The sequence below is a fragment of the Mesoplodon densirostris genome, chromosome 18, assembly GCF_025265405.1.
Source record: "Mesoplodon densirostris isolate mMesDen1 chromosome 18, mMesDen1 primary haplotype, whole genome shotgun sequence".
Classification (NCBI taxonomy): Eukaryota; Metazoa; Chordata; class Mammalia; order Artiodactyla; family Ziphiidae; genus Mesoplodon; species Mesoplodon densirostris.
Window position 1 is genome coordinate 8,776,197 of NC_082678.1, and position 140,548 is coordinate 8,916,744.

The following is a 140,548-nucleotide window of genomic DNA, read 5'->3' on the forward strand; positions in this document are numbered from 1 at the left end:
TGGGAGCCGGAGGGGAGGGAAGTGGCTGGAGAGATTCCGGAGGGAGCGCCTCACCCCCCTTACTTCCTGTAGCTGCCCCCTCTCTCCTTCCTGGGTCTGACAAAGGAGCCCACGGCGCTCAGCCAATCCCTTCCCCCATCCCAGACCCCCGGTGGGTGCTGTCCTCTGGGGGCTCTGGGGCCTGCAAGGGGGTGACAGATGGCCCCTCAGCCCTGGGAGGTCTCGGCAGCCCCCCTGCTGCCCGGAGATGGCACCCACACGCAGCCCAGTGCCGTCCTCACTTCCCCGCTGTGGGCGGGTGGTGGGTGATCTTCCTGCTGCTTAATGTGTTCGATTTCATTCCACTGGTGCCAGGGTTTCCAAAGGAACTGCCTACCTTGATGACGCTCTGCTCTGAAAATTAAAAGCCGCTAAGAAGATGAGGTCCCTGCCCCCACCCCCGGGAGCTTCCAGTCTAAAGTCTGAGAGGAAGCAAACGGCTCGGAGGCTGAAAGCGCCTGCCCCGCTCCCTCTCCTGGTTCTCCCTCCTTCCTCTAAAAGGGCAGGAGCTCCCAAGTTCACAGGATCAAACTCTGCTTCCTCAACCAGCTGCATCCTCCAGGCCACCTCCCCTGCAGCCTAGGAAACCGCCCCCCTCAAGCCTTTCCCCCACCTCCAACTTCCCTGTTTCTGCAACGACGTCCTCCTTCCTCCCTCACCTCAGGCTCGCCTTCACCTTCCCTTCCCCCTTTGGCACTTGCCCACTCTTCTTCCTGTAATCTCTTATCTACAGGTACCCTTTCTTCTTTTTTCTCTTTTCTTTTTTGGCCGTGCCCCAGCAGGCTTGCGGGATCTTAGTTCCCCCGACCGGGGATCGAACCCGAGCCCCTGGCCGTGAAAGCGCAGAGTCCTGACCACTGGACGGCCCGGGAATTCCCCAGGTACCCTTATTTTTAATTGAGGTGAACTTCACGTACCATAAACTCAACCACTTTAAAGTGAACAATTCAGTGGCGTTTAGTACCTTCACAACGTGTTTAACTGCCACCTCCATCTAGTTCCAAACCCAAAAGGAGGCGCCATACCCAATCCTGCCCAGGCCACCATCCATCTGCCTTCTGTCTCTATGGTTTTACTTATTCTGGGGATTCTGGTGGTAGAGACAAGGGGGAAAGACTAGTCTTCTGGGGCCTGTATGCGAAAAGCACAGATTCCCTGAGGGCCTTCTGGGAAGGGAGCGCTGGACCAGGAGTCCCGAGACCTGTGATCCATCCCAGTTCTGCTTCTAACTCAGGAGCCTCCTCTCCCCTGTTCAAGGGGCTGGGGGTGTGGGGGGCTTCAGGCCAGGATCCTGGGCCCTCCAAGGGCTTACCCCTGGCGGGGAGCTTCTGTCTGGGATTGTGGTGCCGGGCCTGAAAAATCTTCCTCTTTCATACTCTTGGCTCCTTGCTGCCGGGTCCAGGCAGTGAAGTTGGCCCCAGGAAACCGTATGATTAATACCGTGGGGTTTGGGGTCAGAGGCATGAGATGAGGAAACTTCGGCTCAGAGAGGTTGAGAAACTTGCCCAAGGTCCCACAGCTCCTGCTTCACTGGAGTAGCAGCCGGTTCTGTCTGATTGTATTCGAGCTCTTGACCACTGTGTTCTCCTGTCTTCAAAGAGATAAAGTAAGTTAAGGGCTTAGCAAAGTGCCAGCTGTGTGGGAAGTGCTCTCAAATGGAAGCAGCCATAAAGTTTACTACTTTGTGGAGCCTTGCATAGTCCTGAAGTGAATAGCTCCATTCCAAGGTGGTTCTTGAGAGTTCCCCTCACCCCCCCACCTTACCTTATCTTTGTCCTCCACTGGCTTCCTTAGGAGGACAGCTTCTGCGGGGACTGAGGGGCTGCCTGGACCCTGAGCCTTTAAGGCAGGTGGGAGTGAGAATGCGTGGCTCCCCTCTCCCCTAGAGACGGAGATGTTATTGCTGCCTTCAGCAGAGCTCAGTTCACCCATTTCTCCATGGCTGAACGTCCACCCCTGCCCCGCAAACAAAAAAGACTTTGTGGACCCAGGGGAGGGAGGGGACTGCACAGGCCTGGCCTGGCAGCGGATAGACTGAACAGCTGGCTCCCCAGTTGGCCACTGTGTCCAGGCTGCCTGTGGGCATGGACATTCCAGAGACCACCTGCCCCAGAGATCCTCCCGGGACCCCATCCAAGATGGAAACGCCCAGATCAACCCGCTGGGCACCTGCTGTCTCCTGCCTCAGGACAACCAGGATGGGCCCCCTCCCCTGCCCCATCCCTACCCCAGTCCAGTGGCTCTGAGAGGAAGTTCCCAAGGAGACTAAGTTGTGAGGAGACATGATGAGCATGTCCAGAGCCTACCTCGGCCACAGCCCAAGGTTCCACGGAGAAGGAAGGGAAAGGGGTCTTTTGGGGCCTATAGTCTGTCCTGGCTCTTGATCCTTCCAGCACCCTCCTTGGGGTTCTCCTTAGGCCCCCACACACCCAGTCAGCCATTCAGACTCCTTTACCATATTGTGAGGACTTGGACACAGGGAAGCTGCAGGCTTTCTCACAGCCGTGCCCGGAACCAAGCCCTGTGGCTGCCCAACTGGCCAGCATCCTCTCTTACTGTTGGGCCCTCAGGCCCCACTGTCCTCTCTGGCTAGACCTCCCTCCCTTGGCTTCTCCGTCCCAGCCTCAGCCATTTCCCTCTTGGGCCTTTGATAAACAGGATCTTTTCCTCTGGGCCCCTCGTCCAACTGTCCTCACTTGTAATCCACATCAGCTGTGTTTGTAGCCACAGGCAACACCCCTCCTTCGATTCACCCCACTTCCAGGATCCCTCTCAGCTCCCCCTCCTCAGCTGCCTCTCCCCACTCCTCCCCTGGGCTTCAGATGCTAGACGCCTTTTTTTAACCTTCCACATGAATTCTCCAAATCTTAACACTATTGAAAAAGTCTTTTCATCATGATTTGAAATTCCATGCTTGTCAAAAACTACCTTCACAAATACATTTGTGAGTTTTCTATTCCACTAATTTAATTTAATTTATTTATTTATTTATTTATTTATTTGCGGTACGCGGGCCTCTCACTGTTGTGGCTTCTCCCGTTGCGGAGCACAGGCTCCGGACGCGCAGGCTCAGCGGCCATGGCTCACAGGCCCAGCCGCTCCGCGGCATGTGGGATCTTCCTGGACCGGGGCACGAACCGGTGTCCCCTGCATCGGCAGGCGGACTCTCAACCACTGCGCCACCAAGGAATCCCCTCCACTAATTTTAAATGTATCTCATTTATTGATAAACTTATCACATTAAAAAATTCTTATCGCTACTTAATACGCTTTAATATCTGATAGCTCTATTGTCTCTCCTTACCCTTCTTTTACTAAAGATTCCTGGATATTCTTAGATTTTAAATTTTTCTAGAGTACATTTAAAAACAGTATGTCCAGATCCCCTCCCCAAAGCATATCTTTATGTATCTATATATAAAGATATAGATAGATAGATATACAGATATAGACACAGATACAGGTATCATGGAAGGAAGCATGTGAGAGAGTTCTAGATGTTACCTAGTTCAATATCCTGTCTTTAGGCTGAATTAAATATCTTTCTAAATCTGTGACTCTCTCTTACATTCTTTTTATATATATAAATTCATTTATTTATTTATTTTTGGCTGCTTTGGGTCTTTGTTGCTGCACATGGGGGCTACTCTTCGTTGTGGTGCGCAGGCTTCTTATTGCGTTGGCTTCTCTTGTTGCAGAGCCTGGGCTCTAGGTGCATGGGCTTCAGTATTGTGGGTCGTGGGCTCTAGAGTGCAGGCTCAGTAGTTGTGGCGCATGGGCTTAGTTGCTCCACTGCACGTGGGATCTTCCCGGATCAGGGCTTGAATCTGTGTCCCCTGCATTGGCAGGTGGATTCTTAACCACTGTGCCACCAGGGAAGTCCCTCTCTTATGTTCTTTAACCTTTTTTTTTTTTTTTTTGGCCGCACCACGTGGTTTGCAGAATCTTAGATCCTGGGATCCCATCAAACTGCGCCCCCTGCAGTGGAAGCGCTGTGCCTTAACCACTGGACCCCCTGGGGAACTCCCAGTCATTGGAATTTTTAAGCCTGGGTGCTGGGGTGGGGGGTGGGCATGATGTGCAGGTTCAGACAAGGCTGAGAAGTAGAGTTCTAAGAGTTCCGAATGTTCTCTCTGCCCAGCTTGCCTTGGCCAGGTGCGTGGGTGCCTGGCGTCTGTCCACATCCCTAGGGGACTCCAAGATGGCATGACCTCCAGTGAGCAGACACCAGCAGGAGTCAGGGTGTCAGGGTGTTTGGGGAGCCTTGAAGGGCAGACCAGGGGATGGGCAGAGCTCAGGTTAAAGAGCAAGGAGGAATTTCCACCAATCAATGGAGGGTCCAAGCTGTCCCTGGAGACTCGCAGCCTCCATCACTGGATGTGCCAGGGCTCATGAGGAAAGGCAGGAAGTGAGACCAGAAAACATGCTGAGGGCCCCTCCAGCAATCAGATTCTGAAATTCTGCCTGGCAAAGAATCATTGCCTCATGGCCACAGCAGCACCACCACTTGTGGTTTGGGTGAGATGACGATTCTGCCCCATCTAGGCGGGGGTGGGGTGGGAGCTCTGGACTGGGGATTACCCGGCCTCCTGCTACTGGCATCCATCTGTGAGCAAGTGTTGTGTATGGGTCTGCCTGAAGTTTCAGGATCATATGCTATCCTTGCTTCCCTTTTTAGTGCCTTCTTGATTATCTCCTGTCCCATTTTTCCTTGCTTACCCAGAGCAGAGGTAGGGAGGGAGGAGGCCACTAGGAGGCTGGGCAAGGAGGGTTCTCTAGGGCTAGCCGGGCTTCTCCAGTGCAGAGGTGAAGAGCACAGACTCTGGCATTGAACTACTCGGGTTCAATTCTGCCTTATTCTGTCCACTGCTGCTCCCCACCCACTGCAGAATAGGAGAGGCACCTTCCCTCTGGACACATACGTCCTCCTCTGCTGGTGAAGAGATGCCATGTCTCACCAGAGCACCATTTTTTCGTCCAACAGATATTTACTGGCTGCATTAGTCTTCTAGGGCTTCCATAACAAAGTACCATGAACTGAGTGGCTTGAGACTGTATCATCTCACAGTTCTGGAGGTTAGCAGTCTGAAACCAAGGTGTGGGCAGGCCGTGCTCCCTCTGAGACCTGTAGGGTAGCAGTCCCCAACCTTTTTGGCACCAGGGACTGGTTTCGTGGAAGACAATTCTTGCATGGTCGGGGCACATGGTTCAGGTGGTGATGCAAGCAATGAGGAGCGGCAGATGAAACTTCGCTCACTTGCCCACCCCTCACTTCCTGCTGTGCAGCCTGGTTCCTAATAGGCCTCCGACCGGTATGGGGTGGGGGGCGGGGTGTAGTTGGGGACCACTGCTGCAGGGGAAGAAGCTTTCCTTGCGTCTTCTTAGGTTCTGGAGGTTTGCTGGCAATCTTTGGCATTCCTTGGCTTGTAGATGCATCCCTCCGATTCTTTGTCTTCCCTTTCTGTGTCCAAATTTCCTTTTTTTTTTGTGTGTGTGTGTGTGTGGTATGCGGGCATCTCACTGGTGTGGCCTCTCCAGTTGCAGAGTACAGGCTCCGGATGCGCAGGCTCAGCGGCCATGGCTCACGGGCCCAGCCACTCTGTGGCATGTGGGATCTTCCCGGACCGGGGCACGAACCTGTGTCCCCTGCATCGGCAGGCGGACTCCCAACCACTGCGCCACCAGGGAAGCCCCAGATTTCCCCTTTTTATAAGGACACTAGTCTTGTTGGATTAGAGCTCACCCTAATAACCTCATTTTAACTTGATTTACCTATGTAAAGGCCCTATTTCCAAATAAGGTTACATTTTGAGGTATTGGGGTTTGGACTTCAGCATAGTTTTTGTAGGTGGGGACACAAGTCAGTTCATAACAGTAGGTGTCTGTGCTGTGCCAGGCACTGTGCCAGGCACTGGGGGGTAGCACACTGATGGACACAGCTCCTGCCCTCATGGAGCTTACCTTCTCTTGTTGTCTTTTTTCCCCTATAGCGTCTTATTTATTACTAACTCTTGCTGATGAATCACACTGGAGTGTTCAAAGCGCTTTCATTCACATGAGTTTCTTTGGGCGATGTGACGAGGTCCCCACTTCACAGATGGGGAGACTGAGGTTTGGAGTGACTTGTTCAGGGTCACGTGACTAAGCAGTCGTAACGCAAATAATGACAATATTCAGCAATTGCTAGATTCCAACCAGTGCAAGTGTCACCCACTACATCACACACTTGATCCCCTCAAGCATTTTTCAAGATGAGGAAATTGAAGTCGGTTACCCAATGTCATGGGCTGATAAGAGGTTGCACTGGGACTTAAACCCAGATGGTCCAGTTCCAGCGTGCATGCTCTTAGCCACCACCACATGGCTCACTACAGCGAGATGCAGCCTTGTGCCTTTTTCACTGCCCTCTGCTCCACACCAGCAGGTCAAACCTGATTACTCAATGTGCCCTCCATGCCTAGCAGAGAACAAGTCACCTCTGCTCTTTCTTTCTTTTTTTTTTTTGCAGTACGCGGGCCTCTCACTGTGTGGCCTCTCCCGTTGTGGAGCACAGGCTCCGGACGCGCAGGCTCAGTGACCATGGCTCACGGGCCCAGCCGCTCTGCAGCATGTGGGATCCTCCCGGACTGGGGCACGAACCCGTGTCCCCTGCATCGGCAGGCGGACTCTCAACCACTGCGCCACCAGGGAAGCCCACCTCTGCTCTTCCTTATTGAACTTCTCTAAAGCTCTTTCTCCCTTCCTGCTTCCTTCTTGTCCATCTCACTCTGGACACAGTTGCTCTTTTAAATGTTTAAGTTATTACATAATATTTTAGACATAAAACAAACACTTCACCACCCAGTTAAGGAAATAGCAGTATTGCTATTATTGTTGAAGCCCCAGCAGCAATCACTCCTCAACTGCATTCCATACCCTAAAGGGAACCAGGATCCTAGATTGATGACAGTCATTTCCACACATCTTTAGAAACACAGCGTTGCTTTTGACTGACAGTAAGGGATTTTTGAGTTTGATTCTTGACAAGGAAACATAGCAGGAAGTGGGGATCAAGGTGGAGGTGTAGCTTGAACTGACTCTTTAAAAATAAATAAATAAATAAATAAATAAATGTGTTTGTTTGTTTACTTTTAACTGTGTTGGGTCTTCGTTGCTGCATGCGGGTTTTCTCTAGTTGTGGCAAATGGGGGCTACTCTTCGTCACGGTGCGCGGGCTTCTCATTGCGGTGGCTTCTCTTGTTGCGGAGCTTGGGCTCTAAGCATGCGGGCTTCAGTAGCTGTGGCTCGCGGGCTCCAGAGCGCAGACTCAGTAGTTGTGGCGCACGGGCTTAGTTGCTCCGCGGTATGTGGGATCTTCCCGGACCAGGGCTCGAACCCGTGTCCCCTTCACTGGCTAGAGAATTCTTTTATTTATTTATTTATCTATTTATTTATTTATTAACATCTTTATTGGAGTATAATTGCTTTACAGTGGTGTGTTAGTTTCTGCTGTATAACAAAATGAGTCAGCTATACATAAACATATATCCCCATATCTCCTCCCTCTTGCATCTCCCACCCTCCCTATCACACCCCTCTAGGTGGTTACAAAGCACTGAGCTGGTCTCCCTAGGCTATGTGGCTGCTTCCCACCAGCTATCTATTTTACCTTTGGTAGTATTTATAAGTCCATGCCACTCTCTCACTTCGTCCCAGTTTACCCTTCCCCCTCCCCGTGTCCTCAAGTCCACTCTCTACCTCTGCGTCTTTATTCCCGTCTGCCTCTTTATTCCTGCTAGGTGGATTCTTAACCACTGTGCCACCAGGGAAGTTCCTGAACTGACTCTCTTTTGAAAATACATTCCGGGGCTTCCCTGGTGGTGCAGTGGTTGAGAATCCGCCTGCCAGTGCAGGGGACACAGGTTGGAGCCCTGGTCCGGGAAGATCCCACATGCCGCGGAGCAACTAAGCCCGTGAGCCACAACTACTGAGCTCGCGTGCTGCAACTACTGAAGCCCATGAGCCTAAAGCCCGTGCTCCGCAGCAAGAGAAGCCACCGCGATGAGAAGCCTGCGCACCACAACGAAGAGTAGCCCCCACTCGCCACAACTAGAGAAAGCCGCGCGCAGCAACGAAGACCCAACACAACCAAAAGTAAATACATAAAGTAAATGTGTTAAAAAAAAGAAAATACATTGCGATGAAATATTTTAGACACAGAAAGGCACATAGGATGGTAGACTTAACCTCCTCCTTAGGAAATAAAACATTAAAAAGAATCCCCAGGGTTTTCCTGCCTGATCGCATCCTCCCAGATGAACCACCCGCCTGAATTTAGGGCTTATTTTGAGCTGAATCCTGGGGGAGGAGCAGGGGCTTGCAGTCAGGTGGGGGTGGGAAAGGGCATCACTATCAGAGAGAACGGCAGGGCAAAGGCTCGGAGGAAGGAGTTTGGGAAGCGGGTGTTGGGCGCGATGGCAAGCTGGGTACGGGTGGGGGAGGAGGGAGTTTGGGAGGTAGCAGGCAGCCCCGCCCTCCTCAGGGACCTCACTTCCGTAATTCCCTCTGTCATTGCCCTAATTACATGGACTCACAGTGAGCTGTTAGCTTCACTCTGAGATCCTAAGGGTAGTGACCCTCTTAGTCATCTTTGTCACCCCTGCATCTAACACGGTGGCTGGCACAAATGGGGATTTTATTAAATGTATTAATTTATTTATTTGGTGGTGCCGCACATCTCGCGAGATCTCGTTTCCCCGACCAGGGATTGAACCCAGGCCACAGAAGTGAAAGCCCAAAATTCTAACCACTAGGCCACCAGGGAATTCCTTATTAATTTGTTTTCTTTCTCTCTCTCTTTTTGTTTTTTTAGCCCACCGCCTGGCACGTGGGATCTTAATTCCCAAACCAGGGATGGAACCCGTGCTCCCTGCAGTGGAAGCACGGAGTCTGAACCACTGGACCGCCAGGGAAGTCCCCCTATTACATTTAAATTGGTAACTGAGTGAATGAATACCTGTTTAACTGATCGCAACCTGCCTCAGTCGGGGGTGCAGGTGGCAAGAAGACAGTCTGAATGAGAGTTTTTGAAGAGAATCGTCATCTTCTTCCCCATCAAGTACAGCGTGGCACTGCCTGCATCTATGTTACCAAGCAGAGACCTTGCTGGAAGGCACATCAGTGAGGGGGAGACATCTGCTGTGCAGACAGGTGTGTGATGATGTGATGGATGACCAGACGGGCTTCTCCCAGCTCTGGCCATCACCAGTGTCACTCACAACCCTTCAAAAACTGTTAGCTCTGGAGGTAAGTGAATAATCAGTCTCCCACAGGAGTAGGTAGGACCTATTTCTCTTCCTTAAAAATAACCCCCTCCCCTGTGTTCATCAGGCAGTTAAACTCTGCTGATTGCTGTAGAGACAGCCGCTTGTTTGCATTCCTAGAAGCCCCTCTCAGGGCTGGGCATGCTTCGGTGGGTTTTGAGTGGTGAGAAGTGCTTTTCTCTAGAGTCTGCATTCCACAAGGGGCCTAACAAACAGATAAAAAGCATCTGCAATTAGTGGCATCTCTTCACACACAAAGAATTAATGTGCTGAAGGCTGTTTGTTTATTCTCTTGCATGCGTCAAATATGCCCCACAATCCTGTTTTGGTCAAACCTTGGCTTAGAAAGCCCCCTTTTTCTGTTCCATGGAGGGATGAAATGCACTAATACAAAAAAAAAAAAAAAAAAGAATTGAGCAACCATATAGATAAATCTTAAAAGGTTTCGGATAAACAGCAAGTTATTAAAAGATTTTGGCAGTATGATTCGCAGAAATTTAGGCCATCAGATTCTGAATTTGCAGAGTTCCGATTAATGAAGCCATTTTGTTCCTTATCTGTACCCTGTAATTCAGTAATTCTGTAATTCATCTCAGATACAGAGAGTGCTGAGTGAGGCTGGGGCCTGCATTATGGCTGTTCCCTCCCAGCCTCCCCAGACTTGAGGGCTGGGGAACAGTGTGTGGGGTGTGCCCTGGACTTGGATTTGGCTTGGGGAGACCTGACATTGAACTTTGGCTCTGATGATTTTACTGGCCAGGTGATCTTTCATTCACCAACATTTGTTGAGGCCAGGCACTAGATTGTCAGCAGAAAGACAAAGATAAATAAGACACAATTCCGCCCCCCCAACTTTTGTTTTCGTTTTTGTTTTTTTTCTTTTGCTGTACGCGGGCCTCTCACTGTTGTGGCCTCTCCCGTTGCGGAGCACAGGCTCCAGGCACGCAGGCTCAGCGGCCATGGCTCACGGGCCCAGCCACTCCGTGGCATGTGGGATCTTCCCGGACCGGGGCATGAACCCCTGTCCCCTACATCGGCAGGCAGACTCTCAACCACTGCGCCACCAGGGAAGCCCTGTTTTCATTTTTTAACGCTGAGGAGTACTTTTAAATATGTCAGGCAATCCGAAAAGTATAAAGGATACAGAATAATAAAATGAACACCCATGATAAGAACAACCTAGCTTCTGGAAGAAAGCTAGAAAAGCATTTGAAGTTCCTTGTGCATAACTGAGTCCCCTCTCTCCCCCTAAAATGGAGCCTCTGTTCTGCATTTGGGGTTTATCATCCCACTGCATGTCTGTTATTTGTACAACCTGGGTATGTATGCTTAAACAAAATGTAGTGTTAGGTACTTTAAAAATTTCTATGAATCATATGACCCAAATCTTTTCATAATGTGATCTTTGCACAAAAATGTTTTCAGATTTATTGATGTGATACAAGTAGCTCAATTCATTTGTCTTTCCTATCTTAGTGTATACTTTTTTTTTTTTTTTTTTTTTTTGCGGTACGCGGGCCTCTCACTGTTGTGGCCTCTCCCATTGCGGAGCACAGGCTCCGGACGTGCAGGCTCAGCGGCCATGGCTCACGGGCCCAGCCACTCCGCGGCATGTGGGATCTTCCCGGACTGGGGCACGAACCCGTGTCCCCTGCATCAGTAGGCAGACTCTCAACCACTGCGCCACCAGGGAAGCCCCTTAGTGTATACTTTTTATTGAAGTATAACATTTATACAAACAGGTGCATAAATCATTTGTACAGCTTAATGAATTTTCATAAGGTCAACACACCTGTGTAACCACACCCAATAAAGAAACAGAACACTACCAGCACCCCAGATCTCCCCAAGCCTCGCTTTTAATCACCAAGGGCAACCTCTATCCTGACCTCTAACATAGACAAGTTAGCTGTTTTGGGACCTTCTGTGAAAATAAACATGCTATATGTACCTCTTCTGTGCTCAGTTTCTTTCCACCAACATTATGTCCGTGAGATTTATCTATGTTGCTATGAGGAGCAGGTGATCATTTTTCATTGCTGTATAGTATTCCATTGCATGAATATCCTAAAATGCATGAATTCATTCTGCTGCTGCTGTACATTTGGGTTGTTTCCAGTTTTGCATGGATTATGATGAGTGCTGCTATGGAAATTATTTTACATATCTTTTAGTGCCCATGTGCACACATTCCTCTGGGGCATATATCTAGGAGTGAAAGTGCTGGGTCGTACTGTATGCATATAATTAGCTTTGACAGGAACTGCTAAATGGTTTTCCACTTCTACCAACTGAGTATGAGAGTTCCTTTGCTCCACATCCTTGGCCAACACTTGGTGTCTGCTCTTTTCATTTTAGCCATTCTGGTGGTGAAGGGCTTCCTTTTTTAAGTTAAATTTACTGTGCTAAGTACTTTCTATGCATCTTCTTATTTTACTGTCACATCAACCTCATGCGGAGGGTACTGCCATTAGCCCTGTTTTAAAGATGAGAAAACTGAACTTGAAGAAATTAAGGAACTTCCTTAAGGCCACACAGTGAGGACTAGAGCAGGGCTCCCAGGTTTCACTGTCTCCCATCAAGTGGTCTGGAACCCAGTCTGGCACGTGTGGGGGGACCCAGGAAGACAACTGCAGTAACTGAGACATCATGTGAGGTGCAGGGGTCACCCCAAAGCTGAATGAGATCAACCCCACTGGGAGAGTCAGGAAGAGTCACAGCGGAGCACTGGATTGACGTGGATCCCTGGACAAGCCAACTTAGAGTAATAGTGCCCGTCTCCAGTGGTCCTAGTGAGGACTTTTTTTGGTTGTGAGGGCGGATTTAAAGTGCTGGCATTAGCTAAGACTCCTTGTACCTCGCACAGAGCTGGTGCTCAGTGAAGGGCTCTTGTAGGCCTTAGTGATCACACAGGATTCAGAGAACTTCACACAGTTAAATGGTCCTCCCTGCAGCCAGAGGGATGGACCAAATGACCTCTCTAGACCCCTTTCACCCCGAGTCTGGGAGTGCCGGGGAAGAGTGGGAGTAAAGGGCCAGCTCCACCTCCCAGGCAGAGGAGACCTCCGCACGCCCACCCCAGCCCCCTCTACTGCAGAAGGGCTGTGAGAGCAACTCCCTTCCACACAGGAAAAAATAACCTCACTGGGCATCAGGGCATCTCTCCACCCCCCCTCAGCATCCTGTCACCCCCTCTCCATCTCCATCCTGAGCCCTGGACCCAGCAGAAGGAGCTGGAGTCTAGGAAAAACAACTCCTGGAGAAAGGCCCGGGGAGGCTGGGGGTGGGCTGACGGGGCGCGCAAGTTTTGAAAGCCCTGGGGCCGCTCTAATGGGAAAAGGAGGAGGAGGAGGGGAGTGAAGGTGGGGGTGGGGAAGAGGAGGAGGAGAGGGAGATGGGGCAGAGAAAAGGGGAGGATTAATTTGCTGCTCGGATTCTAGGGCCAAGGACTGAAGCCTGTTCCTGCTTATCCCCTCCCCTCCTCCACCGGGCGTCATCCAAGAGAGTTGCCTTAAGACATCCAAGGTGGGGGAGGGGGTGCGGGGAAGCTGAGGCCCCGGGAGTGGGAAGTGCAAGGATGTAGGGAGAGCAAGGGTGTGCGAGGCTGCTTACAGACCCCAGTGGGCTGGGTTCTGGAAAACACCCCAAGGCTGACCCTCTCCAGGTGCCGCCTGAGCCCCTGCCAGGTTCTGCCAGCACTGGCTCAACAGCGACACCTGCTGGCCGGGCACCTCCCTGCGGGGCGGGGCTTCCCCTCCGCCCAGGGAGCCCAGCGGGTGAGTCACTCCTGGCTGGATTGGCGACCGAGCGTACCAGCTGTCGGGTCAGAAAATGTCGCGGCCGAGGCGTGTCCCCCGGCACCGGCCTCGTCCCTTTGGGTCGCCGTCCCCGGCCCTAATGCTGCCCTGTACACCCAGGACACCGACCGAGGGTCCGCCCTGGGCCAGCCCAAGGTCAGCGTTGGAGCAAAAGAGCAGGATAAAGGGCCCTAACTTCAGGAGGCTCCTGGTTTGGGTAGAGTTTTTTTGTTTTCTAAAAGTTTTTATTTGGAAAAATTTTAAGCTTACAGGAGAGCTGCAATAAGATACAAAGATCCTTCATATACGCCTTACCCAGATTCACCAGTTGTTAAAATTTTGTCCCAATTGCTCCCTCCCTTATTCTCTGTGAAATATGTATTTAATATTTATTTATTTATTTATTTATTTACTTACTTACTTACTTACTTACTTACTTACTTATTCCCTGAACCGAGAGTAGTAAGTGGCAACCGTCATGCCCATTTACCTGTACATACTTTAGCGGGTATTTCCTAAGAACAAGGACATTCTCTTGCATAAGCACTCTTTTCAACTTTGGGAAATTTCAGGTTGATATAATACTTTCATCTAATTTATTGTTCATATTCCAATTTTACCAATTGATTCAATAGGGTCCTTTAGACTATTTGTTTCCCTCTAGTGTACAATCCAAATCAGGATTACAGATTGCATACAATTGTCATATTTCTTAAGCTTCTTTAATCTGGAACAATTCCTTATCTTTTTTCATCTTTTGTGACATGTTTTCAGAGTAGACCGCCCTGCCTTTTCTTCTTTTAATTGAGTGTTCCTCATTTGGGGTTTGTCTGCTGTTTCCTTAGGGGTAGATTCAGTCTACACACCCTGAGAGGGAATACTAGGTAAGCAATATTTTATGTTCTTGAGGTGGGATTCTCCACCTTAAGGAGTTCGTGGAACTCCTGAACCTCTAAGGATTAACCCATGAGTTATCTGTGAAAACTTGAACCAGATTTTCAACACAAGTTAAGAATGGCACCATTAATTATGTGTGTGTGTTTTCTGTCTGCTGGTGGCTGGCTTAGATTTTGACCCTCTCTTCTCCCCTCATCTCCCTCCTGCTGCCAAACTTGCCCTTGAAATTCAGAGCTCCCATGGGAAGCATTATTCTTTTTGAAGGCTACTAGGGACCCCTGATTGCCCAACTCAATCGTCTTCATAGTCCTTACCCTCTTGACCTCCTCCCAGGGCTGGAATCTAACCCTCCTCCCTGAAACCTCCCAGGCCCTGCTTCCCCAGTCTCTGCCCATCCTCCCTCCTCAACAAATGATGGAGTGCTGGCTGGGCCTGCTGGCTTCTCTGGGAGTCAGCCTTGCAAGTGTGGTTTATCTGGGGAAATCTGCAGGTTCTGGTCTTTGTTGTAGCCTCCCCACACCCCAGTGGGGACATCCTCCCAGTTCTTGTCCTCAGATGGGTCTCTGGACTCATTCACCTCCCTGCGAGAGCTCAGCCTTCTCACAGCGTCCACATCCCCTCTCTTCTTCACTAACATAGGAGGGCAGGACTGGTCCAGTGTCCACCCCCTCAGTCTGGACTGGCCCAGTGGATGCCCCTCAGATTCTAGGAATCCCAAATGGAACTGTTTATTTCTCTCCCAATATGTGACTCCTCCTTCGTCCTTGTCCCTGTTGTGACCCACCATCTCCCCATCATCTCCTCCCCAAACATGAGCTGTTTTTCACCCTTACATCAAAGCCATGTCTTCCCTCTGAAAGATCTCTCCCTCCCCACCCCTCTGCTTCTCTCTCCTGGTCTGTTGTTCTGTTTTGTTTTGAAATCCCTAACTGGTCTTCAGTTCTTCCTTCTCTTTCTGATGTGCCCAGCTGGCCATGTCTCTCTTGCCCCTCCTGCCCCCATCAGCCACCAGCTCAAGTCTCATATCCTTAGCATGTCCTCCAGGACCTTGAGGATTGGGCCTGTGGATCCTTCCAGACTCCCACCCTCCCCCCTCTAATCCCATGCCCCTCATTCCAGTGGCCACTGGACCTTTGCATATGCACATGCTGTTCTCTCTGTTTGAATGGCCATTCACATTCCTTTTCCACCCCCTCCCACTAATTTGGTCAAGTGCTCAAATGACACCATCTTTGTGAAGACTTCCTGACATCCTCAGGCTGTGCAGCCTTTACATCTGGGCAAGAGGGGTGCAGCTCTGACTTCTTCCAGGTGAGGAGCTCACTGGGAGGCCTGCCTCACCGTCTAGACCAGCGCTGTTCAGTAGAACTTTCTGTGGTAATAGAAATATTCTCTACCTGTGCTGTCCAGTGTGGTGGCCACCAGCCACATGTGGTTATTGAGCACTTGATATGTGGTTCAGTGGGACCACATAATTTTAATAGTGGGACCTATTTAATTTTAAATAGTTTAAATCAAAATGTAAGTAGCTACATGTGGCTAGTGGCTACCATATTGGATCACCCAGGGCTAGCACATGCCTTAGGAACCTTTGGTTCCCTACCCAGAGGGTCCCAAGCCTGCTTCCAGGGCCTACACAGGCCACCCTCCAGGTTTATTGTCCTAAGGGTAGACTGTACAGCTGGTGTGCACAGCTCTAGTTGTACAGGTGGGTCAAGGTGCTTGGAAGGGTGTGGGTGTGGGAGGGGCTTGGCTATGCAGCTTGAGGGGTGTGTGTGTGTGTGCGTGTGTGTGTGTGTGTGTGTGTGTGTGTGTGTTTGATTGTGGCTCCTCTTAGTGCAGGACAGAGCCGGGGGTGTTCCAGTGCAGAGCTCTAGTCTGAGAAATTATTTTTATAACTGGCTTTCCAGGTCCTCTTGAAGGTATATTTACGAGGGTAAGAGGATAGAATGTATTTATCTGGGTTGGCTTGCTGTATTTATTTATTTAATATTTATTTATTTGGCTGGTTTGGGTCTCTCTTTTCTTTTTAAAGAATCATCTCTTTTTAAAAAAAATTTATTTATTTTTGGCTGCGTTGGGTCTTTGTTGCTGCACGCGGAGTTTCTCTAGTTGCGGGGAGCGGGGGCTACTCTTCGTTGCAGTGCATGGGCTTCTCATTGCAGTGGCTTCTCCTGCCGTGGAGCACGGGCTCTAGGCGTGCGGGCTTCAGTAGTTGTGGCACACAGGCTTAGTTGCTCCGCAGCATGTGGGATCCTCCCGGACCAGGGCTCGAACCTGTGTCCCCCACATTGGCAGGCGGATTCTTAACCACTGCGCCACCAGGGAAGTCCCTGGATGGGTCTTAGTTGAGGCATGCAGGATCTTTGTTGCCGTGTACAGGATCTTTGTTGTGGCATGTGGGGTCTTTAGTTGCGGCATGTGGGATCTTTAGTTGTGGCATGTGAACTCTTAGTTGCGGCATGTGGGATCTAGTTCCCTGACCAGGGATTGAACCTGGGCCCCTGCATTGGAAGCATGGAGTCTTAGCCACTGGACCACCAGGGAAGTCCCTGGGTTGGCTTGCTTTATAACTGTTAAACATTTAGATGAATTGTAAGTGGGCTCCAGTTGACTTCTTGTCCTGGACCCACAAGCGTCAGGAGTGGGGCTGGGGTTAATTTCCTCCTCTGTGGCCCCTGGGGCACACAGAACCCCCCTCACACCCCCCACTCTCAGCTGTGAGCTCTTCTGAGTCAGGCCCAGTGTTAATTCTTCTCTCTTCCCCGGTGCCTGGCAGGCTGTGGGCTCACCAGACAGGCTGTTGGCTCACCAGAGATTGTTATCGAGTAAAGCGGTTCAGCTGCTTGCCCAAGGCCTTGCCCTGATCTTGGCTTTCATCACAGTGACCTCTGGGTCAGTGGACTGGCTGAGAGGGAGACCTTTGAAAACCAGCTGTCCCTGGACTGGGAGACATGGTAGGGAAAGCAGGGCCCCCAAACCTGGATTCTTGTCTCTGCTCTTGACCTTGAACAAGTCACATAATCTCTCTGAGCCCTAGTCCCCTCATCTGTAAAAAAATGGGGGTAATAACACCAACCTTAGCATGTTACCATGAGAATCAAACTAAACTAAATAAGACCTTTTCACAGACACTGTGCCTGTATGCAGCAGGTCTTCCATAAATGTCCCTCAGTCAGCATTCATTAAACAATTATTGTGTGCCAGGCAAAAGGCTTTGTTCCCCATCATAGGTGAGGTGACCTCTAGCCTGGAGGGTGGGTCTGGGTGCTCCCTGCGGCTCCCTCAGGCCACCCTCGCCTCTCAGCTCGGCAGCTCTGGGCACCTGTGTGACCCACTTCATTTGGCCACTGGTCGAATGGGGCCCCATCTGCCCTGGTTTGTGTGGACTTCAGGGCCCTGCATGAAAGACCACGTTTTTCACTTCTGGCTGGGCTAGCAGAGATGGTTGAGACAGACCAACTGACAGACAGACCTATGACGGCTGTGGTTTGTGGCCTCTCGGCTCAGCCAGACAGCTTGGAGCTTGAGAGGTGAGCAAATGCCTCCTTGGCAGACTATTTCGAAGGTTAAGACGTTGATCTGAGATTAAGATTTATTGTTAACTGACAAGCCCATCCCCGCCTCCCTCAGCTGTCCTTTCAGGGGCACTGTGAAAGTGAGAGGGCCAACCTGAGTCTGCATCCCGGCTGTGCCATTTTCTACTAGGTGACTTGGGCTCCCTCACCATTAGCAGCCTCAGTGGCCTCATTAGGAAAATGGGACCAGAATAATCCCCAACTCACAGGGTTGTTGTTTGTAACTCATCCTTTGGGTCTTCCCTTCCCAGACTCAGTGGTTACCTTCAAACTCAAGTCTTTCACACTTTCTCCTCTCCTCTGACCTCAAGACTGACTAATGAGGACTTCCCTGGTGGCACAGTGGTTAAGAATCTGCCTGCCAGTACAGGGGACACAGGTTTGAGCCCTGGTCCGGGAAGATCCCACATGCCGCGGAGCAACTAGGCCCGTGAGCCACAACTACTGAGCCTGCGCTCTAGAGCCCATGAGCCACAACTACTGAGCCCATGTGCCACAATTACTGAAGCCCGTGCGCTCTAGCTCTCATGCTCCACAACAAAGACAAGCCACCACAATGAGAAGCCCGTGCACCGCAATGAAGAGTAGCCCCTGCTCACGCAGCTAGAGAAAGTCCGCGCGCAGCAATGAACACCCAACGCAGCCAAAAAAAAAAAAAGACTGACTACTGCCAAGTTTGTTTTACAGAACCTCCCCAAATATTCTAGATAATTTCTAATTTCTTGTATGAGTTCTTCAACGCATAATTATTTAGAAGTGCATTGACATTTTCAAATTCATGGGGCTGCCTTTGATTTTTTTTTTTTTTTTTTTTTTTTGCAGTACGCGGGCCTCTCACTGTTGTGGCCTATCCCGTTGCAGAGCACAGGCTCTGAACGCGCCCATGGCTCACGGGCGCAGCTGCTCTGCGGCACGTGGGATCTTCCCGGACTGGGGCACGAACCCGTGTCCCCTGCATCAGCAGGCGGACTCCCAACCACTGCGCCACCAGGGAAGCCCTGCCTTTGATTATTGATTTCCTTTCTTTTGGCCGCCATGGCTTATGGCATCTTAGTTCCCCCACCAGGAATTGAACCTGGGCCCCCTGCAGTGGAAGCAGGGAGTCCTAACAACTGGACCACCAGGGAATTCCCAATTGATTTCTAATTTAATTATATTGCTGTCAGATAATGAGGTCTGAATGATTTTTTTGAATTAGTGGAGACTTGCCTTATGATCTGATCTGTGGTCACTTTTGTAAATGTGTGACTGAAATCAACAGTGTGTTCTCCAGTAGTCAACTAGAGTATTCAAAATATTCAATTAGGGACTTCCCTGGTGGCTCAGTGGTTGGGAGTCTGCCTGCTGATGCAGGGGACACGGGTTCGAGCCTTGATCTGGGAAGATCCCACATGCCGCGGAGCAACTAAGCCCACGTGCCACAGCTACTGAGCCTGCGCTCTAGAGCCGGTGAGCCACAACTACTGAAGCCTGCACACCTAGAGCCCGTGCTCTGCAACAAGGGAAGATACCACAATGAGAAGGCCATGCACTGCAATAAAGAGTAGCCCCTGCTCGCTGCAACTAGAGAAAGCCCGCGTGCAGAAATGAAGACCCAACGCAGCCAAAATAAAGAAAGAAAAAAAAAAAGAAATGCATTGAGAAGTCTTGCTCCCACCTCTGCCTTGTCCACCCTGTTTCCCCAGAACCTTATAGGTTACCACTTTTATTACCTTCCCTACGTAAATTCAAGCAAATGCAAACATTTATTCTTATTTCCACCTCTCTTTCTTATACAAAAGTTAACAAGCTATATATACTGTTCTGCACCATATTTTTGCTTCAAAATATATCCTGAGGATCTTTCCATATCAGTCATTCTCTTTTTTTTTTTTTTTTTTTTTTTTTTTTTTTTACAGCGGCATAGTTTTCCACTGGGGGGATATACCATTTTACCACAGTTTATTAAACCCTTCACCATCCAGTATAGTAGCCACATGTGGCTATTTACACTGAAAATTGCAATTAAGTAAAATTTGAAATTCATTTCCTCAGTTGCACTTAGTAGCTACATGTAGCTAGTAGCTACCATATTGTACAGCACAGAGAACATTTCCATCATCGCAGAAAGTTCTCTTGAGTTGCTGGTTGAACTGATCCCCTATAGCTGAACATCTGGCTTACTTCCAGTCTTTAAGAGCTGAGGGATGATGAGTCCCATCCCTGGGATGCAAGAGAGCTAAGTGAGAACTGCCTAGGGAATGCTGGACCTTCAACCTCAGATCTCAAAATCTTGGAGACTCCTGCAAGAGAAGCACTTTTATTTGGCTTTTTTTGGTCACACAGTGTGGCTTGAGGGATCTTAGTTCCCTGACCAGGGATCGAACCTGTGACCCCTGCAATGGAAGCACAGAGTCCTAACCACTGGACCGCCAGGGAATTCTCAAGATGAGGGCTTTTGGGTTTGAAGCACAGGCTTGACCAGGGCCTGGAAACAAGAGTGACCCTTAAGGACAGGCTTCATGCTTAACCCTAACCCTCTACTTCCCTCTCCAGTCCTACCAAAATGCAGTCCTATTTTCTTTCATTTAATATTTAAGTCCTGTGCTGGGGAGACAGGTTCAGAAAAGACAGTCTCTGTCTTGAAGAAAGAGAAAGATCATCACCTGCCTTGTGACAAAGACTTTCAAAGAGGCCTCATCAAAAACCAAAAGGCTTAGGGGGCTTCCCTGGTGGCGCAGTAGTTGAGAGTCCGCCTGCCGATGCAGGGGACATGAGTTCGAGCCCTGGTCTGGGAAGATCCCACATGCCGCGGAGCGGTTAGGCCCGTGAGCCATGGCCGCTGAGTCTGCGCGTCCGGAGCCTGTGCTCCGCAACGGGAGAGGCCACAACAGTGAGAGGCCCACGTACCGCAAAAAAAAAAAAAAAAAAAAAAAAAAAAAAAACCAAAAGGCCTGAAAATATCCTTTGTTAGTTAGGATGGTTGAAACAGGTGATCTCATCCATTGCTGGAGGTTGCAAATTGGTGCAACTTTTTGGAAGTCAATTCCAAATCTATCCAAATTCCAGTGAAAATCTATCTGAAATTTAAAAGCACATAACCTTTGACCCAGCAATGTCATATTTATAAATTTGTCTTACAGATAGACACATAAGTGCAAAACAATTATATGTACCAAGATATTTCCTGAAGGAACCATTGTTTATAGTAACAAAAGGCTGACATGCCCTAAATATCCACTAGGTAGAGAATAGCAAAATAAATTGGGACACAAGCAACCTAAGTGTCCATCGACAGATGAATGCATAAAGAAGATGTGGCACATATATACAATGGAATATTACTCAGCCATAAAAAGAAACAAAATTGAGTTATTTGTAGTGAGGTGGATGGACCTAGAGTCTGTCATACGGAGTGAAGTAAGTCAGAAAGAGAAAAACAAATACCGTATGCTAACACATATATATGGAATCTAAAAGAAAAAGGTTCTGATGAATCTAGGGGCAGGATAGGAATAAAGACGCAGACGTAGAGAATGGACTTGAGGACACGGGGAGGGGGAAGGGTAAGCTGGGATGAAGTGAGAGAGTGGCATGGACATATATACACTACCAAATGTAAAATAGATAGCTAGTGGGAAGCAGCCACATAACACAGGGAGATCATCTCGGTGCTTTGTGACCCCCTAGAGGGGTGGGAGGGAGTTGCAAGAGGGAAGAGATATGGGGATGTATGCAAATGTATAGCTGATTCACTTTGTTATACAGCAGAAGCTAACACAACATTGTAAAGCAACTATACTCCAATAAATATGTTAAAAAATTATTGAAAAATAATAAATTGTGACACATTCCATATGCTGGAAGACTATATAGATTTTGTGGAGGCAGATATATTATTAAGTGAAAATAGCAAGGTGTCAAGCAGTGTGGAATGTGTGCTATCATTTGTGTCAAACACACACACACACATACACAAACATACTGTTTGTATATATCCAAAATATCTCTGGAAAGATACATTAAAATTGTCTTTCTTTTAAACTGTACACATGTATTACCTTAAAAAAAAATGAGGCACCAACTGAGTAACGGTGAGCAGGGATGGGGAGGGAGGAGATTCCTGGGGAAACCTGCTCAGTCACCTGAGCTCCGAGTGTGCCCAGTGACTGCACAATCATTCCATCGGAGGTGACAAGGCGACAACAATTCAGAAATGTCACCCATGCTGTGACTCCATCTCTATCACCTCTGGAGGCCTCGCCCTGTCTTGGCTGTCATACCGCCTATGCCCAGCAGGGGGAAGCACAGACCCACCAAAGTATTGGTCCCAAACTTCAAGCATCCTTTCTAGGATTTCCTCCTCTGTGGACCACGATTGGAAAGACACTTCCTGCCAAGCCAACCAAATCTATTAGGTAATAATTGATTAAAATTCCCCCCCACCACCTTTTTTTGTACCTTACAGTTCTGATCAGCATGAGAGAGAGATAATGTAGGCTTGTTGGGCTGATCATTTTCCACACAACAGGTCCTACTTAGCCCAGGCTTATTTCCATCAGGCCTTGGGTGGGCAGTGGTTGGCAATGGCCTGAGCAACCCCAGGGACCGAGGGTGCAGGCTGGCAACTATTAAGTCATTAGAGGCTCCCCACCCCACTGGGATTATCAGCTGTGGGGCACAACTCCCACTCTTGTCCTACCCATTCAAAGAAGTAGTTCTGAGCAAGAGTAAGCATGAACACCTGGCACCACAGGCTGACTCTCCCAGTCACTCTCCCAGATGTGTTTAGAGTGTGTCCCAAGGACAGAGACTCTTCTCATCTGCCACAGAATCTTCAGGAGTGAGCACAGTCCCGGGCACAGAGCTAGTGCTAAGTAAAGCCTTGTTAAATGGAAAGAGACAGTCACTGAGGAGAACAGGGACTAAATTCTTTAAATAAAAAAGAAGGAAAGAAAGAAAGGGAGAGAGAGAGAGGTCTTAGCTAATCTCAAGGGCAAGAATCCAAAGGCAAGACTGTGGTCTGCTCTAGGCTGGAAGTGAGGGCAGTGGGCACAGAATGGATCACCTTCTTAGCACACCCAAGGAATATCCTGCTTTGTCTTAATTTGTGGGTCCCTGCCTGGGACATGAAATAAGTGATGACATCTCTCACCCACCAGAGGTGCTGGTGACCTTGGCAGAAGAAAGGCTTAAATCAGGTCAGCCTGGGGGAAGGGACTGGCTCATTCCAGGGCCTTCCTTAAGATTAGATAAATTCCCAGCTCCTGCTTAAACTTCGGTGGTTCTGAATTTGAGAGGGAGGGCAGAAGGAAGAGGAAGCTATGGTGGAGGGGATATTTATGGCCCCTGCCTGGCCTAGAGAAAATCCAGGGCTCATTAATGGGCCCCCGGTCCTCAATGCCTTGGTGGTGCAAGGAAGGACCAGCTGGGGATCCCCACAAATTATAATAGATGGGGGCTTCCCTGGTGGTGCAGTGGTTGCGAGTCCGCCTGCCGATGCAGGGGACACGGTTCGTGCCCCGGTCCGGGAAGATCCCACATGCCGCGGAGCGGCTGGGCCCGTGAGCCATGGCCGCTGAGCCTGTGCGTCCGGAGCCTGTGCACCTCAACCGGAGAGGCCACAAGAGTGAGAGGCCCGCGTACTGCAAAAACAAAAACAAACAAACAAAAATCTATATCTATATGTAGCTATCTATCTATCTCTATCTCTATCTCTATCTCTATAGATATGTAATAGATGGGAGTGGGAAGAGCAACTGAAAGAGAAAAGTCTCAAATTCAGGCTGGAGATTGTGCCCAGACCTGGGGTTCTAACCCCCCCACCCCCGACCCCACCGCAATACTCTCTCATCCTCTGGTCCATCCTGAATGAGAGGGCCAATGGGAGGAAGGGGCAGCAGCTCCAAGGCATCGTAGATTTTGGAGGTGGAGAGAACGGAGGCCTGTTTCTGCCCTTTATTAGCTGTGTGCCCTTCGGCAAGTCACTTAACCACTCTGAGCCTCATTTTCCCCCTCTAAAATGAGGATATCAATACCTACCTTCCCTGGTCATTGTCAGGATGAATGAAAGAAGACCTCTGGAAGTATTTCTGTAATTGCCAGACATCAGAGATTGTTATTCGTCAAGGCAAGCGAGAGGCCACCGTAGGTCTCTGGAGGTGACAGCGTCAAGATTTTTTCCCCCTCTGCGGTTCCTGCTCCTTTCCCAGCGCGGATGCTGGCTTTAATCCTCCCGTTCCCCAGTACCCGCGCTTCTCCTTGACACCGCCTTGGTGGTCCCCAGATTTTCGCAGCCTGCCTTCTTCCTTGGGCGCCCCCATTCTAAAAGCATTGGGGATGCCGGCACAGGCGCAGAGTTGGTCCAGAGTGGACAGGTCGCGGGGGTCTCCGCTGGCCTGGATCTGCGCCCCCCGCCCTGCTTTGGGATTCTTATTTGCAGATGGTTTCCTCTGGTCTTCAGCTCGATCCTGGGCTAAACAGAGGAGGGGAGAAGCAAGGGGTGGGGGGCCTGGAAGGGGGTTCCCACCTTCTCCGGCGGGAACCCGAGAGGGGGACGCAGCCCTTGCGCCCCAACGCCGCACCGTCATGGGTCTCCAAGCCGCTCTCGTAAGTGGTGGCAGTCCTCGACTCCGATGATTGCCCCCTCCGTCCCCCAGGCCGTGACCCCCTTCACCCAGACCCCGCCAGTTCCCCGGCTCCGAGCGAGCGGGAGCCTGCGGTTCTAGGACCCCGAGGCGCGGCCGAGCGCGCCGCCGCCTCTGCCTCGCCTCGGTTGCTCCCGCTGCGGCAGGTGAAGCGGCGCCGGCCGCCCCCTCTGCGGCAGGTGAAGCGGGTCGGTAGCCCCCTCTCCGCCACGCCATGGCTGCGGCCGACCCCCGGCCGGCGCCCGGCGCCCTTCCCCTCCCTCCAGCCCGCCCCCCTGGGGCTGGGTGCGTAGCGGCGGCGGAGGCGAAATGCGGTTTGCGAGCACAGGGAGCGACAGCAGAAGTTAGAAGATCGCCGAGGGGGGAGCCCGTGCCGCAGCTTCCTGCCCCCGGCCCAGCCCTCTGGCCCCGGCGGCCTGCAGCCTGACTTCCTCCCCCCACCCCGCAGCTCGCCGCCCGGCTCCTCGGACGGGGCCGCCCCGATGGGACGCCGCGCCCTGGCCCTTGCGCGCCGCTGAGCCGAGCGCCCGCGTCGCCGAGCCCCGCCGCCGCCGAGAGCCGCTGTCCTCCTCGCCCCCCAGGCCGGGAGCCTCATCCGCCCTCCCCGGGAAAGCTGGATTTCCGAGGCTGGAGGCGCCTGGCCGACTGGGTGGGGACCACCATGGGCAACGCGGCCGGCAGCGCGGAGCAGCCCGCGAGCCCCGCAGCGCTGTCCCCCAAGCATCCCGCGGCGCCCAAGCAGCCGATGCCCGCGGCTGGAGAGCTGGAGGAGAGGTTTAACCGGGTCCTGGTGAGTGTGGCCCGCTGTGCGCGGGGCGCGGGCGGGGGGCGGCAGGGGCTCGCCATGCGTCCCCGCCCCCGGGGGCTCAGGTACCGCTTGGAGATCTCCGGCGGCTCGGTGGCGGCCCTTCCAGGGGGTGGGAGTGACAGTGGTTTCTTAAAGAGTGACTTAGCACTCTCCCCCCAAAACTTTCTTCTGCCACCGTCCAGTCTCCCTCCCCAAGATACCCCCTCCCCGAGCGCTTCTGGGTCTAAAGGTCTAAACAAAAATGTCCTGTGAGGAAGTTGGGAGCGCAGCACGCGGGGAGGGGGTCCCGGAGCACCCCCTTCCCCACTGCACGCAGGCCCAGCCACAGGGTGCAAGAGCGTCTACTTGTGTCTCAGGGTCAAAGACAGAAGGGGTTATATTTTAGCCTCCTGGGAGCTGGAAACTGAGTAGAGGTGTTTGGTCCTGATCTGCTGGTGCCCGAGCTTCTGGGAGCTGGGTTGTCAGATCATGCAGTTGGGGGTGTCTGTGTTTCTCCCTCACTGCATGTCCAGGAGAGCTTGTCTGTAGGTCCTTATCCTGTGCATCCCCTCACACCCGCTGGAGGGATGAAGGTTAGGAAGGGCGGGGTCAGGATGGGTTGGTCACTCTGTCTTGGGGTGGAGCAGAAGTCTGGAAGCCCCTCTCCCTCACTGTCACCTGCTCCAGGGGATTGGGGGCCTTGGGGACTAGGCCACCGGGGAGGAAGCCATCAACTGAGCCTGGAGGCAGTTGGGATGGATTTGGTGGGTAGGGGCTCCAGAGCAAAGTCAGGGTTCTCTAAGACCTGGTAGGAGAAGGGAGGGGAAATGGCCACTCATTCTCACTTCCCTCTCCCTATCTCAAGCCTGTCCCAGGCTCCTTCTCTAACTAATTGCCTGGTGGCCTGTCTGCTGTCAGCTCCCTTGCCAGATCCTGGGTGACAGGCAAATAAGGCCGTGCTTTTCCCCAGAGGCACTTCCAAGTCCGAGCAGGCTAGCACTGCAGGTCTGAGGGTGGGGGCCCGAGGGAGACGCAGGCAGCCGAGCCACGCAGCCTGGTGGCCCTGTTGATTCTTCGTCTTCTCCACCTCCCTGACATCATTTCCCCTCCCCTGGCCTGCCGTGAGGCCCTACTTGCCAGATCCCCTGTGTGGCCCCTCCTCCCAGTTCCAGGAAGTCTTGTCTGCTGCCCCCTCCCAGGAGAAAGGCTGGGAGGGATTTGAAGGAGCTGTAGGGTGGGGCGGGGTCTGAGCTGTCCACGTGAAGGCACCTTGCTCGATTCGGGGAGAGGGAGGGACGCTGAGGGACACCGCACAGCAGGCTAGTCCCCAAATACCCCACCTCTCCACCTGCTTCCCTTGTCCCAAACCCATGGCTTCACAAAGCTGAGCTGAGCGGAGCAAAGGGCGAGGGGGAAGAATGAGCTAGGCGGGGGGCCACCTGGGGAGCCTGAGTTGGTGGTGGATCCCTGGACCTTGGCCAGCCTGACTTTCCCCTTAAGTGTGTGTCTATGGATGGGGGGGATGGGCTCTCAGGGTGAGGTCCAGGTCCTGGTCATTTCTCTGTTACACACACCTAATGGGGAGGAGATGGGTGAATAATTCAGACCCCTGGAAATTCCAAAAGTCAAGTGGTGAGGTTCTGATGCCTGTGTAGGACTTGACTGCCATGCTTGCGTGTTTTTTGGCCTTAGCTCCGATTGGCTGAGTCTGACACTAAGTGCCACTGGGAGTCCCTGAGAACCAGGGCGTGGAGGGTGAAGGCCCAGAGAGGGGTCCGAAGGTGTCCTGGTGGAGAAAGCAGTGGTGGCTAGGTAGAAATCTAGGGCAGCAGCACCCACTGGGGTTCACCGCCCCCCTCCCCAAGGAACCCCAGTGTGTTTACACTTCCCCCTTCTTCCTGGGGACGGATCAGCCTGTCCCATGTCTTGTATGCACAGAAGGCACCCAACCCAAGGTCACTTGGCTAAGAACCTCGTTGCGCACTCCTCACTGTGCCCTGGGACTATACCCTTGGCCCCTGCCTGAGGCTGGTGGGGGGTGGGGAAGGTGGGGGGGGATGCAGATTTGGCTAAAACTATAGTCCCAGTGATGGGGATTACAGGGAGTGCCTCCATCTGAGCACTGCCTCCTTGGCCAGAGCTGAGCCCTGTCCTCAATGAATGTCTAAAGAAGAGGGCTTCCCTGGTGGTGCAGTGGTTAAGAATCCGCCTGCCAGTGCTGGGGATATGGGTTTGAGCCCTGGTCCAGGAAGATCCCACATGCCGCTCAGCTAAGCCCGTGCGCCACAACTACTGAGCCTGCGCTCTAGAGCCCGTGAACCACAACTACTGAAGCCTGCGCGCCTAGAGCCCGTGCTCCGCAGCAAGAGAAGCCACCGCAGTGAGAAGCCCGAGCACCCCAATGAAATGGTAGCCCCCACTCGCCGCAACTAGAGAAAGCCCATGTGCATCAACGAAGACCCAACAGCCAAATAAATAAATATAAAATCCTTAAAAAAATTAATAAAAGGAGAAGAACCTCAGACGGTTGAGTGGTGGGCCTCCCACCCCCAGGGATCCCCCATTCTGGAAGGGGGAAGCACAGCCCTCCCCTTGGGATCTAGTCACATGGCCCCAGGGAACCTCTTCCTTTCACTGAAGCTCAGCACTTTCATCCCTGGTGGGGAGTAGGATCCTGAAATCTAAGACCACTCCTTGGCTTCTGGCTGTGGAACTCCTCTTGTGGGTTAGGGGTATCCCGACCGAGGCCCACTGCCAGACAGGAGATGAGGGTGCTGTTCTCCCTTTCTCCCTGGGCAGCCTTTTTCCCATGCAAGGATGGGTGGTGCGAGCTACTTTTCTGAGGAAGCTCTGAGAGAGAGGGGTGCCCTTGCTTAAATGGTGGTGCGGAGGAAGAGCACGTTGATCCAGGGTTTCCACCTTCTGCCTTAGCAACAGTGGAGGAGTGATGGCTGCCTGCCGCAACGGTGGGAAAACCTGCCCACCGAGCTCCATGCTCTCGCCTCTCCTACACCACGCTGAACGCTGGGTGTCTTCCAGCTTCTTCAGGCCTTCCCCTTCCGGGGTCAGGGTTTGGGGTGGCAGGCACTCTTTCCAGGCCTGCCAGAAGTGCCAGGCTTACGGCCTGGCCTAGGACACCCCTGATGTGTCTGGGCAGGGAGGAGCCTGTAACGTAGGGGCAAAGGGGTCAAGGGAAGGCGCCGTGATGTGCTTGAGGCCAAGTGATGCTGCCATTCAAGAGGAGAGGAATTGGGCTTCCCTGGTGGCGCAGTGGTTGAGAGTCCGCCTGCCGATGCAGGGGACACGGGTTCGTGCCCCGGTCCGGGAAGATCCCACATGCCGCGGAGCGGCTGGGCCCGTGAGCCATGGCCGCTGAGCCTGCGCGTCCGGAGCCTGTGCTCCGCAGCGGGAGAGGCCACAGCAGTGAGAGGCCCGCGTACCGCAAAAAAAAAAAAAAAAAAAAAAAAAAAAATAAGAGGAGAGGAATTTACCTGATGGGGCCTGGCACCCTGGGGTGCCCTTAGCATGTGCCCAGGCTGGTGGGCACTTGTCCAGGCTGTGTGGGGAGGTCAGGGCAGTCCCCGACAGGGAGGGTGTGGATGCTGGGAGTCCTGCTTTTCGCTGGACTCCTTCCCTGCTGGGGCTGGGACTGGGGGTTAAAGGCAGAGGTGGGTGTCTCCATTCTGTAGGCTGTGACCCAGACGCTGCCTCCTCAGGCAGCTCCCTCCTCTGGGGTGGGGCACATGAAGTTTGGCGCACGGAGCTGTGGGTCGCTTAGGCCCTGTGCCTCCCATCTCTGGGGTCTCACGTGGAGGATCCCAATGGGGTTGTGGCCCTGTGTCAGAGGCTGGGCTGGGCAGAGGCCGTGGGGTGCCATTCCCAGCAGGCAGCGCCGGCACATGCTGCCCCTGGAAACGCAGGGATGCGGTAGGCATGATTCACAGTGACATGTGGGACCAGTTGGCAAAGAGCCGGGGGAGATGGGCAGGAACAGGTGGGGCTGCTCTTGGGGCCACCTCTAAATGTTTCCTGGGAACATGGAGCCCTGGAAGGTGGCTCAGCCCTCCCTGCCTCTGAGAAGGGCAGGGGTCACTCACCGGAAACGCTGAGTAGCTTCCTGGGTTTTGGGGTCATGAAGTTTGGGAGTTGAGTTTTGTCTTTGCCACTTACTACCTGTGTGACCTTGAACAAATTACCCATCTTCTCCGAGCTTCAGTTTTCCTCCTGTGTAAAAAGATAATAAAAATAGTATATGCCAGGGACTTCCCTGGCAGTCCAGTGGTTAACACTCCACACTTCCAATGCAGGGGGCGTGGGTTCCTCCCTGGTTGGGGAGCTAAGATCCCGCAGGCCGTGCAGTGCAGCCCCCCAAAAAGAAAAGGGTATATGCCAGCCTGCTAGGATTGTTGAGGACATTAAACAGAGTGCTTAGCACAATGCCTGACACAGAACAAGTGCTCAGTAAACACTGTCCACTGTGAGGATGGGATGATGTTGAGGCTGATCTGGTCCTCTGCATCTTGGGGCCCTTCGAGGTGAAGGAGCCCAGACCCTGCCTCTTCCCTCCCCCCACCTCCGTTTCCAAGACCAACCAAGGGTGCCGTCTTTAGTCTTCAGCCGTCACAGGCCAGGCTGCCCGCCCTGCCATCACGCATGTCAGCCACAGAGGGGCCTAGATGAAAACTGCCTGGTGGCCGGAAACCACGAGAGGGAGGGCCCACCTCTCCTGGAGGGTGGGTCAGCGGTGGCACCAAACGGTAGCTGTGTGCACATGGGGAGGGGTGGGGAGGCCTCCACTTCCCTCGGAGAGAGGGTGTGCTGGTGGGGGGGGGGTTCCCCAGTGAGTAAGAGCTCAGTGTGGGCAACAACAGGAAACGTAGGGTGCTGGGTGGCAGGAAATGGGGCCGGCTGTTCCTGGTTCCTCAGACAGGCGCGGGGGCCAGGCTGTCTGCAGAAGACCCCTGGGAGGCCAGGACCCATGTTTCTCATTGCTCTGAGCTCTCCTTCTTCCGAGGAAACTGAGTCGTCTTACCAGCTTGCCAGCTAGGTCACCTTGGGCAAGCAGCTTAATGGCTCTGTGCCTCAGTTTCCCATTTGTGAAAAGGGGATTATAATAGTATCTACTTTGTAGGCTTGTCGTAGAGATTTAAATGAGTTAATAGATGGAAAGCCCTTAGCATGGCACCTAGCACGGATTGAATGTTTGGGGGAATATTAATTATTGTTGTTGTCGGTATTCTCCTACCAGCCTGGATTATAAGGGCAGTGCCTGCTGCCCCGGCTCCTACCCTGCTTGCCCTTGTTTCTGCCATGGGGACCCTTCAACCCTGATGGGAGAAGCTGTTAGCTTTTTGGGGTTCTTAGCACCCTAGGGCCGTGTTACCCCACACCCTCCTCTAAGCCTGGGATTGCTTCTAAGAGCCCTAGAAAATCTATATACCAGAATTTTTAAAAGAGGATAACGATTGTTTTTGGAGATGCCCTGAGAGCTCTAAAACCAAGCTTGAAGCCATGTAGAGGTGGGCAGGGGAGATGGATGGGGAAGTGGGGCCGGGGGACAGGACTGTCTTCTGGATCCATCAGGCTGTGGAATGCCTGTGGGGCTGGTCTGAGATGGGCTGGTGCCTAAGTTCAAGGGCATCCTGGCGGTTGAAGGGCTGGGCTTCCTAGGGAGAGGGTGAGCGGGTGGGTTGGGACATAGTCTCAGCTCAAACTAAAAGTGAAACTGGAGGGTGTGCCTGTGGCCACGTGTAGCCGGAGCCCCTTCAGTCTCCAGGGACATCTGCCCACATGTCAGTGTTGGGATGGGGGGCGGCCTGCAAGGGACTGGCCTTGGGTGTGCACAGCTGGAGGCCCTTCTGACACACAGAGTGGGGGCAGGGAAGGAGGGGAATGAGCTCCACCCATTCTAATAGGAGGAGCGGGGAAATAGCTCCTTCTCTTGGCCACACCCTGAGAGGTGAACCCCGTCTCCCTCTTCGGAAAGTGTGAGGGGCCGCAGCGTGTGGGAGCTGGAGGCTCAGTTCATTTCTGGCCAAGCCTTGGAGACAGGTCCGCTTCTCCGAATGTTTGCACCAACTTCTGTCCTCCACACAGCCCTCACCTTGGGGTCTTCAGTGGATTCCCCTGACCACCCCCCAACCTGTGACATGCCTCTTCATAGTGGTATGTCCCTGAAGAGTATTATTACGTCAAAACACAGCTTCTAACCTAGGGGCAGGACAGGAATAAAGATGCAGACGTAGAGAATGGACTTGAGGACACGGGGAGGGGGAAGGGTAAGCTGGGACGAAGTGAGAGAGTGGCATGGACATATATACACTACCAGATGTAAAATAGATAGCTCATGGGAAGCAGCTGCACAGCACAGGGAGATCAGCTTGGTGCTTTGTGTCCACCTAGAGGTGTGAAATAGGGAGGGTGGGAGGGAGATGCAAGAGGGAGGAGATATGGGGATGTATGCATACGTATAGCTGATTCACTTTGCTATATAGCAGAAGCTAACACACCATTGTAAAGCAATTATACTCCAATAAAGATGTTAAAAAAACAAAAACAAACAAACAAAAAAACCCCACACAGCTTCTCACTGAAGTGTTCCCGGGAGCCCTGTGAGTCTGAGGCAGGAGGGAAGTGTGCCCATTTTATGGAGGAGGAAGTTGAGGCTCAAGGAGACAAAGAAGCAGTCAGGCTAGGTGGGCCCAGAGCCTGGGTCCCCTGAATCCTGCTCGGGTTCCTCCACATCACAGCCGCCCCAACCCCTCCCCTCACAGGAGGTGGGTGTTCCCCCCCTCAACCCTCCACCCACACCTGGACTTCCCGGTCCTTCCCTGTCCCATCTGAGGGCCATCAGCCAACCTTCTGCTTGTCTCCCAGTCCCCAGCCCCACGGCGCTGCCTCCTTGCTCAGGGCCCCGAGTCCGGGGGTCTGTCACTGTTTCCAGGATGGCCTCACCCCACTCTGAGTGAGTGGCATTGCTGGTCCCTCTCCTGCTTCCTAGGGTACCCATCTCCTCTGTGGGCACAGCCGAGGAACAGCTGCTAATTAGCGCTCAGCGCTGTCAGAGCTATTTCTGATTTCCGAGCCTAAATTTAGCCCGTCTGGCAGGCTGGCCTGTAGACCCGGGTGCCTGACGAGGCCCAGGTGGGGAAGGGGCAAAGGGGTGCCCTGCCCTCCACCACTGCTGGGACAGGGGCGCTGGCCCAGCAGAGACCTCCCCCTCCCCAGTAATAACCACGGGCTGAACTGGGGGAGTGGACCTGGGCGCTGGTTCTGGGTTGGCTCAGGGCTCAAAGTCAGCCCGGCTCCCCTCTTACTGGGTTCGTGACCTTGGGCAGGTGACTAAACTAATCTGTGCTGCACCTGTAGGATGGGACTAATAGCAGTGCCAATAGCGGTGGTGAGGGTGGAAGGCTGCCATCTGTGAGCAGGGCTGGTAAGGCTTCGGGCAAAGCTGGCACCACCGTTATCAGAGTCATGATGATGGTTAGTTGCTGTCTCTAGAAGTGCTACTGGGGCCATTCCTGGAGCCAGCAAGTCCCCAGGGCGGGTGAGGGCCCAGAAGGACCCATGTCAGGGAGCGGGCGATCTCCTCTAAGGCTCGGCTGCTGAGCCAACACCCTCACGCCTCTGCGCCCTCCTTCCCCCGCCACCACCTCCTCCCCCCTGCTGGCTGCGGGTCCAGTTTCCCTGGCATCGCCTGCCTTCTCTCTCTGCTTCCTCCTCCCCCCTCAACCTTGGCCCTCACCCCCACCTCGGCCCTCCCCCACCCTGGGTCTCTGTGGGGTGGGGATGGATCTGGAGGGACCAGGGAGAAAGAGAGAGAGACAGAGACAGAGAATGGCCCCAGGGAGGCCTCCTCCCTGGCCAGGTACATCCTTCTCTGGGCTCCAGGGCCCCTTCCTGGGCAGTCCCTCCCAGCTCCTGGGGCAGGAGCTGTCCTGGCTGTTGGCAGGTTGGGGGAGGGCAGCAGATGAGACGGCAGGCGGTTTCCTCAATTCTGGGCTCACTTTCGCAACGGGGTAGAGGAATGACGCATCTCCATGCCCAGCCGGCCCAGGGGAGAGGGCCTGGTGGATGGGCAGTTTCACCTCTCAAGTGGGGCCCCGGCTGAAAAGCTTGGGCAACCGGGGCAGAGGGTACCAAGCTTCCTGTTGTCTGGGGCCGACCTAAGGCAGTGATTTTCGGGGTGAGGTCTGGCCAGAGCCCCCGAATTAGGCCTAGCGCCCGGGAGAGGAAGCTGGCCGAGAAGTCTTGGGTGGGTGTGGCCCCTTCTCTGCTCCAGCTGTGGCCACCTCTCAGGGCCATGTGACTGTGGATGTGTAGTCTGAGCCATCAGAACTAGTGACAGGGGCCTCTTCTACCCTGGGCTGGGGCTCCCTGGGGCTCCCACATCCCCAGTACGGACTAAGCTCCTTGAGGGCCAGAACTGTCTTTTGGAGCCTGACATATAGTAGACCCTCAATAAACCTGGGGTTTACTGAATGGGGGTGAACTGGCATCATCTGCTGGTTCTTTTAGGGTAGACACGCCAAGTCCTGGGGGTCCAGGGAGCTCCTAGTGCTGGCGGCACCTGGTGATTCCATAGCACCGGGTGGGACACTAAGCCTGTCCTGTGGGGAGAAGTTTGGCAGGCACATTGTACCCTTGTCATCTGTGGCTGGCGGAGGAGGGCCCAGGCAGAGCAGTGCTGACCTTTCTTAGCTCTTGAGGGGAGTCCCAGCCTGGACCACGAGCACCACAGACCCCGCGTGCTGGCTGCTGTCCCCGGTTCCTGTAACTGGGTGACCCTCCCCTGGAATCCACCTGGACCCTGCAGCCACCGTGCACCGGCTTGGAACTCCCTGCCCGTCTGACCTCATCTCCCTCGGTCTGTCCCGAAGTGACCAAGTGGGAGGGGGCCGGAGAGGGACGGGGGCTGCTGGCTGCTGTCCTTGCAGAGGCTTTGTGGTGTTTGTGAGACACTGGTGCCCTGGGCTGGGACCACGTACACGTGTTGTTTGGTGGCATGTGGGAATGGGGCACGGTCCACGCCTGGCCACACTTGGGCCTGGCCAGAGATGGGTCCCTGTTAGCTTCCCATGCAAATGGGAGAAGAGATGGTACCCCCTTATCACATGTGGGGAAACGAGCCCAGAGGTGCCTGAGGTCCCAGGAAGTTAGGCTGCGAACCCACGCTCCTGCCTCCTGCCAGTTGTGCCGGGGGGGGGGGCGATTTAGAGGTGACAGAGCCCAGGCCCTGGAGTCAGGCAGACTTGGATTCAAATCCCAGTGTCACTTTCCAGCTGTTGGGCCTTCGGAAAGGTGCTCCATCTCTGGGCCTCGGTGTTCTCGTTGGCTCATTGTACTTATTTCCAGGGGTGAGGTGGTGACGGGACTCATATGAATCACAGGCCTCCTAGGGAGTTGGCCTCTAGTGGGTTCCCTGCAAATGCCCGTGCTCCTCTGCCCATCGTGTTAGGGCCCCAGACTCCGCATCTTCATCTTGTCGTCTTCCTCCCCAGAACTGCATGAACTTGCCCCCGGACAAGGCCCAGCTGCTGAGCCAGTATGACAGCGAGAAGAAGTGGGAGCTCATCTGTGACCAGGTGGGCGCAGGCCCATTCCGTCATCGGGGTGCCCTGCCCTGGCCAGGCCGGGGCTGGCAGGAGAGGGGACACTGCCATGCTGCCGCAGGGCCAAGACCCTGCCCAGAGGCCAGCGTAGCATGTGGGGAGGGTGCTGAGGGCATATGCAGGACTCTGGAATCCCCCTCTCTTGGGCCCGGGCCTCCCCAGGGACCTTATGAGTCACGAGCAGGGCTGGGTCTGCCCTCTGAGGAGCCGGCAGGGGCTGGTCCAGGGTACTGGCCAGTGCAGCTGGGGCCGTGTCCCCATCCTGCTTGCTGAGCTTCCCGGGGCAGCCCCTGTCCACCCTCCAGCTCTGGGCTGGGGAAGAGAGGGGGAGCCCTAGGGCTGGGTATCTTCATTCCACCCCATGGGACGCGGGGAGGAGGGTCAGGCATTCCTGTCCTCCTTTGACCTTGGATCCAGAGGAGCTGCAGTCAACCAAGCAGTTCCCCAAGTCAGCCAGCTCCCAAGCGGCAGAGCAGGGACTGGAGGCCCCGTCTCCCGGTTCTCAGCCGCCGCCTGGACTTGCCACCTTCGTGGCTCTCTCGGCTGCCCCAGCCCCTCAGCTGTGGGGCTGCTGTCCTTGGTAGCAGGCAGGACCCCTGCTGTGGCAGGGCGGGGCCTGGCTGCCACAGTGATTCAGAGGGGGAGGGAGGCGGGCCTGTGGCCCTGGAGGCTGGGGGTGGGGATTTGGGGAGCAGGGAGCCTCTCCTGGGAGCCGGGGCTGGGCCTTCGGCCTCTGCTAATGGACCAGGATGGGATGAGCTGGCAGGGCAGGAGTCTGGGGGGTGAGGGCAGGGCTATGGGGAGAGGGTGGGGAGCTGCCTCCGGAGGCTTTGGGGCTGGGGTAGGGGTCCCTGCCCCTTGGCCTGGCATCTCAGGTTGGGCTCACAGAGGCCTGGGAGAAGTGGGAGGTTGAGGGGGGTGGCTGGGCATATCTGAGGGGTCTGGACTGGGAAGGGTGGGAGCTCCTTTGGGTGGAGGGCCTCTAGTGGGGCCCCTGCCTCTTGTGTGAGTGGCTCCTGGATCCCTGGATGGGGTGGGGGAGTTAAGGATTGTTTTGTTGAGCACAGGTCACGTGCTCGCGTGTGCGCACGCGCACACACACAGGTGAATGGGACGACTTGGGTGGAGCCCTGTGGGAGGGGCCCCCATCCTGCTAGGAGCTGGGCACTTCATAAGGCCTTCCAGAGTGTTCTTCCTCCTGGTACTCCCACTTCTGGGCTGGGATGTGGCCCAGGGAGGGCACAGGGCTGGGAGGGTGCCACTCACTGGCCTGCCTGAGTCTCCCCCTCCAGGGTGGGGTGTATAGTAGGACTGACCCCTCCACACTCCATCCAGGCTGTTCTAGGCTTGTGGCCATAGACCAAGGGACGGCCTGGCCGGGGACTGGGGTCTTTTCAAGTGGCAGGCGGAATGTTTGGGTTTATGCCTTTGGTATTCAGGGGGGTCTTAAGGCAGCCTGGGACCTTGGGTCAGAGCTGAGAAAGGGACTCTGGGACAAGGGCTGGCCATTTGCCCCGGGGTGGCCCTGGCTGGTCCCTTGTACATCCTATTCCATCTCCGCAGGAGCGGTTTCAAGTCAAGAACCCCCCTGAAGCCTATATCCAGAAGCTGAAGAGCTACCTGGAAATTGGTGGGGTCAGCCGAAAGGTAGCAGCAGATTGGATGTCCAACTTAGGGGTATTTGTCTCCCCCTTTTCTCTGTCCCTTTCCCCCTGCACTTTCCAAGCTCTGGGCAGCTGGAGTAACTGTGTGTATAGACTTTTCTGCAGGCTTGTGTGGGTACATGGACGAGTGTGTGTGGGTATTCACAGGGGACTGAGAGTGCCCTGGGTGTGCACTTTCACGGGTTCCTCTGCAGCTCCTATTTGTACTCAGATGTGTACATTTGTGTGTACTTGTGTAGTGTGTGTGCATGTGTGCACACTGTGTGCCCAGGCATGGATGTGCGTGTGTGTATTATGTACTTCCTTTTGTGTCCACATATGGATGTATGTGTATCCTTGAGTCTTTGTATAGGGGTGTGTGTGTGTACCCCGTATGTCTGTGTGTGGATATGTGAGTGTCTTATGTCTGTGTACCCACTGTACTTGTGTATGGATATGCACGTGTGTGTGTACCCAGGGTGTTCATGTTTGAATGTGTGTGTACCCTTTGTCCTCATATACGGGTGTGTGTGTGTGCACGTGCGCATTTTATGTCTGTGTCTAGAGACGTGTGTGCCTCTTTCGTGTCTGTGCGTGGCCACAGTGCGCACCCTGTGTGTCTGTATAGGGGGGTGTACGTGTGGCCTGAGTATGCTTATTCCGCTGGGCTGGTGTGTGGAGGTGGTGGAGACAGCTGAGTGTGAAAGGCCAGCTGTCGGGGTGGGCAGGCACTGTGGGATGAGGCCTGGGCTCCACCCACCAGACTCCCCTGTTCTTGGCTCCCAGTTTAAGAGGAGAGTCCAGGAGTCCACCCAGGTGCTCCGGGAGTTGGAGACCTCCCTGAGGACCAATCACATTGGGTGAGCAAGGGCTCAGATTTCCCTGGGGAGGTCAGGGGAGGGGGAGAGCTCTGCCAGCAGGCAGCCCCTGGGTTCCCCTTGTTATCCCCCCATCCCCCCCACAGGCTGTGCCTATGGGCCCCCTCCAGGCTGGGTGTCCTCTCTTGCCCACCCTCTGCCTGCCCCTTGAGGCATGGATGGGCCGTGGGTCCTGCCCGAGGCCTATGGCATCATCCCCTGGTGTCACTGGGTCTTCCGAGGCCAGGGCTGGTTGCTGTCTTCCTGGGAAAGGGCAGCCCAGGGGCCCTTGCTATGCCCGTTCTGTGCCAACGCTGGGCAGGACCTCCTTCCTGGGCGGCACTCAGGGAGCCCTGTGCCCTGCAGGTGGGTGCAGGAGTTCCTCAACGAGGAGAACCGTGGCCTGGACGTGCTGCTCGAGTACCTGGCCTTCGTGCAGTGCTCGGTCACGTAAGCCTGGCCCTGCCCTGGTGCCCACCCCCAGAGTCCGTGCCTTCCTGCGCCTCGCCCACTCCTCAGGCCGCTTCCAGGCAACTTAGCCTGGGTCCACCCTGGAGCCCTGCAGTTGGCTTGAGCAAGGCCCCTTCCTGATGGCCTGCCATGGACGGGGAGGGAGGTGGCCTGCGGTGGCCAGCTGGGACCTGCTAGGCCCAGCACAGCGCCAAGAACACAGACTTCTCCTCCCGCCCCCAGTCTCTCCTGCAGATCTGTCTCTCCCTGGGTTCCCCCCACCCCCTCTGAAGTGCCCTGCAGTGTTGGCCTCCATCCCCAGTCTAACCCCCGCAGATACTACATGGAGAGCACAGACAATGGGGCCCCGGGCTCCGAGAAGAGCAAGCCGCTGGAGCAGTCAGTGGAAGACCTTAGCAAGGGCCCGCCCTCATCCCTGCAGCCACAGCCCAGGAGCCGCCACCTGACCATCAAGTATGTGGGCCCCCTGGCAGGGTGGCAGGTGGCAGGGTGAATGGAGAATTCACCCCTGGACGGCTGTACCCAGCCTGCTCCACCAGGGCCCTGGGGGTGGGGGGAGGGGTAGCCTGGCATCGGGGATCAGAGTAAGGGCCTCACCCAGGGCTCGGGAGATGTGTGTGTTAAGAAGCCTCTGGGGTGCACCTGGAGGCTGGAACCTCAGTGGGGTCTGAGGTAAGGGGGGGTTTCGGGGTCGGTGGGACCCCTTTTGTATCATCTAACCCCCTGTTTTCTCCCATGCGGACTCCAGATGCCCCCCTTCTCCCCGGTACGTAGCCGCCTAGGGGCAGGTGCATGCCTGGTCAGCTTCCAGGGTGGTGGTGGGGTTGGGTGAGGTGTTCAACCCAGGTGACACCCCTGGATTCAGCTGCTTCGGATACGTCAGCCCACTCTAGCTTATGACATCCTGCTGGGAGGTGGGGAGAGGGAAGGAGATGGCCCTGGAGCCTCATGTGGACCCCAGGTACCTTCCTTCCCACTCTGGGTCTAGGAAACCAACTTCATCTTAAGCTCCGAACTCTCACAATATATTTCTTTGTTCATTCATTCATTCATTCATTCATTCAACAAACATTTTTTTTTAGCTTTTACTATGTACCAGGCAAGGTGGTAGATTCTCAGGTGACAGATTACCCTGCCCTTGGGAGCCTTCCATCTAGTAGGAGACAGTGTGTGACAGGTTGTCATGGAAGTATGACTGGGAACTCTGAGTAGGGAGGTGGCCACTGCCTGGGGCATCAGGAAGGCTTTCCCAGAAGAGATGACACTGGAACTGTGTCTTGCAGATGGATACAGGCTTTAGAAGCAGTGGTGGGAACAGGGAAGGGCATTCCAGGGAGAAGGAACAGCACAAGCAAAGACTCAGAGGCACGTTTGAGCAATGCCGGGAAAAGGGAGATGTGGCGGGAAGAGCGAGGAGTGGGACCTCCCAGTACTGACTGGCGGTTCTGCGACAATGGAGAAAATCATGTTTCTTTTAGCAAAGAATCAGCAAAACCATTCATAGAGCACTTACTCTGTGCCAGGCACTGTTCTAAGCTCATTTCATAGTCCCAACAACCCTATCAGGAAGGTACTGTTATCACCATTCCTATTTTACAAAAGAGGAAACTGAGGCCCGGGGAGATTAAGTAACATGCATGCCTAGTAATCAGTGAGCTGGGATTTGACCCACGGCAGTCTGAATTGTCCAGATGCAAGGTAAACTCACGTGGCTGTGAGCGCCACCTTGTGGAGAGCATTTTCATGGCCGTTCACAAGCTTTGGCGGTCTTTTCCCTCTATAAGCTCTCCATCCCCACAATACAGCATCTTTTTTTTTTTTTTTTTTTTTTTTGCGGTACGCGGGCCTCTCACTGTTGTGGCCTCTCCCGTTGCGGAGCACAGGCTCCGGACGCACAGACTCAGCGGCCATGGCTCACGGGCCTAGCCACTCGGCGGCATGTGGGATCCTCCCAGACCGGGGCACGAACCCGTGTCCCTTGCATCGGCAGGCAGACTCTCAACCACTGTGCCACCAGGGAAGCCCCAGCAACTCTTCTTAATACCAAGTCGCTGTTAGGGGGTCTTTGCTTCCCTGACCCCCGCCTCTTTACCTCCCCCCCGGAAATGCCAGGCCCCAGACCTAAGAACTGAGAAAGACTTCCGGCCCTCAGCTGGCCTCTTTGGTTGGGTGGACGGGAAGCAGAAGATTCCAGATGTGCCCCCTCTTACTCCAGTGGCCATCTGAGTGGTGGGGGGAATAGGAAGCTGGGTTTGGGACTCTGACCCCTGCTTCCTCCTCCCCACCTGCCCAGGCTGACCCCGGCCCATAGCAGGAAGGCCCTGAGGAATTCCCGCATCATCAGCCAGAAGGATGACGTCCACATCTGCATCATGTGTCTGCGTGCCATCATGAACTACCAGGTTGGTCAGTGGGCCCGGGGCATTGACACTGACTGTCCTCCCTGGGAGCTGCATAAGGTGCTGAGGTTCTGGGACCAACTGTCCCCCACCCTGTCCGCACTGGAGAACCCTGGGGATCTGGGCTGTTAGTTCAGGGTCTTGAGGCTGATGAGTCTTGAGGGGAAGCCCAGATTTCTGCACCTTCCTGGTCAGGTCCCCTAGAATACCCTGGACATGGCTGGGGGCATGGATATGCCTCACGTGGGGACTTAGGCACTTAGGCACCCCACTAAGAAAGGCTGCACACCAGGAAGAGCAGCCTCTGGGTTATTTCATTTGGAGGAGTAATTGGTGAAGCTGGTCCCCCCTCACTCAGCTGGCCTTAAAGGACTCACTTTGTCCAAGGTACTGAGTCTTGACACTGGCTTTTGAGCAAATGTATTTATTTATTTATTTTTTTTAAAAAAAATTAATTAATTAATTAATTATTGGCTGCGTTGGGTCTTTGTTGCTGCATGCGGGCTTTCTCTAGTTGTGGCGAGCGGGGCTACTCTTCGTTGCAGTGCGTGGGCTTCTCACTGCGGTGGTTTCTCTTGTTGCGGAGCACGGGTTCTAGGTGCGCGGGCTTCAGTAGTTGTGGCGCGCAGGCTCAGTGGGCTCTAGAGCTCAGGCTCAGTAGCTGTGGCACACGGGCTTAGTTGCTCTGCGGCGTGTGGGATCTTCCCGGACCGCGGATCACACCCGTGTCCCCTGCATTGGCAGGCGGATTCTTAACCACTGCGCCACCAGGGAAGTCCCAGACAAAGGTATTTAAAAAGAGGGACCAGGCTTTGGCTGCCACCCAAGAGGTCGTGGTTGGATATAAAGAACTTCCTGGGAATTCCCTGGTGGTCCAGTGGTTAGGACTCCACGCTCTCACTGCCGGGGCCCTGGGTTCGCGCAGCCAAAAATAAATAAATAAGTAAAGAACCCTGGGGGGTCTGCCTGGAGGAGCTGACCTCTCCTTTCTCCCCAGTCTGGCTTCAGCCTCGTCATGAACCACCCAGCCTGTGTCAATGAGATTGCTCTGAGCCTCAACAACAAGAACCCTAGGTGATTTCCAGGCCCCTAACCTTTCTCCATGTCTAGATTCTCCTCCTACTTCACCCCTTGCCTACTCTGTCCCCTCAGTTCTCAGGACCACTACCCAGGCTCATTCCCACCCCATCAGCTCCCCTGTCCTCCCCCCTAGCCAGGCCCACATCTACCTTTGCTGCGGGGCCTGCCTGTTTGCAAGGGACAGCCTGCCTCTTCTCTCCCCAGAACCAAGGCTCTGGTGCTGGAGCTGCTGGCGGCAGTGTGCCTGGTTCGGGGAGGACACGATATCATCCTTTCCGCCTTTGACAACTTCAAGGAGGTACTGGAGCCCCCACCCAAACATGTACTTGCCCTCTAGTGTTGCTTGGAGCCCTGTTGCTGGCAACTGTGGCTTCTGCTGGGGGCAGCTAGGGATGCTGGGTGGGTATTTGGGGAGTTTCCTCATCTGAAGGGAAGGTACAGGGTCACGCAGGGGCACTGCCTGGGGCGACAGGGACAACTATGGGGATCTGTTGAACCTCTGCCCAAACTGGCCTTGATCCATACATCTCGGAGTTGCTGACTCTGGTTAACAGGCTCGCAAGAAGTAACTGCATGAGAATATGATGCATAAGGCAGCATAGGATCAATGCATCCCTTTAATGAATATTTATCAAGGGCCTACTATGTGTCAGGCACAGAGTGGGCACTTGGGATACATTAGTGAACAAAAGAAACAAAGAAGGCAGTGGAGGACAGATAATCAGCGATATAATAAATAAGCAAATTACACAGTCTATGAAGAAGTCATAAATGCTCTGGGGAAAAAAGTCAGGGAAGCTGTCAGGGGTGGGGGAACTGGCTGCCACGTGGTTAGGAAGCCTCACTGAGAAGGTAAGGTTTGAGCAATGTTGTGAGGGAAGTGAGGGATTGATGTGGTGGCTGTCTTGAGTAAGAGCACATCAGGCAGGTGGAACAGCAGGTGCAAAGGCCCTGAGGTAGGAATGTGCCAGGACACCAGTGTGGCCAGAATGGGTCAGTGCTGGGGAGGGCTGTGAGAGATCAAGAGGGAATTGAGGTTTTGAGCAGAAGAGTGACATGGCCTGACTTAGATTTGACTTGAGAGGCGCTCACAGAGGCATAAAGGGGGCAGCTGGAAGATAGCTTAGGAGGTGTGTCCCTCAGTGACAGCCATTCCTCCTACCCAGGTATGTGGGGAGCAGCACCGCTTTGAAAAGCTGATGGAATATTTCCGGAATGAGGACAGCAACATTGACTTCATGGTGAGCTCAGGAGCCCAGCCTGGGCCAGGTCACCCTCGGGTGCCAGGAGCAGTTAGGAGCCTGGGTATCTGGGATCTGGGCTCAGCTCCTGCAGATAATGTGGACTGAGTGGTTGGTGGGGGAGGGGCGGATGTCAGTGAGGGGGAAGCTGGGAGGAGGGGACGTGGGAGAAATATGGGTGGGACAAAGCTGGATTAGTGGGGTGAGAAATGTGGCAAGGGTGGGGGACTTGGGGTTAAACGGGGGTGGTGGAAGTCACTGAGAACCCCCCACCAAGAGGATCATAGACCTGCTCACTGCCCCGCCTCCCAGGTGGCCTGCATGCAATTCATCAATATTGTGGTACATTCCGTGGAGAACATGAACTTCCGCGTCTTCCTGCAATATGAGTTCACCCACCTGGGCCTGGACCTGTACTTGGAGGTGAGCCCTGCACTCCCCCCCAGACTTAATCGCTTGCTTGCTGCAGAGTATGGCTCAGTGGTTAGCACAGGTGCCGGGGTCAGGCAGACCTGGGTTCAAAGTTCGAATCCTGACTCTGCCACCACTTCCTAGCTCTTGTGACCTTAGATAGGTCTCTTCTCTCTCAGCCTCACTTTTCCCATCTGTAAGATAGGAGAATCATAGAAATAATAAAGACTGTAAATGTATAGAGTGGTGCCTGCCGCAAAATAGGCACTCAGACCATGGAGCTGTTGTTGCAGGTGCTAGAACAGGCTCTAGGTGGCCCTCGGTCTGGCTCTGGGAGCACCAGACTCAGAGAGGCACAAAATGGGGAGCACGGAGATATTGGGCCAAAGCAGGAGCTGGCTCATGCTGTATGGGTCTGGGTCATGGGGGAGTTCCTTGCTCTGGGGAAGATGGGCACAGGGCTTGGTACTTCGTGGCTCAGCCTGAGCAGAGAAGTTGTAGCTTTCTTCTGATTTCTTTGTGAGGCGTCCCAGAGGAGCAGGGCCTTTGGGATTGGATTTTTGAAAGCCAGGATCAACAAAAGGTGAAAAGCAGGCTAGGGTGTTATGTCCATTCAATGGAATATTATTCAGCCACGAAAAGGAGCAAAGTAGTGAAACATGGTAGAACGTGGATGGGCCTTGAAAAGCTACACATTATGCTATTATGCTCAGTGAAAGAAGCCAGACACAAAGGCCACATACTGTATGATTCCTTTATACGAAATGTCCGGAATAGGTAAGTCCATAGAGACAGAAAGATTGGTGGTTGCCAGGGGCTGGGAGAGGAGAGGATGGGGAGTGACTGCTAACAGGTACAGGTTTTCTTTTTGGGGTGATGAAAATGTTCTGAAATTAGATAGTGGTGATGGTTTGCACAACCTTGTGAATATACTAAAAACTACTGAATTGTATGCTTTAAAATAGTGAATTTTATGGTATATGAATTGTATCTCAATAAAAAATAAAGAAACAAAAGTGGGCTAGGGCTCAGGCCCCTTTGTCTGGGCTCTGGTGGTGATGGGGGGTACTGGAAAGATCCCTCACACCAGGCCTCAACCTGAACCTTCCATCTGGGGACAGAGGCTTCGGCTCACGGAGAGTGACAAGCTGCAGGTGCAGATTCAGGCCTACTTGGACAACGTTTTTGATGTGGGCGCGCTGCTGGAGGACACTGAGACCAAGAATGCTGTGCTGGAGCACGTAGAAGAGCTGCAGGAGCAGGTGGCCCTGGTGAGAGCTGCTCCTGAACTTGGCCCAGCACAGAGTAGGCCCACAGAGCCCCACACAGATATCAGGCACGGGTTCTAGGTGTGAGCTGGGGGCCCCTGAGTTTCACCTGAATCCTTTGGGTGCCTTTCTGAATGAATGAATTGTTCATTGAGCTCCTCCACTGGGCTGGACCTCTGAGGAAGGCAGGTCTCCTCCTCTCCAGGTGCTTGGACCCCAGGCCCTGGTTTGGGTGGAATTGGGTGCCTGGGGCCCCTGCCAGCTCAGTCTCCACTCCAGCTCCCTCCCTCATCAGTGGTGCCTTGGTTTCCCCTCCTGAGAGCACTGAAGTGCTCTCAGGACCTCACCTACTTGGGTTCAAGTGCCAGGCTCGGCTGACCCGCGGCACCCCAGGGCTAAGCACGCCCGGAAGCCTCCCCTAGCCCTCCAGGCAGGCATGCCTGGTGCCGCCCCCTCGGTGCCCATGCCAATGCCCGGCTGCGGGTGGGAGCTCACCATGTGGTGGTGCCACAGCTGACAGAGCGGCTTCGGGATGCGGAGAACGAATCCATGACCAATATCGCAGAACTGGAAAAGCAGCTAAGCCAGGCCCGAAAGGAGTTGGAGACACTGCGGGTGAGGTTGGGGGGACGGGGGGTTGGGGGGTGGGTGGGCCGGGCCAGGGGTGGGACGGACTCCCAAGAACAGACCATTTGGGGCTTCTAGGCTTGACACCTCCCTCCACCCCGGCAAGAAAATGGGGGCTCTGTGCCAGGCTTGCCGGTGGTTACTAACCCCCTACCGGGGGCTCGCAGGAGCGCTTCAGCGAATCGACCCCCGTGGGCACCTCCAGACGTCCCTCTGAGCCTGAGAAAGTGCCTGCCCCTGCCCCGGCGCGGCCCTCAGCGCTAGAGCTGAAGGTGGAGGAGCTGGAGGAAAAGGGGTTGATCCGTATCCTGAGGGGGCCCGGGGATGCCGTCTCCATCGAGATCCTCCCGGTCGCTGTGGCAACTCCTAGCGGCAGCGATGCCCCGACTCCGAGGGTGCCCACCGGCTCCCCCAGCCCAGGTATGCAGGGGCTTCAAGCCGGGTGGGGTAGGAATGGCGGAACCGGGACCTGCATGAGGAGCCTGCGGACATCTCAGGTGGGGAGAGGTGGGAGGCGTAGGTTTGGATTGTGGGCGTGGCTCAGGCAGGTGAGGGTGGGTCGCAATGAGCCCAGTGCGCATGTGTAGGGCGGAGGGGCGGAGACACGACCCCTCAACCTAAGAAATTGACACGCCCTTCTCCCCGCCCCCTCCCCGCTTCTCGCTGGGCTCAGAACTCCCACCTGCAGCAGAGCCGGTTCCCGGAGCAGCAACCCCACCGCCGCCGCCGCCGCCGCCGCCGCCGCCGCCGCCCCCACTACCTGGTCTCCCCTCCCAGCAGGAAGCCACGCCCCTGGCGCCCCCACTGGCCCCGCCCCTCCCAGGCAGTCCGGAGCCCCCGCCCCCGCCGCCGCTGCCGGGAGACCAGCAGCCCCCACCCCCGCCGCCACCGCTGCCCCCCGGCGCTGAAGGGCCGGTGCCTCCACCGCCCCCACCGCCTCCGGGAGGTCCCTCTGCTGCTCTTGGAGGGCCTGGCTCAGAGATGGGCCCGGGTGAGTAGACTGCCCAGGGCATGGGGACGAGGCGAGGGTGCGGTGGGGGGTACTCTGGCTTCAGTCTCCTCCAGGACCCTCTGTCTGTGGACCTCCTACTGCCTCCAGTCTGCTCTGTCTGTCCTTACTGGGCCAGGGCCCAGGTTCCTTCCAGCCATGGCACCTACTACTGCCCCAGTGACCACTCCCTCTCTGTCCCAGGAATGAAGGCCAAGAAACCCATCCAGACCAAGTTCAGAATGCCACTCTTAAACTGGGTGGCCCTGAAACCCGATCAGATCACAGGCACTGTCTTCACTGAGCTCAATGACGAGAAGGTGCTGCAGGTGAGTGGTCCTGCCTTGCTGCCAGTGTGGGCACCAGAGGAGGGGGGGACCTGCCTGGATCATGCTGGGCACTGGGGGTGGTCACCTCCTCTACCCCATTTTATGGAGGACATGGAGGCCCAAGACTGGGGGTTAAGCCAAAGTGGACTAGTGCATCTCGTAGGCAGTGTGTCCTGACTCCCTTGGAGGCTTTCCCTCCATCCCTGCAGAGGGGCTCATCCCTCCCCTAAGTCTGGCCTCTCTCCTCCTTTCAGGCCCCTCTCCCACCACCTTCCCACAGACAGCCAGGGCCTCAGCCCTTCTAATTACACTTTCAGTTTTCCAAAAGGGTTGTGTTCTGTTGCCTCCAGGCCATTGCTCATGCTGTTCCTCTGCCTGGAATGCCCTTCCCTTTCCTCTTTTTAACTCTGGCCAATTTGGCTCTTCCTTCAGCTGAAGCGGCTTGGAGTCTGGGTCCCCTGGATGGGGTGCTGTTCCTGCCCCTCCTTAGTGCTCCATGTGCTTTCCCTGTATCCCCCATCAAGGTGCATGGTCAGGCTGGGTACTGGTTTGTTTCTCTGCTGGTGGCCTGGTCAGGGCTGGATAGGTGGCTCTAGCACCAAGCACGGCGCACAGCCAGGAACGCACCAGCCCCCGGCCCCGCCCAGCCCCACCTCCTCTTTCTACACCCTCAGGAGCTGGACATGAGTGACTTTGAGCAGCAGTTCAAAACTAAGTCCCAAGGCCCCAGTGTAGACCTTAGTGCCCTCAAGAGTAAGGCAGCCCAGAAGGCCCCCAGCAAAGCCACGCTCATCGAGGCCAACCGGGCCAAGAACCTGGCCATCACCCTGCGCAAGGGCAACCTGGGGGCGGACCGCATCTGCCAGGCCATCGAGACGTGAGTACCTCTGCCCCACGCTTATAGGCAGCGCAGCCCCTCTGCTAGGCCGGGGTTGTTAGGCAGATAGTAAAAGAGCCCCAACTATGGAACAGAGTCCATCAAGTTTCATACCAATGCTGGTCGGAGAGTAGGGCAGGGAACTGTGTTCCCATTTTCAGGTGAAGAAAACTGAGGTCATACTGTGAGTCCATGCCCGGATGGAGATGTTCCTTTTGCCTTCTTGCCTCCTTACACTCAGGCCCAGGCATTTACAGCTTGGACGCCGCCACTGATGTATGATTGGGACTCTGGGCTTCCTAGCTCCCAGCTTCCCTTGACTGTTATCTCTTATTCTCTGAAGCTGTTGGCAATAGCAAATAGTTAAGTTCATTTATTCAATCAAGTAATGGGGTAGGAGTGGTCCTGCTCTCAAGAACTGGTGAGTGTGGAGTGATACCAGCCCCTCCCCTCACAGGTACGACCTACAGACCCTTGGCCTGGACTTCCTGGAGTTGCTGACCCGCTTCCTGCCCACAGAGTATGAACATAGCCTCATCGCCCGTTTCGAGCGGGAGCAGCGACCCATAGAGGAGCTGTCAGAGGAGGACCGTTTCATGCTGCGCTTCAGCCGCATCCCCCGCCTGCCCGAGCGCATGAACACACTCACGTTCCTGGGAAACTTCCCAGACACTGCCCAGCTGCTCATGCCGGTGTGCGCGGGCTGGCAGGGCGATGCGGCCTGGGCTGGGACTGGGGAGGAGGCAGCTTGCAGCCTGGTCTCCAAGAGGGCATCTGGGAGTACTTGAGCCTCCTATGGGCTTCCCCGAACTCCCGCCCCAACTTACCATGCCTCCCCCATCCCACCCCCAGCAACTGAATGCCATCATTGCGGCCTCAATGTCCATCAAGTCCTCGGACAAACTCCGCCAGATCCTGGAGGTGAGAGCCTAGGGCAAGGGTCTAGGAGGCGGGGCCCACCCATGATACCTTGCCTGTTCTGGGCTGTGTGAGAGGGAGACCCAGGCCCTGCCCTGAGTCCCTGGGATGCAACAACTATAAGGTTCCCACTTCTAACATCCAGGCTCAGAAGGGCAAAGCTAAGGTGGGGATGGGGGCCATGTTACAACAGCGCACCTCATACCCTTCCTGAGGGTTCATTAGCAGAGCATCGTGTTGTCGGGGAACCAATAGATATGGCTGTGAGGGAGGCGGTGACCCCACAGCCTTGGAGGAGGTGTTGGCAGCACAGTTTTGGGTAAGGATAGCAGGTGACAAAATTGGGTGTGCCATGGTGTTGGCTGTGCACATGTGTCAGACACGCATATACATGCGTCGTGGACCTGAGGCATCCACGCAGGAGTTCGGTAGGCCCTGAGTGCAGGGCTTGCTCTTTACCACCTTTTCTTCTTGTGCAATTTATACTTTAGGGGGTTTCCTCAGCCCCAGCACCTGGCTGAGCTCCCCTCGCCACCCCCACCCCGCCTCTTGCAGATCGTCCTGGCTTTCGGCAACTACATGAACAGCAGCAAGCGTGGAGCAGCCTATGGCTTCCGGCTCCAGAGTCTGGATGCGGTGAGGGGGGGCATGGGGTCCCCTGGCCCGGGGGCTGGGGGATGGCTGGTGGCCTGGGGCTTACAGCAGGTCTTCACTGCAGCTGCTGGAGATGAAGTCGACTGACCGCAAGCAGACACTGCTGCACTACCTGGTGAAGGTCATTGCTGAGAAGTACCCACAGCTCACAGGTTTCCACAGCGACCTGCACTTTCTGGACAAGGCAGGCTCAGGTATGGGTGGGGGGAGGGGCTCAGCCCTGGGGACGGATACAGGTTGGGAGAAAGCAACAGGACCACGGGAGGTAACTGGACGGGAATGCTGCCTCTCTGATTCCCTGCTTCTCTACTGGCCCACCTCCCACTCAGTGTCCCTGGACAGTGTGCTGGCCGACGTGCGCTCCCTGCAGCGAGGCCTGGAGTTGACCCAGCGGGAGTTTGTACGGCAGGATGACTGCGCGTTGCTCAAGGAGTTCCTGAGGGCCAACTCGCCCATCATGGATAAGCTGCTGGCAGACAGCAAGACGGCTCAGGTGGGCTGGGGCTGACCCGGCCCGGGAGGTGGGGAAGCTGGGGTGGGGGGTGAAGGACTACCTAGGTGGGGTTGTGTAGCCAAGGCCTGGAGCGCTGTGACCACAGCAGGGACGCCTTGGGGGATGGGGCAGGAGGGAGCAGCCATCTGCCTGGAGGAGGAGAGATGAAGTGGCCAGTGTCTTAAGGGGGTACAGAGCAGTGGTCAGGCTCCGAGGGGTCTGTGCTGGTGGGGCTGACAGCCTGTGCCCGCAGGAAGCCTACGAGTCTGTGGTGGAGTACTTCGGAGAGAACCCCAAGACCACGTCCCCCTCCATCTTCTTTTCCTTCTTCAGTCGCTTCACCAAAGCCTATAAGGTGTGTGTGTTTGGTGGGCAGGCTGGGACCCCTGCAGGGCATTGCAGCCTCTCCACATGGGCAGTGGGAGTGGTAGGGGTTACTTCTGCTGGGGGGTGGAATAAGGGAAGGGAGGACTCCCCTTACGCAGACCCGCCTTGGCCCCTCAGAAAGCCGAGCAGGAGGTGGAACAGTGGAAGAAAGCAGCAGCTGCCCAGGAGGCAGACACCGACACCCCGGTGAAAGGGGAGGCCCCAGCACCCAAGGTAGGCGGCTGCCCCTGAGCTTGGTACTAGGATCCAATGATGCTTGGTATCCTCACCCCAAAGATCTGGCCCTCCTGCACACCCTTATTTTTATGGACTGACCCTGCCCAAGGCCAGGATGCCCCAGTAGCCTGGGGTGGAAATGGGTTCCTTTTCCTCAAGCCAGCTCCTCTTACCGTGGGGGACCAGGCAGATGGTCTAGGGTTTAGTGGCACAGGGGGGAAGGGGACCCTGGAGTTGGAGCTATATACCCTCGCCCTCCCCCCCAGTCCCCACCCAAGATCCGGCGGCAACAGATGGACCTCATCTCTGAGCTGAAACGGAAGCAGCAGAAGGAGCCACTCATCTATGAGAGTGACCGTGATGGGGCCATTGAAGATATCATCACAGGTGAGGACTTGGTGGGGCCTGTCCCGTCCTTGGTCTGGCCTATGCTGTCCTCCATCCGCCGCCCAACCCTGGGGGTCTGGCTGCCTCACTGCCTCTTTGCTACTTTTCTGTCTTTTTTTCCTTTTCCCTTTCTCTCCCCTCCTCCCTTTCCAACCCTCAGTGCTCAAGACGGTGCCCTTCACTGCTCGCACCGGCAAGAGGACGTCCAGGCTCCTCTGTGAGGCCAGCCTGGGAGAGGAGATCCCCCTCTAGCCCCCAGGTACCCAGCGGCCTGGCCTCTGATCCCAGTGGCTGCCCACAGCCCTGGGGGCCCTTGGGAGGACTGAGTCATGCTGCCTTCCCTTGGACCATGCATGGCTGGGCTGTGTTGGAGGGAGGTCTGACAAACAAACAGGCTCCTTCCCACGTGCAGACAACCTGTGTCCCTAGAGGGGTGAGGCCTGTGCCCTGGAGTGGTGTCCCAACCCTGGGCAGACTCCGAAAAGGTAAATGTCTCTCCTCTCCGCCTCCAGGTCTGCGGAACCAGCCATACATCCGCGCAGACACAGGTCGTCGCAGCGCTCGTCGGCGCCCCCCCGGACCCCCCCTTCAGGTCACCTCCGACCTCTCGCTGTAGCCACTATTTCTGCAGATGGACTGGGAGGCTGCGGGGGGGCAGGGAGGGTGGCAAGCCAGGACTCAAGGAAGGTGGTCCTCAGCTCTGCTGGGCGGGGCAGTCTCCTCCGCCGAGGTCCCCGACCATTCGCCCACCTCACATAGGCGGTTGCACCCTCATCTGGCCACTGGGGGCAGCATCTCTGGCCCCTCCCCACAAATGCTACTTGCAGCACCCCTCTTCCCCCAGTAGCCATACTTAGCCTCAGCCGGAGCCTGGCCTGTAACTTATAAAGTGCAACCTCGCGCCCCCTCCACCCCCCACCCCGCCCCAACTCCGGGGACTCCCCGTGGACCTTATTTTTATACAAGATTAATAAAGACGTTTGCAAAAGATCTGCGTCCGCTCCGTGTCCGCCCCCACCAAGCGCAACCTGTTTCCGCTCAGCAAATGCTTTACTTGTACAAGTTCTTCATAGCAGGTCTCTGCAAACAGGCTGGAGAGGGGGAGAAGGGCTGCTTCTGCACTAGAGTTGGAGGGAAGGGAGCCAGCTTCGAATGGCGCGTATACCCTAGCGTCTGGCCCACAAACCCTGCGGAAGCGCGGAGGGGGCGTGCAGAGGGTCAAGCCTGCTGCTCGGGTTAGAGACGCAGGGTTAGCTCCACCTCAGTCCACCTTTCTGCCGGCCCCGCCCCATTTCCGTCAGTCCCGCCTCCTACCTGGGTCCCCGGCCTCGTTTTCTTATGCCCCGCCGTATCCTTAGTCGCGCCCTTGAGTGACTTATTGCATCTCCGCCAGTCAGGTCCCAATTTCTTGGAGTTCTTCTTCCACTCTTCGCCTGCCCCTCCCCTCCCCGTCTGTCTGCCCCGCCCCTATGCTCTCGGTCCCGCCCCACCCCACACATGGCCCGCCCCTTATCTGCATGACCCGGCCCCGCCCGCTGGCCCTGCCTCTTTCGACTTTCACCTTGGCTGAGCCGCCCACGGTTGGGCCGGCGCTTGGGTTGGCTGGGCTGGTAGGACTTGGGAAGTCGGACGTCTGGGCGCGGGGTGCGGTTCCGCGTGTGGAATTCTGACTGCGCCCGCCCGTTCAGGTTAGGTATCTGGGAGTAGGCGCTGCGCGCACCTTGGGGCGAGGAAGCCGGTAGGAGGAAAAGGAGCGGCCAGTTCTGAGAGCGAGTCCCGAGAGAGAGTCCCCAGTCCCGCAGGTCCCCGCCCAGCCCGGGGCGCACCCGCTTTGTGCAGTCCGTGCAGCGAGCACGCCAGCTCGGCACTGGAAACGCCGCTAAGGTGCGCGGCCTGGCAGAAGATCACGAGGCCCGCCTGAGAGCGCGAGGTGCGGCCGTGGCCGCCGGACGCGCCCTTCCAGTTCGAGTTCAGCCGCAGAGACCGCTGCTTCTTGGAGCAGTGGCTTGAAGGAGGAAAGTGGGTAGCCGCCTCACACAGCGCCTCCCCCACTCCTCTCCATCTCACTGGTGGGGGAACCAAAGCAGGACAGAAAGCCACTTTGGCCTGGGGCAAGTTGGGGCCCAGAAAACTGACCCAGAATTCAGGGCTCCCGTCTCTGGGGCAGGGACATCTGGGGACTCCTGCAGGGGCACAGTCTGCTCCCCCCATCTTGGGCCCTGAAGCTGGGTCCAGTTGTGCCCACCTCATCACCTCCTGTACCGACTTGAAGGGCACAAAGCCCAGACTCATCAGCTTGAACAACATCTCTAAGAACAGGGTTTGCAAGCCCTGGGGATCACAGACCCGGCTGTTCCTCACCTTGCCTAGGGGCAGAGGACATGGGGGCAGGTAAGGAAGAGCCTCCCCCTGGCCAGGTCCACTCCTGCCCCACCAGCCTTGCCCCTCACCCAAGCACTGAGTGAGTTGGTGGCTGTCAGTGAGGACACCCAGGTAGTCTTTGAAGCTTACGGTTCCATCACCTGGGAAGAGAGAGAGGAGGGGGTGCTGTAGGTGCCTACCCCCTGCCAAAGCCCTACTCTGCATACGCATTAGGGGCTTGCCAGCAGTTCGAGGCATAGAGCATCCGGTCCTGCCTCTGGCCAAGTGTTGTCCTCGGTTGAGTGGGGGAGAAATAGCCCTTGCCCTTGGGAGCCCCAAGTCAGGATGATTATCACAACAGGAATGTTTAGGGACTCCGGGATAGGCGTGTTGATCAGGGCAGGCTTCCTGGAAGAGGGAACTTTAGAATAGGACCAGGCCCAGGATTTTGTGGGCAAGGGAGGCGTTCTTCAGGGCTCGAGGTGGGAGAGGACAGGAGGGCAGGGACAGGGTCACCCACCACCCAAGTCTGCCTGCCGTAGAACCTCACACATCTCCTGAGGGCTCAGCTGGACACCCACATGGCACTGGGCAGCTTTCTGCTGCGCATGTCCATGGTGCCTGTTGGGCTGGAGCTGAACAGTTTGAAGACATCCTGGAACGCTGAGGGTGGGGAGGGGGGCAGGTGGGCAAGGTGAACCACAGGCACATGAACCCTGAGATTCACCCACTCTAGCTCAGATGGGACTGAGGACTTGGGCTCACCAACCCCCTGTGCATTATAACTTAATGGAGAATAGTGGCTGCTGTGTGTTGGCACTTGTTAAGTGTCCATTCAATTCTCATGTCCAAAAATTGAACTCAGGGCCCAGGTTCGATCCCTGGTCAGGGAAATAGATCCTGCATGCTGCAACTAAAGATCCCGCATGCTGCAATGAAGATTCCCGCACGTGGCAACAAAGATCCCACGTGCCGCGACTAAGACCCGGTGCAGCCAAATAAATAAATAAATAAATAAATATATTTTTTGCGGTACGTGGGCCTCTCACTGTTGTGGCCTCTGCCGTTGCGGAGCACAGGCTCCAGACGCGCAGCCTCAGCGGCCATGGCTCACGGGCCCAGCCGCTCTGCGGCATGTGGGATCCTCCCGGACTGGGGCACGAACCCGTGTCCCCTGCATCGGCAGGCAGACTCTCAACCACTGCGCCATATGGGAAGCCCTATAAATAAATATTTTAAAAACAACGACAACATGCTCACTTCGGCAGCACATATACTAAAATTGGAATCATACAGAGATTAGCATGGCCCCTGTGCAAGGATGACACGCAAATTCATGAAGCATCCCATGTTTTTTATATGTACATATAGCTGATTCACTTTGTTGTACAGCAGAAACTAACACAACATTGTAAAGCAATTATACTCCAATAAAGATGTTAAAAAAATAAATAGATAAAATATATGTAACATAAAAAAAAATGTAATGAACATTCTCAGTTCACAGGCAGTACAAAAAGAGCCCAAATGCTGGACCTGGTCCAAGACTTGTAGCTTGCTAACCCCTATGTTACTGTATATCTGTTGCAATTCTAAGGATCTATAAATATTAAATCATTCTAGCGATCCTATTTAAAAAACCCCAAACAACAACAACAAAACAAACAACAAAATAACTCATGTCCAAGGCCACACCACCAGTAGGGGCAACGCTGGGCTTTGGACTCGGGTAGTCTGGCTCTGGAGCTACGATGCCGAGAGGCTCTAGGAGCCCTGCTGGCACCTGGCCTGTAGTAGGCACTGAAAATTATTGATGATGAATAGAATGATTCTGCTTTGAGGGGTCCCTGCCAGTATCAGGGCATGATCTTTGCAGGGACATTGGGCTCCCCAAATGTAGAAATGATTCCTTCCAGCCCTACTCCCACAGCTCCAAACCCCAGCGGGGGAGGGACCTCAGATTCTTGTTTTCCATCCTTTCTCCCAGTTTCCCTTCTTCTTTTCATCCTGTTCGTCCATCCACCATCCATCGATCCACCATCCAAATACCTTGCTATCCACCAATCCCATCCCTCATTTCCTCCTTCACACTCACACACACACACACACACACACACACACACACACACACACACACACAGCAACAAGCTCTGGGATTGCAGAGATGAGCAAATGAGGCTGGCATGGAGAGGTTACAATACAATCACTGGCTTCTCGCTGTGTCCCCAGCCTCTGGGCAGGCAACTCCATTGTATTCTGCTCCGAGCACCCCCTAGTTTTCCTCCCTGCTCCCAGCCCTGAGGCCCTCACCTGCCAGCTGCCTGGGTGTCAGGGGTAGCGGGTTCTTGTCTGCAAAGCCGCCTCGCGGGAAGGAGGCTGGAAAGGCTTTTGTACCTGCTGCAGAGAGATGCCAGGGCCAGGCAGGCCTTTCCCCAAACCCAGCACCCCAGGCCTGGCCTCAGTCCCTGCCCTCACTTCTCAGACCCAGCGCTTGGGCCTGTCTGTACTGTACGGGTGGCCGCAAGGCCCTTGAACTCCCTCGCCCCCTGGGAGGGCTGCTCAGCCCGTGGCTGTGGCCGCTGCTGCTTCTGTCTGGGTCAGCAGGGTACGCGCTGCTGGAGCCCCCTCCCCCGTCCTCCCAGCCTGCTCCTCTCCTGGGTCTCCCGCGAGCAGTCTTTGAGGCTTCTGTGGAGGCCTTGGAGGCGGGGAGAAGACAGGGCCGAAGGGCCCAGCCCACCTGAGTGCTCAGACTCCAGGGGACCTGAGACCAGACCTGTGGGTGCACAGCTTCCCCTCCCAGGACCCGCGCCGCCCCCGCCAGCCTGCACCCACAGTCCTCCCTCTGGGGGATTCCGGGGGCAGTAGCTTGGAGGAGTGGCGGACCTTCCCCCTGCCCTCGTCCCCTGGACGTTGTCTTTGCTGATGGTGATACCTTGGCCTTCCATCCTCTGCTGCCCAAAGGGCAGTCACAGGCCCGGAGGCCGGTCCAGTGTCCCAGGTCCACTGTCCCCAGGCTGGCTTCCGGGTGGATCTTAGCAACGTTTGGCAGCTGTGCCCTTCTCACCACTGGCCTGCTCCTCTCTGCTGGGGAACCTGCAGTTTTGTCTTTTGTGTTTCTGCCTCCCTTAAGGCATGTGAATTTGTGACTCCACTTGGAAGCTAACAGGATGGTTGAGGCCCAGGGGAGAAGCAGGCCCCAGAGGCCCCAAGTCAAGGCGTGGGAGGGTAGGATCTAGCCAAGTTGGGACTGTGGCCCACCTTACCCCAGGACCCCCAGGAGGGCAGGATCCCTTCCTCCAAACGAGGCAAACCCACAAACCACATTAACAAAATACTGATGCATCCCAACAGCCAGATGACCGTTCTGGCCCAGCCCCTCCCCAGACACTCACCTCTGGGTCTCTTCATCCTTCCTTCCAGCCGCCTGCCCCCTTCTCTGGCCCTGTGGCCCATTCTTAACTGCTCACCCCTTCCTAATCCCATTTTCCCAGGCCCTGGGCACCTCCCTTCTCAGCCCCGTCTCAAGGTGGGGCAGGATTCTGAGGATCTGCAAGGTGGAGATTTCACTGCATGGGGAGCCTTGGCCCAGAGTAGGTCTCAGGGCTCACCAGGTCCCAAGCCTCAGCGCTGCCTCTCCTTCTCTTCCTCCCCAACTTCCCTCTTCCTGCCCATGTCCATCCCCGCACTCCAAGCTCTCTTCCCTCCTTTGCTGCCATCTCCTCTTCCAGAAGCTTCTCCACATTGCCTGTCCTCCCCCACCGTGGGGAGGCTTGTGCGTTTGTGTGCCTGTGTCTGGGTCACAGGTACTGTGTTTGTGTGTGCCTGTGTGCACGGCATGTGTGGAACATGCTTCCTCGGTCTGCATGTGGCTATGTCATGTGAATATCTGTATGTGTAACATGCTGGTCAGCTGCTGGGGTGTGTGTGTCTGTGTGTGTGTGTCTGGGTTGCATGCAGAAGTGCATCATTACACATGGGCTCTCCCCTACGCTGGAGGTACCTCGGACTCAAGGCAGTGGCCCCTGGAGGACCAATCCTTTAGCTTCATTCTTGCTCTCCTTCAAGCCCTGGACACCACCTCTTTCCCATGCCAGGCCTTCCCCATGGAGAGAAGCAGGAAGAACTCCTTCCAGAAGCCTTCTCACCTGCCCAGCCCCACCCCCAGCAGGCTCTCGCCTCAGGCGATCCCAACATGCCCCCTTTTACATCTGAGAAACAGAAGCCTCAGAAAGGGCACCACTGAGGCCTCCCCTAGTCACGAGTGTGCTGCTGGCTGGGAGGTCCGGCTGGGTGCGGGGGAAGTGGGACCACCCATGGGGAGTGAGCAGGCACAAAACAGGGCTGGCAGAGCCCTCAGGGGGCAGGGGCTGCCGGGGTAGCTACAGTGGGGGTGGCATCCCTAAAAAAATTGAGACCAGGATGCCGCAGCCAGAGGAGTTCACTGGTCCAGGAGAATTTGCACAAAAAGTCTGAGGCGGGGGCCGGCACTGTAGGCTTTATTGGTTTTGTCTAGTCTTCTCTGGGGAAGTGGGGGACGACAGCTTAAAATGGATTTTCAGCAATAATGGACTTCCTCCCGAACTGCAACGCAAAAGAGAGAGTGTCACTTGGGCCTTGGTGGGAAGGTCAAAAGAGAGGGGTGAGCCAGAGGCCTCTCTGAGGAAGGCCCTGGGGCTAAGAAGGCCTCTTCCTGCCATGCTGATGGGCGGCTGGTGTTCTGTTGTGTTCATTCAGCACCAGGAAGCACGGGGTGCTGGGGAACCCCGTTTCCTCATTCCTGGCTTGATGGAGGTGTCCTGGGCCCAGAGCTGGGCCATCGGGTTCTCAGTAAGGAAGATACTAGCCTGAGCATTTCCAGTGAGGGTGAGGCTGTCTGTGCTCTGGGTGAGAAGCCTCCTAACCTAGTTCCTGCTTTGAAGCCAGGTCCTTGTCCCTGCCCTGGAGCACTTACCCTCCAGGCCTCCAGCCCTGGCCTTGGCACTGAGCCTCAGCCCACCAGAACCTTGTTTCCAGCAGCCTTTATAAGGTCACTGAGGTTGAGACACCACAGCCCACCCATCCCCCAGCCAGTCCCTCATTCCACTGTCCCCACCCCCACCTGGCTGTGTGAGGAATGGGGCCACCTGCACATCATAACACAGCCCCCTCCTGGGGGAGCTTTGGGCCAGCCTCACTTACTCTTTCCCAGCTCCTTGCGGCTGGGGGGACATGTCTGGGGGCTGGAGAAACTTCACTTCCCCCTCAATGGTGAGCCTCTTGAACCCTGGCTTGCTGAAGTCAAGGTAAGGGTGAGGGAAGTGCTTGTCTTCCTGCTTTGAAGTACCCTGCGGCTCCCTGGCTTCTAGTGGTTCCTCTGGTGGCTTCTCTAGCGCATCTTTAGTGAGGTTTTCCTGCTCTGGCTTGTCCACGGTGGGCTGGGCAGTGTGATCCACAGTGGGCTCCGTGGAAGGCGTCATGGCCATTTGGAGTGGGGCTTTGATCACATGCCCCAAATTGGACAAGTTCCTCCTGCTGGAGGAGGCCATGGCCAGGGAAGATGCGAAGTCGATCAGCTCTGCCAGGCCGATGGTTTGTGGGGAGGGGGACGGCTGGGGGCTTGGAGGCTGCTGGGAGACTTTGTCTGGAAGAGCTGGCTGGGCACTGGGGGCCTGGCTCTGCTTCTTGGAGCACACAGTGTCCTTGGGGGCCGACGGCTGGTCTGGGTGGCAGGCGGTCTCTTTTGTGCTCTCCTTGATGGGCTGCACGTTGATCTCCTGTTGCAGGCTGTGTTCTGAGGCCTGGACGAGCTTGTCTGCCCAGAAGAGGTGTTTGGAGGTCTGCACACAGATGGAGCAGTGGTCGGTGGACACCGGGTCCTCCTCTGTGGTACTCAGGTAGCTGGAGTTTGACCTCACACTCCATCGGCTGATGTCCTGCTGCATTAGCCCTTCCATGTAGGGGTGGAGTGACTCTGTTTTATACCCCTGTGGCTCAGGGTCTTCACTGAAGGGTTCCAAGTTAACCACCTTCAGCTTGGTCTCTGTGTCCAGCTTGGCCTCGGGCTTGAGCATGACAACCGGGCGCATCTCTGGCTGCGGGAAAGGCTTGGGCTTCCATTCTGGCTCCAGTTCTGGGTCTAGGCGCAGGACCTCTTTGTCTGGGTGCTCCAGCTCTAGCAATTCTTTCTCAAGCTGAAAAGTTTCAACAGAAAGCTGAGGAAGCGCCTGCCCCGCAAAGTCCTCCCCGTCACCCATTCCCTGCCCTGCCCGCCTCGTGCTTCTTCTCACTTCCTTTCCCACACCTGCCTCTTCCAGGTGACCTGCCTAAGGCAGGGAGGCGGTGTGGGCAGCTGGTGAGGGCGGGTGTGCGTGCTCGTGCCGACACTGGCCTGGTGCTAGGGTACCAGAGTTGTGCAGGCTAGGGGCTGGTCGGGCTTTAGAGAAGACAGGCCCCAAAGAGCCCTGCCCCTGGACTCCCACCTCCCCATAAGATGTGACGCTGCCCATTATTACCTCCATGTCATCTTCCTCTTGTATTGGTTGGAACTGGTTTTGGTTTATGCCACCCCTAAGACAGAAGGAGACAGAATGGGTGACAGGGCTCCATGGGGTGGCTTCAGGGGACGGTGTCTGGAGCCCTTAAGGCCCCCTGCCTTGTACACGAGCTGGCAAGATGCCCTCAGCTCACTCCCCTGTCTGTGCCCACTCCCACCAAGAATTCCAGACTCATTCTCAAACTTCAGTGAGTTCTGGAAGCGCCTAGAGAGCTGGCCAAGTTGCCCCCCGCCACCCGCAAAAGAGGGATACAGTTGGTTGAAGGTGAGGCCCAGGAATCTTCATTTTAATCCAGCATTCCAGTGAGCCAGTGCCCTTGAAAGCGGCTCCCCGCAGAGGGAAAAGCCCAGAGCAACGCCCTCTCCGGGACCTGCCTGCTCTCAGCTCGGCAGATCTGAAATGCAGGGGTGTATATGGAGGGTGCCCTTGGTTCTTGTTGGTATTTTGCTGTCATCTTGGCTGTTGCCCTCAGGGCTCAGCCACTGTGACCCCTCTCCTTCTTTAGGCAACTGCCCACCTTCCCTTGGACAACTCTGTCCTCAGAGAAAGGCAGCTCTAAGGCGTCAGGTCCCATCCATGTCTTGGGTGTGCCCCACCCCCCCCAGTCCTCCTCCAACTTCAGGGGCTGGGGGCAGAAGCAGAGGATAGTACCCCCACCCCCTGCTGCCTTTTGGCCTGGATACTGCCCTTGGGGGGATTTTGGAAACGGGCAAGATAGAGGGAGATCCTGGGTGGGTACACATGAAAACCTCACAGCCATGGCAGCTGGTGAGGGCTGGTGATCTTGGAGGGTTGGGGAGAGGTCCTACGATGATGGGGGGGACTAGTTCTCACTGTGTATCCACAATGTCCACCGACTCCTTGTCACAGCAGGGAAATCCATTGGCACCTGGCAGGGAGAAGGAGGTGAGGGCAGGGGAGCTGCAGGCGGGGGACAGTCCCTGAGGGGTTCTGGAGTCTGGGCTGGTGGTGCTGCTCCAGCCACCCCCTCCCTCCCTGTCCCTCACCTAAGCCCATGTGCCATCCCCTCGCCCATCCTGCCCCTCGTCTCCTCGCCCTCCCTTGCCAGGGTCACCAGCCCTATCCTCCACGTCTGTCCCTCCACCTTCCGTGATCCATTACTGTCCTCCATTAGGGCGCATACTAACAGTGGTCACTTCCGTTCATTGAGGGCTTCTAGCCCAGGTGTTGTGTGGAGCACTTTATATGCTTTAGCTCATTGATTCAACACAAAAAATGAGAAGAGGTTCATTTGCCCAAAGTCCCTCAGCTGATCATTCAGGAAGTCAGGACCTGAATGCAGATTTCACTCAAGAAACTCTTTACTCCACTGTCCCGCATGCCGTCCTACCCTGGAGCCTACAACTGTGTGGGGTTCCCCATCGCACCCCAGATGAACTTCACCTTTCTCCATTCCTGCCCCCCTGCCCCCTTTCTCCACTCTCTCTGGCCAGGCTTCAGATTTGCCACTCACTCTAACCCTGGCCTCTCCCGCCCTGAAATCTGTCCTCTCTTCCCCTGGCTTCTCACACCATCACACCCTGGGGTCATCTATCTCCAACTCTGGGCCAGAGTTCTCACCCCAGGCGCTTGATTTGAGGTGAGGCTGACACCCATCTGGTTATTTATGAGCTCCAATCGTCCTCTGCAGGAGAGACTGACTCCTTGGGGGAGGCCCCCCCCACCCCAGTCCCCTTCCTGGAAGCTTGTATCTTTTATTGCAGAAGCTTCTTTTTCATCTTCTGGGGATAGGGGCCACCAGGCTGTCCCATTCTCTGCTTCCTAGCGTACTGGATAGAAGTTGTTGGTGGGGCCATCATGGCAATGGGCAAGCTGGGTCCCTACGAGCCTGGAGTGTGGCAGGAAGTGACAGCCTTGTCTCTGGCTGAGAAGAATTGCTCCCAGGATTAGACCAGAAGGATTAGAATGTGCTGTGGCCTCTCCTTAGAGATGTAGAGGTTGGAGAGTGTCCTTGAATGGCTGGCGCTGTTCCTGGGATTTGGCTTCCTCCATGTTCAGTCTGGGCCTGGGATCCAGAGTGCTGGGCTAAGAGTACACCAGGGACAGGCTCACAGTGGTGGGCTCAGTGGCCTCTTCAGAACCCATCACCTCCTTGACCACCATGCTTCCTTCGACCATCCCTTGGCTTTCTCTCCATGTCTCTCTTCCTTTGCAATTCTACCTGCCCCAAGTGCTGCTATTCCTCAGGCTTCTGACATCAGAGACTTCTTTTGCTTGCTTTACAAAGTTTCCCTGGGAAATTTAATCAACACCTGCAGCCTTAAACCTTCCACAAACAGCAACTGGATATGGATAGAAGGGTAGAAATTATTATAGTGTAAACCTCATTGCAGCACTGGGGGATGGAAGCAAAATCTGAGGTTGATTCAACTTGGGGCCTCTGTATCCAACTTGGAGCCTCTGTGCCTAACTTGGGGATGTTTTATTAGGGATTCAAGTGACATTCTGTAGTGCGTGAAATCATTTCAATTTCCAATTTTGGGTTGCTATTATATAGAAATGTATTGATCTTGTATCCTGTAACCATCCTAAAATCTTATTAGTTCTAGTAATTTTTTTTAGATTCCATAGGGTTTTCTATGTAAACAATAATGTTCGTGACTCAACACAGTCTTACTTCTTCGTTCCCAACCTGGATGTCTCTAATTTCCTTTTCTTGCCTTATTGCACTGAGAATAATCTCCAGTAAAATGTTGAAGAGAATTGAGAGTGGATATCCTTGCTTTGCTCCTGAGCTTAGGGGGAAAGCATTTAGTATTTCACCATGAAGTATAATGTTATAATTTTTCTCATAGATGCCCTTTATCAGGTTGAGAAAGTTCCCTTCTATTCCTAGTTTACTTAATTTTTAAATAGGAAGGGATGTTGGATTTTATCTGATGCTTTTTCTGAATTTATTGAGACTATCTTATGGTTTTTCTTTTATATTCTGTTAATATATTATGTAAGTTATATATAGCATATATTATGTTAACCTATGTTACATATTATTCTGTTAATAATTCTTTTATAATTTGTTTATGGTGAAATAAATTGATTTTTAAAAGAAATTTATTTATGGCTGCGTTGGGTCTTAATTACCGCACGCGAACTTTCTCTAGTTGCAGTGAGTGGGGGCTACTCTTCGTTGTGGTGTGTGGGCTTCTTATTGTGGTGGCTTCTCTTGTTGCAGAGCACAGGCTCTAGGCGTGTGGGCTTCAGTAGTTGTGGCACGTGGGCTCAGTAGTTGTGGCGCATGGGCTTAGTTGCTCCGTGGCATGTGGGGTCTTCCCGGACCAGGGCTCAAACCCAAGTCCCCTGCATTGGCAGGCGGATTCTTAACCACTGCGCCACCAGGGAAGCCCTAAATTGATTTTTTTAGACGTTAACTCAATCTTGCATTCCTGGGACAAATCTCATTTGATCATGATGTACTATCTTTTTATATATCATTGAATTTGATTTGCTAACTTTCAAAAAGGATTTTCACATCATGTTCACGAGGTATATTGGTGTGTAATTTTCTTTTCTTATTATGTCTTTGTTAGGTTTTGATATTCTGGCTTCATAGAATGAGTTGAGAAGTATCCCCTCTTCAATTTTCTGAAATAGTTTGTGTAAAATTGATATTATTTCTTCTTATGTTTGGTAGAAATCACAAATGAAGCTTGTGGACCTGGGCTTGGAGTTTCCTTGTGTGAAGATTTTAAATTACAAATTCAACTTTCAAAAATAGATACAGGGCTATTTAGCCTATCTATTTCTTCTTTTTTATTGTGGTAAAATATACATAACATAAATTGCCCTTTTAAAACTATTTTTAAGTATACAGTTCAGTGGCATTAAGTACATTCACATTGTTATGCAACCAACACTATCCATCCCCAGAATATCTATTCTTCTTGAGTCAGCTTCTGGAGTTTGTAATTTTTTGTTAAAGGAATTTATCCATTTCACCTAAGTTGTCAAATTTGTTGGCACAATTTGTTCCTAATATTCCCTTGTTATCTTTTTCATATCTAAAGAATCTGTAGTGATGTCACCTCTTACATTCCTCATGCTAGTAATTTTTGTCTTTCTTTTTTTCTTGTTCAGTTTGGCTGGAGATTTATCAATTTTGTTGATCTTCTTGAACCAGCCAGAGATATGTCTGATTCCTGTCTGGTCACCCTAAAGTGACATCTGCCAGGCAATAGGCTCCTGAAGTCATAGGTTCCCAATCAGCTTTTTATGATTTCACTATTAGACATGAACAACCAAGCATCACCAGGTATTTGAGAAAACTGCTAACATAGGAGTGACAGACCAAGAGAAAAAAGCACTCCAGAGTACCAGAGGTAATTTGAGAAACTGAAGGAAACTTAAAAACTCTAATCATCTTCAGAGATTCAGAAATGAAGATATTCAACAATATATATTGCATCCAGAAAATAAGAACAGGATACTATTTTAAAAAAAATTAAGAAAAGAAAGAGCTTTTTGGCAAATAGAATTGGAAAATAAAATACAGAGAATATTCCTAGAAAGTAGAACCAAAATATCAAGACAATGTGAGAGAAAAGGATCAAAAGGAAATCTAGGGCTTCCCTGGTGGCGCAGTGGTTAGGAATCTGCCTGCCAATGCAGGGGACACGGGCTTGATCCCTGGTCTGGGAAGATCCCACATGCCACGGAGCAACTAAGCCCATGCGCCACAACTACTGAGCCTGTGCTCTAGAGCCTGCGAGCCACAACTACTGAAGCCCACGCACCTAGAGCCTGTGCTCCACAACAAGAGAAGCCACTGCAGTGAGAAGCCTGCACACCGGAACGAAGAGCAGCTCCCCACTCATCACACCTAGAGAAAGCCCACGCGCAGCAATGAAGACCCAATGCAGCCAAAAATAAATAAATAAAATAAAGTTAAAAGGAAATCTAATTCTGGGTTATAGAAAGGGGATTCAGAAAGAATGGAGAACATGGAGAAGAAAAGAGAAATCAATATTTCCCTGAGCTGAAGGATGTCATTGGCTTAAAAAGGGTTCACTGAATGCCCAGCACTACAGATGTCAAAAGATCTTTGCTGTAAAAGTTCATTGCACCAAGAACAAAGGATTCCTAAATGTTTCTAAGTGGAAAAACAAGTCACCTACAAGGGGAGGAGAATCATACTGGCAGCAGAGTTAGCAACAAAGGTTGTCTTTAAAATTTCTGAGGAAAATGGTTTTTAACCTAGAATTTTATATCAAGCCCAACTATCATTTCAGCCATGGAAAACTCAGAAAATGTACCTCTTTTTTTTGGGGGGAAGTTATTTGAGGATGTGCTAAAGCAAAATAAAGGTGTAAAACAAGAGAGTCAGGAATGAAATAGTGTGTCCACCCCTGGAAAGAAGCTAAGTCCCAGATGTTAACTGTATAGAGGCCTACAACCAGTACACATTGGTGCAGGAGAATAGAGGATCCTGAGCAGTAGGTCTCTGAAATAAAGAAGATCTGACAAGGTAGTTGGCTAGATATAGAGGTTGAAGAAAACAAAGACTATAATAAAAGCGAAGAGTACAAGGAAAAGGCCACTAAAAGCTCCAGGAAAAACAAAAAGCTGTATGAGAAAGAAAAGGTAGTTGTGGTACCTTTTCTGGCCCTGCAGTGAACAGTTGTTATGTAGTCACAATAAGGTAAATCCTGTTTATTAACTTTCAACTTTTAGAATCAATATATAAACAAAATTTGGAAAACATAATTATGGTTATGGGACACTATGAATGTTACCGACCTTGATATTAAAAAAACAAAAATACAGGTTAGAGGCTTTGGGAGGTGTAAGGCAGGGAGGAAAGCTGAAGGGAAAGGTAGGGTCACTAAAAACTTCATCTTACTATGTGTGGTGTCAAAAGATATTCTCTAAAGTTGATGAAAAAAATAAAGATATAAGTATATTAAATTTACAAAGGTTATCAGCATATCTAAAAACAATTGAAGTTGGGAGGATGGGGGAGCGTGGTGTCATTAGAGCAAGAAAGTGGTAATGTCTAGAGCTGATAAACCAAGAAAAAGCCTGTGAGCTTGTAGAGAGATAAGAAGGTAACTAGGCAGAAAAACTGTTCACATGAAACAGGAGTGGTTGCTCTGAGGAGTGAGGCTGGGGGTGTGTGGTACAGGGGATTCTGGTTTCTCAGCACTGAATAAGCTCTTCAGTACTATTTAACCACATGCATATATTTCTCTGATAAAGTTAAAAGAAAATGTTGAGCCCCAGCTACTGGCCAGGCACTGTGCTAGGGGCAGAGGAGATAGTGATGGACATACACAGTCTCTGCCCCCTTGGAGCTTTCAAGCCTGTGGCTGTGACCGCAGGAGACCCTCCAATCTCTATTTCTTACTCTCACTTCTCCTGCGTTCTAGACTCAAACTGCAATCACTGATTACACATTTCTCCCTCAGGGGGCCTCAACTTCACCTTGTCCAAAACACTACGGATTCCTTGTCAAAGCCTGGAATTCCCCTGTTTCCTATTGTGACGTTGCTCAGGATTCGCCTCTTCCTGAAGACCTTCCAGATTCTACCTTGAGGTGCTGAGCTAGGGACTCCTCGTCCAGTTGCCCCCACCCCACCCCTGCAGACTTCCATCTAAGCACACAGCTTCTTGCTGACCCTCAGTTAGAGGTGGGTCGGGTGCGTGGGTTGCTCACTTTGAATCTCTGATCCTCTACACGGAGAGTCAGACATAACATGGATGCCCAGCAGAAGTCTGTGCAAAAAAATGGTTTCCTTATCCCTCTCACCCTGCCAAACCCTGAGGTTTATCCCCCATTTCTGACCTCAACTTCACACCCTGGTGTCCAGACTCTAGCCTGGCCAACACGGTTCTGCATGTCTGACCTGTCTTCCTTTCCAATCTCTCATCTCTGGATAACTTCTGCCTGATTCATCCTTCATCCTATCACCCCAATTAGAGATCTGGGTCATTTGTGATCCTCTCACTTCCCCAGCTTCTGACCTTTCCACCACTGCTGTTGCTGACCTTCTCTTCTGACACCAAAGTCAACACAAACCCAGGACTCACTACCCCTCAAAACTCAGTTCTGAGTGCTTTGCACACATTCGATCCTCAGAGCCACTCTATGCACAGGTGGCCACGACTCTCCTCTTACAGATGAGGAAGCTTGCACAAGTCACACAGCTCTTAAGAGCAGTACCATGACCTGAACACAAGTCGGACTGGCTCCAAGCCCTGTGGTGCTAACCATTGTGCTGTCTGAATTTTCTTTAGGCCTCTAGATGGACCACTGAACCATGTCCCCCCACCCCCATTCCCACTGGGCATCTCAATGACTGCAGAGTGAGCCTTCTGCATCACCCCTGCCTCTGCTCACATCCAGACTCTAGGGTGGCCTCAAAGATCCTGCATGGTCTGATCTCTGCCTTCTTTTTTCATCTCCTGGTATCCAGTTCCTTGCCTTGCCCCAAGCCTAAGACACCCTGGAGCATGGCAGGGTCTTTTGTGCCCCAGTGCCTTTGCACATGCTATTTCTGATACTCAGAAAGTCTCTCTACTGACAAAATCCTACTCATGCCTGACAGCCCAAATCTCCATTGTCGTCATCTCAGTGATAAACCTAGCTATCCAACCTACATTTTAATTTTTAGTTAACTCATCAGACTCAGGGCCTAGCACAATACTAAGCACTTACAAATAATAAATGCTAGCGAGGGTGTGGAGAAAAAGAAACCCTCCTATACTGTTGGTGGGAATGTTCTCACTATGGAGAACAGTATGGAGGTTCCTTAAAAAACTAAAAATAGAGTTACCATATGATCCTGCAATCCCACTCCTGGGCATATATCTGGAGAAAACTCTAATTCAAAAAGATACATGCACCCCAATGTTCATTGCAGCACTATTTACAATAGCCAACGCATGGAAGCAACCTAAATATCCATGGACAGATGAATGGATAAAGAAGATGTGGTATATATATATATATATATATATATATATATATATATATATATATATATATATACAATGGAATATTACTCAGCCATTAAAAAGGCTGAAATAATGCCACTTGCAGCAACATGGATGGACCTAGAGATTATCATACTAAATGAAGTAAGAGAGACAAAGAAAGACAAATATCATATGATATTGCTTATATGTAGAATCTAAAAAAAATACAAACAAACTTATTTACAAAATAGAGACCCACAGACACGGAAAACAAACTTATGGTTACAAAAGGGAAAGCGGGGGTGGGGGGGCGGGTAGGGATAACATATACACACTACTAGATATTAAAATAGATAACCAACAAGGACTCACTGTATAGCACAGGGAAGTATACTCAACATTTGTAATAGCCTATAAGGGAAAAGGATCTGAAAAAAAAGAAATATATATATATATATAATATATATATATATAACAATTACTGTGCTGTACACCTGAAACTAATATGACATTGTAAATCAACTATACAATTAAAAACTAAAATAGGAGTTCTCTGGTGGTGCAGTGGTTAAGAATCTGCCTGCCAGTGCAGGGGACACGGGTTTGAGCCCTGGTCTGGGAAGATCCCACATGCCGAGGAGCAACTGAGACCGTGAGCCACAACTACTGAGCTCGCGTGCCACAACTACTGAAGCCCACGCATCTAGAGCCCGTGCTCCACAACAAAGAGAAGCCACCGCAATGAGAAGCCTGCACGCCCCAACGAAGAGTATCTCCTGCTCGCTGAAAGCCCGCGCACAGCAATGAAGATCCAACGTAGCCACAAATAAATAAATTTATAAGTAAATTTATAAATCAATTTATAAAATAAAATGCTGTTCTCTGCTGAGACTAACAAACAAAAAAAAAGAAAAAGAAAAAGAAAAAAAGAGTAAGTCCTGGAGGGGTTACAATAACTGTTGCAGGAGGGATTTAAGTCGTCTGCATCAATTTGTTTGCCGTAGGCATTTGGGACGGGGGAAAGCTGCTCTCTGGTAGTTGGTTCTTGGCACGTTTTGAAGGCTGGCCCATGTCCTCCTGGGAGCGAAGGTCCTGAGAAGAAAGCCTCCATTTCGGGGGAGGGGGGATCTGAGCCCCCATTATTAGAAACCTGGGAGATCCAGGGCCCTGAGGGGCAAACATCTTTGCTCGTTGGTACAGAGAAGAGTGCAAAGCAAAACGGATGCGCTCAGTAAACGTCTGTTGAAGCAGATTGCTTTTCCCTGCAAAAGCTCCAAGCATCAACCAGGAACAACTTGATTTGACTTGGGGGTGGTTCTCGGCAGTTTGGGATGATTCATGTTTCGTTTCTGGGCACAGGGCCACTGCTCTTTCTGGGTACCCTGAAGTCCTCCAAGAACCCGCCGGGTCTGCGGCCTCCACCCCTCGGTGTGCACGTGTGTACACACACGCTTGTGCACGGCGCAGGGCCAACGCTGGGTGGGTGTGGTGGTCAGGGTAGCACCGCGCCTCATCCTCGCTGGGATCGGTAGGGTTTTGGCTGGGGTCGACCTTCCTTTCAGGCGCCAGGCAGGGGCCCCGGCCGATCCCCGCCCCCGGCGCCCCGCCCCTCACTTTAACTTCTCCCGCCCGGCCCCGCCCCGGCCGTCCCTCCGCGCCCGGCCCCGCCTCGCCGCGCGCCCGCCCGCTCCCACCTGTCACCCCCATGCTGACCGAGGCTCTGTCTGGGAGACGGGGAGCGGGCTGGTGGCTGCTGGCCCTCCGCCTCCAGTGCGCTCTTTGGTGGCGGGCTGTGGAGGGCGGTGGAGATGCCAGGGGCCGCCGGCGTCTGTGATGTCGCCGCCTCTGTGACATCCCTGCCGCGACCCCTGCGGGCAGGGAACAGCGCTCACGATCCCGGCGCGTGGGTGGGCTTGGCGTTGGGGGGCATCTTCCGGGCTGCCCCACCTCGCCCCGCAGCCGGATGCCCCTCTCCCGGAGACATGGGGCGGCTCTGCTCTCTGCAGCAGGCCCAGATTGGTGGGGGGCGGCGACCTGTAAGCCTGGGGCGTGCTAGGCTGAACTTTGCACCTGCCCTGGGCACACTGGCACAAGGCCGCTGCCCCTTCCGTGCGCCCAGGACCCTCCAAGAACCTGCTGAACCTGCCACCTTTACCCCAAGTTGTGCACGTGTGTCCAGTGCACACACAGTGGGGCACAGCTTTGGGGTGCAGGGCCAGATTAGATAAGGCACCCTGTGTGCTGGTGGCGTCCATCCTCAGACAGGGCCTCTCCCACCACCAGGGAACCGACCTTGGGAAAGTCATCTCTGATCACCTGCAGACACTTGGGTGGCTGGAAAGGCTGGGGCTGCAGGCTCACTCCCAGTTCAGTTCCCGGGAAGCCGGGCCTCAGGGACAGAGGAGGGGCGGGGAGTGGGGGGGGGACGTCTTTGTTCTGGGCATGTGGTCTGTCCCCACCTATCCCTGCTGGGTCAGTGCCCAGGCCTCGACACCCTCCTGCTCCTCCCCTCAGCCTGGCAGTGTTCTGCCAGGGACTTCCCTGCTGTCGCTGGGTGGGGGATCTTGCCTGACTGGTCTGAATGGATAGCTCAGAGGCAGAACTGGAAGCACCAACCGGGAGGAGTGGTGGGAAAAGCAGCCCCATTCAAGGGCTGAAAACAGTCCTTGCCTACGGGGCAAGACTTGACAAGCTCCCACCCAGAAGGCACGAGGAGGCTGCTGTTAGGACGTGAGGTGCAGCACACAGGCAGGCGCGAGTGGAGACAACCGTGGCCCAAACACACTTATCATTACCTCAAACTTTATTGCCCACGAGGAGTTCTCTACCGTCTCAACTCTGCAGGACCAAAGCTGCAGTTCTTCACGTACGGGGGGCCGGGGGTCTCTCCCTGGGGAGCAGCATGGCCCAATGTGGAGAGCTGGGCAGAGGCCACCTTGGCAAACCGTGGGGATGAGCTTCTCCCCAGACGGACTCTCAGGGGACATCCCCTCACCCCACAACAATTCACAGTTGATTAATGCTACATGAGTGCTGATCAGCTCGCCGGGGAGGAAGAGGCTGGGGTGATGGTAGGGGTGCTCACCTTAAAGAAACCTGAAGGAGGTTTGAGGGGTCACATGCATGGAGAAGGGTCAAGAGCTGAGTCCCTTCACCCCATCTCCTGGCCTGCTTGTGCTCATGCAGAACCGCTGGCCTGCCCTCCTGGAGGGCAGCCATGAAAGTGCTTGAGGTCATCAGAGTGCAAAGTGCAGCTGGCAGTGCCCCAGAGACCAGGGGCGGCAGGACCAGTGAGTGTCTCGGGAAGCTCATGTGCGGATGTTGAGAGCCGTGGCCTGGGTAACAGGAGTGCCTGCGTCTGCTGCCTTCTCTCGAGTCTATCGTGCCCTGTCCTCAGGCCGTTCCCGTCAGGTAGGTCTCACGTCACCCTTCACTACTGCAGATGAGGGGGCTGAGTGCCAGCTGGGTAGGGGCGGTGCTGGGCCTGCGGTTGGGGCTCGGGGCCTGACGCTCTGGGGAAGACTGGTGGCCAGCAGCAAAGGGGTATGTGCTTAGGGACTGAGAACCATGTCACTTGAACGCCTTCTCTGGTCCTTGGCTGAAGCTGAGCTCAGCTCAGGGCCTGGGTTGCGGCTCCCTGAGAAGTGTGGTGTTTTCTCCCAGGGAGACCCCCAGTGTCAGGTATTCCTCCCTCCCTGACCTGGTCTGAAAAGCACCTAGAGATAGAAGGGGGGTTGATGGCCAGGCAAGGCTGGCCAAGGGGGTCAGAGGGCCCCCTCCATTAACCCAAGGGTAGGTACACCTGCTGCCCCAGTCCTGTACTGGGCCTGGGGGTAGGTCATTAGATGCTCATACCTGCCTGGAACCCGAGGGAGGGGCCCGCCCACCTCTCTGGGACCTGGGCCAGAAGCCACTCTCCCCTGACTGCCAGCAAGTGGTCACTGATCCTCATGGGTCAGGCCAGCTTGTCAGGACCAAGGCAGAGAAGACCCTCTTTGTTCCCCACGGGAAGAGGCCTCCTGTCTTCCTCCTCCTCCTCCTCATGTGGGCTCAGGAAGGACACAGGTGGGAGATCCTGGGAGGTGTTCTGCTAGCCCCACCTTACTGTTGCCAGCCCCTGGTCCCACTGCTGAGCCACAGGCTGGCAGACCCCTGGGAGCAGGCAGGCTGAGCCTGTGTCTCAGGGGCAGCGTTGAGCACCGAGAAGGAAGGTCGCTTCTGGCCGAGTGGAGCCAGTGGTGGAAGGCTGGTTAGGGCCTGTTCTCCAGCTGGCCGTGCTTGACCCTCCAGCTCCAGGCGAAGCTGCCATCAGGGGCCAGGGTGCACTGCAAGTCGATGCCCGAGTCTGGCACCTCCATGTCGTAGCGCACGGGCTGCCCGTCCTTGGTCACCAAGCTGAAAGCTGAGGCTGGGATCTGGGGGCAGAGCAAACGAATGGGCCTGAGAGTGGCAAGGGGCACTGAAGGTTCCTAGAAGCGCGGTGTTGATGGTCTCCTGCCGTGCTGGCAGACACCTCCCTCCAGCCGAGTAGGCGGCCCTGAGGTATCATCTGCCTTTCATTCTGGAACACTTGCAGAATCTCACCTGGCCCAAGTGTGGATCCTGAGGACCCTCCAATCACCACGGCCAGTCTTGCCCTGGGACCCCGGGGGACATCTGGGGCCAACTATTCCCTCTGGTGCCATTGCTACTTATTCAAAAGCCTCCTTCCTGGAGGACTGGGCTAGGTGCACTGGGTTCTGGGGCTCTGCCCCTAAGCGTGTACCTGCCCCCTTACCTGGCTGCTGATGCCGGTTGCGATGTCTCCCACCTTGACCCGGTGGAATTCCCGGATGTGCAGGTGTTCGCCATTGAGAGACTGTATTTGGACTTTCACGCCTAGAAGGCAGGTAAGGTGACCATCAGGAGAGTGGTTGCTAGCTCCCTAAGGTGCCCTGTGTAGGGGGAAGCAGGGTGGCTGTGGGGAAGCTGCAGAGGTGACATGGAGGGTGGAGTGGCTGTCATGTTGTACCCCTGCTAGCTCTTACCGGCCATTCCCGGTCAACACCAGGAATTTGGCCTGCACAGTGCAAAGATCTAAGGTTGGCTGCTGTGGGGAAGTAGTATTTCAACTTACAAAGCAGAAAGGAACTGGAAACAAAGATTCTTAAATTAGATTGTGGGCAACTTAGATCGTAAGTCCCTGAGGTGATGCGGCCTGTGGCCAGGCATGCGGGCTTATGCCATGATCTCACTGTCTCCAGGGAACCGAGAGCTGATGAAACCCTCATTGTGTCAAAATCACAACATGACCTCTGCAACCACGCTTGAAAACAGAGTTCTACATATGTTGTCCTTCTCATCTTCTGACTTCAAATGTCAGAGGAGGATCTCAGCAAACCTACTACTGAGGTTTTTTTTAAAAATATTTATTTATTTTTGGCTGTGTTGGGTCTTTGTAGCTGTGCGCGGGCCCTCTCTAGTTGCGGAGAGCAGAGGCCACTCTTCGTTGTGGTGCACGGGCTTCTCATTGCGGTGGCTTCTCTTGTTGCGGAGCACGGGCTCTAGGCGTGCGGGCTTCAGTAGTTGTGGCTCATGGGCTCTAGAGCTCAGGCTCAGTAGTTGTGGCGCACGGGCTTTGTTGCTCTGTGGCATGTGGGATCTTCCCGGACCAGGGCTCGAACCCGTGTCCCCTGCACTGGCAGGTGGACTCTTAACCACTGCGCCACCAGGGAAGCCCCTATTGCTGACTTCTTGATTAAAACGCTCATGGGGTCCTGTTCTTCCTTCTCCCTTTAGACGACATTAATTGCTCAGTTTTTGGACTCCAGGCCAGGAAAGACTGCTCTCTGCCCCAAGCTAGAGGCCTTCTGGGACTCTATCAACTGCTCACAAGGGTCAATGGTCCTTGACTGCCCCATGAGGAAAGGCTCTGGGTGATCAGGGCCTTTACTCTAAACCAACTTAATGGCCAGGTAGCTCAAATTCTGGGTGCCAGGTGCCTTCCTCTCCCTTCCCCACTGTGCCCCACTCTCAGACTCCCCAGTCCCAGGCGGATCAGGGGACTGTACCGTTGAAATAGCTCGGCGTGTCGGTGGGCCGCCCCCGGGCCAGCACCATGTTCCAGCTGGAGCTGCGGGCCTCCGCCTGGCTGCTCCACGAGTGCACGCCAGAACTCAGGGTGTCCCGCGAGCTCTGAGAGGCCTTGGACGGGTTCTGAAACAGGAGTGGGCACAGACTCAGGCCCCCGGGCTCAGGGAACCATCTCTGGCCTTGGTCTGATTTGGCGAGGAAGTGCCCATGTCCTAGGCTGGAGTGTGGCTCTCCTGAGCATTAGGGCTCAGCACAGGGCTGAGCTCCTGAGGGGCCCTTGGGCTGGAGGAGGGTAAACAGTCATTCTGTGGGGACCAAAGCCAAGCCTTTCCCCTCATTATCCTAGTAGCCAAACCAGTCCCTAATTCCCAGGTGTGTTGGAGATGGATTGTCTCATTCTGAGAAACCAGGACCCCTGCCCCAGTGAGGACCCCTCCCAGAAGGAATGGGCACCCCCGTCACCTGCCCTTTACCCACGACTTGCACACGGCCCCTTCACTGGCCGGACACAAAGCCACCTGCCCTGTGCCCCGGCTCCTGGTCCACGGCCGACTCACCTTCTCACTGTCATCTGACAGGGAGAGGCTGTCGATGCTGAGGCATGAGAGGATTTGCTCCTGTTCCTCCAGAGAAAATGGCTGCGACAGGCTGTTCAGAAATAATTCTGCAGAGAAAAGCAGAAGACGGCTGTGAAAGACTGGGAGGGTCCGGCTGTGCCGTCGGCATTCTGCACAGACTGCTGACCCTGGGGAAGAGGACGAAGCCCAGGCCTTGGTGCAGGGCCCAGGCCCGTGCTCGGGGACCTGGAGGCCGTGGCTGCCCGTACCTATTTCCAGCTGTTGCAGCTCTTGCTCGGGGAAGGTTGCCTTCCGCTCTGGTGAGCTGGAGTTCTTGGCTGGGGCCGGATCCAGGGAGGACAGAGCCAGTGGTTCCCACATCCCGGACTCTCCTTTGCCCCAGTGCAGGCTGGGAGACTTGTTCTGCTCTGGGGGCTCTGGGGGTGGAGGAGGCTGGAGCTGAGGGGCCCCGCCTGCTGCGTCCTCGGCTGGCTGGGGCCCCGGGGCCTCTGGTGAGAGCTCCCCTGGCGAGAGCTCCACTGGTGGGGCACGTAGGGTCTGGTGAGGGTGCCCTTGGCTTGGCGGTGGGTGGGCTTGGAGTGGCGGCGGATGTCTTGGTTCTTTGTACTCTCCCCTCCAAGGGCTCCTCAGACCTCCCACTACAAAACAGAGAGCACACGTGGTGAGGTGGAAATGGGCCAGGCCAGGTGGCCTTTCCTGAGCCGAAGAGGGCCAGAAGCAGGCAGTGAGGGTGGCCTTTTGCCCGGCCAGGACATGACTTTGGAGGGCAGTGTGTGGCCTCCAGAGGAGGCCTCTTCCATAAGATGGCCCCGATGACGGGACTAAGACAGTATTTCTTTTATTCCATTTTCCTCCTAGGTAACAACTGCAAATTTAAAAATGACAGAGTTGGCTCCAGAGAAGGACTTTGTTAATATTAATAGTAAAGAGAAGATTTAAAAATAGCTCCGGGGTCATGCCAACTCACAGTTCCCAGGCGAATGGGCCTCGCTGACCCTCCGTCTCTTACCCCTCCCTTCCCGATAGTCAGTGCTTCCTGAAGACACCATTCCTCTGGAGTGGGGGGCAGTTCAGCCCTGGGGCCATTACAACTACCATCTATGTTTGGCGTCAGGGGCTATGCAAGGTCTCTCTTCTGTTTTACTTATTCCCTTTCGTTCCCATAACCACTGTCTCTCCCTTGCCACCCCCTACCCCGCCCCCGGCTGACGTTCTCTTATGTTCAACGTGTCATTTTGGGTTTGATCGAATTCTTGCAAAGCATGTGTTGTTTTTATTTATCAATTTTTAAAAATACATTTATTTTATTTTTGGCTGCGTTAGGTCTTTGTTGCTGTGCGTGGGCTTTCTCTAGTTGTGGCGAGCAGGGGCTACGCTCCGCTGCGGTGTGCGGGCTTCTCATTGCAGTGGCTCCTCTTGTTGCGGAGCACGGGTTCTAGGTGTGTGGGCTTCAGTAGTTGTGGCACGTGGGCTCAGCCGTTGTGGCGCGCAGGCTCTAGAGCGCAGGCTCAGTAGTTGTGGCACGCGGGCTCAGTAGTTGTGGCACGTGGGCTTAGATGCTCCGCGGCATGTGGGATCTTCCCGGACCAGGGCTCAAACCCACGTCCCCCTCATTGGCAGGCAGATTCTTAACCACTGCGCCACCAGGGAAGCCCTATTTATCAATTTTTAATTTACAGAAAAGGCACTGTGTTCCAGGCCTTGCTCTGTTGGCCCTCTTTGCAGCCAGCACTATGGCTTGAAGATCCAGCCAGGTTGCCCCGTGAGCACTGAGTTGCTTTAATTGCTGTGAGCGCTGCGTGGAGCATCCTCCACCCCCCACCCCCACCTTTGGCCTCTCCAAGCTCCCAGGGAGGGACACCCGACTCCCTTCCCACAAACGACACTGCAGCGTGCATCCGCAGGCGTGTCCCCTTATGGACCTGGGCAGAGTTTCTTTGGCGGTGCGCCCTGGAGCAGGGTGCTGGGTCCTGGGTCTGCAGACGTCTGCTGGAGTGCTGCCAGGTGCTCTCCAGCAGAGCGTAAAGGCCACTGTCCCTCATCCCCACCAACACTTGGCGTGGAACCAACTTCCTGATTTTCCCCACACAAATGGCTAGAAAGTGATACCTGGCTTTATTTTACATTCTCTGATACTGAGTTCAAGCCTCCCTTTATATGTTGTAACCCCTTGCCCCATCTCTGAGCACAGCCTCTGCATCAAGACACAGTACTAAGCACAGTACAAGGCACAGTACTAAGCACTTTGACTCACGGGACCTCAGTCTTCCTAACAAGCCTGAGGTTGGTGTCATGCTCATGCTCTAGACGGGGAAACCAAGGCTCTGAGAGGCTGAGTATCTCGTTCTTGGCCACTACATGACCCCGCCGCCTCTCTCGCCCCCTGCAGCCAGCATGGGGCTCTTACCATGCTGCAGTGCCAGGCTGACCTTCCCCCCCAGCTCTGCTGCAGACGCTCGGTGGACAGGCTCTTTCCTGAGCCCCTCCTGGATGGCCTGGGCTGTGAGGGGGGCACAGGAGGGCGGGATCTCCCTCACAGGCGGAGGCTCGCTGGCAATCTGGGGGTCAAAAGGCAACATATGAGGCCTGCCTCCCCGTCACTTCCTGGCCCCCAGCTTTCTGTTCTTGCTCCCGCTCCACTCTCCCCTGCCCTGCTGTGCTGGGGTCGGTCACAAGGACTAGAGTGGCCTGGTCTAGAGTGAGGGCTGGGACTTTTCCAAGAGAAGGTAGGACAGCACAGAGCTAGGGGGTGAGGCCCCCGTGACTCCCAGGCCCAGCCTGTGAGGAGGCAGGCAGAGGTGGACCGGGGTGTGGACGCAAGAGAGCCCTGAACCACAAACCCAAGAAGACCCCTCACCTAGGATCTGCCCTTGGACCCTCAGATTCGAGTAGCCAAGTATTTTAGTCAGGATCCCACATTTATGATGAGGCCTCTGCTTGCTCCCATCTGCCACTGAAGAGCGGCCAAAATGGGAGGCCACATCAAGCCTGCAGCCTGGGCCCCGTGGCCCTGCTGGCTGTCCCAGGTGCTGTCACGGACCTTGAGGCACAGCGGCCCTCGGAAGTACTGGGTCCAAGGGTGGCAGCCATTGAGCATGTGCAGCATCATGCAACAGCTGCTCCAGATGTCCACCTTGGCATCACAGGGCTTGCCCATCACCACCTCTGGCGCCATGTGGGTCTCTGTACCGGGGATGTAGTCCCCTGAGAAGGTGAGGAGAGACAGAAAAGGCAACTGTGAACTCTGATGGGCACAAGCCTTGGCAATGACCACCCGAGTCAATTCATGAAACACCCGGACTATCTCAAAGTACCTTAAATAGAGATAAAGCCTCCAGATCAAACTTGCTGGGGCTGAGCCAAGTCGGGGATTGTCCTGGGGACCAGGACGAAGAATATATCATCCAAAACACAGGCTCTGCCCTGTGGACCAAACCCTTAAAGTGCTTTCCAAAAGGGGGGAGGGGCCTAGACACTGGAAATTCGGTTGTAGAAGACTGATTAGTGGTATGATGTTCCTAAAATGTAGGTTAAAAAAAAAAAAGGAAAAAGGAAACTTATATGCAAAAAGACTAGAAAGATTGATGCCAGATGTGAACAGTATTTTTTTCTGGTGGTTTGTATTTTTTATTTTTGCTTAGCTTTACTTTCTGCAAAAGATATTAGAAAAGATATTTTTGTAATAAGAAGAAAACACTACAGTTATTTCAAAGTGGAGGGCAGGTGCCCATGTTCAATTTACATCTTCAGAATTACCAACAGTCCTTTAACAACAAAGAATCACTTCTAAAAGACTCTTTTTCCTTTGGTCAAAATGAAATAATTTTATGCTAATGCTATAAATAAAAAAGCAGGGCACAAAATAGTGTTATAATGGCCTTAACCATGTACAGAAAAAAAAAAAGACCTGGAGGGAATTATCTAAAATATTCATGATTATCTCTCTGGGCAAAAGGAATGGTGAGAATTCTTTTTCTCTCCCCTTCCATACCACTTAACACTGTAGTTGCCAAATATTTTACAGTGCGTATGGATTATTTTGATAATCAGAAGAATGTAAGTTAAAAACAGGGATTTCTTCAGCTACTGAGCCCCAGCCCCTTGGTCAGCCTCCCCATTTTGCTTTCAGAAACTGTGCTCTCAGAGGCACAGGAGGGCTGAGGTCACAGGGTGGGAGCACAGCTCCCCAGAAAAGGCTGGATAAGAGGGGTGGAGCTCTGGGGGCTCTGAGGTAGGAGACCTGGGGACCTCAGGCGAGGCACCCAGCCTTTCTGTTCCCTACCCTGTATAATAGGAACATCAGAAACAAGCACCTGATACGCATTGTTGCATTTAAGCCTAACAACAAAAGCCTCATGATAACCTAGGGTTGCTGTGGGGCTGAAGTATCTTGGTGGACCTAAAGTGCTCACATCTCTGATTGCCATTAAGGAAAGTACAGGAGAAGGCACATGGCTAATGCGTAGTAAAGGCTACTAGCTATTATCATTGTGGGGAGCGGCGGCAGGGAGGGGCGTACCTGTGAGCAAAGACTTCCCCAGGCCATCGGGTTGAAGGCACACAGCATGGCCAAAGTCGCAGAGGGCTGCGTGGCTCCCATCGCTGGACAGGAGCACATTGTCGGCTGCCAGGCCACCCCCGGGAAGAAGAGGAACAGGTGAGTCACCAAGAGCCCCCGCCCAATCTGCACCTCCGGCGAGGCAATTTTCTGGCTGACCCTGCATGGCAGCTGCTGCTTCTGATTAGTTTCATTAGTCATGGAGGGAGGGAGGAGGGAATCAGTTCAGCCTGGAGGCAGGCAGCAGGCAGGATCTCTGAGGGTGAGGGGACAGTGCCACTCAGCTCTGCTGTCCCCACCCTCCCCCAGTGGTCACCAGTGTGGTAGGAGCTTGATCTGCTGTTCTCTGTGGGCATCACCCACTGGAAACTACAGTGCCAGGCTGAGCGCTGGGAGAACACACTTCCCCTTCCTACTGGAGCAGGCCCAGAAGACCTGGGAGGAAACCAGGCAGGGTGGGGTGAGGAAGGAGCCCCACGGGGTCCAGGGCCACAGGCGCCCTGAGCCTTACCTTTCACATCTCCATGTAGAATCCTTCGGGTATGGAGGTATTCCAGCCCTTCCAGAGCCTGGCCCAGGTAATAAAGGGCCCGGTCCTCCGGCAGACAGCCCCTCTGCTTTATGAGCTGGCCCAGCGAGCCACCTAGGAGACCAATGGCCAGTCTTTACATGGGGCTTTTCCAGGCCTGCAAGCCAGCCAAGGGCAAGTGCCTTCGAAGGGCAGGTGGTAGAAAGCAGGCCTTTCTTGCCGATGTCACAGGGTCAAGAGATTAAAAACGGATTGACTAGGGATGAGGGTCAACCTGGGCAAGACTCAGGGAAACCCTTGGCTCTGAATGTGGAGGGAGAAGGAGCGGCAGCTGGCTCCTCACCTTCTAGAAGCTCCATGAAGATGTTGACCCAGGGACCTTCCTTCACAGCTCCATACAAAGGGACGATTCTGGGTGAGGTCAATCCCGCACATGCCATCAACTCCTCAGCCCGAAACACTTCAACTCGCACCTGGAAGGGCCCAGAGGTGGGTGTGAGTCAGGGTGATGGACCAGGGCTGGTTCCCTGGCATCCTGTCAGGACCCTTGAAGCTCCCTGCACAGAGGCCGCTGATGTTCCCGGTGATGATCCTGAGGCCAGGCAGGGGCCCTGGTGGGCCTACTGGAGCCTTAGAGACTAAACTGTGCCCCCTGGGGGTCGGGGTCAACGCCTAGTACTCGATTAAAGTTCTGCAGTGCTGATGCCTATGGAAATATAGTCACAAAAACTACAATCCTTATCCAGGCCCCTGGCATGCTGCCCACCCTCAGAGATCGGCCAAACACAGAACTTTCTTTTCCCCAACCCAAATATCTGGACAGTTTCTAGGTCATGGGACCTCTTCTGTATCAACATCCACTTCTACTCTTAAGATGCTGGGCTTCTGTAGCCAGAGTCGATGCGGCCAAGGTTCTGGCTCTGTCAGTGCCCCTGGATCCTCAGTGTCCTTCTCAGCACTTATTATTTGCTCATAATTATTTGCCTTTTCCCCTGAGGGCTAAAATGTCCATGTAGATGGGGCAGTGCTTGTTTACTCTGTTTGCAGCTGTTTCCCCAGGATCTGGGCATAGGAGAGGATTCTCCTATGGGGAGGGGTTTGGCCAAGGCCCCTCCTACAGGGGACTGGCAGGCCAGGGACCACCCACTCCTTTCTGCAGGGACCAGCATGACATGGAGGGAAGAAATAGGCCTTGGGTACAAACAACCTGGGCTGAGACCCTGGCTTGGCCATTTCCAAAGGTAGATCACTTCCCCCAAGCTATGTGCCTCCACATGTGAACGGTGGGGACAGTGGCATCCGCTCCAGGGTGGAGTGGGGATCTGGAGGGGTGATAACCAGCACCAGGCCTGGCAACTAGTGGGCGCTCAGGGAATGCCAGCTCCCCGCCTCCTCCCTCCAGCTCAAATAAGAGCAGCTTACTGAATGCTTACACTTCCTAATAGAGACTTGTCCTTTCCGGCTGCAGCTGGTTCTCATGTTAGCCCTGAGAAGTACCACCAGGGGGCATGAGTGGTAACAAAACTAGCCTGGAAGCCGTCAGTCAGGGCCTGGCAGTTTTCTTCCGAGACCTGCTGACTTGTGCAGCTTTTGGACTTTAGCCTACCAGTGGAAAATGTCCCTCTTTTGGTTCCTTGCAGGATATCTGGTTTGGTTAATCAACTCACATGAACTTTGACTCCCTGTCAGTGTTTCCAGCTCTGAACCTGAGTTGGAACTAATCTGCCAACCGGACTTGTATTAACAAATGTCTTTAACCCTACTGCTCCCAAACTGTGGGGTGAAGCACCCTGGGGCACCACAGAGAACTTGGAAGGGGGCTACCGGGTATTTTGCATTTGCGGGAAACAGCAACGATGGACATTTGGGGACACCACACAAACTACTAGCGTGAGACAGTTCAGTTTCAATGATCGAACTGCTTTCTTCTGATGACGTATCTTTACGAAGCTAGGTTTTTGGAGGTTGTTGTGACAAAAAGGTACTTCAGGGGGATAACGTGGAGCAGGAAATGAAAGTGATGGCGTCCAGTGATTTCTAAGTTGGAGAAGTTGTGCCTGCCCAACAAGGCATGCATCCCGTTAGTAATTAACGCTTGTTTAAGAACAAAATTTCTCTCTCAGTTTATGTGTGTTGTTATTCAAATGGCTACGAGGTTATTAGGATAAAGACTTATTATTGGACCCAATTATTTAATAAATGGAACTGGTCAGTACTTGTTTTGGCCTGGAGCACCTTGAAAAAATGACTGAGACATTAAGGGCTGTGAACCAAGAAAGTCTGGGAGCCTCGGCTTTAACTTTGAAGAAATCCGTAAGTCCTCTGGAGGGTCCCAGGAATATTAAAACCCTTCCCAACCACCCAGATCAGAGGGGGTTGGAAGGGACACTTCAAAACACAAGGTGCGTTAGAAGTCTGGGCCAGCCCCAGGGAGAGCAGGCTGAAAGGGCGGTCCCAAGGGAGAAAGGATGGCCTTCTAGTCCAGGCCAGCTGCCCATCCGGCCACCTCTCCTCCCTGGACTTCAGTGTCTTCGTCTGTCAAGTGAGGGCTGGACTCTGATGAGGATGTTAATTAATGTGGGCTAATATTTAATGCCCACTTAACACGTGCCAGGCACTGTGCTCAGCACTTCATAAGCATTAGTCGTTTACATCTTACGATAGCCTAGGAGGTGATATTATCTCATTTTACAGACAAGGGAGCTGAAGACTGGACCAGTAATCTGCTCAAGGTCACTGGATATAAAGTAGCAAAGCTGGGATTTTGGTGGGGGAAGCCTGACTCCAGAGCTCCCAGCTACCCCACCTCGCTGAAGGCCCTTCCAGGTATATTAGCTTTTACACCTGGGACGTTTTAACCTACGTTCAGGCACGCGCCTTCCCAGGTGGAAACATGGTCAGCAATCACCTAACTGCCAAATCCACAAGCCACTTCCCTCTGCTTAACTGCCTGCCCGCTTTACACTGCGGATCACTTTTTCCTTCTTGAAACTTTCCCTCTTGTTTTCTTTAGTATTCGTATCCATTTTATTTCATCGGTAAAAACGGGAGTAACAGCAACTCTAATAAGTTCTTTTAAAGATCCCAGGAACATAAATATGTAAGGTGGCTAACACAGTATTGGGCACATAGCTTTCCGCCTTATTTCGTCATCACCATAGAGATATTCTCCCCTCGGTCCTTGTACTGATCTCCTTCTTAACACTTGTCCCGGCTGACTTCACCATGTCCCCGGCTGATGGCTGCTTCTACCACCTTTACACCATGTAAGTGTCCACCCCCCATTACAATCTGAGCTCCTTCAGGTCAGGCGTGTGGATTCCACACCTCTGTCTCCCTGGCACGGAGTCTGGCACAGAACAGGTGCTTGGTAACAACAGCTGGCTGGACTTGGCCAAGGCCACCCTATCCCAGATCAGGGCAGAGGCAAAAGGAGGCTCCCAGAACTCCATGCTCGAGCCAGATGTTCTCAAACGTACAGTTCTTAACCCTCTTTGAGCCACAGACCCCTTTGACAATCTAATAAATAAAAAATGTGTGTGTGTCCACACGTGCCACACACATACACACTTTAGAATAAAGTTCCAGGAATTCATGGATCTTATGAATTCATCCACTGACTAGGTTAAGAACTTACACACTGGCTGTTAAAAAGCACTGGACAGATGTATATGTACCAATAAGGAAATCTATCCATGATACACTATTACCTGAAAAAACGTGGTACAGAACAACAAATGAGTGCAATCTCATTTCAATAAAAGAAACAACTACAGGTTTGTATGTGCGTAACAAGTCTAAAAAAGATTTATGTCAAAGGCTGGTTACCTCAGAAGGGGACTGGGCAACAGAGGGACTTTTGCTTTTTGGGTATCATTCTTTTACAATGAGCCTCTATTAATTTGAAATTAAAAGTAAGCTCAAACAAAACCCTAACGCCCACCCCCCCCACCGCCTCAAACTCTACATTAAGCCCGGGACTTGTGACCAATCAACATCTGACCTGGGGCCATGAATGTTCTAGAAGGAGGGCCAATGGGGTGCTGATGTCACCACATGATACCCCACATCCTGGAGCCTCCCTAGGGAGCGTCAGAGGGTGTGCAGACTTGCTCTGACCCCCTGTGCGGCTTGACCTCTGATCCTCGGTCCCCACCCTCCACCCCGACCCCCTAGCAGGGAACAGTTTCTGAGATCTTCCAGCTGAAAACGCTAAAGGACACTACTGCCTTCCCTACCCCGCTGCCCTGGAGAGAAAGGAGGGGTGGTCTGCCCGACCAAAGGCAGCTGTGTGGGCTGCCGAAAGCCAACCCCGCTAAGATCCTGGATGGGGGAGGCGGAGTTCTGAGAAGGGCTGGCTCTGGTGGGCTGGGGCAGCGGCTCTGGGGCTGGCAGGTCCGTGCCTTGTGCTTGGAGCTTGTCTGACTGCCTCGGGGAGGTGAGAAAGGGAGTCTCTGTTCTCTTCTACTATATTAGGGTTGTTTACCTTGTTGCCTGGGACTCTGAGAACCTCAGCAGGGGAACAGCTGAGGAGCCCGGTGACTAAGCTCCCCAGCATGGGCGCTCATCTCCAGGACACTTCACACTCTCTTGCCCTCCTCCCACCCGCCTCTCAGGAGGAACAGCTGAGCCTTCTCCGGTGGCCCGGGGAGGGGACTGCAGCTGAGGGGGTCAGGCACGTGGCCTTGGCATCCCAGCGAAACACGATGACCCGTGCTGGCAAGAACTAAGCACGTGTTTCGGCCGGTGGGGGTGGGCAGGGGTGGAGCTGGCTTAGTTGACACGGTATGCCTGAAGCTTGGGGTAATACCTACGGATAGTCCCCTCTCTCATCCCATCACCCCGAGGCCCAAACTCTAGAACTCTAACACCTGGTCACACACAAGCCAGGGCAGCCAGGTTTACTCACAACACAATCTGTACCATCGCCCCTTAAAGTCACAGGCACCCAAGACAGTGGCGGTAGCAGTGTCTACTCTGCATGGGGCCTGAGCGGGATGGACCTGCCTGGGCTGGCTATTTGGTCCTTTTCCTTTTGGGGATCAGAGTGTCCTTGACAAAAGCCATTGGAAAACAAGGTCCATCTTTGAATTAGCTTATTTCACGCCGCCCAAGGGCCAGGGAAATGGCCCGTGGAAACGTTTCTGATTTCCATCTTAGGAAGTCCTTGGCGCTAGCCCTCAGGCTGAGTTGGGGTCAAGGACAAGGTGGCTTCTAGTCAAGGTGAGAGGAGAGGAGAGGAGGAGAAATGGCATCTGAAGGAGAGCACGGCTGACACCCTCAAGGACTGCGAGGCCTGGGCAGTGTGATCTGACAGGAGGCCTCAGTTCCAGGCCCAGCTGTGCAGCTGTGGGCGAGGTGCACACCCTCTCTGGTCTCCAGTTCTAACATCAGTGAGACGAGGGAGTGGGAGAGGTGACTCAGGCCTCTGCCTCTAATCAAAATCCTAGAAGCATGAGTCTTCCTCCCCTGTCCCTTCCCGAAGAGAGGTTCAAAGCCAAACTCTACAGTCGGACAAGCCTGGGGCTTCTTGCTAAGTCTCGTTTCCCATAATGTCCATCTCGCAGGACCCAGTGCTCCGGCCGACAGAAGGCACAGCCCAAACTCAAGTCAGACCTGACTCCCAAGGTGCACGGCCTCCTTTGGGAAGCGCCTGTCAGGTGGAGGCTATGCACTTGCTATTACCTTCTGGTCCACTACGTAGCTTAGGGGTTTCAGCTCAACATGAATTCCATGACAATCCAACCATCTTCCAGGTTTTGACTTGCTCTAGGGGCCTGGCATCAGGAGTGGCCCAAGCTGCGTGCACACTCTCGTGCTCCCTCTCACATACACGCGCACCAAGTGCGGCGCCCAGGCGGGGACACGTGACCTGGACTGTCCCCTTCCAGCTCCAGCTGACCCAGGGCAGCCAGGATAGTCAGACGCCGTTAACGAGTCAGACCCATGGCCTCCCTGTGCTAATCTTGAAAGGAAGCAGAGGGAATGCGACAGGCCTCCTGCCCGCCTTCCCTCCTCAGCCCCGGAGCCCGGCATACCTTTTTGACGGCACACTGGAAGCCGGTTTGCTTGTCCTCCATCCTGTGGACCTCTCCGAAGGAGCCTCTGCCCAGGCAGGGCTGGCGCGTGGCCCAGTGGATGTCCTCTCGGTACTCATAATCCACCGGCTTGAGTTTCTGGGGTTGGCAGGAGACAGAGGCCGGTTTCAGTGGCCAGGGCAGTGGAGGGACGAAGGGTTACAGTGAGGAAGGCTCTCCAGCTGGTGGCCCTTGCCAGGCTGCTGGGCTGAGCCCTCACATCCAAGAATACCAGCAGGTCTGAGGCAGGGCTCGGGCTCGGGGTGTGGGGACGGACCCCGAGAGGGGGTTGCAGGAGTCAGGCGAAGGCAAAGGAGAGCTTCACGGGCTGAGGCAAGCCGATCCTTGCGATGAAGAAACCTCCTCCCCAGACTTGTGATTGTGGGACAGAAACGAAATTGTCAACCGCCCTGACCATGAGAAAAAATGACTCAGGAGCTAAGTGGTAGAGGAAAGGGAAGGACAGTGAAGAGGGGCGGGGGACAAGGGATAGTGTCAGAGATGGACGGGATAACACCCAGAAATCTAAGTTTGGGAAAATCACATAACATTACACAGTGACCCAGGAAGAGAACTAGAGGAAAAGGGGAAGGGAAGGGGGTAGTGAAGGTGGACGGCCCTGGAGGTGGACGCGGTGGTAGGTGTACGTGTGTTTGGGGACTACTCGCCTCGATAAGCAGGACCCCCTCACTGTCCTCGGTTTCAGGGCTGGGCTCCCGAGGCTTGGAGCCCCCCACCAACCAGGTCTTGGCCAGGCTGGCCAGGCTGCGGGCCTGGCCGGAGCTCACGCTGCCTTGCAGAGCGTGCACCAGGTACTCCTCCACGGACAGCTTGTCACTCGAGCCATGAGACGGGCAACTGGGCTTCACGTGTGGGCCAGGCAGGGGCTTCTGGCCGTCTACACAGGCCAGTCTGCCCAGGGGAGGGCCGGGCAGGGGCTGCTGGCTGTCTACACAGTTTGCCAGTTTGCCTAGGAAGAAGGACTCTAAGGGGTGAGGTTTCCAGGGCTGGAGAGGGTGGAATGGGAAGGGGTGGGGCCGTCTGCTGTAGGGGAAGGGGTGAGCGGGCTGGGGCAGGGGGCCTACGTCCTGGGGGTGGTGGAGTTTCCACACGTGGTTTAAGCACTGCAGGGGGCTGATCAGTTTGTGGAGTTCCGGTCGAGGCAGCGCTGGCCGCAGGCCCTCCCCGAGTTTCTTAAACCAGAGATGGCCGAGGCCTGGCTCCTTCAGAGGCCTGGAGAACTGGGGGGTGTTTCTAACATACGGGGTGCCTAGCGGAGACTCATCCTCCTGCGGGGGAAACACAGCTGTTAGGACGCGGGGCTGGGGCCAAGGCACAGGTGATGTTCCGAAGGCCCCTGAGCCCAGGGGGTGCCCGGCACAGGGGTCTGGGCGTAGGGGAGGGTCTCACCTGCACCGGGACCGTGCAGCTCTCCTGCTCAGGGGTTCTGGGGAGGGGTCTGGCCAAGGCCACTCCTGCCTGAGCCAGGGACTTGGAGCTCTTCTTCTTGCGTTTCCTCCGGGCTTTGCTGCGCCGCTTCCCCTTCCAACACACGCGGGCCATTTTGCCCTCGGTCGAGTGGGCCACATTGTTGGGGATTTGATCAAGACTCTCGGACTGGCTGTCAGCAAGGGGACAGAGACACGCATTCTGAGTGTGAGGGGGCAGGGAGACAGAACGGCTCAGGTAGCTGCGGCTGGAGTCATACATACAGACCCGAGGTCAAATCCCAGCTTGGTCAGGACTTGTGTGAACGTGGGAAAGTTCCTGAGCCCCAAAGCCCTTTAGGCTCCTCATTGATAACATGGAGGTGGCGTTTCCTGCCAGGCAGGGCGAAGACGGGCTTTAAATGAAATAGCTCATTTAAAAAGCCTGCCTCGGTGCCCGGCCCCGCGGCAAGCTTCCGATCAACAGTGGTTGTTACTAAAGTGAGGGTGCACACGGCTCTTCTGGGTGGAGGGGGAGACATGGTTCTCTCCCTGCTCTCCAAGGGGGGCTTGCCCTTGAGAGGTCCCGGAAGGGGGGCATGTGGCTCAGAGGGCCACAGCCCTCGGCAGGCATTCTCGGCTCTGAGTTGGCTTCTGTTGCCTCCAAAGCAGGGACAGCTTTGGTCACTTTCCCGCTAGCAGTTCCCAAATTCCAACGATAAAGAAGTCCACCTGGTGGTAGGGGAGGAACCGTTTCCAGGTTCAACCTCCAGCTGCCAAGAATCTTCTTTGGGGCTGGGGAGGCTGGGAACAGACGGAGCCGCACTTGGCCTCCTTTCTACAGGGCCGCCGAGCTGCAAGCCTGTCCCTGCCTGTTTCCAAGCCCTCATCCCTCCTTGGGTGTGTCTCACAGAAGGAAAGACACAGCAGGTTTCTCCCCGAGTTAGAGCGGCTTCTCTGGGCCTGCACTCGTGGTCACGTGCCAGCGGCAAAGTGCCTCCTGTTCCCAGCATCTTCCCTACTGATGGGAACCGAGGGGGAGCAGCAAGGACTCCGAGGAGGAGAATAAAAATAAAATGTCAAGCTGATGTGACCCTGATGTGACCCAGAGGTAGTCACCCACACGCTGGGAAAAGCTTTTGAAAAGCTTATTTGGCTGCAAGAGCAGCTCAGCGAGGACGCCTGGGTGGGTTCCAAGAGCCGAACCACAGGTGCTGAAGGAAGGAGCCAGGGGTCACTTGGGAGCGGCCTGGGCAAGCAGCTGGGGTGGGGACGCCCCCGCGGCAGCTCCCTGCCACCCCACTCAAGCTGACTTCCTTACCTGTACTGTTTCGAGCCAGCGATGAAGATCCGTTCTGAGAAGGTGGGGCTGAACTCTTGGCTATTCTCACCTTTTAAGTAAAAGCAAAGGGGTTGGATGAGCAGAAAGGACAGAAAGAACAGGAATTCAGCACTTAGGAGAGAGGCACGTTGCAGATACCCTCCCAGCCGCTCCTCCTTCCCAGACCCCTTCCGCCTGGCGGCTCACCTCCTCTCACTGGCAGCCCCACCCCTCCCTCCCAGCCTGAGGGTCAAGGCACAGGGCGTGCCTACAATATGGGATCACAGGGTGCCCACCTCACCTTCACATACTGTGAGGTGTAAGTGAGATGAGCTATATAAAACACTCAACTAAGTGCCTGGCACACAGTAACAGCTCCACAAATATACACTCTTACATATAACGCGTGTGTGTGCGCGCGCGCGTGTGCAGTACTACCATTACTATGCCACTCACTCCACTTTAATTTTTATTCTCTCATCTCTCGTCAAAGGCCAGCCAGAAGGAAGCAGAAGATGAGGGGAAGGATGTGTGTATGTGAGAAAATACCGTTATGAGCTGTAGGTCTCGCCAGGCTCCACCCCAGGAAACCTCCTGGGGTGGAGGGTAGGTGTGGGGCAGAGAGGGGATTCCTGGCCCTCCCCACGCCCCTGGGAGTTTCTCAGGCTCCGGTGGCAGCCACTGTTCTGAGCCATCTTGAGGTATTGTGAGTGGAAGCAGAAAGGGTCAGCCTGGGATGCCCCGCAGACCCTGCATCGGCCCTGCAGGCCCGAGGGCAGGCGTTCATTCTTTGGGGGGGTGGGGGGCGGCAAGCACCAGTGTGGAAGGAGGTGAAGGGCCCAGGTCCCAGGGTCCAGAGAGGCTTTCCGGAACACTTGGCCTTTCCTGCCTGGGCCTCTCCAGAGATGCTCAGGCTGCCCAAGGTCCCAGCAGAAGGCCTGCCTGATGGTCCTGCAGGGAGTGCCCAGGACCTTGGAGCCCAAGGATTTCTGTCTCCCAGCTCCCTTCCCCTGCTCTGGTCATGAGCAAGGCCTCTGTCTGCCACTTCTTCCTTCTTGTGCTTCACTCCCCTGCACTGTTTGAGCTCCCACTTCACACTGATCCTTGGCTTAATTTCCAGGTGTGTCTTGCAAGTCTTCTATGGTGGTCACCTTGACTTCCCTCTTCCACAGGGGGACCCTGAGCCCAGCCCCATCGGTGCCCAACCACCCTTGCACAAGCGCTGCACCCACCTGCAGGCTCCCCACTTGCCCTCTCTGCCAACACTCCCAGCCCAGGGCTCCTTACATTCGGCCTGGGCGATGATGGAGATGGCGGCCGGCCCGCCCTCGGAGCCTTCCTTGGCTGTGCCTTTGGTAATCACGTCGTTCAGGATCTCCCACTTCCCGCAGAACATGGGGCTCTTCTCCACGGCCTCGAGCTTGTGGACGGAGCTCTGCTTCGTCTCCATTGCCTGTGTCTTCTCCTGGGCTTTGGCGAACTCCTTCTGCTGCCCGACCGCGGAGCCGGGGGCGCCTGGGCAGGCCATTTCCATCACTGCCATCTCCCAGGCTCACGCTCACCCTGTGAGAGACCACACACAGAGCAGGTCACCCCCAGCCCCCGAGGCGCCCAGGTCAGGCTTGGGTGGGAGGAGAAAAGCAGGGGCCAGAGGGTCTCTACCTCCTCACGCCACACGTAGCTATCCTCCAAATGTTCCAAATGGCAACCTCACCATTGTTCCACGTGGGGTGAGCCCCCCAGCCCTACTGGCCCCTCCACCGTAAATGGCCCCTCTCTCCGCCCCACACGGGGAACTCCAGCCCGCCTCCTCCAGGAGAGACGTGGACCAACATCTGGGTTGGTTCTTTCTTGCCTTTATAAATAATGGCTGAATCTTTTTCTGTTGTTTGTTTGGTGGTGAACTTTGCTTCCCCAGAACAGGGCGGTGGATCCTATACTCCAAAACCATCAGTCACATCACTGATTCCACACAAGCCTTGCTTCGTAGAGGACACGCCTGCACCATCCATGACGGCTTTTCTCCAAGTGGAGAGAACCAAGGTTTTGTTTTGTTCCCTAGCTAGAGGTAGATATATGTATGTATATGTGTGTGTGCATGCGTGTGTGTACATAGGCATCCAGATGTGTGTGTGTATATATATAGATTTGTGTGTATATTTATATAAACATTACATACATACACATAAATGAAATCTTGCAAATTGAAAAACCAGCATGCAAATGGCAATAGCGGCACTTGGCTCCTTTCACGAGACGCATCTGTTTGTGGCTCTCCAGAAGGCACTGACACGCTTCCTTCTGTAATGTCCAAACTCATTTGCTGAAAATCTCTCCTAAGTATCATTTTTCTTTCAGGCAACATTAGTAGTGGAATTTATATTAGAGCCCCGGACACCAACCGGCACCTCTAGAAATATGAGGACAAAGCACAAGACGTCACCTCTCTCTGGGCTCCATCTCTACCAGCTCTGCGTTCCCATAAAGCCAGAAGGGAGAGAGAGCCCACTGTTGTGACAATCTGTGCTAACAGCACGTGGGCTAGAGTTGTCATGAAAGAGAATGGCACCGCCCTGAGATTGTTACCATTTGGGAACCTTTTTAAAGACTGGGGCTGTGGACTCCCAAGGGCAGGGCCCTTCTGGGTCGTGACTTGCTTGAGACAAAGCCTGAGAAGGCATCAACTGCAGACAGGCCTTCAATAAGCGCTCTCTGATTGCAGCCTGGTCCTAAGGCTGTTACTAACAGAGGAGGTCTTCCCTGCGGTAGCTCCATTCATCCCGGATCACTCCTGAATCTGCTCTTGCGCGAGAAAGGCAGACCGTGGGAAGCCGACCCTCCAACACCTCTGACCTTCTGCCGGATCAGGCTGGAAGCTTACAAGAGACAGTGGGATGCTGGGAAACACTAGGCTGAAACCTCCTTCCTACTGCATCTGCCTCACCACAGTGGCTACGAAAGGCTGAGTCAGCTTGACTGGGGTGTGGGTGTGTGGGGTGCCTTCAAGGGCCTTCTAGCTTTGAACTCAGCAGCTCCAGCTTTCAGCCTGGATGCCTGGGTGTGGTCCTGCAGGCCGGATGCTCAGGAGGCTGAATGGGCGGCCTCATTGTTTCTTAATGACCTTAAGAAGTCTAAGGGGTGTTCTGACTTCAATTAGGTGAAAGCCCTCCAAGGCAGGCTGTTTTACTTGTAACCATACTGTCATCCCAACCCCACACCTCCACAGCTCCTTCCATCTCCAAAAAGGACTTGATCCAGGGCCTAGAGTAGGGCCCACCTCTCTCAGCCTCTTTATAAGGGAAATGAGATCTTAAAAACAGACCCCAAGCCCTCCAAACCTAATAGTATTAGAAGCGTGCCTATAGGGACATTGCTTTAATCTCCTCATTAAAAATTTTTTTTTTGTTTATTTGGCTGCACTGGGTCTTAGTTGCAGCATGCGGGCTCCTTTAGTTGTGGCATGCATGTGGGATCTAGTTCCCTGACCCTGCATTGGGAGCACGGAGACTTAACCGCTGGACCACCAGGGAAGTCCCTCTCCTCATTTTTACTTGAAGAAACGCAGGCTTAATTAGGCGGAGACTTGCCCCACATCACCCAGCCTGTGTGGGGCAGTGCAGGGCCAGACCTAGTGGGCTGTGCCGCCCACTCCCCAGTCCCCTGGGCTGCAGGCAAACACAAGGAGGAAAGTCTTGGTCCTCCCTGGGCAGAAGGCTTCTGAGGGTCAGAGGTGGTGTTGCCAGTGTAGAGCAGAGTGGGGCATAGATGAAACAGCCGGTGCTGGCTGCATGAGGGAATCAAAGGGCAATGCTGAGCATCGGGGATGAAGAGAGAGTTTCATCTGACGGTGAAAGAAATGAGGCCAGCAGTCAATCTTGCTCCGAGGGCAAGATCTTAAACCCAACATCTTAAACCCAGATGTTTAGAGGTCTATAGAGCTGCACTCAGGCTCAAGTGGCCTGTCCTGCCCGACACGGCTCATCCTGAGCTGGAGCTCCTCCAGACAGGCTGTGGGGCACCCCCTCCCCCAGAAGCTGCCCTTTCACCTTGGTGGCTAGGTAGGCAGCTGGCCAGGGGCCCTGATCCTTCCTCCAGGAGCACTCCAGGCTCCCTTGTCCCAGAGAAGCCGAGGCTGAGGCAGCTGAGCTTGAGGCCTCCTCCTTTGTAGTTCCCTGATGACTCATCTGGCAGCCTAGCAGGCAGAGAAAGGAACAAGGTGGCCTGAGAAGCTAACCCAGCAGCTGGCAGCTGAATCTGTGAAGGGCACGGGGAAAACAGGCTGACCCTCACCTCCCAGGGGCACGAAATCTCGGCCCGGGAGCTGTACAGCTTCTCCTGTGTCTGGCTTCCCTGTGCCACATGACCATGACTCAGACCCTCACTGACAGTCTCCAAGTTCAGGAGGCTATTTTCAGGACGCTTTGGCCTGACAGCAGCTCTCCGACACACACACACGCTTGCTTCTTCACTCTTGCCCACTTCTACATGGGTTGTGATCTACAAAAAATGGGGTTCTGCGCGAAGCCTGAGGCTGCTGATTGGGTGGACTGCCCAGCTCTGGACTTTGGTCCCTGGCTCGTTGCCCCAGCCCAGAGCCCCGCAGCTTTGCCCCTTCTTTCTCACTCCTGCAGCCTGTGGGAAGTGAGGACTAAGTGGGAGCCCGTTGTGTCTCTGCCTTTGAAGGCAGGTCAAAATCCTGATCCATTACTCAGCTGGACTCTCTCCACAGCTCCACTCAGGCCCCAGATGCATTCTTCCCTCCGCTCTGTGTGTCAGAGCTGAGGACATGAGCAGTGACAATAGCCACACCCTCTCAGCTCACCCACAAGGCTATGAAAACACAAGGGGAACGGAAAGGGGCCGAACGAATTCAGTATTCTTTCAGGGCCTGATCCACATACACTGCCTGTTCTCTCTTCTGTGGTGCCTCCATGACCCCCTGGAGGGATCCGGGGGTAGGAACGAGTGGGATGGAACCAGATTAACCCTTGGGCATATCTGTGTGACATGCCTGCATGTCACAAGGCTCCTGGGCTCAAGCTCAACTCCCTCACCAGCTAGTAAAGATCTTCTGTCCGAGTTGAGGTGTCCTTAATGTGGGTTCAAGGATGGCTCCAGGGAGGTCTGGGAGCCCTAGAAACTATTCTTGTATTTTTCCAGGGAAGAGGTCCATAGCTTTCATCACATTCTCCAAGGGTCTGACATTCCTCAGAAAGTTGCTCTAGTCTCCCCAGAAGGTCAAGGCCAGGGCAAAATGCTTGTTCTGGCTCCATATTTTTACGCCGAGGGAAAGCTCACTAATGTAGGGCCTTCCTACCTGACTGCAAGTTAGAATAACCATCTCAAACGCACTCGCCCTAGGTCTACTGAATCAGTCACTGGGCATTAGGCCCAGAATCTGTACTTTTGACAAGTTCTCTGGATGATTCTCATGCCCAGAGGCCAGGGACTGCCATCTGACCCCTGCTCTATACTGTAAGGCTGCACTGTCCAATATGGCAGCCACTAGCCACATGGCTATTTATATTTAAATCAATTCATTTAAAATAAAATTTAAAAATCAGTTCCTCAGTTACAGTAGCTACCATATAGGACAGTGCACACAGAGAACATTTCCATCACCGCAGAAAGTTCTATTAGACAGTTCTTGTCTAAGGCTATGATAGCAATGCTGTCTCTGACAGCAAAATTTCTATTCCTAGGATTCTGGGACAGGAATGGGGTTTAGACTAAATGAGTGCTTGATTAACTGGAAGGTACAAGAATAATGTTTAAAATTTTGATGACAACCTTTCTAAAATGTATCATATTTCAGTTCCCTGTTTTAGTAAGGTCAGTAAAAACACTAGATTAGGAACCAGGAGATATGAGGTCAAACCTTGGAAGCTTTTTTTAAAAAGCAGCAGGACCATTTTTATTAAATGAAATCCACCTCAACCCCCACAATATAAAAGAGCGAGAAACGTGCAACTGCTATGAAATTCACATTAGAAACAGCTCTCCACTGAAGAAGGTGGGCAAGGGCCACACATACTCATACTCCCTTCATCCACCACAGACCTCCCCAGAATCCTAGGTCTCCAAGGAAAAGAGCCTGAAAACGAGTGGCCTAGGTCCTTTTGAGGTTCCTTCTAGTTTCCCAAATGCCACTGATCTGTCAGGATTATTTGAGGGCTGGATGACTCCAATTCAGAATGATAATTGTCAATATTTACTAAGCACCGCCATTATTTATTTTATTTTATTTTTTTTTGCGGTACGCGGGCCTCTCACTGTTGTGGCCTCTCCCGTTGCGGAGCACAGGCTCCGGACACGCAGGCTCAGCGGCCATGGCTCACGGGCCCAGCCGCTCCGCGGCACGTGGGATCCTCCCAGACCGGGGCATGAACCCGTGTCCCCTGCATCGGCAGGCGGACTCTCAACCACTGCGCCACCAGGGAAGCCCTAGCACCGCCATTATTAATGTCAATTTCAGATGTGAAAACTGAGGCTTAGAGAAGTTCAGTAACCGGCCAGAACAGTCACACAGGGACAAGCTGCAGAAGCGGGGCTGAACGTGCACTGCTGCTTCCCCAGCCTTCATGCTAAGCCTTGAGCAGGCCACTGAGTTTCTTCTCATAGCTTCTTCAGAGCAGTTTTGAGGGCTGAAGGAGGTAGAGTGCTTGACATGGCAATCAGCTTGCCTGGCCAATAGAAGCTGATAAACGCCCTCACTGAGACAATGGGACTTCTTTGTTTCAGCATCACACAGCCAAGGTGTCAAGCCTTACCTAAGGCACTCAACACTTTGAGCCTTGATTCGCTGTACATCAAAGAGAAATATAGGGCCATCTTGAAAATGTCCACTGAGGGGCCAGGGAAGAGCAGGGCAAATCCCTCTCAGGATATTTCATCTGGAAATAAAAACGTGTCCTTCTCTGAATGCCCAGAGGGGACACATAACAGAATTAGAATAACTCAACTTCCTTCATAAGATGTTAGTTGAAAACCAATCTCATTCTGATGCTTCCTCTTTTAAGCCTTCAGCTTGCCTGGCTACTAGGCCACACTGGGCCAGCCTCTGCCTATCAAGAACAAGGGGTATGCAGGAAGGGGAACCAAGGGCAAGTGCCGGGCAGAGTGAGCTGGCCAGGCAAAACGGCCATCTGGCCAGGCGGACCCAGAGATCCCCATGCGTTCTCAATCCCAGCTCCCTTTTCTGCCCTGCCTACCCTCCCCAAGCCCCTACCCTCAGCCTCTGTTCCAGCCACACTGCTCCTTTCACTTCCCTGAGCAGGGCAGCCATGGGTGAGCCTGATTCTTTTCCTCTGCTCATCCTGTTCCCTGTAAAGAGTGTCTTCTTCCTTTATTACTATCTGTCCAGATCTCACCTATCCTTTATAACCTATCTCCTCAATGAAACCTTTTCCGGTAGGCTCCTGCATTCACTCAACAGGTATTAAATGACAGTCTCCTAAGTGCCAGGGACTGTCATAGTCACTGTCATTCATTAAACATCTTCTGTGTGTTGGGCATGTGCTCGGGGCTTTATCCATGTTATTGATGAACCTCACAGCAACACTGCAAGGCTGGTAATATTTTTACAGATGAAGAAACTAAGGCTCTGAGAGGTAAACTGCCTGCAGAAACTAAAAAGGCCCAATTTATACAACTAGAGCATCTAACATGGGGTTAGGGCTAAAAGCAGGACACTCCTGGCGCTTTCCCCTGGAACCCAAGGATCCTTAGTTCCTTTCTAGGATAAAAGCTTGTCGGCAAAGATACCTGGAACTTCAGGAACTGAGCAATATTACTACCCATGTGCATATTACTACCCCTATTTTACCCGCAGGATCTGCCCACTGTTGGTAATAATTTCTTAGCCTGTGTAGGTAGGAAGGACAAGAATAAAAATGTGGGGTCTCATCAGTAAGGGCTGGATCAGCAATAAATTGGTCAGACTTCTAGTGGAGTTACTCCAGTACATGTTCCTGGGATGTTACCATTTTTCACTTGATTAGTTTTAACAGGTCATTTCATTTTCTTAATACAATTTAAAAAAATCCACACAATACACAAACACAGCAACAAGAGTTCCAGGAAAGATGGTACTATCTTCAGGGAAAGAAGCACTGAAGGTTGTGCTTTGGCAAGCAGAAAAGTAAACCAGAGAAAAAATGGGATGCAAGAAACAATGGTAGGCATAGGAATCGATATGACATGTTGGTCAATTTAATTAACAATTGAATGTAAAAAAATTAGTTTCACCCTGTGAAAACCATAATTCAAAAAGAGACATGTACAACAATGTTCACTGCAGCACTATTTACAATAGCCTAGACATGTAACCAACCTAAGTGTCCATCGACAGATGAATGCATAAAGAAGAAGTGGCACGTATATACAATGGAATATTACTCAGCCATAAAAAGAAACGAAACTGAGTTATTTGTAGTGAGGTGGATGGACCTAGACTCTGTCATACAGAGTGAAGTTAGTCAGAAAGAGAAAAACAAATACTGTATGCTAATGCATATATATGGAGTCTAAAAAAAAGAAAAATGGTACTGATGAACCTAGTTGCAGGGCAGGAATAAAGATGTAGACATAGAGAATGGACCTGAGGACAGGGGGTGGGAGGGGGAAGCTGGGGCGAAGTGAGAATAGCATCAACATGTATACACTGCCGAATGCAAAATAGTTAGCTAGTGGGAAGCAGCAGCAGAGCACAGGGAGATCAGTTTGGTGCTTTGCAATGACCTAGAGGGGTGGGATAGGGAGGATGGGAGGGAGGCTCAAGAGGGAGGGGATATGGGGACATATGTATGCATATGGCTGATCCACTTTGGTGTAAAACAGAAACTAACACAGTATTGTGAAGCAATTATACTCCAATAAAGATCTATTAAAAAAAAGAATTTAATCTACATAAGCACATATGGTCTACAGTTAAAAAAAATTATTTTACAATGTAAAAGAGAAACAGAAATAACTTGTTCATTTTACCACTAAAAACAAAAACTACATTTGATAGCCATGAACATTTCGCCAAATAGAAAATGTCCAAGAACAGGTAGATGAAACAAACAAATCAATGGAAAGTATTTCTCAAACAGACCAAAATTATATGTGATTAAATGAGGAAACTTTTAGATTGAACAATATGAAATCATCATTTTTTTTTTTTTTTTTTTTTTTTTTGCGGTACGCGGGCCTCTCACTGCTGTGACCTCTCCCGTTGCTGAGCACAGGCTCCGGACGCGCAGGCTCAGCGGCCATGGCTCACGGGCCCAGCCGCTCCGCAGCATGTGGGATCTTCCCGGACCGGGGCACGAACCCGTGTCCCCTGCATCGGCAGGTGGACCCTCAACCACCGCGCCACCAGGGAAGCCCGAAATCATCGTTTTTATAAGTCAAAAATAGTAAACAATCCAGTAGTTTATATTTTTCTATCAAATATATAGGATGGTTTCCACATTATACAAGCCTTTGAGAAAATAGCAAAAATAAAGAAATTTTAAAATCTCAAAAAAAAAAAAATTAGTTTAGGGCTTCCCTGGTGGCACAGTGGTTGAGAGTCCACCTGCCGATGCAGGGGACACGGGTTCGTGCCCCGGTCTGGGAAGATCCCACATGCCGCCAAGCGGCTGCCCGTGAGCCATGGCCGCTGAGCCTGCGCGTCCGGAGCCTGTGCTCCGCAACGGGAGAGGCCACAACAGTGAGAGGCCCGCGTACCGCAAAAAAAAAAAAAAAAATTAGTTTAAAGCACTTTAAAACATTAAGTTTTCAAGTCAGACAATCGGGATTTTAAAAGATCCCTCTAGATGCTAACTAAAAGAGACCAAACAAAATTATACAGAAAGATTTGAGAACAAAGGATGCAAAGAGATATGCCAGGCCAATACTAACCAAAAACATTTAATATTAATATCAGACTAAACACTTAAGACAAAAAGATATAACAATCACTTATATGCACGCAATAAGGAGCCTCTAAATCCAGAGACGTGGCAGGTTGAGGCTTTCTGGATGAGTAAGGTCTTGCCTTTGGAGTGTCCTGTCACACTGCAGAGAACTGCAGGATCTTATAACACAGAATTCTTTGAACATGTATTGGTCTGCTGGGTATAGGGGCTTTGCTGAGCACTGGGTGTACACTGAGGAAGAAGATACAGCAGCCCATTGAGGAGCTTACAGTCTACTGAGGAAAGAGACAAGTAGTCTCTTACTGCACAGAGATGCAATGACAGGCACAGACACATAGCAGATGCAGTGGGAACACATGCAGGGACAGCTAGCCCAGCCCGGTGGGGATCAGGAAAGGCTTCTTAAAGCAGGTGACACCTGGGCTGAGTCTCAAGGGGTGAGTGAGAAGTTCCCAAGAAAAAAGGAGAGGGTATTCCAAGTAGAGGGGATGGCAAAAGTTAAGGAACAGGGGTGAATCTATGTGGGAATCACAAACAGCTTGAAGTTGCTGGTGAGCAAAGCTTGTCGAGAGCTGCTGGAGGTGAGGTTGCCCGTGGAGTTCAGGTCATGGAACTGTGCTTGGTCCTGATACACCCCCAGGGGTGAAATTCTCAGAAGAGCGAGAGGCGTCTAATTCAGGGGCAGAGATCCAGAGGGAGGAACCTACAGCGTAAGGGCAGATGGTGGATGTTGGGCATTAAATGAAAATCCTGTCATTGGGACAGAACTCTCCACCATCTGCCCAGCCTGGGCTGATAAAATCACAAGTTACAGGCCTCTGGAAGGCTTGCTAATTTCCCCTTCGGCAGAGAGACGGAGTGGGCACTGGGACCCAGAAACAGACGTCGGAGGAAGGAGTACCCTGAGTGAAACGCAGCTGGAGGAATTTCAACACTTGCCTCCTCGCCGGCTTGAGGCCTGCTTCCCAGGAGAGCAATTTCTGCATAAGCATTTCCCATTAAAGAGGATATGAAATGTGAATGTAATACATTAATCATTAAAATCTTACAGGTCAGTTATAAAAAAGAAACCTGTCACGCCCACAAAACTTAATCTCTCTGCCAATTCCATAGGTCAAACTGCCAGGTAGATGAAATGTATGGAATAAAATTTATGACCATCCCTAATTCCCACCACACATCAAGGTTAACCAGCCCTGTCTGTCATACAGAGTGAAGTAAGTCAGAAAGAGAAAAACAAATACCATATGCTAACACATATATGTGGAATCTAAAAAAAAAAAAAAGGTTCTGATGAACTTAGGGGCAGGACAGGAACAAAGATGCAGATGTAGAGAATGGACTTGAGGACACGGGGAGGGGGAAGGGTAAGCTGGGACGAAGTGAGAGAGTGGCATGGACATATAGCTAGTGGGAAGCAGCCGCATAGCACAGGGAGATCAGCTCCATGCTCTGCGACCACCTAGAGGGGTGGGATAGGGAGGGTGGGAGGGAGACGCAAGAGGGAGGAGATATGGGGATGTATGTATATGTATAGCTGATTCACTTTGTTATACAGCAGAAACTAACACAACATTGTAAAGCAATTATACTCCAATAAAGATGTTAAAAAAAAAAAAAAGGTTAACCAGCCCCACATGTGCAGGAACACCGCTGTCTACAGGTCCTTTCAAATGTTTAAGACAAGAAGTCACCTCACTATTCTATTAGCACAGGCCTTACCCACTTCCAGCTTCTCCTTGACCCCTCCCATCTCACAATGAGGCCAAGCTAATCTTAAATCATTATGTGCTGAAGATAACCTCAAGCTCAAAGACATCTGTTGGCTGTGCACTGCTTATGGGCCTGGTCCCAACCCTGTGGTCCATAATCTGTCTTACCACTGTTTCCCTAAACACAGGGTTTGGCTCTGGCCAGTCTGATCTCTCCACACCCCGCTGGCTACTCAGATCTACAGGTCTCCGTGTGTGCTTCGTCATTGTGTGGGCCATGCTGCACATCCTGCTTGTCCTTCCCAGGTGAAGCTCAGGCCTTCCACCTCCAGGAAGTCCCCGCTGATAGCACCTGGTCTCCTTACTCTCCTCACCCTCACTCCCTTTACTCGTTAAATAAAATAATGTAGGTGAAAGAACTCTAAATGTGATAAATCATCATACACCAAGGGAAGATAGCCATTTCTTGTGCGCACAACTCCATAATTGCAATCTAGGAGGTATGGAGCAGATAGAAATATGGGAAAAGATGTACAAAGATGTTCAGTGTATTTTTATAATAGTAAAACACTGAAACAAAAATGTCTAATTACATGGGGAGGATAATTATTAAATAAGTCATAGTACATCCATTAAAATGCTTACAAATAATATTTAACTATATGGAAAAATGCTTATGGGATACAATGTTAACAGAAAAAGGATACAGAATTATATCTAAGGTATGATCCCACCTAGCATGTGTCTGTATATTTTATCAACATTTATAAAAATGCAGACACCTAGCACAGACATGCAGCAATGGTTCTCCCTTGGTGGTGGTAATATTCTTTATATTTTTCTAATTTTTCCACATTTTTTGCAGTGAGCAAGTGCTACTTTTCCCAGTCTTCATTTTTTCAACAGGTGTTTCCAAGTGGGAAAAATAAAATACAGAAGGGATAAACAATAAGAAATATAAGTCCTTCCCACCACTCCCCCATTCTTCTGAGGGGGTCTCCATTACCAGTTTCTTACATATCCCTTCAGAGATGTTCTCTGCAGGATATTACTTTTATGGTGAAAACAAGCTATAACTAAAGTAAGGTCTCTTGGTATGGGATGAGAATTTAGGAGGCATCTGGTCCACATCTGTGACTGGGGCTTCATAAATACGTGATGACTGCTTCCTCACCCCGCACACACACACCACACACACAGGAAACCTTGCCAGAACCTTGGGGGCTGTCCAGTGAGTTCTGGCAGCAGGGCCGCTAAAACAGAAGCCGGAGATGGGTAAGCTTGTCCCTCCTCGTTTTGGTTTTCATTTCACTCTCTTTCTAGTTTTCCCTGGGGGACTGTGAGTTTCATCCGTTGGGACTCAAGAAGCAGGAAGGTGCTCAGCGATCGCTGTGCCAGCCGTCCTCAACTCTGATGGCCAGTGCTTCCCTGCTTTTACTTTATAACCATCCAATGACAAGTGTATGCAGCGGTGAAGATGCTGGGTAAGACATGCTAGTGGGCACAAGTGGCCCCATAAAGAGCGGGAAACAGCAGAACTGGACCTGAGAGAAAACCACTGGCCCCTCCGTGGTTGCTGATGTCAAGGGGTAGGATCTGAGGGCTGGTCCCAACCCGGGGAACCTGAAAGAGGCAAGGGTTTCAGGCTAGTATATCTGACGCTGCTTCCTTGTATATCTGACACTGCTTTTAAAAAAAAAAAATTATTTTGTTTTCAAATAAATATAATACTTGTTCATTATAAAAAATTAAACAATACAAAAAGTGTATATATTAAAAAAAAAATCCCTGCACCATTCCCTTCTCCCTGCAATGTTAGAAACAGGTTTGGTGTAAACCCCTCTAGTTCCATTACTGTACATATACGAACATAGAGTTTGGGACTAATTTTTTTTTTTTTTTTTTTTTGCTGTACACGGGCCTCTCACTGTTGTGGCCTCTCCCGTTGCGGAGCACAGGCTCCGGACGTGCAGGCTCAGCAGCCATGGCTCACGGGCCTAGCCACTCCACGGCACGTGGGATCTTCCCGGACCGGGGCACGAACCCGCGTCCCCTGCATCGGCAGGCGGACTCTCAACCACTGCGCCACCAGGGAAGCCCTGGGACTATTTTAAAAATAAACATAGGATTATACATACATAATATTCTACACGTTGCTTCTTTCACTTAACAATAAATTATGAATACCATTCCATTTCAGTATATGTAGATCTATCTCATTCTTTTTAATGGTTCCATAAGATTTTATGGTACAGATGTACTATCATTTCCCACTTTTTCTTCTATGGATGGATTTTCAAATTGTTTCCATTTTTTATTCTTATAAGTAATATTGCAAAACAACACCTTTATTCACTTCTTTGTGCACTTTTCTTTTCTTTCTTTTTTTTTCGGCCGTGCCGCGCAGCTTGCGGCTTGTGGGATCTTAGTTCCCTGACCAGGGACTGAACCCATGCCCTCGGCAGTGAAAATGCAGAGTCCTAACCACTGGACCACCAGGGAATTCCCTCTTTGTGCACTCTTACAAGTAACTCTAGGTGGTAAATTCTGGGATCAGAATTCCTGGGTAACCCTTTTCTTAGTGGATTAGTGGCCCTTTCTTCTCTCCTGTTTCTATGTGTCAGGGAAGTAGGCAGCATCCATCAGTTAAGGACAGGTGGTTACCAAACACTACACAAGTTATTTGCTAGAAAGACTATCCTTGCCCTCAAGGCGCTTATAATCTAGTCAGTGCAAATGGGTGGATGGATAAATAGATGATCAAGGAATCTCAAAATGACCTTGGGATCAGAAGAGCCCTGGACATCATCTATTCCAACATAGCACTCAATGATCCTGAGGGATGGTCATCCAGCTACTTAACAGGATGGTCTTGGCATCAAAAGATCTGAGTTTGAATCTTAGTCTTAACATTCTGGTGTGTAACCATGGGCAGATCACTTAATCTGAGACTCAGGTATCTCATCTGTTAAATAAGGATCCTCAAACGTACATAACAGTATTTTACAGGAAAATTAAACACAAGGAACAATGTTTAAATGCCCAACAGAGTACCTGGCACACAGGGGATGCTCTAGAAACATTAGCAGAACCTCCAGTGAGAGGGAAGCTGTTACAAGATGAGCAGTCCTTTCCGGGACTGGAAGTGCCAGTTGTTTGACAGTCCTTGCCTGTGAAGAGCTGAAACCCACCAGCCAGCAGCCCTAGTGTTGGAAGGAAAGTCTGGAACAGGCACTGTCAAAGGAGGAGGGGAGCATCTCAAGAGCAGGGAGGCAGAAGCGGCCAGCAGGAAAAGGACCACCCATGACAGGGGTGTTCTTTGTTTGTTTGGGTTTTTTTTTTTGGCTTCGCCTTGCATGCAGGATCTTAGTTCCCTGACCAGGGCTCGAACCCGTGTCCCCTGCAGTGGAAGCGCAGAGCCCTAACCACTGGACCGCCAGGGAATTCCTGAGGGGGTTGTTCTTTGAAGAGCATTCTGCACACGCCATCCGGCCTCTCTCTCCTGGCAGTGCCTCAGCTCTGAATGGACTCAAGAATGACCCACCAGTGCACAATGAACAAGGACCTAGAACTCCTCGTCACCTAGAGCCGAAATCAGTTGTCCTGTGGACATCTTTGGGTGTTTTCAACAAGCTGCTGCTATATGTATACACAGAATTACATGCTGGTTGTCAACAATAATGACAGCTATTATTGTTTGCTATGCATTAGGTACATTAGGCAATGTGTGCTATGTATTACATGTGTGTTAGTTCTTGAATGCTCACAATAACTCTAGTGTCATTCCCCTTATACAGAGGAATAAATCAAGGCTCAGTAGGTCGAGTAATTTTCCCATGGTCACACTGCAAGGAAGTGGCAGAAGCAGGATTTGCACGTGGGACTCTTTTATGTCAAAGTCCATACTCTTAACCATGACACTGAATCCATTTTCAAACGATTCAAGCTTTAAAAATTGGGACCCGAATGCAGAGGCTGCCACAAGCCAAAGGTTTATTAGTGAGAAACCCAGGGACTGACCCAGCAGGAAGCATCTCAATTAGGAAGCATAAACACAGCCAGCCTAGGTTTTGGAAAAAGCAACTTTAAAATGGCAACGGGGATCAAAGACTCCAAAGACTCCAAGCATGCAGCAGGCCTGTGTTCCTCAGCTCACCCATGCACAGCTGGACCCATCCCAGGGACCAACAGTATGAAAAAGTTCAAATTCACCCTTCATTTTATAAAGCCTGGCTCCAGGCTTCTTGAGCCTATTTTACTGTTTTTTGTTTTTGCTTTTAATAGCAAAGCCTTGAGCATCAGTTACTAAACTCATAAACATGGTTATTACTTTGTCTCCAGGCCCTGATATAGGCATTGTATAAACTTGAAAAGTATTACAATGACATTTTCAATTCAACTTTCAAATCCTTTGCATGAGGAGAGCCAATGGCATATAGAAAAGATGCCACTGGGGCATCACTGATCCACAGAGGCAGTTACGCAGGAGAATGGGGGCGGGGTAGTATTGAGAAAAACCTGAACCACTTCATTTTCTACACTACACAGCGAGGAATTTTTCATGTATGTTATATACAAAAGTTTCATAGGGTCACTGATATCTGTAGGTCGGGGTGTTCTGTGTAACTGAATATTCTGATTAAGTGGGGGCTGCAGCATGTACCACTCAGTAACGATCAGTTTCCAAAGATTACAGTGAGATTAAGTGCCCTCAACACTAAAATCGTGCCAAACACAACCAGCTTTCTCTGATGAGTCAGAATGTACTTCTGGATCTTGCCAAGCCTTGAGGTCATCATTGCAAGCCAGGTCTGCTTGTGAGAAACTCCTTATTTAACTTTTCGGATTGGATTCTGAGCAAGGAGCAGTGCCCCGGGCTACGGTCAATCCTGCTGCAACACAACCACTTCCCTCCTCTGTTGGTAACTCTCCTTTTCACAGGTGGGACTGGCTTCAAGCAGGGTCGACCTGTTTTCGGAGATGGAGAAAGACGGGCTCAGCCTCTTTGGAAGGGAAGAGGCGTCAGGTTCATTGTAGGTATTGGTGACTGGTCCTGAAATTGAGGAACTAGTTTGAGGAACTTCAGAATAAACGAGAAACCCAAACAACCTGGCTTTCCACAGAAGGCTTCCAACGTACGGGGGTAAATGGAAGGAAGTGCACAGTCCAGCTCCGTCCTTTGGCAGTGGCACCCTGACCACGGCCTCGTTTCAGATGCTGCCCTACACATCCTTTGACAGACTGGCCTGAGTGAGCAGCTTGAGGACATGTCCCTTTCAACACAGGGTCACGTTCTTATCCTCACCCAGGAAGGGAGGAAAGGGTTTGGGACCTGTGGTATGACAGGGAATGTTGGCAGAGGATCTCTGGAAGGCAGACTCTTTATTTATATTTTTATTATTATTTTTTAAAAAATTTATTTTTGGCTGCACTGGGTCTTCATTGCCGCGTGCGGGCTTTCTCTGGTCATGGTGAGTGGGGGCTACTCTTCGTTGCGGTGGGAGGGCTTCTCATTGTGGTGGTTTCTCTTGTTGCAGAGCACGGGCTCTAGGCATGTAGGCTTCAGTAGTTGTGGCACGCGGGCTCAGTAGTTGCGGCTCGCGGGCTCTAGAGTGCAGGCTCAGTAGTTGTGGTGCATGTAGTTAGTTGCTCTGCGGCACGTGGGATCTTCCCGGACTAGGGCTCGAACCCGTGTCTCCTGCATTGGCAGGCGGATTCTTAACCACTGCGCCACCAGGGAAGTCCCTCCATTTCTAATCTTAATTGGCAATAGCATCCTCATCTGAGGTTGGCAAAGCCCCCTTCCTCCCAAGCCTCCCACCTATCCCTAGTATGGACCAGGACTAATTCTGTTCTGATAAAAGGAAAGGTCGCAGTCAGCAGAAGGTGGGTGGTGGATCTCAGATACAACAGCTCTTTGCACTTATGGGGGCCACCATCTAGATGTGACATCAAGCTTTGCCCACAAGAAAGAGCCTCTTCACTGAGAGGAGCTGGATGGATCCCGAGGGAATGATGCCCAACTACTCTGGGTCTTCTGGCTACCTGCACACCGCAGGTAACACAACAGGAGGAAGACGCAGGGAGCTTCTTGGTGCCCAGTGGGTTCACAGCCTGTCAATCAGTCACTCATAGCTACTGGAGATCCACTTTGGGTAAGATACTGCCTGGTGAGGTAGGACAGTGACCTACAGGTGTAGGCAACCTTTGAGACTTCCGGGTAACCCTGCCCAGAATTTTATTTTCTTATCAACCTTCACCTCCTTTTGCTTACACGAACCTTATGGTACAAGACAGTGTCAAATAAATAGCTTTCTGTTTACTTTTTCTTAGACTCAGAGCAGCTGCCGCTTTGGCTCCACCCTCCCCAGGTCTGGCAAAGCTTGAAGAAAGGCCGGGAGTGATGGGATTGGGTGTGGATATGAAGGAGGAGATAATTAAAAAATACAATTCCTACTCCAGGACTAGTTCTTTCGTTCAAGGAGCAGCACAGCACAGTGCAAAGAGCGTGGACTTTAGTTCAGATTCTGCAATTAACTAGCCGTGTGGCCTTGGGCAACTCAGCTTCTTGGGGTCACCATTTTCTCGTTTGTAAAACAGAGCACGCAAATGGTTATGATCATTCCAGGCTATAACTCAAAGAGCTCTTTCTTGACAGAGTGGTTCAGGCCTAAGGTCACTTAGCCATGCCCACCCAAAGTGACTGCTGGCTAGTCCAGATGGATGAGGTGTGGGTCGGGGGTGCTGGAGGGGAGCCTGCAACAGATAAAGGAAACAAGGTAATACTAGCTCTTCCCCTGTGGCTTCAATAAAGTCAAGCCCACCTGGTGGGGTGATCTGGACATTGCTTAGAGAGGTCCTTGACCCTCAGCAGTCAAGTTCAACACCAACTGCACTGGTCTAGAACACAGAGTCTGAACAAACTCTTTGCCTGGAAGCACACCTGGTCACAGCTTTAGTGGTAAGAGGGTCAGAAGGCACAGCACCCAGAAACCGGGTGGAAGAGATGGCTCAGGAGTTCCCTCTGCCGTTTCTTCCTTTTCTTTTTAAATAAATTTATTTATTTTATTTATTTTATTTTTGGCTGTGTTGGGTCTTCATTGCTGCGCGTGGGCTCTTCTCTAGTTGTGGCGAGTGGGGGCTACTCTTCGTTGTGGCACGCGGGCTTCTCATTGCGGTGGCTTCTCTTGTTGCGGAGCACGGGCTCTAGGTGTGGGCTTCAGTAGTTGTGGCACGTGGGCTCAGGAGTTGTGGCTTGCAGACTCTAGAGCACAGGCTCAGTAGTTGTGGCACACGGGCTTAGTTGCTCCGTGGCATGTGGGATCTTCCCAGACCAGGACTCGAACCCGTGTTCCCTGCATTGGCAGGCGAATTCTTAACCACTGCGCCACCAGGGAAGCCCTGCGGCTTCTTTCTGAGTCCAAACACTGGCTCCAGAAGTGTGGCAGGCTCAGAATTCCAAAGTTTCCTGAAAGCCAGGGTTGAAGCTAGCCTTCCTAATCACTGGAGCTCTTCAGAGCCTCCAACTCAGGCGGCGAAAAGGAAGGCAGGTAGAAAAGGGTTCCCCAAAAGGCCTTTCACACCAAAGTATGGTATGTATCTCTCTGCCTTTTGCCAAGGGGTTTCCCAGCTCCCTAGAGCCAAAGCTCCCCTCCTGCTTCTTTGTTGACTCTCACTGGAAGTGGGCCATCTTCCACCCTCACGGTGGCTGGACTCAAGAGTGCAGGGACACTGCTGATCTGGGCTCTGTGCAGGGTCCACATGAACCCCCTGCCGGGGGATCCATCTCTCTGTCAGTCCACAAGCCCCCGGAGCCTTCGGTTTGCTTCCTTACCCCTGCCTCCAAAGCCCTTGGACCGAGATGAACGTGATCTTTGGCAGAGGGCTTCTCAACAAGGTCTGTTCAAGACTTCCTCTGCGACTGAGCTGGGGAATAAATCGCCTGTCACCTACACCCCTGCAAGGGTGACTCACCTTCCAGAGAAAGTACTCTGCTCACCTAAGCAAAGCTGCCTGGAAAATGACTAAGGCACCTATCAAATGCACCCTGTGGGGCTGACCAGTTACCGAGCTGGGCCCAGACACACTCTGCCTCTCACCTCCAGCCTGAAGTGAAGTGTGGAGCTGCCACTCCAGATCTGCTGGTTTCATTTTCATCTGAACCGAGCCCCACATGAGGCTTGACATCCGGTAATCTATTTTTTCTAAAAACTAAGTTCACTTTAGAAATGACTGTTTGGCCACGAAGGCAGCTTCCCCAAGAGAAAACAAAATGTTATTTAAAGGCAACGTCAGCCTGGTGGGAGCCTGTATTTTTGTTTTGTATTAAGAAGCGGAAAAAAAAGAATTTAAAATATAATGTGAAACTGGTTTTTTTCTTGGGTGATTTAAAGGGAAATCTGCAAGTCCCTGACTGCGGATCCAGGGCCCCCAGACTGGCAATAAGGCGACAAAGCGTCGTGAGCTGAGGCTGCCACATGGTGGTGGGAACCTTGCCCCACAGAACCCAGGTTTCCCTCCTGGTCTCCCAAACAGAGAAGAATGAGTCCTTGCTGACTTATATTCTACACAGTGTTTTCCTTTTGTTCCCCTCCAGAGTTAAGGCTGGGACCCACTTCGCTGCACAGGGGACACAGGACGGCCCTAGAAAGGCTCAGCTCTGCATCTTGCACAGAGTCCTGGGAGGGCCGAGGGTGGCCAAGGGTTAGGCTCGCCAACTCTGACCAGGCAGAGCCGGAGCTTTTTTAGACTCGTTTGGAGGGTGGTAAGGGCAGTATTTAGTGTAAGACAGGGAAAACCTGACAGCTAAACCCTCTAGACAGAAGAAATGTCCCCCGGGAGGTCCTGCTGAGAAAATGACTGCCCTTATCAGGCAGTGTGACCCTCCCTGACGTCATCTTACAGAAAACAGGTCTAGTCAAAGTGGTAATCGGCAACTACTAGTACTGCGATTACTACTACAACCAGCATCAGCAGTTATAGCCATTGTGTCCTATGGCTTATTCTGTGCCAGGCACCGAGCTCAGCACTTCACATGCATTCTCTCCTTTTCTACTCAAAACAACACGACGAAGTATTTACAGACGAGGCACCCAATGCTTAGAGAAGTGAAGTGATTTGCCTGAGGTCACACAGGCAGACAGTGGCAGACCTGGACCTGACGCGACAGCCTAAACCCCCAAGTTGGATACGAAGATACCGTGGACTTGCTCTATCGCTCCGGGCAAATCACCTGACCACTCTGCTTTAATTTCTGCACCTGTAAAATGGGGATAAGCAGACTCGCCCAGAGGATGCTCTATTCATCTTTTAGACTTTTGTTAATAATTATTATGGACAATCAATATCAACTAATAATTAACTGTTAACACTTAGTAATTAATACTTGTTAACATAAACAGATAAATAAAGCAGCTACCCTGGTTTAGTTATATTCAAAACTGACCTGTTTTGGGAAAAAAAAAAAAAGAAAACAACTTACCCTTTCATGAGTAAGTTAGTAGAAGAGGCAGTGAACTAGATATCAAGAAACGTGGGTTTAGCTTCTAGGCATGACACTGATTTCCTGAGTAATCTCATCCCCTTTATTTCTCCTTACTAGGTCTCACATTCCTGATCTTTGTCCCTGCCTTTCTTTACGGGAGTGTTGTGAGAAAATACAGAAAATAGCCACTAAGTACCACTACTCTGGATGCCATATAATTTCAACGGATTTATATCAGGAGGATAAGAGATTAAAGGGTATAAAAATAGCAAGGGAAAGGGGATCTTTTTTTTTTTAAATTGAAGTATAGTTGATTTACAATGTGTTAATTTCTGGTGTATAGAAAAGTGATTCAGTTATACATATATATATTCTTTTTCATATTCTTTTCCATTATGGTTTATCACAGGATATTGAATATAGTTCCCTGTGCTATACAATAGGACCTTGTTGTTTATCCATTCTATATGTAATAGCTTGCATCTGCTCATCCCAAACTCCCAATCCAACCCCGCCCCCCCACCTTGGCAACCACAGGAAGGGGATCTTTTAAACTATTGATAGAGTACAAAGAAGGGTGCACAGGCTGCTGAGAAAAAGTGACTTTTCTCTGCATTGTCACTCAGGCAGAAAGACAAGGCCAGAACTGAAGACCCCCAATCCAACATGCTTCAGTGTCTCGCTCAGCTCAACTGAAATGTTCTACCACACAATCTGCCCTAGGTTTGGCCTTCCATTTCTAATCTACTGCTTTCAACATTTCAGTCAGCATCACCGAGCAAATGCAAAGCCTTCACACGTGCATCACTCTAAACGCTCACCTACCCCTTGACGGTGCTCAACCCCCATTCCTTTCCCTGCTGAAGGATCTCAGGCGTGCGGCGGCCAGAGAGGCTGGCTTATCCTTAAAGCTCCCTAAACCCACTGACAGGGGACTGTCCCCTTTCCCGCCAATTTCACATTGGTGCCATCAAAAGTGCCCATAAGGCTCAGATGTTTCCAGTTTAACTGAAATACTAAAATGGGGCAAACAGGAAGCATCAGACACAACTGCGGTAGTGACTTATTAATCATGAAAGCAGAATTTTAGTTGCATTTTAACCTTTTGCCAGGAAAAAAAAAAACACCTCTGAGAGGATGGAAGCCATTGGTACAAAAGATGCTGCCTATGTGTGTATCAAGCTGACTTACACTTTTGATTTAGGACTGAATTTGGTTTTAAGATTTCTTAATTACTCTCCCAGAAAAAAACACGTGTCAGGTCAACCAACATGAATCTCTCAGCTCTTCATCAAGGCAGGCAGGCCTGTTAGGAAAGCTCATGTGCTGTCCATAGAGACAGGAAAAAAAATAGGAAATTAAAAGTGACTTTGCAGGCCAAAGTGATAGGACACTGGTAAGAGGGTGCCAACAATGAGGAAAACAACCCTGGATCGGGCTTCACCTCTCTCACATATCTACAGATCTCTCACCAGACCCTGGTCAGGATGAACTGTTACCACACACCAAACAAACTCACAACAGCTGCCTGGAGTTGGACAACCAATCAGGGCAGGACTGCTTCTCAACATTAAGTGATATACAAACACTCCAAGCAGATCACAATGGAGTCAGTGTTCAACAGGAGAACCAAAATGAGGAACCAAACCTCCGTCTGTTGAGGCGAAATGGCCAACCAGACATTTTTGTTTAATAGATGAAGGCTCCTTTGGCAGGGTCTCTGCGGTGCCGCTCCCACAAACTCTAACTGACAATACCAGGGGCGAAAAACCCCTTTTAGAGCTAACTGCTCCTTATACTCTGAAAACAGTCAGAAGGCGACCTAAAGCTTGGTGGCTTACCGCTGTCTGATTTCGCAAAAGTGCTGGAACATATACCTGGGTATATATTTCTAAAATTAAAGTCAGAGACTAGTACTTTTACTTTGAGGCCTTCTGAGAAGTTCACCACACCCTTCAAAATAAACGAGGATGTCCTCAAGGTGTCTGAAAATCTCAGATGTCTGGCATTGCTGCACCAAAGGAACTGACTTTGACAGCACTTAAAAAACACCAAGAGTAAATCCAAACACTTTGTAAAACAAGCACCTGTTCTCTCATGTTAAAAGCATAAATACCCCAGCAAACACTTCTCCCTCTGTCCTGCATCTTAAGTCCCATAATGTGGTCCTGGTCCAGGGGAAGGAGCCTGGGAAAGACTCCAGTGGCCCAGGCTCAAGTCTTCACCCTGAGTCCTAGCTATGAGGCATCAGGCAAGATCTATTTACACCCCCGCCCCCGACAAACACACACCTGCCTCAGGTGCCTCACCTCTAAAGCAGGACAATACTAACTATCTTATCACACAGGCATCTGAAGGAAAAAGGAGGTTACAGGTATGAAGATACTAAGTAAAAAACACATCACTAATGTTAAGATACTATCTCCCTCTAATCTTTCAGAAAGACCATGTTTCTAGTCAAGGGGTTTTCAACATTTTTCCTGGAATAAACTTCAGACTTCTATTTTGTATTAGGCCCCACCTCTCATCATTTAGCTTCATTTGCTTTTCAAGATCTTAATCAAGGGACAGGTACTCACTGTCCCCCAGTTAAAAAATAATAATTTGACCATTTACACCACTGATTTCTGTCTCTTTTCTCCATTCATCCCCTAGTCCACCCTTAGGACTGAGAGCAACATTTTAACTTCAATTAGGAAAAAACGGCTTTTTCTTAAGTTACCCACACACAGGAGGTTCCCGGGCAGGTGGGACTCTCTGTACTCTACAAGTCGCCTCCTTCTGTCTGGTGCCCGGTGGCTGCAGGCTGCCAGGGCCACGATGGGCTTCCAAGATGGGATATTTTATCTGAGCCGACAGATAAAGTCCTGAGTGGAGTGGACAGAGAATTACAGAGGGGTCAGGGAGAGAGAGAGAGGATGCTGCGAGTAGCCTGCACTGCCCCGCTGGGTGCCAAGGGCAGGTTCTGTCTCTTCTCCCAGGCTCGGGGTGTGACCCCAGAACTTCCCAGGAAAGGCCTGAGGTTTTCACTGCCCGGACAGGTGGGAGGGCTCACGGACCCGGGCGTTAGGCACCTTCCGCCCGCTGCCAAGGTGAGCCCTCATCCTGGGGGGCATCCAGGGAACAGAGCAGGAGGGGCAGGCCTGGCGGTGGGGCGGCTTGGCGCGGAGGAACAAGGATGTTGGAGAAGGGGAAGCAAGGCGTCCCTGCGCGCGCTTCGGGTGAGCGTGTGGCTTGCGGGTGTGCTGGTTGAGCACGGCGTGAGACCGTGGCCCCGGCAGCGTGCGTGAGGGAGCGCCGGCGGCCGGCCGCCAGGGCCGAGGGCCCGCGCGCGAGTGGGTCCCCCGGCCGCGCCGCCGACCCCCACCATTCCGGGGCGGTGGGCCAGGCCGCAACCCGGCCCCGGGTTGAGAAGCGACCCATCCCCTCTGCCCCTCGCCCCGGGACTCGCTCCAGTCACCTACCGGCCGAGCGCCGATCTCCCCCACCAGCGAGTGTCGCGCTCCACTAGCCCACGATCTCCCGCCGCCGGTCGCCGACCACTGCTCTCAGGGCCCACGGTCGCCCCGCCCCACCTCGGGCCCCGCCCCCTCACCGCCTCCCCGGCCACCCCCGGGGTCACGCCTCCGCCGGCGGCAGCAAATTTGCCTCGCTTCGCGCCTCCTTGCTCTGGCCTCACCTAGACCCTTGGCCCCGCCCACTCCTCCAATCTAACCAATGAGACAGCGCGTACCAGCCAGTTCTGTCCTACCGCCCCAAGCAACGATTGGTTAATGAGGCCTCGTTTCCAGGAATGGGCACTATTTCCGGACAGTGTTTATAGAGAAGAGATTGCTGGGCGGACGGATCGACAGAAGGCGGAGGCTGTAGGGGTGTTGGTGTAACTACACATGCGCGCTCGGCTTTTGGCAGTCTTTCGGGTTGCTTTCTTCTGGAGGTTACGGGAAGGCAGGGTGAGCGTGCGCATGCGTGGGCCCTCCCCACCCTAGGACCTGGTTACCTAGGAGACGGCGAGGCGTGCTCTCTCTCCAGGCTTTGGTTGTGTTTCCTCTTTGCTCCGGGCCGTAGCGGCTGAAGGAGGTGTGTAGGTTGTGGAGGGAGCGGGGCGGGGCAGGGGTGTGTATTTAGAAACACTTATATTGAGCACTTGCTGTGAGCCTGGTGCTGTAGAGTCTCTGAGGATAAGATAGGTTCTAATGCCTGCCCTCGAGGAGGTTGGGGGGCTAAAGGCCTACGCAGGTCAGACCTGTGTGTTGAAACTCAGGTCTGGTGAGAGCGTGCGGCTGGCGTGGGGCAATCCCTTTGCACAGCCAATGAAGCAACGTGGTGTGAGCGCTGCGTGAAGCATCTCCTCGCTGGGTTTACAGGTTATGGAGCCAGAAAGAAGACTAGAGCTTTACTTATTTAAAAAAAAAGGACTTGGACAGAATGGCCATCATCAAAAAATCTAGAAACAATAAATGCTGGAGAGGGTGTGGAGAAAAGGGAACACTCTTGCACTGCTTGTGGGAATGTGAATTGGTACAGCCACTATGGAGAACAGTATGGAGGTTCCTTAAAAAACTACAAATAGAACTACCATATGACCCAGCAATCCCACTACTGGGCATATACGCTGAGAAAACCATAATTCAAAAAGAGTCATGGGGCCTCCCTGGTGGCGCAAGTGGTTGAGAGTCCGCCTGCCGATGCAGGGGATACGGGTTCGTGCCCCGGTCTGGGGGGATCCCATATGCCGCGGAGCGGCTGGGCCCGTGGGCCATGGCCGCTGGGCCTGCGCGTCCGGAGCCTGTGCTCCGCGGCGGGGGAGGCCACGGCAGTGAGAGGCCCGCATACCGCAAAAAAAAAAAAAAAAAAAAAAAAAAAAGAGTCATGTACTAAAATGTTCATTGCAGCTCTATTTACAATAGCCCGGAGATGGAAACAACCTGAGCGTCCATCATCGGATGAATGGATAAAGAAGATGTGGCACATATATACAATGGAATATTACTCAACCATAAAAAGAAACGAAATTGAGCTATTTGTAATGAGGTGGATAGACCTAGAGTCTGTCATACAGAGTGAAGTAAGTCAGAAAGAGAAAGACAAATACCGTATGCTAACACATATATATGGAATTTAAGAAAAAAAATGTCATGAAGAACCTAGGGGTAAAACAGGAATAAAGACACAGACCTACTTGAGAATGGACTTGAGGATATGGGGAGGGGGAAGGGTAAGCTGTGACAAAGCGAGAGAGAGGCATGGACATATATACACTACCAAACGTAAGGTAGATAGTGGGAAGCAGCCGCATAGCACAGGGAGATCAGATCGGTGCTTTGTGACCGCCCGGAGGGGTGGGATAGGGAGGGTGGGAGGGAGGGAGACACAAGAGGGAAGGGATATGGGAACAGATGTATATATATAACTGATTCACTTTGTTATAAAGCAGAAACTAACACACCATTGTGAAGCAATTATACTCCAATAAAGTTGTAAAAAAAATAAAAATAAATAAAAATTAAAAAAGGACTTGGAGTCTGGATATGCACCAAGGTGTCAACAATGCTTTTCTCTGAATGGGGGTGTGGGGGTGGGCGTTGGGGAAGGGGTAGGGGAGGTGCTTAAGGGAGGTATGGATATTTTTTCTTTTCTAACTTTTGCTTTTCCATATTTTCCAGTGTTTCCACAGTGAGCTTGTATTTTATTTATAATAAAGAAAATATTTCCACACTTAAAAAAAGTTTGCAAAATAAAAGATATGCCCCTACCTGGGCACCCCACCCCAATAAGTGGTTCACAACAGGCAGGTGTGGTAAGTGGCTCTAATGGTAGGAGTAAGCAGGCCCCATTCAAGGCTGTCTGGGGAAGTAAGGATCACCCAATCTCTGGAAGTGTTGGAGCAAAGACCTGCTCAGGACCACTTTGCAGACAGGGGTTCATAGCTTGAAGTCTGTTTCTGGAGACCTGCATCCAACAGACATCTTGGTTGTCAGGGGATACGGAAGACCATTCATTTAGGCAGAAAACTTAACCATCTAGAGGCCTCACCCACTCACTCAGGCCATAGATAAGTTTTGTTTGGCTGGCCCAGTGTTTTTTTTTAATTGAATTTAAATGCCTTCGAGCAGAACCTGCAGTTCCTCACAGCCCCAGCCCCCGTTGTCTTACACCCAACCACTTAACCTATGTCATTTGCCTGGCCACTAAAGTGTTTGCGGTCATGGTCCAGATAGAACCCATACTTTGGAGCTGGACCGTCTCTGTTGCATAAACTGGCTTGCTACTGACTGGCATGGGAGATGATGGGTAAGAAAGAAGCTGGGGGCCCTTAAAGCTGCTTCTAACCACAGGGTTTTCATTTCTGTGACTCAGGGAGAGGTAGAGCTTGGCCAGATGGTGGGTTACAGGTCAGTATCAGCAGGGCTGATGCAGGGCTTGCCTCTTCCACCACCTGTTTGCCTCTGGGCACACCGCTTCTCAGGAAAGATGTGGGCACAGGGCCAGAGTCTGCAGACATTCCCTGGCCTGCCTTTGCCTTCTTCCTCTTTCACCATTCCTTCTTTACGACACCCAGTGCCCATGTACTTTACCCAGCTTCCCTCGACACTTCTCTCGGTCCCCGCCACGACCCACCCACCCTATCAATATTCTCTGTCTTTCAATCTATCCACTAACACTAACGTGTATTACTGGGAGAGAGTGAACCTGTTGACCCAAAGTTGCAACTCCCAAGAAGGAATTTCACATCAGGTTGCAGGAGAGGAACAAACCTCTACAGACCAGTGAGGACAAGATTTGGGACTCCTGGTTTCAGCTACTTTCCCCAGGCCTTTCCAAGCCCAACTGTGTGTGAGGTGAGGGAAGAAACAACATGACACCCACTGCAAGTGAGCACTGAGCACTTCTGAGCCTTCAAATGCTGGCATCTCCTGGAAGGAGAGCTTCAGGGTAAAATTACTTCCTTCCAGCTCAGCTAGTTGAGTCACGACAACCTGGGAAGGCTTCTAGCCCTGAGTCAGTTGTGCAGCCTCAGCTCTGCTTTAAATAAAATAAATTGGTATTTATGGGATGACTCATACCTGGAGCAGTGAGCTGGGTTCTCAGCAGTCAAGGATTTCTGCATCCCACTCCCATGGTTCAAGTCTGGCAATGGAAGGGCAAGACGATGCTCTTCCAAAAAGAATAGCAGCTTCTGTTTTTTGAGAGCTTATAAAAAATAAACCGGGGACTTCCCTGGTGGCACAGTGGTTGAGAGTCCACCTGCCGATGCAGGGGGCACGGGTTCGTGCCCCGGTCCGGGAGGATCCCGCATGCCACGGGGCGGCTGGGCCCGTGAGCCATGGCCGCTGAGCCTGCGCGTCCGGAGCCTGTGCTCCGCAACGGGAGAGGCCACAACAGTGAGAGGCCCGTGTGCAGCAAAGAAAAAAAAAAAAAAAGAAAGAAACCAGATATTTCTAAGTGCTTTGTATGCATAATAACCTCGCTAAATATTCACTCCTGTCTAGGGTTTCCCAGCCTGGCACCACTGCCCTTTTGGATTGGATAATTCTTTGTTGTGGGGAGGTTATCATATATATTATACGATGTTTAAGAGCATTCCTGGCCTCTGCCCACTTGACGCCAGTAACACCACCCTCCTACACCCAGTTGTGACAACAAAAAATATGTCTTCAGACATTGACAGATGCTCCAAAGGGAGCAAAACTGCCCCCAGTTGAGAACTTTTGCCGTCTAACCTCAGAATAATAACTATTATTATCATCCCAACTTCACAGATGAGGCAACTGAGGCTCAGAGAAAAGTAACTTGCCCAAGGTCACTTCACTGTAATAGAAGATCTGGGATTTAAACCAGGTGTGACCCAGAGCCCCTGCTCTCCTGCATGCAAAGAGACTGTGGGCTTCAAGGAGCAAATTGCCCAATCACTTCTGGTAGAAGAGTGATGCAGGGTGAGTGAAGTCAGTGACTTCAGTGAGAGAATGCCATTCTTGGATCATTTCTCCTTTTCTGTTTGCTTTGGAAGAAAGGCAATTATACTCTGGTTTTTATTGCCTTGGTCAGCACAGTTCACGGTGTCCAGCGATGTCTAGTGGGAAAGTAGCTAGTGAATCATCTCTGTGTCTGTGGGTCTTAGGCCCCACTTTCCTGGGAGATGCTGAGGTTATGCTTGAGAAGAACTCGGATGTGAGGCTGAGATCAGAGAGGACTGGGGGGTGGGGACGGCTGTTCCTGAAGGAGGAGCAGCTTTCTTTCTCCATCAGGGACCCGGGCCGAGGCTGCGGCCGTAGTGCTGCGGCTGCTCTCCCAGGCTTGGCCCTGCCCCGTTGCTGCCACCCAGTCCAGAGGTATTGGTGGGACTAGGGAGGCAGGAGAGGGAATGGGTGCAGGCAGTGGTGTGCTGGGGCGCTCTTCCTATCCTGCCGCCAGGAACTCATGTTGCTTGAAATCAGGCATGATGGGAGTATGTACACCACAGAAATGAGCAGACAATATAAACCAGGCCTACCTACCTGCAAGCTGCTTGTTCAGCATTTACCAGCACACCACTGCATGCACATTCTGGATCCTGATTGACTCTCACTAATTCTGCTTAGCAAGGGGAGATGGAAGGGGGCATGGTGAGCCACAGAGCTATGGGACAAGAGGAGGAGCCCTGGTGACGTGGCTGAGGAGAGAGGTGTTCATCTCCACAAGCACAGAGCTGCCCGGGTGGGGGGGTCTCTGGAGCACTGGGCAAAATTCACCTTACCAAGAGGTCATCTCCTGGGCGTACCCGAGACCCCTCCTGACCTTGGAGCCTTCTTAGGCTTCTTAGGGAGCCCTGAGTTAAGGCTTGACTCAAATTCTTCTCACTTCCTGATGGGTTATCCCCTCCTAACTCACCTCCCTGCCTCCAGTCTCCTCTCAACATCATTCTCAACCCTTCTGGTGGATTTAATCCTCCTAAGAGACCACTTAGGTCATGTGTTCTAGCCCCAGTGTCTCCACATCTCTTGCCTTTCAGTTCCTCACCTTTAGCTTTTTCTTCTCAACCTCCAAATGTTATCGAGTCTCCCCAGCCAAAAAACAGACCAGTAAAGAAAAAAAAACCTTCCCCTGTCTTGACTTTCCCCTCCACTATGGGCCCAGCCTTCTTTCTCCTCTCAACTCCCAAACTTCTTGGTACTCCTGGTGTCTGCTTCATCTCCCACTTGTTTGTAACCCCGGCGGTCTGTTTTTTGCCCACTATCCCTTCTCTACATGGATACCCCACTAACCGCCTCCGAGTCAGATGACCTTGTCTTAGCTCTCATATGCAGCCAGCTACAGATGTGATGCTCCAGGCACCTACTGTGTCAGGCCCTGGGGAGGGAGTGCGGGACCTCCAGACCAGTCCCTGCCCTGCCCTTAGGGAACACCCTTCCCAAGGGTGGGCAGACCTTGAAAAGTGACTACAGATGAGGACCGAAATCATTCCAGGTGATGAGGATGTTGAGAGGATGGATAGAGTGTACTGTATCACGCAGGGCCCAACCAGGGAAACAGAACTCATTCCGAGTTTTTAAACATGGAATTTCATACAAGGAATTGGTTACACAGAGGTTGGAAGAGCTGAGAAGCCCAGGAGGAGATGGCAAGGTAACCAGGAATCCACTATTAGTCCTGGGTTGGGGGGAAAACACTGTAATCAGTGGCGGGGGGCCAGGGTCACTTGGAAGAAGTTGGAACCGCAGAGGAGATACAATCCACTTCCATAGATACCGCTCAGGACTGAACTGGACGAAGATTCTCCTCTCCTTCCACGTTCCACCCTCTGGTCTCCTGCCAGAGCCTCTCATTGGTCCGGAGCCTGCAGGGGTCAGTCACCTGCAGTGCAGAGCAGAGAAGGTGAGGACCAGATGGGAGGGCAACAGCCCAGGACCACCACCAGGATGGGATGGGAGAGGATGAGGCGGGGACTGACTTAGTGGAGGGGTCTCAGAGAAGGCTTCCCTGAGGAACTAAGCTGAGACCTGCAAGGTGAAGGGGAATTGGAGGAGAAAACGTTCCCAGCAATCACTGACTTTAAAAAGACTAATTTTTTAGAGCATGAGGTTCCCAGCAAAATTGAACAGAAGGTGCAGAGATTTGCCATCTACCCCCTGCCCCCGCCCACGCACAGCCTCCCCACTGTCAGCATCACACACCAGAGTGGTACCTTTGTTACAGTCGATGAACCTACATTGACACGTTGTAATCATCCAAAGTCCACAGTTTACATTAGGGTTCACTTTTGCTGTTGTACAGTCTATAATACAGTCTATGGGTTTGGACAAGTGTATGATGACATGTATTCATTATTATAATATCATACAGAGTATTTTCACTGCCCTAAAAATCCTCTGTGCTCTGCCTGTTCATTCCTCCCTCCTCCCACCCCACCACCCCAAACCCTGGCAGCCACTGATATTTTTACTATCTCCATAGTAATAAATAAATAAATTGTGACACATCCAACCAATGAAATACTATTCAGCGCTAAAACGGAATGAGCTATCCAACATGAAAAGACTTAAATGCATATTACTTAAAAGACTTATATGTGTATTACTAAGGGAAAGAGGACAATATGAAAAGATTCCATACTGTATGATTCCAACTATATGACATTCTGGAAAAGGCAAAAGTATGGAGACAGTAAGAAGGTCAGTGGTATATTTTTGCCCATTCTCTTCCTGAGCCTTCACGGATACTGTACTTTCTGTCTCTGTTTCTCCAGTTCTTTATTTTGTTTTTTCAGCCGTGCTGTGCGGCTTGTGGGATCTTAGTTCCCTGGCCTTCCCTCTTTCTCCCGTTCTTAAAGATTGAGGCACACCCGAAGTTTCAGTCCTAAGCCCCCCACTTCTCTGCACTTTCTCCTTTGGAGTTCTCATCCATTCCGAACTTCACTTAATCATTCCACAAACATTAATTGAGCACCTGGTGTGTGCCAGACACTTGAATAGGCCCCTGGTGACAGTGAGAGATGAATGAGTCATGAGGCCCGCCCTCAGAGAGGAGATGGACAAAGTTGCAATACAATGTGGATGGTAGTAGGAAGTCCTGGGTGAGGTAAGAACACAGAAGAGATCAAAGAAGGCTTCCTGGAGGAGGTGACCCTTGAGCCAATTGCTGCCAGATACGATAGCAGTGAGCCAGGTGAATGAGGCGGGAAGAACGTTCAAGTGGAAGGAATAACACGTGTACAGGCATGGAGACAAGGGGCATGTCAAGGCACATTGTGGACTTGGGTGTGGAATGCAAGGGGTGTGTGTGTGAGAGAGAGAGAGAGAGAGAGAGAGAGAGAGAGAGAGAGAGAGAGAGAGAGCATCTCAGGCTGGCCCCGCAGGCTTCTATCTGGATTGCAGAGGGCCTTATATACTTAGTAGGCTGGGCTGGGGAAAAGATAACATTTCTAGAACACAAATTCATTAAAAAATATTTTTTTCTTTTTTCATCTTTATTGGAGTATAATTGCTTTACAATGGTGTGTTAGTTTCTGCTGTACAACAAAGTGAATCAGCTATATGTATACATATATCCCCATATCCCCTCCCTCTTGAGCCTCCCTCCCACCCTCCCTATCCCACCCCTCTAGGTGGTCACAGAGCACCGAGCTGATCTCCCTGTGCCATGCAGCTGCTTCCCACTAGCCATCCATTTTACACTTGGTTGTGTATATATGTATATATAGTGTATATATGTTAATGCTACTCTCTCACTTCTCTCACTTCTCACTTCCCTTTCCCCCTCTGTGTCCTCAGGTCCGTAGAACACAATTTTAGAGACGCTTCTCTGTCTGCAGTGTGAAAGGGTCGGGGTGGTGGTGGAGCAGGTTACAAACTAGGAGGCTGGTCGGGGAGCTTTGTAGTAAACCAGGTGAGAGACAGTGGGGGCTGGACTCGGGCAGTGCAAGGGGATGGGGAGCCAGGACAGTCTAGCAGAATATGGAGAGATTCAGAATTGAGAAGAGAAGTCAGCTGGTAGGGCGTGGACCGAGGGTGGGAGCGGCCAGTCTGGGTTTATACTGCTGAGGTCAGGACCCGTAGGAGGAGACAGGTTCTGGGAAGAAGAGGAGTATCGGCTTTGGACATATTGTAGCTGAGGTACATCCGGCCCCCAAAATTGTCCTTCTTGACTGTTCACTTCCAAATTAACAGCTTCAGCTCTGACCTCGATCAGGAGCTCCAAACCGGAATTTCCAGGGGCCCATAGAGCATTTCCACCTTCTAGCCAGTCGCCTGTCATCTCTGCCTCTACGTAGTCCCCCAAACCTGTGCCACGCCCCTCTCCTTCTGTTAGTGATGTCACCACCGACGCCGGGAGTGTGGGAGTGTCGTCGCCTTCTCTCGACTCACCCCGAGCCACACGGATCCTGCCTGCATAACGCCCTTTGAGTCTGTGGCCTCCCTTTGGCTCCTCTTTCTGCCAGTGTCCCTGTGATGTCCCACCGTTTCCTCTTGCTTCTGTCATTTCCATTCCGATCCTTCCTACTGTCTGTCTGACACTCCCTTGCTCAAAACTTTCAGTGCCTGCCCATTGCCTACTGATAAAGTACACGTTTGTTCTCTGGCTCTCAAGGTCCTCACAGTCCAGCCCCCACTTACCTTTTGGCTCTTAATTTTCACAACTTCCTGGCAGACACCCTTACCATCCACCCGAACCACTCCATGTCTTGTGCATCCAGACCACAGGCTGTCCTGCAGACTGCAATGCGTCTTCTCCTGCCTCTGCCTGTCAAATCACACCCATCCCTCAAGGCCCCGATGAAATGCCATCCGCTCCACGCACCACATTTCCCAGGTAATTGTCTGCCTCATCTCTCTTAACAGACAGCACCTTAAGGGCAGATTTTTATCACCGTATGAGGAGTTGGTATTCACTAAATGTGTGTTGAACTGAATTGGCTCAAAAAACATTCCTCAGATCAAGAACCTGTTGTGGCTCCTCATTGTCCACCACTTCAAACCTGTTCCTAGTGGCTTCCCAGCCTCCATCTTAGGTATCTAATCTTATTCCCCCACTGTTCCCCCAAATATGTCCCTTGTTCAATTTCAACTCTATGCTAGAAGAGTGAAAGATAGAAAAATGAATAAAATAAACCTTCCCTGCCTTCCCTTCCCGTATCTACCACGGTGGATAAACTATGCCTACTAATAACTACTATCAGTTTAAAATAATGTCTTTCACTCACGAGTTATCCTGCCTATCCTTCTTTAAGACTGAAATTCTAATTTTCTTCCAATTGGTGACCTGCTCCTTTTTAAATGCTTCCTGGACTCCCTTGAAGCTAGGATGGCCATGTGACAAAATTCTGGCCAGTGAGATAGATGTACATGGAAGTCTCTGGGTGGGACTTCTGGGAAAACTTGCTAAAGAGGACCAACTCAGCTGGCACATACCCTTTGTCTTTTGTCCTTTGTCTTATTATCCTTCTTTAGTCTAGAATGTAGACCCACTGCCAGGAGGTATAGCAGCCAGTGTTTGAGCATAAGCATGAAAACTTCATCCTCTGATGGCAGAGCAGAAAGCTAGATGGGCTTTGAGTCCCTGACGGTTCCTTCAGTAATTGTGGCACGTGGACTCTGTAGTTGTGGCTCGCAGGCTTAGTTGCTCCTCGGCATGTGGGATCTTCCCAGACCAGGGCTTGAACCCATGTCCACTGCATTGGCAGGCAGATTCTTAACCACTGTGCCACTGGGGAAGTCCTCCAGTTCGTTTTTCAAACCTCCAGTCCTCCAGGTTTGTCTATTCCTTGAATAGTTGATGTGCACTTTGTACAAATTTCAAAAGAGTGTGCTTCTCCCACCTCTGGCCCCAGGTTTCCCTCTTTTGAAGCAACCATTCAAAAATACAGTTTCTTGTGTATTTTTCCAGATGTGTTTCATGCATCTACAAACACATAAATTCAGGTAGCCCCTTTTTAAAAAAATAACGGAAGTGGACTTCCCTTGTGGTGCAGTGGTTAAGAATCCGCCTGCCATTGCAGGGGACAGGGTTTGAGCCCTTGTCCGGGAAGATCCCACATGCCGCGGAGCAGCTAAGCCCGTGCATCACAACTACTGAGCCTGTGCTCTAGAGCCCGCGAGCCACAACTACTGAGCCTGTGTGCCAGAACTACTGAAGCCCAGTGCCTAGAGCCATGCTCCACAATAAGAGAAGCCACCGCAATGAGAAGCCTGCCCGCCGCAACGAAGAGTGACCCCCGCTCGCTGCAACTAGAGAAAGCCCATGTGCATCAACAAAGACCCAACACAGCCAAAAATAAATAAATTTATATATATATAAAAAAGTAATGGAAGCATGCTATACACAACAGCTCTGTACTTTATTTCACTTTACATATCAGTGAGTTCCACATCGTACATGCTTCATTCTACCCCATTGTACGTCTGGTATGTAATTTACCTGGTCCCCTATTGATGGAGTTACCTGTTTCCAACCCATTTCCTACTATAGGAATTGTTGCATTAAATATCTTTGTACCTATTTCATTTTGCATGTTAATTCATCCATGCATTCCACAAATGTTATTAAGCACTTGCTATGCACCAGGCCAGCTCTAGGCATGGTGTGTGTGTGCGTATGTGTGCGTGTGTGCAGAGTAGTGAGCACAACAGGCCCAGCCCTTGCATCATGGAGTTGACAAGCTATAGTGGAGAAAGCTACAGGATAAATTCCTAGAAGTGGGTCACACTTTCTTTCAATCCTTCTAATGATGTCAAGAAGAATCTCACTTGGGTGAGAAAGTCTCACTAGTGCCAAAATGTCTTTAATATTATCTTTCTCTAATACTTGCTAATCTCTTCAAGACAGAGTGTTGGTCTTCGATTAGTCTTTGGCCAGAGCCTAGCTAGAGTTTAATAATATGTTTGGTTTTTATTGGATATAGTTTTACATAGATTTTCCATCTATAATCAAAATATGAAGGTTCCTTTCAAAATAATTTAAGTTAAAAAAAAAGGTGAGTCACTTTAGAGAAGAATGCTAAGTAAATAATAACATAGGTGGGAATTCAGAGGTGGAAAAAACCCGCAAAACCCGCGAAGGTGTTATTCAAATGACTGAGGTTGGGAAATCACTGATGGAAACAAGCAAGGAGAAAAGGTGAAGCTCTTTCTATTGTATTTGGTGTTTATTTTGTATCCTCACTCATCTTTGGTGTTGAAATGGACTTGCATCCGTATTTCTTCCTAGGCAGCTTATTTGTTTATCATTTACTATTTGCTTGGTAATTCTTATGCTTAAATTGCACTGAACTTCTGGTCATGAAAGGGTTTTTTGGTTTGGTTTTGTTTTGTTTTTTGGTTCAAGTGTTCCAATTTGCATTCTCTCACAAAATCTCTTCCACTTGGGTTCCCCAGATGCCCTAGCCTCTATGTCATTGCTGTCCCTGGAGATATTTGGAAATGCCTCTGCCAGGGGCATTCATGCAGCACCCTTAGTCAGATTTTCTTAATCTGGTTGAGGCTTGCTCGATAATGCTCTTAAAATATAAGATGATGGGGCTTCCCTGGTGGCGCAGTGGTTGAGAGTCCGCCTGCCGATGCAGGGGACACGGGTTCGTGCCCCGGTCCGGGAGGATCCCACATGCCGCGGAGTGGCTGGGCCCGTGGGCCATGGCCGCTGAGCCTGCGCGTCCGGAGCCTGTGCTCCGCAACGGCAGAGGCCACAACAGTGAGAGGTTCGCGTACTGCAAAACAAAACAAAACAAAACAAAACAAAACAAAACAAAAAACTAATAACAAACCCATTGCATGTCAGTATAAATAACATTCTTTGCAAAAATAACTGTTATTTTCCAAAATAAAAAATATTTAGTGAAGAGGGTGACTTTTTTTTTTTTTTAATATTTTTGCAATTCCTTGTAACGTCTAGTTCAATCAAAGACAGTCTGGGGCTTCCCTGGTGGCGCAGTGGTTGAGTCCGCCTGCTGATGCAGGGGACACGGGTTCGTGCCCCGGTCCGGGGAGATCCCACATGCCGCGGGGCGGCTGGGCCCGTGTGCCATGGCCGCTGAGCCTGCGCGTCCGGAGCCTGTGCTCCGCAACGGGAGAGGCCACAGCAGTGAGAGGCCCGCGTACCGCAAAGAAAAGGAAAGGAGGAAAAAAAAAAAAAGACAGTCTGATTCACACATCTTCTGCATTCAATCTGTTGTGATGTCACACATCATATGGTCTCTGGAAAACACTGGAGAGCAATGAAGGTAAATAATATTTTACTATTACTATGAAAATAGTTTTGACCTTTTGGACCCCCAGACAAAATCCTGAGGACTTCCAAGGGCCCCTGGACCACACTTTAAAAGCTGCTGTACTGAATCAGGGACATAGTGATTAGACTGGTGGTTGCCAAGGGGGAGGGGGGTGGGGGAGTGTTGGAGTGGGAGTTTGGGGTTAGCAGATGCAAACTGGTATATGTAGAATGGATAAACAACAAGGTCAGGCTTCCCTGGTGGAGCAGTGGTTAAGAATCCGCCTGCCAATGCAGGGGACACGGGTTCAAGCCCCGGTCCGGAAAGATCCCACATGCCACGGAACAACTAAACCCATGCGCCACAAGTGCTGAAGCTCGCGCACTTAGAGCCTGTGCTCCGCAACAAGAGAAGCCACCACAATGAGAAGCCCGCGCACTGCAACGAAGAGTAGCCCCTGCTCACTGCAACTGGAGAAAGCCCGCGTGCAGCAACGAAGACCCAACGCAGCCACAACTAAAATAAATTAGTTAAAAAACAACAACCAGGTCCTACTGTATAGCACAGGGAACTATATTCAATATCCTGTGATAAGCCATAATGGAAAAGAATATGAAAAAGAATATATATATATATATATATATATATATATATATATATATATATGTAACCGAGTCACCTGCGGTACAGCAATAATTAACACCACATTGTAATTCAACTATACTTCAATAAAAAGTAAATTAAAAAAAACAAGAATTGCTGTACTAATACATTTACTTTTTCCAAACAGCCCAATGAGGCAAGTTTCTTATTATCCCGATTTAACAGATGGGGAAACTGAGGCACAGAGAAGTTGAGTAACTTACCCAAGGACACTTCGCTAGAAAGTGGCAGAGTTAGGATTCAAAGTCAGTTTATAGAGATGAGATTCAGTTGGTGACTGTCACTAGATGTGTGATCTTGGAGACAACTAGCCTCTGAGTCTGAGGCGTTGTCATTTGGTTAACCCATTGTCATGAGGGCGGAGACTTGACTTCCTCCCTCACATAGGTCTCACTGAGGGGTCCCTCATCTGTGCTTCCTTAGCTTTCTCACTTTTTTCTGCCCACATAGCATTTTACCCCACACTATTGTGGAATCATTTAATTGTCCCCATTGGACTGTATGCTCCATGAGAGCAGACACTGCACCTACCTTGATTACAATTGTTTTATCAGGGTCTGGAACAGGTGCTTGACAATCTTTGCTGAAGAAAGAAATGAATAAATAAATGCATAGACATTTCATGTGAAGGCAGGATGAGTCCCTCCTACCCAGAGTTCCCCTCTGTGGCCCCAAAGAGGGAGGAGTGAGGATAGGGGAGGGGAAGGGGGTTGTAATGCACTTATATACACTTATCCAAAACTGTTGCATCATCAGAATCACAGGATGAATCACAGGCTAGAAACGTCTCTTCCTAAAAACTCCAAAGCAATTCAGATCATCCTCTTTTTTGCCTGGAGTTACCTCTACTCAATCTTCTCGTCACTTGGCACTCAGACACTCCATTTAGCCAGTCCCTCCAGCTAGTCTTCATCCTTCTGGAAAAAGTCTGCACCTCCCCCTGTTCTGCTTGGTGGATGGGGAGCTCTCTGCCTTTTCCTTTCATATCGTGGCCTTTGTATGTTATCAGCAACCCCCGTACCCTTTTCTGTTCCACCTTTTTATTTCATCACCTGTAGAAAGGGTCAGGCATACAAGTGTGAAGGTGTTATAGTTCCAGTGCTCCATACCTCTTGGTACCTAATTAGTGGCTGCATTTCTGGAGGCTGGGGACCCTGGCGAGATGCAAACTGGCAGGTGGGAACCAGCTAGATGGAGGCCGCCTCCTTAGGCTGGAGCCTCTCAGCTTCCTCTTTCGCTATCTATATACGGTCCTTTCCAGCAGTGTGACCTTCTAGGATTCTCAGAAGCCTCTGAAGAGAAGCGTAATTGTGGGGGAAGGAGGGAGGCAGCACGTAGACCATCAACCAGGATTCTGCCTGGAAGGTCATGGGGCTGAGCTCCGGCACCAGAGACCTTTAAGAAAAGCAAAAAGGAACTGAGAAAGCAGCCAGGAGTCTGCTCAGCCTGGAGTTTCTGGAATTCTGCTTTGTGTGTGTTTCCCTCAGCTGCCAAGGCCCCCCTGACTAACAAGAGATGAGAATGGGAAGCGAGAGGGCGGGTGGAGAGGTAGCTTGGCCTGGCGGCTCTCCTGGGCACTGCCCGCTCTGCATACCGGCTCCAGGTTTCCTCCAGGAGCTGACCTGGGTCTCCCAAGAACCTCACCCACGAAGGTGGGTGGCTGCCTGCTGTGTAAGGTGTGGGGCAAGTCTACAAGTCAGGTTCTCTTCCCACCCAGGATCCAGCTCTCTGCCCACCTGGTCTGGAGCAGGCCACCAACCTGAGGCCACTGTCTCTAAAAGGCCAGCTTTACAACATGACCTCTACCCAGGAAGGGAAATGTGAACCCAGGGCCATTTTTAGGATTCAGTACTTGTCATCTTGGAAGGCACCTAACCTGGTCTGGGCCGCAGGACTGATGGATTTCAGGAGGAGGCAGGAGGGGGAGGGGGTGGAGCAGCAGTGGTGTCGGGGTCGGGGGCAGTTCTTGGGGATATGGGTACAATTGGGATCAGAGCCATTCCTGGGGCTGCAGACAAACCCAAGGATCCTTTTTCCTCCCTCCGCCCAACATTAGTGCAAGTGAAATCTTGCTCAAATAAAAATCAAGGGTAGCCTTGGTGTACTATCGCTTTCTCATACTACATCACAAGAGTCCTTCCCACATCTGTCTCCTCCTCTGACCTGTGAGCTCCTGGAAGACAGAGGGCTGGTTGTATTCACCTCTGTATCCCAGTGTCCTGCCCTGGGCCTGCACACAGGGCGGGCTCCGCAGGTCCTCCATGAATGAATGAATGAACAAATGAGTGAAGCCATAAACAAGAAGCACTATAGTCAGGGATGGGATGTTGATGGGAGGAGGCAATAAAGCCAGGAGGAGCTACAAGCAAAGGCAGACTGGGGAGGACGGTGGTAGTTGCGTGTGTCTTGCTGCTACTTTGTGTTTTAGGGGCTCAGAGCAGCTTCCTCCTCCTCCTCCTCCCCCCCTGCCCTCCAGTTCGCCTCGGCTCTAAACTCTCAGATAAGGTGCTTAATCCATCCATTCAACAAATATTTACTCAGCACTGCCGTGACAAGCACTGGCTTCTGCATGATTGGGAATGAGACCTCCACGTTCGTTGCCTGCCTCAGGGGACTCCCAGTCTAGTGTCACTAAATAAGTCATTGCAATGAGCTGTGACAAGTGCTGTGACCTGGTAGGTCTCATGGAGCTAGGGTGACCGTAGCGTTTCGTATTCTAACTAGGACACTATTGAGAGTAAAAGTGATTGTTGCAGGTTAAGTTCCCCAGGAAGCAGATTTTAAGATGACCGTGGGAGGCGGGAGTGGGATTTGCGTGCAGAAAGATTATTAGGAGTACTTTTGGGGTCAATACATGTGGAAAGGAAGGAACAGAAACCAGACCAGGCAGACGGAGAAGTTGGGATGTGACACAGCCTGAGTGGAGGTCTCAGCTAACCCCACAGGGAGCCCAGAGCTAAGATGGCCCTTCAGTATCATCTCCAGCTGGGGCCGGGGCGGGGGGGTGGGCTGGCTTGTATAACATCATGTATAACAATGAGCAGTCACTGGATACTTGTGGCCTCTGGAAGGAGGTGTGACCTCGGGGGAGGCTGTTTTCTTTAGCCGAGGCTACACCCAAAGAGGGCTGACAGCTGAAGGCAGCTTGGGTAGCCAACCCAACAGCTGGGGATTTGGATGGTGCCTCACAGCATCTGCCACAGGGGCATGTTGACAGCCATATCCAGGCAGTAGGTGTAACCCAGGCTGTCTCGGGTGCCCACCGCAGGAGCACCTGCTGGATGTTTCAGCTGGAGCCCTGCATCAGTGCAGGATGGCATGAAGCCCCAGGCAACAGGAACAGCATCAGGGCTGGTTCAGTCTGCAACCTCTTCATTGCTAGCTCTCCTCCTTTCCTTCGTCTGTTTCCTTTGCTTTAGAGGATCATTCGTGGCTTTTGCATGCATTATATCATTCACTTCACATGCATTATATCACTGGATTTACAGCGAGAAGGGTGTAATTTTTATTCTCACCCCCGCATCCAAACTATCAGGAAGTCCTTTGACTGTGACCTCCAGAACAGAGCTCCAGACTATTCCCTTTCTCCATCTCCGCCTCTTTCCTAACTGCTGACATTGTTTTGATTTTGAGCCAAGATGGCCAACAGGTTGGAGCTGCTGAAAAGACAGGTAACAATGAGAACAAAAAAATAAGACAACTGAAGGAGCCTCAAGTAGAGCATATGAACTAAACAAACTTTAGGAAAGCCGCAGACACGATGCTTGATCTGGAAAATCAGCACATTACCTGAAATTTGAGGCTCTTCCCTCTCCAGAGTAAATTGAGAGGCAGGAGAGCACAGTGGTTAGCGACAGGCCACTGCCTGGGTTCCTGTAACCTCGAGCCAGCTTCTTGATTTCTCTGTGCCTCAGTTTCCTTGTCTGTAAGACAGAGGTGATGATAACAGAACTATGGGTAAGACATTTAGAACAGTGCTTGGGGCACACAGGAAGTGCTTCTCCAGGGTTAGCTACTGGTATTACCCTGTGAGCTGCCATCTTGGTCCACATTCTGCATGGCAGATGTGGCTGTTGGTACCCTTACTGGTCCCCATCTTCCTTCTGCTCCTGTTTCCAACACACCCTACCCCACTCCCACATGGAGTCATTTATCCATTCAACAAATATTTCTTGAGTGCCTACCCATGGTACTGGCCACTAAATTCTTGTTTTAGTTTTCTGCATCTCACAAATCCTTGAGCATCCCACAAGTCCTGCCTTGGGTTTGCTTTTGCTGCAGATGGGAGGCCCTGTCCCCCCCACCCCCATTTCTTGTACACGCTCAGGGTCACCCAGATGTAAAGCCAGTCTCCATGTGACCCAGCTACCTCTTGTCCTCCCCTCTGGACCTTCAGCTGCTGGCTGAGAGTGAGCGTCACGAACGACCCCGTGGATCCTTCCTCTTGGACCCCAGAGGGCTCGGTGGGAGGGAAGGCCCTTTGCAGCATGGAGCCTTGCTCTTTCATGTGACCGCATCCTACCTTGTCCTTGGCCTTGTGTACTCTTGGCCTGTGTTTTCTTTCCCTGGATGTCTCTCCTGATGTCAGGAAAGGCCCTGGAAGAGATGAAGGAGGAGTAAACCAGAGAGAGCAGTGGGCAGAGCAAGTGGAAGAGAGAAGTGAGGCCAAGCACGGAAGGGGGGAGGGAGGATGCTGATGACAACATGTGACATGAATTTAACCCATTGATGCCTTAATCCACATAATAGCCCTGTGAGGTCAGTACGATTATCATCCCCATTTTACAGGGGAGGAGGCAAAGAAGGGTTATGAAACTTGCCCAAAGCCTTATGGCTTGTAAGTGGCAGTGCTGGAATTTGAACTCAGAGTCTGTCTCCATTCCCTGGAGGCGGGACGGTGCAGAAGTCCCAACAAGGCATCCTGAGGAGGAGGGCGTGCACCTGGCATACAGCTGGCACTCGATGAATAGTGTTGAATGGATGAGGATTCAGGTGGGTTGAGGCTGAAGGCTACGAACTGACTATATAAATCCCAGGTGTCTGTCAGCACCGGTTAGTGAAGCATCTTACCTTCCCCACCCCATAATTCCTCAGCCACCTTGATCAGGGCCCCGAAATCCACCAGCCAGAAGGAGACCTGAATTTACCAGTTCTCAGTTCCCACAGCCCACACCAGCTGTGTGAAGAGTGGGGAGGCTGTGGTATGGGCACAGCTTGACGTCGGTCATTTCCTGCCCCTGGGGCCAGAGTTGAGGCACTTAGGCTCACTTTCCTCCATCAGAAAATAGGAATAGTAGGTCCGTCCTCATAGGGTCTTTGTGGAAATGAAATTGCACAGGGACAGACCCCACAAGGGGCAGAGAGGCAATAAATAGACGCTGTTACACTGCAGCTCCTGGTCACTAGCCCTACTGTGCAGATGGCCGATGGGGTCTTTACGGTTGACAAAGCCCTTTCTGCTCCCATCTCAGCCTGACTTGGATCCTCTTAGAAGGTGGGCAGGCACTGCAGAACCTCCCTGTCTGTTTCGCAGATGAGCAAATTGAAGCCCAGGAAGTCAGAGAGGACGAGGAGGCCTTGCAGAGGTCTGTGGGGGGTCCGAGGGGGTGTCAGGAAGAGCGGGCCCCCTCTGGGTCCTGGAGCCCAGTGTGCCTGCCTGCCGGCCCCTCCCCCCTCAGCTGCTGAGCCCATCAGCGCAGCCGGTATCTGCTGGCCCATAACTGGTCCCTGTGTCCCTTTCCAGCAGTAGCCTGACCTCGTCTACTTGAAGAAAAACAGGAAGCTGGGCTCTGCCAGGAATCAGAACACACCCTTCCTCAGCCCTGGGCTGGAGGACACTGTGATGGTGTTGGGGACAGGACATGGGACAGCGTGTGGGGTTGGCACTCTGCAGCCCAAGCCAGGGTGGCTTGGACCCGGCCGCCTCGCTGAGGGTCTGGGCTTAATAAGCTGGGCTTGCTCCTTGCTGAGCACCCCCAGGGACCAGGAGCATGCAGGAAGGTGGGGTGTCAGGAGGAGGAGCTCCTGACCTTCCTCTCCCATGTGGGGACATAATTATGGGACACCAGGGCCACTTATGACTTTTGCCTTTGTGGGCCTCTTCCTTCATAAAAAATACTAAAAAGTATATGATACAACTGCCTCGGTATAAAAATGAATATAATCCAAGCTGGATTCATGATTATATATTCATTATTTTATTCAATTTATCTTTTGATTTTAAAATAAATTTAAATGAAAACATTTGCATGGGCCCATGAAAGTGTTGTGGGCCCTGTGCCTAAAAGATAAGGCAGCTCCGTGGGGGAAGCTTCTAGTGCTTTCCTGTTCTGCAGAAGCTGTGCTTCCCACACATGGCCCCATGACACAGGGATTAGCACTCAGACATTAGAGGGGAATGCCTGGCTCAGCCTAGAAATAGAACCTCGCTGAGCCTCAGTTTCCTCTTCTGTAGAATGGGGCCATGAGAACATCTGATCTTGTGAAAAGTGTCTGCCCAGGACCTGCTCGGAGGGCACCCCCCACCGCTGTTTTCACAGTGTCTGTGAATTTCAGAGCCCAGGGGGAGACCATAGCAGCTGCAAGATGCCAGGGCCTTGGGGTTTGGGGACAGTCTCAGAGTTCCAACCTCTTTAACTTCTCCCTCCTTTCCTGTCTGTCCCTCTTTGACCCCTGCTTCAGAGTCAGACCCAAGATAACAATGAATCTAATGAATCGTGTGGGTCCAGCTCACAAACCACTTCACCCCATAACCCCATCAGTCCTCACAGCAACCCCACAAAGAATGTCTTATGTGTTTATTCCTCCCATTTTCCCAGAGATGATACTGACCAACAGAGAGGTTAGGTACCTTGTCTAAGGTCACACAGCTGGCAGGGATAGAGCTGGGACAAGAGTTTAGATCTGTCAACCCTGACCTCAGTTGACTCTGTTAAACCTGACACCCCAAGGTGTTCACGGCAACCAGTGTGTGTATGTGTGTGCGTTGGTTCTTGTGACCAAGGAGGTGTCAAGGATTGGAGTGACTGTGGAAGGGCTCAGGACCTTGCTGGGATGTGTTGACAGGGGGCTCATAGATGTAACATGTCTCTTGCTGTCCCCCATGGGGTCCCTGAGGATCTGGACTTTTGTCTTTGCCCTGCTCGGGGCCTGGGCCAGGGCCAGCTTTTTGCTGTGCTGCTCTGGACGCACCCCTACCCCTCCTTTCTGTGCTCCTGCTCCTCTTCACTCGCTGTGTCCTTAGTAGCAACATAGTTAGGCACCCACTGGGTACAGAACCCAGGGAAGAAAGTGGCTTAAGAGAACGGCCACTTTTTTTTTTTTTTTTGCGGTACGCGGGCCTCTCACTGTTGTGGCCTCTCCCGTGGCGGAGCACAGGCTCCGGACGCGCAGGCTCAGCGGCCATGGCTCACGGGCCCAGCCGCTCCACGGCATGTGGGATTTTCCCGGACCAGGGCACGAACCCGTGTCCCCTGCATCGGCAGGCGGGCTCTGAACCACTGTGCCACCAGGGAAGCCCGAACGGCCACTATTTTATGTTAGAGCTCCAGAGTCATCTTTAATTTTTTAACTTTTTATTGGACAATAATTTCTTATCTTCAAATATACATAATTTGAAAAATAGAAATATATTGAAAAGCTGGTATTCATGTTAGATTTCAGTAAAGAAGTCTTAGCCCCAGGATGAAGAAGAATTCCCAGCTCATAAATATTGTTTAAGTACAAAAAGTGATCACTGTGTAGTGTAAAGCAAACTCTTTTTAAAGACCTTGAAAGAGAGACTGAATTTCCAGCTGGTGGGGTTGGTTTGGATTAAGGTTTTTATTTCTGTGATGTTTCTAATTAAAACCTCCCAGCTCTTCTAGCTGAATTAGGCCACGTTGGTCTCTTGTTATTTTGGTATTTCCTAAGAATCTGAGCTGGGGCCGGATGACAAATGTGCTCCTCAGCCCTTTACGCATGGACTCCGTGGCTTGGTGGCCTGAGGTGACACTGGTCTTGCCCCTCCTTTGCCAGAGGAGGAAGCGGGTAGGGGTGGGGAGGACAGGTCACCCAGCTAATCGGTTTTCAAATGGAAGGGGAATCCATTTGCTTGGGGGTGGTCTCTTAATGACCCAGATCTGATCCTGTCACTGTTCTGCCTGAAACCCTGAGGGGCCCCTCTGGCTTGTACACCGCCCCAGCCCAGCAGGACCATGCCCCCTGCCCGCTGGAACCAGCTGGCCCCTTCTCCACATCTCACTTCCTGTCCCTCCGGCTGACACAGGCGCATCATTACTCCCCGTTCCAGCCTCCCGGTGGCCTTCTTCACAGCCTTCAGCGTCTGGAAATGACCCGTTTATGGGCATGAGTGTTGGCGTGGAGTCTTTAAATTGAGGGCATCTGCCCCGCTGGCCCGTAAGCTCCCTGAGGGTCAGGACTTGTCCGGTGCTGCTCGCCACTCTACACCCAGCGCTAGCTCAGTGCCCAGCCCCCAAGAGGCCCACGGGAAATATTTCTTGACGCCATTATTATGTCTAAGCATATAGTATTAATCCATAGAATAATGACTTCAACAACTATTTACGGGAAGATAAGCTTAGGAGTCACACAGACCTGGGTTCATGTGCCGTCTCAGCCAGCCTCAGGTTTGTCATCTTCAAAGTGTGGGTAATAATCGCACCCGGATTACCGGGCAACTGTGGGGAAAGTGAGGCAACGCCCATAAAGCACGTAGCAGAACGCCTGTTGGGGCAAAGCATGCACTGAACAAATGCAAGCGGAGCAGGCTGCTATGATGGCGGTTCTCTCTGGAGACAGGGGCGGGTGAGGGATGAGGGCCCGGGACCCACTGACTTGGTCTACATCAATGGTGAACATCCACCACAGCTGTTCCACTCCGACGTTGGCTTCATCTGATTTAGAATGGCGCTACTGCTGTGGTTCCCAAACTTGGCTATATGTTAGAATCAAAGGGGAGTTAAAAAAAAAATCCTAATGCCTGAGCTCAGCTCTAGAGGATTCTGATGTAATTGATCTGGGGCGTGGCCTGGAGGCCCAGGTGATTCTACCACACAGCCAAGGGTGAGACCTGCTGCCTTACCCCACGTGTGACTTCGGTGGCCTCCCACCTCTACACTGCCTTCTTCCCACCTGCCTGAAGTTCACTGGACACAGCGCAAAGACTTTCATGGCACAATAAAAAGTAATGGCTTAAAATGCAGAGGACGAATTGAGGAGAGAAAATGGCTGAATTTCTTTCCTACACATGCTCTCAGTCAGCTGTCAGATTCTTTTCTGCTTTCCTAGCAGTAAGGGGATTAGAGCAGAGAGGCTGGGCCCTGGGAGTTGGAAGGGAAAGGAGAGAGAGGGTCTGGTGTCTGGAGACCCACGTCTTAACCTCAGCTTTGCCACCATGTAAATATAGACAAGTCACCCCTTTCCCCCAACCTGGGTCTCAGTAACCCCTCTCTGAGATGACATTCCTTTGAAAGCCATCATCCTAGAGCCAGGGCCAATTCCACAATCCCTAAGAACCAGCTTTCCAGCCATCCTAAACCCTGCTCATCCACACAGATTCCCTGGACTCTAGCTTGCCCTGCTTCCTGAAATTTTTATTTATTTATCATTTTTATTTATTATTTTATTTTATTTTTAAAATTTATTTACTTTTGCCTGCGTTGGGTCTTCGTTGCTGCACACGGGTTTTCTCTAGTTGCGTCAAGTGGGGGCTACTCTTCATTGCAGTGCACGGGCTTCTCATTGTGGTGGCTTCTCTTCTTGTGGAGCACAGGCTCTATGCACGTGGGCTTCAGTAGTTGTGGCACATGGACTCAGGGGTTGTGGCTTGCGGGCTTAGTTGCTCTGCAGCATGTGGGATCTTCCTGGACCAGGGCTTGAACCCGTGTTCCCTGCATTCGCAGGAGGACTCCCAACCACTGTACCACCAGGGAAGTCTCCCTGAAGTTTATTTAACACAATCGAGTTACTATAAAGCTTAGTTCCCAGAAGACATCACTGTTCCCTTGAAGCAACCCATAGTAAACTTATGAGGTGTTGATAAATAGAGGTCATGGGGAATCAGCTTTTTATGGCATAGACGAGAATCTTCTAGAATCAGCTGGAGGCTTATTTACAGTTAGCTGTTGCCTAAGAGAGTGAACATGTTTCCTCTCTTGAGCAGGTCAACATGGAGCCACTGTAATAATTTTTACACAAGTTATTTAAAGGGAACCCTGTTCTTATTCCTTGTTGTCCAATTAATTGATGAGATTTTAGGCCTATAAAGCAGTTTTTCAAAAAAATTAATTAATTTTTACTTGCGTTGGGTCTTCGTAGCTGTATGTGGGCTTTTCTCTAGTTGCAGCTAGCGGGGTCTGTTGTTCGTTGCGGTGCAGGGGCTTCACATTGTGGTAGCTTCTGCATGGGCTCTAGGTGTGCGGGCTTCAGTAGTTGTGGCACACGGGCTTCAGTAGTTGTGGCTCGTGGGCTCTAGAGCGCAGGCTCAGTAGTTGTGGCACACGGGCTTAGCTGCTCCACGGCATGTGGGATCTTCCCGGACCAGGGTTCAAGCCCGTGTCTCCTGCATTGGCAGGCATATTCTTAACCACTGCGCCACCAGGGAAGCCCCTAAAGCAGTTTTAATGAGGCAAAGAATGGGTAGGGTTGAGGCAGGGAAATGCCCTGGAACCAGCCTGAAGGGTGGGCCCAGGAAGGTACCCCTGAGCAACCACTCTTGGCTTTCAGAGTTTTTTCCAAGGTCAGGGCTGAGGGCCTCCTAGTCACAGAGCCCAATCAGGCCGTGATGACTGCACAAATCACAAACATCTAGCGGCAGCCCCATCAGCCCAAGTTTTATGAATATTAGAGCTTGCACATTTGAGGTCAAGCGCTGTTGGACACAGAGAGGAAGGGTATTTGGGAAAGGACAAACTTTTCCCAGAAATTCTCTGGCACCCAGCCCCCCTCTCTCCAGTTCAGATTTGGGAGCACATCCAAAGCAAGGCACCATCATGCAGACGGCTCAGATACTCTGGGGAAGCTTTCTAGATGAAATCCATTCAATCACTTCAAAATATGAATTGGCTGAGTCTCCTTGTGTCCAGCACTGGGTTAGAGGCTCAAGTAGGAGTTGGGAGGTAAGAAAATGTGGCATTATTCCCGTGAGGGAGTGGAGCCAGTCTGTGCTCCAGGCGCTGTGGATTCAGACTGGGGGTTCAGAGGTGAGAAAGACCCGCCCCTACTCTGGAGAGGGTCGCAGTCTATGGGGGAGACAAACAACAGAGCTGGCTCAACCACCCCGCTGCTCCAGGGCTTGACCCCGCCTGGACAGACCGTGGCTCTTGGTCTCCACACAGTAATCATTAAGCTCCCTTTACACTATTATACCCTCCTTTATCCCACTGGCTGCCTGATGGGCTATCTGGTTGACCCATCCTCCAAATAATAATTTATCTTGATAATTGAGTTTCTTGGCACTTCCTGAAATTTTGCTCTTGAGGCAAACGCCTAACTTATCCAACCCTAACTGAGGCCTGGACAGATGTCTGACACAGCCACACATATATAAGCAGCTGCAGGCCAAAGGAGTGAGTGCTTAGAACAAAGCCCCGTGAAAGTTCAGAGGGACGTTTGAATAATTCTGGGGGCAGTGTTTCCCAGAGTATGCTCTGTGGAACATCGGTCTTCCACAAATAATAGATTTTGTGGACAAATAAGTCTGGGAAACAGTGCTTACTTTAGCTTCCCCTTTAGATATTCATGAGGGACATGAACACACTGAAGCCTCTGAGACTCCTATATGAAGAAACAATATTTTCTTAGGCCATCCTCTGAGGCTACTTAACTGGGTCAGCTTGGGCAAGTCTACCAATGTTTTTTATTGTTTTTATTTTTTATTTTTTTTGCGGTACGCGGGCCTCTCACTGTTGTGGCCTCTCCCATTGCGGAGCACAGGCTCCGGACGCGCAGGCTCAGCGGCCATGACTCATGGGCGCAGCCGCTCCGCGGCATGCAGGATCCTCCCGGACTGGGGCATGAACCCTCATCCCCTGCATCAGCAGGGGGACTGTCAACCACTGCGCCACCCGGGAAGCCCTACCAATGTTTTTTAAAGTGAAATGAGAGAGACATCTCAGAATCTCTTGGGGAGCGCTTGTTAGAAATACAGGGTCACCAGTCTTGCTGCAACGTTTCTGAGTCAAGAGTATATGGAGCCAGGACCCAGGAACCTGCTTTGAACAAGCTCCCAGTTGATCATGATGCATGCTCAACTTGAGAACCCCAGATAAACCTTCCCAGGCCTTGGCTTTTTTCTCAGAATGTTGTAAAGATCAAGAGATAAGCTTGACCAAAACATGAGTGAAAAAGAAACCTAGACGCTTCCAACTCATTCTGTGAAGCTAGTATTGCCCTAATAACAAAACCAGGCAAAGATACCACAAGAAGAGAAAACTGCAGACCAATATATATCATGAATATACATGAAAAAATCCTCAACCAAATACTAGCAAAGCAAATCCAGCAACCTATCAAAAGGATTACACACCATGACCAAGTGGGATTTACCCCAGAAGTGCAAGGTTGGTTGAACACCCCCAAATCTATTTATAATATATCATATCAACAGAATTAAAGACCCAAACCATATGATCATCTCAAAGCATACAGAAAAAGCATTTGACAAAATCCAACACCTCTTCGTGATAAAAACACTCAAGCTAGGAATAGTAAAGAACTTCCTTAACTTGATAAAAGGCACCTACAAAAAGCCCACAGTAGGTTTTTTAATGGTGAGAGACTGAATGGTTTCCCTCCAAGATTAGGAACAAAACAAGGGTGATCACTCTTGCCTTTTCTATTCAATACTGTACTCAGCAAAGTGTAGAATGGTGGTTGCCAGGGGCTGAGGGAGGGGAAAATAGGGAGTTGCTGTTCAATGGGCATAAAGTTTCAGTTATGCAAGATGACTAATTTCTAGAGACCTGCTGTGCAACGTGGTGCCTACATACAGTTAACAATACTGTATTGTGCACTTAAAATTTTTGTTAAGAAGGTAGATTTCTTTCATGTTCAGTGTCCTTACCACAAAAAACAAGACAAAACAAAGGGACAAGAGGGAACTTTTTGGAGATTTATTACCTTGACTGTAGTGATGGTTTCATGGATGTATGGAATTCATCAAATGTGTCCAAATTGTATGCATTAAATATCTGCCGTTTTTTGTATATCAATTATACCTCAATAAAGCTGTTTAAAAACCCCCCAGAGAGGTACTTCCCTGGTGGCGCAGTGGTTAAGAATAGCCTGCCAATGCAGGGGACAGGGGTTCGAGCCCTGGTCTGGGAGGATCCCACATGCCGCAGAGCAACTAAACCCTAGAGTCACAACTACTGAGGCTGCGTGCTGCAACTACTGAAGCCCGTGCACCTAGAGCCCGTGCTCCGCAACAAGAGAAGCCACCACAATGAGAAGCCTGCACACTGCAATGAAGAGTAGACCCCACTCGCCGCAACTAGAGAAAGCCCGCGCGCAGCAACAAAGACCCAACACGGTCAAAAATAAAATAAATAAATAAAATAAATAGATAAATAAACTATATTTGAAAAAAAAAACCCATAGAATTGGAGGTTCTAGCCAGGGCAATTAGGGAAGAAAATGAAATAAAAGGCATCCATATTGGAAAAGAAGGAGTAAAATATCTATATTCTCAGATACCATGATCTTTTATATAGAAAATCCTAAGGAATCCACTAAAAAACTATTAGAACTAATAAGCAAGTATAGAAAGATTTCAGAATACAAAAATCAGTTGTACTTCTATACACTTGTAATGAACAATGTGAAAATAAAGAAAATAATTCCATTTACAATAGCATAAAAAAGAATAAAATACTTAGGAATAAATTTAACAAAAGAAGTGAAACTTTATACTCCTGAAAACTACAAAACATTGCTGAAAGATGTTAAAGAAGATCTAGCTTCTTTAATAAATGAAAAGATATCCTATATTTGTGGATTAGAAGACTTAATACTGTTGAGATGATAAATTTATTTTTTAGATTCAATTCACTTCTTATTGAAGTCTCCACTGTCTTATTTCCAGAAATTGATTCTAAAATTCATATGAATATTCAAGGGATTCAGAAGTCAAAGCTATTTAGAAAAAGAACAATGTTGAAGAACTTGCCCTTCCGAATTTCAAAACTTACTACAAAGCTACATAATAAAGACAGTGTGGTACTGGTATAAAGATAGATATAGAGAGCAATGGAATAGAATCAAGAGTCCAGAAATAAACCCTCACATTTATGGTCAATTGATTTCTGGTATGGATAAAGCATTTCAACGGGGGAAGAATTTCAATAAGTGGTGCTGGAACAAATGGATATCCAGATATAAAAGAATGAAGTTGGATCCCTACCTCACACAATATATAAGAATGAATTAAAAATGGATCAAAGGCCTAAATGTAAGAGCTAAGACTGTAAAACTCTTAGAACATAGTAGGGAGATAAATCTTTGTGACCCCAGCTTAGGCACTGGTTTCTTAAATATGGCACAAAAGCATGAGCAACAAAAGAAAAAAATAGATAAATTGGACTTCATCAAAATTAAAAACTTTTGTGCTTTAAAGGATACCATCAAGAAAGAGAAAGACAACCCACAGAATGGGAGGAAAAAATAGGCAAAGATCTGAATAGACATTTCCCCCCAGAAGATATACAAATGGTCAGTAAACACATGAACATCTGCTCAACATCATAGTCTTAAGGGAAATAAATGCAAATCAAAGCCATAATGAGATACTACTTCTCACCCATTAGGATGCTAACAACAACAAGAGATAATAACAACTATTGGTGAGGATGTGGAGAAATACACTTCTGGTGGGAACACAGATGGTGCAGACACTTTGGAAAACAACTGAAAACTCATCTAACCCTAATGGAGGCCCCGACAGACCTCTGACTGCGGGCAGTACAAGCACAAGCCGCTGTAGGCCAGAGGGGTGAGTTCCTCAAAAGGTTAAACACAGGGTCACCATATGATCCAGCAATTCCACTTCTAGGTATGTACCCAAGAGAATTAAAAACATACATTCACACAGAAACTCGAATGAATGTTCCTAGAAGTATCATTCATACTAACCCCAAAGTGGAAACAGCCCAATGTCCGTCAACGAATGAATGGATAAATAAAATGTGGCATAGCCCCACAATGGACTTTTCAGTGGAATATTATTCAGCAATAAAAAGGAATGAAGTACTGATTGAGGCTACAAGATGGATGAACCTTGAAAACATTATGCTAAGGGAAGGGAGCCAGACACAAAATGTCACATATTGTGTG

The 140,548-nt window shown here is 51.9% G+C and overlaps 3 protein-coding genes, 2 non-coding genes and 1 pseudogene across 6 annotated transcripts; 2 read left to right on the forward strand and 4 right to left on the reverse strand.

Moving 5' to 3' along the window:
* Positions 1 to 16,510: 16,510 nt before the first annotated feature.
* On the reverse strand, positions 16,511 to 16,582 carry TRNAW-CCA (transfer RNA tryptophan (anticodon CCA)). The gene has a single exon. It is a non-coding gene; the product is annotated as a tRNA-Trp (tRNA).
* An 8,318-nt stretch (positions 16,583 to 24,900) lies between these two features.
* On the forward strand, positions 24,901 to 50,502 carry FMNL1 (formin like 1). 2 transcript variants are annotated; one of them, XM_060080990.1, is made up of 26 exons: positions 24,901 to 25,029; positions 34,530 to 34,613; positions 36,204 to 36,317; positions 37,070 to 37,143; positions 37,507 to 37,590; positions 37,927 to 38,064; positions 39,905 to 40,013; positions 41,008 to 41,084; positions 41,295 to 41,388; positions 42,257 to 42,331; positions 42,644 to 42,754; positions 43,864 to 44,013; positions 44,524 to 44,625; positions 44,805 to 45,057; positions 45,311 to 45,628; positions 45,830 to 45,954; positions 46,629 to 46,831; positions 47,289 to 47,523; positions 47,684 to 47,752; positions 48,305 to 48,385; positions 48,468 to 48,597; positions 48,733 to 48,896; positions 49,150 to 49,251; positions 49,401 to 49,496; positions 49,766 to 49,886; positions 50,399 to 50,502. In XM_060080990.1, exons 1-26 carry the CDS (start codon positions 24,901 to 24,903, stop codon positions 50,500 to 50,502), a joined length of 3,342 nt encoding a protein of 1,113 aa, XP_059936973.1. The 2 variants fall into 2 exon arrangements, with proteins under 2 accessions (XP_059936973.1, XP_059936974.1); XM_060080991.1 differs by lacking the exon at positions 50,399 to 50,502 and adding an exon at positions 50,047 to 50,138.
* A 434-nt stretch (positions 50,503 to 50,936) lies between these two features.
* LOC132478557 (spermatogenesis-associated protein 21-like) lies at positions 50,937 to 55,925 on the reverse strand (annotated as a pseudogene).
* On the forward strand, positions 53,500 to 53,603 carry LOC132479419 (U6 spliceosomal RNA). The gene has a single exon (XR_009530535.1). It is a non-coding gene; the product is annotated as a U6 spliceosomal RNA (small nuclear RNA).
* Positions 55,926 to 56,743: 818 nt separating the features above from the next.
* Positions 56,744 to 68,487, reverse strand: SPATA32 (spermatogenesis associated 32). The gene is made up of 5 exons (XM_060081778.1): positions 68,407 to 68,487; positions 59,615 to 59,669; positions 58,739 to 58,793; positions 57,426 to 58,417; positions 56,744 to 56,828 (listed from the first exon to the last, which is right to left on the reverse strand). Exons 1-5 carry the CDS (start codon positions 68,417 to 68,419, stop codon positions 56,744 to 56,746), a joined length of 1,200 nt encoding a protein of 399 aa, XP_059937761.1. The 5' UTR covers positions 68,420 to 68,487.
* A 1,045-nt stretch (positions 68,488 to 69,532) lies between these two features.
* On the reverse strand, positions 69,533 to 111,921 carry MAP3K14 (mitogen-activated protein kinase kinase kinase 14). The gene is made up of 16 exons (XM_060081169.1): positions 111,840 to 111,921; positions 88,562 to 88,837; positions 87,275 to 87,344; positions 85,937 to 86,147; positions 85,195 to 85,815; positions 84,488 to 84,625; positions 78,793 to 78,922; positions 78,432 to 78,563; positions 77,882 to 77,986; positions 76,403 to 76,566; positions 75,770 to 75,920; positions 73,611 to 74,000; positions 73,342 to 73,448; positions 72,763 to 72,907; positions 71,490 to 71,590; positions 69,533 to 71,127 (listed from the first exon to the last, which is right to left on the reverse strand). Exons 2-16 carry the CDS (start codon positions 88,815 to 88,817, stop codon positions 70,963 to 70,965), a joined length of 2,886 nt encoding a protein of 961 aa, XP_059937152.1. The 5' UTR covers positions 88,818 to 88,837; positions 111,840 to 111,921; the 3' UTR covers positions 69,533 to 70,962.
* Between the last annotated feature and the right edge of the window lie 28,627 nt (positions 111,922 to 140,548).

Excerpts from the sequence above, each read along its gene's own strand:
- FMNL1 (XM_060080990.1), top strand. The coding sequence starts at position 24,901 with ATGGGCAACGCGGCCGGCAGCGCGGAGCAGCCCGCGAGCCCCGCAGCG. Across the intron at positions 44,014-44,523 it reads TGCAGGAGCAGGTGGCCCTG|CTGACAGAGCGGCTTCGGGA; the intron begins GTGAGAGCTGCT and ends GTGGTGCCACAG. Across the intron at positions 48,897-49,149 it reads CAGACAGCAAGACGGCTCAG|GAAGCCTACGAGTCTGTGGT; the intron begins GTGGGCTGGGGC and ends CTGTGCCCGCAG.
- SPATA32 (XM_060081778.1), bottom strand. Across the intron at positions 58,418-58,738 it reads AAGAGGAAGATGACATGGAG|CTTGAGAAAGAATTGCTAGA; the intron begins GTAATAATGGGC and ends GAAACTTTTCAG. Across the intron at positions 56,829-57,425 it reads CCGCAAGGAGCTGGGAAAGA|TTCGGGAGGAAGTCCATTAT; the intron begins GTAAGTGAGGCT and ends TTTGCGTTGCAG.
- MAP3K14 (XM_060081169.1), bottom strand. The coding sequence starts at position 88,817 with ATGGCAGTGATGGAAATGGCCTGCCCAGGCGCCCCCGGCTCCGCGGTC. Across the intron at positions 84,626-85,194 it reads AGGGGGTCCTGCTTATCGAG|AAACTCAAGCCGGTGGATTA; the intron begins GCGAGTAGTCCC and ends TGCCAACCCCAG. Across the intron at positions 75,921-76,402 it reads GAGGGCCGCTGTGCCTCAAG|ATTGCCAGCGAGCCTCCGCC; the intron begins GTCCGTGACAGC and ends TTTGACCCCCAG.